The 144,179-nt window shown below is 43.1% G+C and overlaps 1 protein-coding gene across 2 annotated transcripts; it reads right to left on the bottom strand.

The window, feature by feature from the left end:
* Positions 1-80,972: 80,972 nt before the first annotated feature.
* On the bottom strand, positions 80,973-132,202 carry LRRN1 (leucine rich repeat neuronal 1). 2 transcript variants are annotated; one of them, XM_063426657.1, is made up of 2 exons: positions 132,181-132,202; positions 80,973-84,328 (listed from the first exon to the last, which is right to left on the bottom strand). In XM_063426657.1, exon 2 carries the CDS (start codon positions 84,214-84,216, stop codon positions 82,060-82,062), a length of 2,157 nt encoding a protein of 718 aa, XP_063282727.1. In that variant the 5' UTR covers positions 84,217-84,328; positions 132,181-132,202; the 3' UTR covers positions 80,973-82,059. The 2 variants fall into 2 exon arrangements, with proteins under 2 accessions (XP_063282727.1, XP_063282726.1); XM_063426656.1 differs by lacking the exon at positions 132,181-132,202 and adding an exon at positions 92,162-92,356.
* Between the last annotated feature and the right edge of the window lie 11,977 nt (positions 132,203-144,179).

The raw sequence follows: 144,179 nt of genomic DNA, 5'->3' as shown, positions 1-144,179 counted from the left end.
ATATTCAAGATCTTCCCCAGACGACAAAGCGACATCAGAACAAGCTTTACTAGTCATAGCCCCTAGTTTGTGGGCTATAGCCCACTGTACTTCCTTCTTGTAAAGCTTCAGACGGCAATAGCAATATATTGAGATAACTTGCTAATATAACACTTTGATGGATCTTAGCTATGGTTACTTGAGTGTCACGAGTTTCACTGGAACTCCGATATAGATCAATCAACAGTGTTTTATAGCCTGCTTTCCTCTTGTCATATATATATACAACTACTTAGTCATGTTTTATGTTTAGTTAAGATAAATGTACGCTAAGCGACTCTCAAAAATATAAAAATGAGGCATTGACAATAATGTGGAAATGTATCTAACGGTGCTAATGTTGTATTGATTTTACTCTGTGAATATCCTTGCATTTCCCTTTCTTTATTCTGTACCCTTCATCCGTGCCTTAATAAAAGAAAGATTGACAAAAAAAAAATATTCAAGATCTTGCCTGCATATTTCATGTTGATTTTGTATATTTGTATTGTGTTTTTTTTGTCTATGTACTTTATTTGTGAATGTGCATTTTGATATGTATATTGGTCAGGGCTTTCTGGTTCTCTTGACAACCATGAACAGGTGTATCATGGTTGGGAGGATCCCAGTCATCATGGGTGGCCACCCATTTTTTCAGGTGTTTTCCATGTTTGTGTTTTATTTTGGGTATATACGAACAGGATTTAGTTCCTCTCAACATGCTCCCTTGATAAAGGCATTTTTGCCGAAATGTTGGGGGTGTTTTGGTGACTGACTGTCCCTGCTTCTCACTAGGTCTGGTATGCTTATTGTTATATATTTGGTGTATATTTATATCTATGTTTGTGGGATTCTATTTCTCTATTTTTGTGTATTGAGACTCTGTTATTCAAATAAGACACTGTTGGCGTTTATATCTAAAATATTTAGAATTTTTCTGATCATTGCTGTATATCGTGACATGATCCTTTATTTCGGATCTTTATGTTATGTGATATTCTTATAGAGTATACCCACTTAATAAAGATTGTTTTATTACTATTGATGGTTGTGCTCCTTACTCAATTGTGATTTATGTGTGTGTATGAGTCTGTTTATGAGTGCCTGTATGACAATGTATCTGTTTTTTTTTCAGTGTGTGTGTGTAAGTAAAGGGAAATGAAAGTGGCAGTAAACATTGGTGCCGGGAGAGATGGGGGACACTGTTAAACAGAGGGAACACTGTTAAAGAAGTTGGGGAATGAAACGCTCTCAGGAATAAAAGGGAATTGCTGCTTGAGAACAGAGAGACTGTTAGAGTGAGAAGGGAAGTGATAGGTGGAAAGAAAGGGACATGGGAGGAAGGGGCATGGCATGGATGAGGAAGGGGCATGGGGAGAAGAAAATAGTTTTTCCTAATTTTGATATTTCAGCTGTTTAGTAGAGAGCCCCCTGATTTGTTTTGTAATTATAAATGGAAATTCACTCTTACATAAGGAAACCAAATTAAGAAGCCATCTACTAAACTGATGAAATCAAAATTAATAAATGGGCTTCTTTCCTGTGTTTGTCATTATTGCCACTACAGGGAGTGCAGAATTATTAGGCAAATGAGTATTTTGACCACCTCTTTATGCATGTTGTCTTACTCCAAGCTGTATAGGCTCGAAAGCCTACTACCAATTAAGCATATTAGGTGATGTGCATCTCTGTAATGAGAAGGGGTGTGGTCTAATGACATCAACACCCTATATCAGGTGTGCATAATTATTAGGCAACTTCCTTTCCTTTGGCAAAATGGGTCAAAAGAAGGACTTGACAGGCTCAGAAAAGTCAAAAATAGTGAGATATCTTGCAGAGGGATGCAGCACTCTTAAAATGGCAAAGCTTCTGAAGCGTGATCATCGAACAATCAAGCGTTTCATTCAAAATAGTCAACAGGGTCGCAAGAAGCGTGTGGAGAAACCAAGGCGCAAAATAACTGCCCATGAACTGAAAAAAGTCAAGCGTGCAGCTGGCAAGATGCCACTTGCCACCAGTTTGGCCATATTTCAGAGCTGCAACATCACTGGAGTGCCCAAAAGCACAAGGTGTGCAATACTCAGAGACATGGCCAAGGTAAGAAAGGCTGAAAGACGACCACCACTGAACAAGACACACAAGCTGAAACGTCTGGGCCAAGAAATATCTCAAGACTGATTTTTCTAAGGTTTTATGGACTGATGAAATGAGAGTGAGTCTTGATGGGCCAGATGGATGGATTGGTAAAGGGCAGAGAGCTCCAGTCCGACTCAGACGCCAGCAAGGTGGAGGTGGAGTACTGGTTTGGGCTGGTATCATCAAAGATGAGCTTGTGGGGCCTTTTCGGGTTGAGGATGGAGTCAAGCTCAACTCCCAGTCCTACTGCCAGTTTCTGGAAGACACCTTCTTCAAGCAGTGGTACAGGAAGAAGTCTGCATCCTTCAAGAAAAACATGATTTTCATGCAGGACAATGCTCCATCACACGCGTCCAAGTACTCCACAGCGTGGCTGGCAAGAAAGGGTATAAAAGAAGAAAATCTAATGACATGGCCTCCTTGTTCACCTGATCTGAACCCCATTGAGAACCTGTGGTCCATCATCAAATGTGAGATTTACATGGAGGGAAAACAGTACACCTCTCTGAACAGTGTCTGGGAGGCTGTGGTTGCTGCTGCACGCAATGTTGATGGTGAACAGATCAAAACACTGACAGAATCCATGGATGGCAGGCTTTTGAGTGTCCTTGCAAAGAAAGGTGGCTATATTGGTCACTGATTTGTTTTTGTTATGTTTTTGAATGTCAGAAATGTATATTTGTTTTGCCCTATCTTTAGAACCCCTTCTACAGAAAATACGCCAAACCGACATCATCTCCGGCATCCAGATCCGCGGAGAGGAATATCAAATCTCGGCATATGCAGACGACCTATTATTGACGCTAACGAACCCTATGACCTCCCTGCCCCCACTCATAACCCTTCTAGAAGATTATGCTAAAATATCGGGGTACAAATTGAACATAAACAAGACCGAAGCACTACCACTCCACATCCCTGAAGACGATATAACAGCACTCAAAACAAACTACCCTTTCCGCTACGAGACACAGAGCATAAAATACTTGGGGACACACATACCGGGAGACCTACAACTCACGTACCAACTGAACTACCCCCCACTACTAGAAAGGGCGAGCCAAGACCTAGATAAATGGCAAAACCTAACCATATCGTGGCTGGGGCGCCTAGCCTCGGTTAAGATGAACCTCCTACCGAGGTTCCTCTACCTATTTCAAGCCCTGCCAATCCCGATATCCAAAACAGACTTCAAAACACTACAATCCAGAATAGACAAATTCATTTGGGCAGGGAAAAAGGCCAGAATTAAACGCTTGACACTCTACATACCACATAAGAGAGGGGGCCTGGGACTACCAAATCTATGGGACTACCATCAAGCGGCCCAATTAGCACAGATCCAAAACCTGCACGCACCAACAGGACTCAAATTATGGGTTGACATCGAACACAACTTGTCTGGACGGGACTTCCCCTCCCTGTACATTTGGTTACCAAGACAAGACAGACCACAGATACCCCCCACAACGCCAGCACTTACCCACTCGATCCAACTATGGGACAAAGTAACCCGCAAATACAACATCATCAACACACCATCCCCTCTAACGCCAATCCTCAGAAACAAACAATTCCAACCCGGGATGACACCCCAACACTTCGCGAGATACGAAGACAATAATCTGGTACGATTCCATCAATTTTTCCGGGGACAACAACTTTTACCCTTCACACAACTACCTAACAACACCCCATACACCACTTTCGACCACTTTAGATTCCTGCAAATACGGAGCTTTCTCACCCAACCACATATCCAACAAACAGCTACTACCACGCTCACCACCTTTGAGAAAATGTGCATGAACACCCCAATGCAAAAAGGCCAAATATCTACCATATACGGCATCCTACACCACACTCAATCCACTGAAGCATTATCTTACACGAAGGCATGGGAACGGGATATAGGCCCCATCACTGACCCGTCAGACTGGCAAGACATTTGGGAAGCCACAGCAGCAATCTCCATTTGCGTAACACACAAAGAACAAGCGTACAAAACCATGCTCCGCTGGTACATCACCCCATTAAGACTAAAACAAATGCGCATAGCACCCTCAGACCGCTGCTGGAAGGGATGCAACGACCAAGGCACCTACATACACCTATGGTGGAACTGTCCACATATCGCCCAACTATGGCAGGACATAACACACATGGTAAACGGGGCACTACACAGCAATCTCCCACTGGACCCCTGGCTCTGGCTCTTGTCTAAACCCCACGAGACCCTTACCAGGGCCCAAAACAAAATGACGGCCCGGATAGCGCTGGCCACCCGGAGAACCATAGCCAGACACTGGGGAAGCAACGCTGTCCCGACAGCGTCTGAAGTACTACACAAAATTACAGAAACCATGGAGATGGACAAACTGTCAGCCCTAGTCCACGACACCACAAACTCATACCACAAAATTTGGGACCCATGGCTAACCAGAATGATACTAACTCCCCAATAACTTCACACCCGTAGAACCTCCTTCCACCTCCCCTCCACCCCGCCTATCCCCCACCCCCCTTCACAACCTGATACACACCCCCCTCACCCATAACCGAATCCCGGATACAACTGATAACCCTCTTAGAGGACACCTACCCAACCTATAGGACGTTCAACGCCCACCAAACATTCTCCACAACCATCATCTCTCCTCCCTAAATTGGACTCTTATGGCCCCTAACCCAACATAACAGGACGGAGACTAGGACACACGAGAACGACACACCAAGACCAGACGTACAACGCAAAGATAACCCCAAGACGCAGATTAGCCCCAATTCCCAGGGGCACACGGGAACCACCCAAGTACCACACCCGCTCATAGCAGGTATGACCTTGTACGCAGACTACCACCCAGTAACCTTCCCCCCCACGCTCCTCAAGGGCCCATAACTCCCTTTTAAAGTTAAGACTAATGTAATTATTGTTATGCGACAGTGATATAACCAACTCTGTTCCGCAACATTGATGTATTGTAACCCTCTCTCGATCCCAATTCTTCTCTGTACCCCCCCTCTTAACCTTTTAAAAAAAAAAAAAGAGAACGAAAACAAACAAGAACGTACCTATAATGTATGTGAATGCAATGACTACTATGTATTTATGTTATAAACAATGTTCAACAAGAAACTAACCCTTATCCCACACCTCTTTTCTGTACCCCTTCCCCCAAAAAATGACAAAATCTTTTCAAAATAAAGAATTTATAAAAAAAAGAAATGTATATTTGTGAATGTTGAGATGTTATATTGGTTTCACTGGTAAAAATAAATAATTGAAATGGGTATATATTTGTTTTTTGTTAAGTTGCCTAATAATTATGCACAGTAATAGTCACCTGCACACACAGATATCCCTCTAAAATAGCTATAACTAAAAACAAACTAAAAACTACTTCCAAAAATATTCAGCTTTGATATTAATGAGTTTTTTGGGTTCATTGAGAACATGGTTGTTGTTCAATAATAAAATTAATCCTCAAAAATACAACTTGCCTAATAATTCTGCACTCCCTGTATTATTATCAATACTATGTTAAATTTTAGCAATATAGATTAATGTGGCCCTGCATCCCTACACAGACATGGCATCTGGCTCTCATGCTGAAAAAGAATATTGATCAACGACCCCTGATCTAAAATTTTAAATTCACTTTGGATTTACATTAGATTCTCACTTTAATTAATAAGCCTGCATATCAAAATAAGTAGTCAGAGAGATGAGCTTTGGTGGTGGGGACAATTGGCTAGTCATGTTGAAGGCTTGAGAGAAAATAATAAAGCAGGAGAAAGAAAGGGGGCAACCCTCCCCCCAAAACAACCCCCCCATCCCCCACCCAAACATTGGTGAAAATAGAGAGAGTATAAAAAGGTTGTGCTGGGTGGGAGGATTAAATAAAACAGCTGGTGCAGAGATGAAGATCTGAAATGGACAAGAATAGCAGACGTATGAGTGTATGAGTTGGAATGGACATTCTGAGATTGGGCATTTGAATGGACACTGTAGAGAGTGTGATTATAAATAATCAGATTAGTTTTATGAGGTAGGTAAGCGGTTAGGTTAATTTCTCAGGGATTCAGATACGATTTCCTGCAAGACGGCCTTTCATCCTTCTCTGGTCCAAAAAATGAATATCATTGAGATAGTAATATTAAAATCTAGACTGCTAGATATTACTGAAAGCTGACAGTATCCAGATGATACTCTTATCTGATACCCATAACAAATAAAAGCAGCATTGTAGTATTAGAAACGAATTTCCCAGCAGAGGGCAGTGCAGCTTCATAATATTTCTCCAAGGCACGGAGTTCCAATATGTGATCATTAATAATTAAATAAAATTGGTTATTTCTGGTTTTATTACAAACAATAAAACCTCAGGCATCTTGTTTATGTAGTTTATTTTTCTGATCATAAAAAATGGATTGAAGTAAGAATGTAAAGTGTGTGGGGGAAGGTAGTGAAATTTCCTAGATGTGTATGTAGCTCAACCCGTCACATCACGTTCTCATCAAGTAATGCAGGAAAGTTCCTGAGCAGTACCTAACAATCACACCTATCGATAGGATACCTTCCAGGGGTCAAGCCCTGGGGAATAAAGTGTGGAAACTCACCGAAGACCCACCCCTCCACCCCCCAAAAAAACTAATATACACTCGTATGCATATATAAACGCGTGCACACACACACTTAGACACACACATACACTCACAGACACACACATATACACACAAAGACACACACACACACACACTCTCAGACACACACACACTCACAGACCTACAGACACTCACAGACACACTCACAGACACACACACACATACTTAGACACACACACACATACACTCACAGACACACACACACACACAGACACACATACACTTACAGACACACTCACAGACACAAATACACTCTCAGACACACACATACATTCACACACACTCACAGACACACACACACATACACTCACAGAAACAAATTACACTCACACAAATTATTATAATTTTTTACATTTAAAAATGTCCACCCAGCCTCCCTACCTGGAGAGCTGGCGTGGACCTGTCCCTAGGGACCAGTGGGGCTTCAGTGAGGCGGACGCATGTCTCCATGTCAGACGCGGTGAGGGAGCTGTGTCCTCTCTGCACGTCATATTCCGGCTCCCAGCATCAGCAAACGGCGTGCAAGGGAGCAGAGCAGAGAGAACACAGCTCCCTCGCCACGTCTGACAGGGGTCATATTCCGGCTCCCGGTATCAGCAAACGGCACGCGAGCGGTTCTGAGCCTGACCACTGTAGCCCCTCCCCCTTTTATGACGCAACGTCATGACGCAAATGACATCATGGCCGTCAAAATGTTCGTGTTTGAACGTTTTGGGCCGTGGCTATATTATTAAAGTCTCAGACTATATAAAGGCACCATAGGGCAAGGATCATTGCCCTGTTGTGGTTCTAGGTTTGGTTTCCAATAGTGCTTGTGTATTCTCTGTGTTTCTGGAATATTGATCTTGGCTATTCTGACTGTTCTCCATTCTGTAATCCTGTGACTCGGCTTTTGGTTTTTCGCTTCCCTGATTTCTGGTTTCACTGACTCGGCTTGTCCGTGAACATTCTATTTCTAACAACGCTAAACCCACCACTCTATGGACCGGCATATGTTGTCACATCTATTATCATATACACACTGCGTGTTTGGTCATTAGGTATCGTGACATCACTAGGTAACATAGGCCATACAGTCATGATGCAAGCTCCTTGTAGTTGAACCACCAGGAGCTGATAAAAGAAGATGAAGGTGGTGTGTCTGCAAACGAAAGTTTCAGATAAGCATACCAACCTTTATCTAACCTCAGCCACTGCACATACATCAGAAATGTAACTTTTGGGGCAGTCTTTGTAAAATATGTTACTGTTAGAGTAATGACCTATGGTTATGGTATCTTGATCTCCGTAGTTACCTTCTCCTCTTAACCTCTATTGGACAATGATTTTATTCACTAAACTTGGACCATGGGAAATGATAAGGTTAATGTTAAATTCGTCACCGCTGGCAGCAACTCACAGCCTCGCAATATGTGTTCCTATTTGAACTGTCAACGACAAATCTTATTTAGCATTACCCGGACATGCATGTTATTAGTTTCACGCAGTATGTTTAGCATATGATTAGATTACCTGACCCACCAGCACTAGCCTGCTCACATAACTAGCGCACTGCATTCACTTTTATAGTTTACCAGCGTGATACGTTGATTACGTTCAGTTTCATTATTATCATTTACTCTAATCTCTTTTAATTTTTTGTCATTAATGCGCTACGAAGACAAACACCTAAACAACCAGCCTGCTCCATATCTTAAGCGCAGGGCCGGCCTTAGGCATTTAGACGCCCTGTGCGAAAAATCTTCACAGCGCCCCCCCCCCCCCTTATCCATGTATGCTGTTATGTTTGTGTTGTCTGTGTATGTAATAGTACGTGTGATGACTGTGTGTGATATGTATGCTATGTGTGATAATTGTAATGGGTATATTAACAGTGTGTGATATGCGTGTATTGGTTGTATGTGACACACACACAGAGTCAGACGGCCATACACACACAGGAAGACATCCACACACACACAAGCAGACAGTCATACACACACACACACACACACACAGACACACAGTCACACACACACACACAGACACACACAGGCAGACAGTCAGTCATACACACAGACACACACAGACAGTAATACACACAGACACACACAGAGGCAGACAGTCATACACACAGACACACACAGGCAGACAGTCATACACACAGACACACACAGGCAGACAGTCATACACACAGACACACACAGGCAGACAGTCATACACACAGACACACACAGGCAGACAGTCATACACACAGACACACACAGGCAGACAGTCATACACACAGAGGCAGACAGTCATACACACAGAGGCAGTCATACACAGTCACACACACAGAGGCAGACAGTAATACACACAGACAAACACACAGATGCAGACAGTAACACACACAGACACACAGTGGCAGACAGTCATATACACACACACACACACACAGAGAGGCAGACAGTCATACACACAGAGGCAGACAGTCATACACACAGAGGCAGACAGTTATACACACAGAGGCAGACATACACAGTCACACACACACAGAGGGCAGACAGTAATACACACAGAGGCAGACAGTAATACACACAGACACACAGTGGCAGACAGTCATATACACACACACACACACAGACACACAGAGGCAGACAGTCATATACACACACACACACACAGACACACAGAGGCAGACAGTCATATACACACACACACACAGACACACAGAGGCAGACAGTCATATACACACACAGACACACACACAGAGGCAGACAGTAATACACACAGACACAGTAGCAGACAGTCATATACACACACATACAGTCATACACACACACACAGGCACAGTGGCAGACAGTCATATACACACACATACAGTCATACACACACACACAGGCAGACAGTCATACATACACACACAGAGACACACACAGGCAGACAGTCATACACACACACACAGAGACACACACAGGCAGACAGTCATACACACAGACATACAGAGGCAGACAGTCATATACACACACACACACATAGGCAGACAGTCATACACACAGGCAGAGAGTCACACTCACCTGACAATCACACAGTTACCTGTGGAGTTCATTGTTGAGGCAGTGCAGCTCTTGGTGACTGTTTGGTGGGGAAGCAGGGACTCCTTCCTGCTTCCCCTGCAGCCGTTTTCCGGTGCTTTTAGCTCCGCCCCCGCCGCACGGTAAGCGCCGCCCCCGCTGCAAATGTAAAAAAAAAAAAAAATAAAAAATAATTTTTTTTTTTTTTTTTATCGGCTGTGCGGCCGCATGGCGCCCCCTGCTCCATGGCGCCCTGTGCGGCCGCACAGCTCGCACACCCCTAAGGCCGGCCCTGCTTAAGCGCAATCAGCACTGTTCTATGCATGCCTAGCTTAGCCTGCTATAACATGAAAACAAAGTTTAATAGTTTGATACCCTAGATAACAAAATTTAAGCGAGAGATAACAGTATTAAAGCTAGAGATAGAGATAACAGTATTGAAGCGAGAGATGACAGTATTAAAGCGAGAGACAACAGTATTAAAGCGAGAGATAACAAATATTAAAGCGAGAGATAACAGTATTAATGCGAGAGATTACAGTATTAAAGCGATAACAGTATTTAGCCATAGCATGTTACTATACATAAAATGAGGTTGATAATCATAGGAGACGTTGACAATGTGTTATGACGACCCTATCCTGTACAACTCTTGAAAGTCTCCCTCTTTTTTTTTCTGTACCCCTATAATCACATGCCTCAACAAAAATTTAAAAATTAAAAAAAAAAAAAAAAAAAAATGTTAAATTCGTCCGATTACCTGAGTTGGAGTATTTTTACTCTTTTACTTTTGCAGTTCTCAACATAGGTTTTTCTAAGGTGGGGTTTTTGGGGCTGAAACACTCCTTAGTCTCAGATCTCAGTTTGTAGAGGAGGAAAGACGATGTTAGTGTTTCTTTTTTTATCTTAAATTTTAGATCAGGCAGCTTCTTCTCAAACCAGCCATCTATTAAAAACCAAAATAATGGTAGTATAATGCTCCATCAGACCATGTAAGGAAACGGGGTGGTACCCCCAGGGCCGGATTTAGATGAAAAGAGGCCCTAGGCTATTCCACTTATGAGGCCCTTTCACCTCCCATTTTTAAGTTTGTAAATTACATGAGAGACAATAAAATACATCATTACTGTGATTTATATCAATATGTTAAATGAAACATGTTGTGATTGGTACTAACCTTTATAAAAAATGTGGCACGGATAATAAATTAAAAAAAAGTCGAGATGAGGGGGGGTGTGATTGTGAGAGGGAGGGGGGCGATGAGGAGAGGGGGTGATTGTGAGAGGGAGGGGGGTGATGAGGAGAGTGGGGGGTGACTAAAAAAATTACCTTAAATCCCTGGTGGTCCAGTGGGGTCCCTGGTGGTCCGGTGGCCCTCATTTCCGGTCTGCAGCTCTTCAGAGCTGCAGACCATGGGTCTCGCGAGACCCAATCAGAGCATTGCTGTGGTAACCCGCAGCAACGCTCTGATTGGGCAGTGCACGCGAGATCCATGGTCTGCAGCTCTGCACATTGCGGAGCTGCAGACCGCCGGTCTCGGCGATCGCGGCAGGAGGGGCATTGCAGTCTGCCCCAGGCACCCCCCTAGTAAGTGGCACCCGGGGCGGACCCCCATCCCCCCCACTCCCCCTTAGTACGCCACTGGTCATATCATATGCGTAGAATTTCTCCTTATTTTCGGTTCAGTGTTTTAGTGTTCACTGTTTTTAGAATAGTGTAATTTTAATTTTGCTAACAATTTGAATGTAGGCCCCTCTTGATCTTGAGGCCCTAGGCTGAAGCCTAGTTAGCCTATAGGAAAATCCGGCCCTGGGTACCCCTATTTGACAGCTAGTAGAGGGTCCTAGATAAAAGAACTGTGCAGCACACTCCTCTGTTGGATAGTGTGATGGGAACATTATGAATAGCTGTCTGTGCAAAATGTGCTTGTTTCTAATTATGCTTTCTTTGAGATCCTGAGCATCAGCAGTACTCTAATCATTTAGACAGGAAGATACAGAACACAGAAAGGTTGAGATATGTCATGTAGGGACTCAAGCCACAGCAACACCCCTGGTTGCCTCCTTTTTTTTTTTACCATGAAACACCTATCAACACAGAAATGTTATATGAACGACTTCCTTTGGATAGGTGTCTATTTGCAATTGCTCATTGTTACTTATTTACCAATATTCATCTTCCCCCCCATCCATTCCCCTTCTCCCCTTCTTCATGGAGTGTTCCTTTAATTACGTTTTCTGAGCCTTATCAGGCATTCTTGGCACCCACAGCATTAACCCAGCAATTTAAATCAGTGCTGGGTTAATAATGCGGTGGGTGCATTAAGATAGCACTCTAATCTGTAGAAGTTGGTACCCTGCTCGCCCTGGCTAAATGGCTGGTTTCAATCACTGAATTAGTTAGCTCTAAGGGAAAATACTTAAAACATGGTATCTACAAAAATTGTTCCAGGGTGGCGGAGGGAAAAGCCATGGTCTGTATGGGCATTGTCTCCTTTAGGCATTTAAATCTAAGGAATACTAATTTCTAGTGAGAGCACTTGCCCACTCTTTCCATTATGGACAAGCAGACATGGCATCCTTGCAGTCATCAGTGTGATATACATGGAATCGGACATTTCACTGATCTCCAACAGCATTAAAAAAATGACACAAAGTGCAGAAACACAACACCTGATACCAGGGGCGGACTGAGAACCCTCAGGGCCCCCGGGCAAAATAAATCAAGGGCCCCCTTACAGGCCCCACCCATACTCCGCAGCAAGCGCCACCCATGTCCCGCCTCCATGCACCGCCTCCAGCCACACCCTACACAATCTTTAGACACAAGGAACAAAAGTGCAATAATCCCTTCAAGGCCCCAGTAGAGACTACAATTGAGGGCTAATGGGCCATGGAGGGGGGTCTTTCTAGCAGAGGCTATCTCAGTGTCCCAGATGGAAACAGTCGCCTCCAGGCCCCAGTAGAGACTACAATTGAGGGCTAATGGGCCATGGAGGGGGTGAGCATTCTAGCAGAGGCTATCTCAGTGTCCTTTAGAGAGTGTGTTAGAAAGAATTTCCTCCAGGTCCCATTAGAGACTACAATGGAGTCTAATGGGGCCTGGAGGGGGGTCTCTCCAACACTCTGGTTCCTATTCACAATATAGCAACACAACATAGCTGATACCTAGGCCAAGTTGGCTCCTCTTACCTTAATTACTGTTGCTGGCTGGCAGTCTGTGGGCTTGCTGGAAGGCTGTGGGCTTACTGGCTGCGGCTGGCAGGCTGTGGGCTTGCTGGCTACTGCCGGCAGGCTGTGGGCTTGCTGGCTGCGGCTGGCAGGCTGTGGGCTTGCTGGAAGGCTGTGGGCTTACTGGCTGCGGCTGGCAGGCTGTGGGCTTGCTGGCAGGCTGTGGGCTTACTGGCTACTGCCGGCAGGCTGTGGGCTTGCTGGCTGCGGCTGTCAGGCTGTGGGCTTGCTGGCTGCGGCTGTCAGGCTGTGGGCTTGCTGGCTGCGGCTGGCAGGCTGTGGCTTGCTGGCTGGCAGGCTGTGGCTTGCTGGCTGCGGTTGGCAGGCTGTGGGGTTGCTGGCTTTAAGCCTAACTGGTGGCCTGTAGGCTGGCTGGCTGTCTACTGGCCAGCCTGTGGGCTGGCTGGCCTGTGGGTTGGCTGGCTTGCTGGCTACTGGGGCACTCGTAGATTATTTAAAGAAATAATCCATGCACAATAACCACTACTACTCTGTGTAGTCGTTATGGTGCCAGGAGGGCCGGGCCCCCCTCCCAGAGTAAGTAGTCAAACCGTTTAAGAACAGTTTGACAACTTACCTGGGGTCTGCTGGGATATGAGGCTGTAGTAGGGTATAGGAGCAGTGGTGCAATGTGTAAGGGGTGCAGTCTGTGTGAAAGGTTCAGTGTGTGTGAGGGGGTTTAGTGTGTGAATGTGTAGGGTGTGTGGGGCAATGTGTGTACGAGGGGGCTGTGTATGTGTGTGGCAATGTTAGTATGGGGGGCTGTGTGTGTATGGGTGGGCAGTGTATGTGTGTGTGTGTGAGGCAATGTGTGTAAATGTGTATGGTGTGTGTGGGGGCAGTGTGTGTGTATGGGGGGGCAGTGTGTGAATGTGTATGGTGTGGGGGCAGTGTGTTTATGGGGCTAAAGTTCACTCTCACCACTGCGACCACCAGGAATACCTGGTGGTCACAGTGTTGAGAGTGAACTCTAGACCGTAGCTCCAGGGCTAGAGTTTACTCTTGCAAGAGCCGTAACGTTGCCGTGGTAACCGCGGCAACGATCTGTGCTCGCGCAAGAAGGACCCAGAGGAGCTGCAGGCTGAGCTCCCGGGTCCTCTCTTCCTCCCTCCCCTGCCGGCTGCCCGCACGGTGCCTGCGGACAGGGGAGGGGGCAATTGCCCTCCTCTTACCCCCCCTCCCCCTCTTCTTACCCCCCCTCCCCCTCTTCTTACCCCCTTCTTACTCCCACTCTCTTCTTACCCCCATTCTTACTCTCCCCTCTTCTTACTCCCCCCTCCCCCTCTCCTTACTCCCCCTTCTTACTCTCCCCATCTTCTTACTCCCCCTCCCCCTCTTCTTACTCCCACCTCTTCTTACTCCTCCCTCTTCTTACTCCTCCCTCTTCTTACCCCCTCCCCCCTCTTCTTACCCCCTCCCCGCTCTTCTTACCCCTCTCCCCCCTCTTCTTACTCCCCCTTCCTCTTTTTACTCCCCCCTCCCCTCTTCTTACCCCCTTTACTCCCCCCTCTCTTCTTAATCTCCCCTCTTCTTACCCCCTCCCCCCTCTTCTTACTCTCCCCTCCCCCTCTTCTTACTCCCCCCTTCCTCTTTTACTTCCCCCTCCCTTCTTACCCCCTCTCTCTCTTCTTACCCCCCTCCCTCTTCTTACCCCCCTCCCTCTTCTTACCCCCCTCTCTTCTTACCCCCTCTCTTCTTACCCCCTCCCTCTCTCTTCTTACCCCCTCCCTCTCTCTTTTTACCCCCCCTACTCCCCTCTCTCTTTTTACCCCCCTCCCTCTCTCTTTTAACCTCCCCTCTCTCTTTTAACCTCCCCTCCCTCTCTCTTTTAACCCCCCTCCCTCTCTCTTTTAACCCCCCTCCCTCTCTCTTTTAACCCCCCCTCCCTCTCTCTTTTAACCCCCCTCCCTCTCAACAACTCACAGCCTCGCAGCAACTCACAGCCTCGCAATATGTGTTCCTATTTGAACTGTCAACGACAAATCTTATTTAGCATTACCCGGACATGCATGTTATTAGTTTCACGCAGTATGTTTAGCATATGATTAGATTACCTGACCCACCAGCACTAGCCTGCTCACATAACTAGCGCACTGCATTCACTTTTATAGTTTACCAGCGTGATACGTTGATTACGTTCAGTTTCATTATTATCATTTACTCTAATCTCTTTTAATTTTTTGTCATTAATGCGCTACGAAGACAAACACCTAAACAACCAGCCTGCTCCATATCTTAAGCGCAGGGCCGGCCTTAGGCATTTAGACGCCCTGTGCGAAAAATCTTCACAGCGCCCCCCCCCCCCCTTATCCATGTATGCTGTTATGTTTGTGTTGTCTGTGTATGTAATAGTACGTGTGATGACTGTGTGTGATATGTATGCTATGTGTGATAATTGTAATGGGTATATTAACAGTGTGTGATATGCGTGTATTGGTTGTATGTGACACACACACAGAGTCAGACGGCCATACACACACAGGAAGACATCCACACACACACAAGCAGACAGTCATACACACACACACACACACACACAGACACACAGTCACACACACACACACAGACACACACAGGCAGACAGTCAGTCATACACACAGACACACACAGACAGTAATACACACAGACACACACAGAGGCAGACAGTCATACACACAGACACACACAGGCAGACAGTCATACACACAGACACACACAGGCAGACAGTCATACACACAGACACACACAGGCAGACAGTCATACACACAGACACACACAGGCAGACAGTCATACACACAGACACACACAGGCAGACAGTCATACACACAGAGGCAGACAGTCATACACACAGAGGCAGTCATACACAGTCACACACACAGAGGCAGACAGTAATACACACAGACAAACACACAGATGCAGACAGTAACACACACAGACACACAGTGGCAGACAGTCATATACACACACACACACACACAGAGAGGCAGACAGTCATACACACAGAGGCAGACAGTCATACACACAGAGGCAGACAGTTATACACACAGAGGCAGACATACACAGTCACACACACACAGAGGGCAGACAGTAATACACACAGAGGCAGACAGTAATACACACAGACACACAGTGGCAGACAGTCATATACACACACACACACACAGACACACAGAGGCAGACAGTCATATACACACACACACACACAGACACACAGAGGCAGACAGTCATATACACACACACACACAGACACACAGAGGCAGACAGTCATATACACACACAGACACACACACAGAGGCAGACAGTAATACACACAGACACAGTAGCAGACAGTCATATACACACACATACAGTCATACACACACACACAGGCACAGTGGCAGACAGTCATATACACACACATACAGTCATACACACACACACAGGCAGACAGTCATACATACACACACAGAGACACACACAGGCAGACAGTCATACACACACACACAGAGACACACACAGGCAGACAGTCATACACACAGACATACAGAGGCAGACAGTCATATACACACACACACACATAGGCAGACAGTCATACACACAGGCAGAGAGTCACACTCACCTGACAATCACACAGTTACCTGTGGAGTTCATTGTTGAGGCAGTGCAGCTCTTGGTGACTGTTTGGTGGGGAAGCAGGGACTCCTTCCTGCTTCCCCTGCAGCCGTTTTCCGGTGCTTTTAGCTCCGCCCCCGCCGCACGGTAAGCGCCGCCCCCGCTGCAAATGTAAAAAAAAAAAAAAATAAAAAATAATTTTTTTTTTTTTTTTATCGGCTGTGCGGCCGCATGGCGCCCCCTGCTCCATGGCGCCCTGTGCGGCCGCACAGCTCGCACACCCCTAAGGCCGGCCCTGCTTAAGCGCAATCAGCACTGTTCTATGCATGCCTAGCTTAGCCTGCTATAACATGAAAACAAAGTTTAATAGTTTGATACCCTAGATAACAAAATTTAAGCGAGAGATAACAGTATTAAAGCTAGAGATAGAGATAACAGTATTGAAGCGAGAGATGACAGTATTAAAGCGAGAGACAACAGTATTAAAGCGAGAGATAACAAATATTAAAGCGAGAGATAACAGTATTAATGCGAGAGATTACAGTATTAAAGCGATAACAGTATTTAGCCATAGCATGTTACTATACATAAAATGAGGTTGATAATCATAGGAGACGTTGACAATGTGTTATGACGACCCTATCCTGTACAACTCTTGAAAGTCTCCCTCTTTTTTTTTCTGTACCCCTATAATCACATGCCTCAACAAAAATTTAAAAATTAAAAAAAAAAAAAAAAAAAAATGTTAAATTCGTCCGATTACCTGAGTTGGAGTATTTTTACTCTTTTACTTTTGCAGTTCTCAACATAGGTTTTTCTAAGGTGGGGTTTTTGGGGCTGAAACACTCCTTAGTCTCAGATCTCAGTTTGTAGAGGAGGAAAGACGATGTTAGTGTTTCTTTTTTTATCTTAAATTTTAGATCAGGCAGCTTCTTCTCAAACCAGCCATCTATTAAAAACCAAAATAATGGTAGTATAATGCTCCATCAGACCATGTAAGGAAACGGGGTGGTACCCCCAGGGCCGGATTTAGATGAAAAGAGGCCCTAGGCTATTCCACTTATGAGGCCCTTTCACCTCCCATTTTTAAGTTTGTAAATTACATGAGAGACAATAAAATACATCATTACTGTGATTTATATCAATATGTTAAATGAAACATGTTGTGATTGGTACTAACCTTTATAAAAAATGTGGCACGGATAATAAATTAAAAAAAAGTCGAGATGAGGGGGGGTGTGATTGTGAGAGGGAGGGGGGCGATGAGGAGAGGGGGTGATTGTGAGAGGGAGGGGGGTGATGAGGAGAGTGGGGGGTGACTAAAAAAATTACCTTAAATCCCTGGTGGTCCAGTGGGGTCCCTGGTGGTCCGGTGGCCCTCATTTCCGGTCTGCAGCTCTTCAGAGCTGCAGACCATGGGTCTCGCGAGACCCAATCAGAGCATTGCTGTGGTAACCCGCAGCAACGCTCTGATTGGGCAGTGCACGCGAGATCCATGGTCTGCAGCTCTGCACATTGCGGAGCTGCAGACCGCCGGTCTCGGCGATCGCGGCAGGAGGGGCATTGCAGTCTGCCCCAGGCACCCCCCTAGTAAGTGGCACCCGGGGCGGACCCCCATCCCCCCCACTCCCCCTTAGTACGCCACTGGTCATATCATATGCGTAGAATTTCTCCTTATTTTCGGTTCAGTGTTTTAGTGTTCACTGTTTTTAGAATAGTGTAATTTTAATTTTGCTAACAATTTGAATGTAGGCCCCTCTTGATCTTGAGGCCCTAGGCTGAAGCCTAGTTAGCCTATAGGAAAATCCGGCCCTGGGTACCCCTATTTGACAGCTAGTAGAGGGTCCTAGATAAAAGAACTGTGCAGCACACTCCTCTGTTGGATAGTGTGATGGGAACATTATGAATAGCTGTCTGTGCAAAATGTGCTTGTTTCTAATTATGCTTTCTTTGAGATCCTGAGCATCAGCAGTACTCTAATCATTTAGACAGGAAGATACAGAACACAGAAAGGTTGAGATATGTCATGTAGGGACTCAAGCCACAGCAACACCCCTGGTTGCCTCCTTTTTTTTTTTACCATGAAACACCTATCAACACAGAAATGTTATATGAACGACTTCCTTTGGATAGGTGTCTATTTGCAATTGCTCATTGTTACTTATTTACCAATATTCATCTTCCCCCCCATCCATTCCCCTTCTCCCCTTCTTCATGGAGTGTTCCTTTAATTACGTTTTCTGAGCCTTATCAGGCATTCTTGGCACCCACAGCATTAACCCAGCAATTTAAATCAGTGCTGGGTTAATAATGCGGTGGGTGCATTAAGATAGCACTCTAATCTGTAGAAGTTGGTACCCTGCTCGCCCTGGCTAAATGGCTGGTTTCAATCACTGAATTAGTTAGCTCTAAGGGAAAATACTTAAAACATGGTATCTACAAAAATTGTTCCAGGGTGGCGGAGGGAAAAGCCATGGTCTGTATGGGCATTGTCTCCTTTAGGCATTTAAATCTAAGGAATACTAATTTCTAGTGAGAGCACTTGCCCACTCTTTCCATTATGGACAAGCAGACATGGCATCCTTGCAGTCATCAGTGTGATATACATGGAATCGGACATTTCACTGATCTCCAACAGCATTAAAAAAATGACACAAAGTGCAGAAACACAACACCTGATACCAGGGGCGGACTGAGAACCCTCAGGGCCCCCGGGCAAAATAAATCAAGGGCCCCCTTACAGGCCCCACCCATACTCCGCAGCAAGCGCCACCCATGTCCCGCCTCCATGCACCGCCTCCAGCCACACCCTACACAATCTTTAGACACAAGGAACAAAAGTGCAATAATCCCTTCAAGGCCCCAGTAGAGACTACAATTGAGGGCTAATGGGCCATGGAGGGGGGTCTTTCTAGCAGAGGCTATCTCAGTGTCCCAGATGGAAACAGTCGCCTCCAGGCCCCAGTAGAGACTACAATTGAGGGCTAATGGGCCATGGAGGGGGTGAGCATTCTAGCAGAGGCTATCTCAGTGTCCTTTAGAGAGTGTGTTAGAAAGAATTTCCTCCAGGTCCCATTAGAGACTACAATGGAGTCTAATGGGGCCTGGAGGGGGGTCTCTCCAACACTCTGGTTCCTATTCACAATATAGCAACACAACATAGCTGATACCTAGGCCAAGTTGGCTCCTCTTACCTTAATTACTGTTGCTGGCTGGCAGTCTGTGGGCTTGCTGGAAGGCTGTGGGCTTACTGGCTGCGGCTGGCAGGCTGTGGGCTTGCTGGCTACTGCCGGCAGGCTGTGGGCTTGCTGGCTGCGGCTGGCAGGCTGTGGGCTTGCTGGAAGGCTGTGGGCTTACTGGCTGCGGCTGGCAGGCTGTGGGCTTGCTGGCAGGCTGTGGGCTTACTGGCTACTGCCGGCAGGCTGTGGGCTTGCTGGCTGCGGCTGTCAGGCTGTGGGCTTGCTGGCTGCGGCTGTCAGGCTGTGGGCTTGCTGGCTGCGGCTGGCAGGCTGTGGCTTGCTGGCTGGCAGGCTGTGGCTTGCTGGCTGCGGTTGGCAGGCTGTGGGGTTGCTGGCTTTAAGCCTAACTGGTGGCCTGTAGGCTGGCTGGCTGTCTACTGGCCAGCCTGTGGGCTGGCTGGCCTGTGGGTTGGCTGGCTTGCTGGCTACTGGGGCACTCGTAGATTATTTAAAGAAATAATCCATGCACAATAACCACTACTACTCTGTGTAGTCGTTATGGTGCCAGGAGGGCCGGGCCCCCCTCCCAGAGTAAGTAGTCAAACCGTTTAAGAACAGTTTGACAACTTACCTGGGGTCTGCTGGGATATGAGGCTGTAGTAGGGTATAGGAGCAGTGGTGCAATGTGTAAGGGGTGCAGTCTGTGTGAAAGGTTCAGTGTGTGTGAGGGGGTTTAGTGTGTGAATGTGTAGGGTGTGTGGGGCAATGTGTGTACGAGGGGGCTGTGTATGTGTGTGGCAATGTTAGTATGGGGGGCTGTGTGTGTATGGGTGGGCAGTGTATGTGTGTGTGTGTGAGGCAATGTGTGTAAATGTGTATGGTGTGTGTGGGGGCAGTGTGTGTGTATGGGGGGGCAGTGTGTGAATGTGTATGGTGTGGGGGCAGTGTGTTTATGGGGCTAAAGTTCACTCTCACCACTGCGACCACCAGGAATACCTGGTGGTCACAGTGTTGAGAGTGAACTCTAGACCGTAGCTCCAGGGCTAGAGTTTACTCTTGCAAGAGCCGTAACGTTGCCGTGGTAACCGCGGCAACGATCTGTGCTCGCGCAAGAAGGACCCAGAGGAGCTGCAGGCTGAGCTCCCGGGTCCTCTCTTCCTCCCTCCCCTGCCGGCTGCCCGCACGGTGCCTGCGGACAGGGGAGGGGGCAATTGCCCTCCTCTTACCCCCCCTCCCCCTCTTCTTACCCCCCCTCCCCCTCTTCTTACCCCCTTCTTACTCCCACTCTCTTCTTACCCCCATTCTTACTCTCCCCTCTTCTTACTCCCCCCTCCCCCTCTCCTTACTCCCCCTTCTTACTCTCCCCATCTTCTTACTCCCCCTCCCCCTCTTCTTACTCCCACCTCTTCTTACTCCTCCCTCTTCTTACTCCTCCCTCTTCTTACCCCCTCCCCCCTCTTCTTACCCCCTCCCCGCTCTTCTTACCCCTCTCCCCCCTCTTCTTACTCCCCCTTCCTCTTTTTACTCCCCCCTCCCCTCTTCTTACCCCCTTTACTCCCCCCTCTCTTCTTAATCTCCCCTCTTCTTACCCCCTCCCCCCTCTTCTTACTCTCCCCTCCCCCTCTTCTTACTCCCCCCTTCCTCTTTTACTTCCCCCTCCCTTCTTACCCCCTCTCTCTCTTCTTACCCCCCTCCCTCTTCTTACCCCCCTCCCTCTTCTTACCCCCCTCTCTTCTTACCCCCTCTCTTCTTACCCCCTCCCTCTCTCTTCTTACCCCCTCCCTCTCTCTTTTTACCCCCCCTACTCCCCTCTCTCTTTTTACCCCCCTCCCTCTCTCTTTTAACCTCCCCTCTCTCTTTTAACCTCCCCTCCCTCTCTCTTTTAACCCCCCTCCCTCTCTCTTTTAACCCCCCTCCCTCTCTCTTTTAACCCCCCCTCCCTCTCTCTTTTAACCCCCCTCCCTCTCTCTTTTAACCCCCCTCCCTCTCTCTTTTTTACCCCCCTCCCTCTCTCTTTTTACCCCCCCTCCCTCTCTCTTTTTACCCCCCTCCCCTCTCTATTTTTACCCCCCCTCCTTCTCTTAACCCCCCCTCCCTCTCTCTTTTAACACCCCCTCCCTCTCTCTTTTAACCCCCCCTCCCTCGCTCTTTTAACCCCCTCCCTCTCCCCTCCCTCCCTCTCTCTTTTTACCCCCTCGTAGCGTGGCCGAGAGGCTCTGCGTCCGCGGTGCCGACCGGATTGATAGGAAGGTGCACACACACACTGAGTGTGCACCTTCCTGTCAGTCCGGCCGGGTACAGGAAACAGAAACTCCTGTTCCGCGCGGAACAGGAGTTTCTGTTTCCTGTACCCGGCCGGACTGACAGGAAGGTGCACACTCAGTGTGTGTGCACCTTCCTATAACTCCGGCCGGCACCGCGGACGCAGAGCAGCTCGGCCACGCTACGGGGAGGGGAGGTGAGAAGCTGCAGCCGCCTGAGCGCTCTTAAGAGAGCGCTCAGGCGGCTGCAGCATTTAAAGGGGCGGCCGGGCCCCCTGATGGCGGGCCCCCCTCCCGGCCGGGCCCTCGGACCATGTCCGAAGTGCCCGACCGGTCAGTCCGCCCCTGCCTGATACTATATAACAATTAAAGAGGAATTTTACCAATATATCTGTTTTACCATAAAACGTGGCAAGACTTTTGAGAAGCCGTAACATTCACTACTACACATTTAATCAGGAAATACCATACAATTCCTGCAAAACATTAATAGTTTCAGGAAAAACTGTAATATTGGCAGAACCTAGCGGCGCTCTCTCACCCTCCTCCGCACACCATTTCCGTGCGCCATCAAAGAATTAAAATATCGACATCTGAATGATTTAACTAGTCACATTGAAAGCGTATGGTAATTTAGCCTCATATAACTGGAAATGCATACAGAAGATCAATATTATTTCTTACCCTGCACAATTTCTCTTTCTCTACAAAGAGGCAATGTTATGGATTCTTAACGAAGGGTGCATTAGGGTACAATATTATGCCACGTGTAGTGATTACTGCAAAATCTGTATCTAGAACTGACTTTTTTATGATGTGGGTAGGTATTTGTTCATTTGTTGTTTATTCAGTAATTCTGTATGTCTGGGGCACAAGCTGGCAGTTTGCCCATAAATCGAAAAAAATTGGCACAAGAATGTTGGCAGAGCCTGCATGAGGGACTTTACTCACAAAGCAGCAACAGCAACGGGATATAACTAGCAGCTGAATACTCCCACAACCAAGACCTACATCATATATGCATGTCAAATTAAAAGCTAACTGGTGATTTGTTGATCTCTATGTTATGAGAGCAGGGGCGTACCTAGAGCATTTGGCACCTGGGGCGAATCCTGTGTTTGGCCCCCCCTCTATTATCCCCCCACTTTAAAAATGTAAAAAACTCCTTCAATATTTTTAATGTTTAATGTTTTAATTTAAAAATTGCGCAAATGGGTAAATTTAGAAAAAATCCTGTCCCGCCTCTTTCTACAAAATCCCTCTCCTACCCTCCGTTCTACAAAACGCATGTCCTGCCCCCCTTCCATAAATCCCCTGCTCAGCCCCCCTTAAACAAAATCTCTATCCCCCTTCTACAAACCCCTGCACCACCCACCCATAAAACTCCTGCACCCCCCCTTCCCCTGCTCAGCCCCTTACAAAATAATTCATTTTGTTTACACAACAATATTAGCAACAGTCTTCAGAGTCCAGTCCCAGGCACATAGTCACTAGCACACAATCACACACACAGTTACAGGCAGACAGTCACATACAGTTACAGGCAGTCATACAAACAGTTACAGACAGTCACAGATACAATTACAGGCAGTCACAGGGAGATAGTCAATCACACATACAAAGTTACAGGCAACATCCTCCAATCACATGCAGACAGTCACACGCACACTCACAGGCACACTGTCAGACACAGACAGTCACAGGCAGACACTCACACACAGAGTCACAGGTAGTCAGTCACACACACACAGTCACAGGCAGTCACACACACACAGGAAGAAAGTCACACACAGTCACAGGCAGACAGTCACACACAGAGTCACAGTCAGACAGTCACACACACACAGTCACAGGCAGTCACACACACAGTCACACACACACACAGGCAGACAGTCTCACACACACAAACACACACACAGAAACAGGCAGTCCCCTCGATGTGCTTCCCCTCGATGTGCAGCAGTAACAGCAGCGTGTGGAGGTCGTGATTAGCTCTGCCCCAGTTGCCGACTGGCTCTGCCCCATTTTTCTCAGATGCGGCCGGTTTTCAAGTTCTGCGGCCCCTGCGTGTGAGCTGTGCGGCTGCTCGGCGCCCCAGCTGTCAGGGCGCCCTGTGTGGCTACACAACTTACACATCCTAAGGCCGCCCTGGTCATGGCACCCACATAGTGTGTGGCACCCAGGGCAGACCGCCCCCCCTTAGTAAGCCACTGCCTGAGCGGAACCCCAATACCTGGTTTCCCCACTTCCTTAAACTCTTGTTTATATAGGTCCTCATAAATGGTCAGGAACCACACAATGCTCCAATCCCTTCATCCATTCACAAGTGCCTATACAATGTTGTGCTAGAGGGTCCAAGACCTCCCCCAACACTACCACAAATTATTGTGACACTCACCTCACAGTTAAAGGTGAACTGTTATTTCACAGGATTCTTATTATACAAAAACTGCATATTTCAATAGACAATAGCCTGGTTACACTCCCTTACTTCCAAGAAGACAACACGTCCTGTTACTTCCTGGTTGTTTAGCTCAGTAGAGCTATACTCAAGAGGCAGGCAATCGCCTAGAGCATTGTATCAGTGGCGGATCCTGAGCCCAATCTTGAAAGGGGCACATGTAGATTATTTAAAGAAATAATCCATGCACAATAACCACTACAGTTCTGTGTAGTGGTTATGGTGCCAGGAGTGCCAGGACCTCCTCCAAGAGTAAGTAATCAAACTGTTTAAAAACTGGGGTCTGCTGGAATATGGGGCTGTAGTAGGGCATAGGAGCAGTGGTGTGTGAGGGGTGCAGTGTGTGTGTGTGTGTGGGGGGGGGGGAATAGTGTGTGAATGTGTAGGGTGTGTGGGGCAATGTGTGTATGGGGGGCAGTATGTGTGTGGGGGGTAATGTGTGTATGGGGGGCTGTGTATGTGTGTGGGGCAATGTGTGAATGGGGGGCTGTGTGTGTATGGGGGCAGTGTGCGAATGTGTATGATGTGTGTGTGGGGCAATGTGTGTATGGGGGCAGTGTATGTGTGTGTGGGGCAATGTGTGTATGGGGGGCAGTGTAGATGTGTGTGGGGCAATGTGTGTATGGAGGGTTGTGTATGTGTGTGTGGGGAAATGTGTGTATGGGGGGCTGTGTGTGTATGTGGGGGCAATGTGTGTGTGGGGGGGGCAGTGTGTGTATGGGGGGGCAATGTGCGTGTGTGTGTGGGGGGGGCTGTGTGTGTGGGGGCAGTGTATGTGTGTATGGGGGGTTGTGTGTGTGACAAATCACGGCTTGAACTATCTTGCTTTGCATGTAATGCGTCTATCTCATATATCAGTTTCCCCTTTTACGTTGCATTACTGAAATAAATTAACCTTTGAACAATATTCAAATTTTTCGATTATCACCTGTACACAAAAAAAAGGAAATTGGGGGCACACCTAGAACATGTATGCACTGGTATCCCTCAATTTCTTTTTTCTGAGTAATTTCATTGTCAGGTGTTTTTTTTGGGGGGGAGGGAGGCAGTTCAGACGCTCCAGACTGAATACTGCAGCTGTTGTGATGTTTCCTGAAGTATATGTTTACCAAAGTAAAATTCTACAGTAGCAGGTGAGCAAAATTCAGTTGACTAAGCTCTTATTAACCCACATGTGTCCAATTTAACACATAAATCAGCCTGATGGTTCTTTACAATAATGCTAATGTAATTAAACAAGCTTGTATGAAAATTATGCAAGAAAATGATTTTTCAGGTTTTTTACGATAATTAACACATTCTACACACAGCAGTGGAAGTAAGCCCACCAGCAGACATAAATACAAGGATATATAACTGCAAAGAGTAGATTGTACCGAGTACCCATCAGTCTTATCCAAATGAACCACAGAAGAAAGGAGTTTTGAGAAGATGAATAATCACTCTCTTGTCGCAACTGTGTCTTTCCATTGTTTATTTTCTGTTCTGTGTGTGTCCTTTTTACAATCGGACACTCCCAGGGTCAATAAGGGGTAAATTATTGGGGATTCAAACTGGATTGTTCACTAAACTCCTAATTATAGCAAATTAAATTCAAATGTCAAAATTGAGGATAAAAGTGGTCATTTTTTTCTGAGTAGCTATTTTTGATCTCCGCTTTGTCACTTGGATTTTATTTGCTAAAATTCATACTGTAATGAAAAACCCTAAAAGTGAATTCAACGTGGATTTTTTAATATTAGGCCTTTATAGCTGAATTGAAAAATGTCAGCTTTTAATGTTTTCAGCTATTTTGGCCTGAAATTTTTTATTTGCTTCCCGAGAATTCACACCTAAAAGAACACAATACCATTAGGAGTACAAACATGTATTCCTCATTTTATAGTTTAGAACTATCTATTTTAGTGTCCCTCCGCCAGGTGAGGATTTGAAAAACAAGGTTTACTTACCTTTCAGTCCTCCACTCGGCCTCTTGTGTATATGATCTCAGCCATAGGGTGCATGAGTGGCAAAAAGCCATACTGCACCAATTAAATAATCTCTATGAAACAATCTGATTGAATAGCCGAGTGTAAGTTAGTAATTTGGGAAGAAGCGCTCTTAAAGGCATGTTAACTCTGCAATGTAAATATTGCCATACCTGCAGAACTGCAATATTTATGTTGCAGGCTTAGACTGACAGGGACATGGCACCCAGACCACTTAATTGAGATTTCATAATCCAGGTGCCTATAGAGTCCCTTTAAATGAATAACCCTGCTTCCTTGCACCTTGCACATTGTGGGTTGTTACCACCGGAATTGAGAATACCATACTAAACTATCCATGCAACAGGGATCCCGTGTCAGAAAATGAAATTATTGCAGGTGCTATTATATTACAAATGTGCCGTGCATGGTCTCACAACAGCCTCAGACCATCTCTACTCTTGCTTCTCATTTGCAGTCTATGGAACAGAGGTTGGACACAATTCATTCTTAGTTTTTTTTTAGTTATTACAAGGAGGGAGCGACTGGCTAACGGTAACGTTTCGACTTCAGCGTCTTCATCAAGGGTTGACTTAAACCGCTAACAGCTTGGATGGTGATTGATCCATTTCTCAAACTCCGGTGCTGATTTGGCAAGATCTGTTACTTAAAAGACATTCTGCTCGGTTGCTGCTTGATTTGTCAATAGAATATGTACAAATGAGAATAAAAATAATAATAAAAATAATATTTACTTATTGCATTATTCTGCAACAGAAATCAAAGAGCTAAAGTAGTTTTATTCATGAACAAAACCACTAGTTCACCTAATAGGAGCCGAAGGACTTTATTCATAATTTTTATTGAACAAAGCTGGTTGGCATTGCATGTGTCACAGCACTCTCATAGAATGCTATGAGGGAGCCTGTCAAACGCACAGGGGTCCTACATACTCTGAACATGTCTTGCGTGCACACACCATACAAGTAAAGCTGTTGTCAAATTGTCTGGTCTACTATCGTACAAATATATGTTTATCATGTATTAACCGACTCATTTTCATAATCCTGAAAATATAAATATTTTGATCTCATGGTGAAAGTCTGCTTCTATACTGTGTCCAAGAGCCCATCTCTTTTCTCTGCTCTCATCCATGCGCTGGGATTCCAGCAGAGATCTGAGGAACCTGACAGTCATTTGAACATTACCAGCCTGCTCTGGCTGCTACTTCAAGGGTAATTAAGCAGCTCATTATTTGTTTTCATTTTAATTGCACTCCTAATGTGGCTAATAGTCTGACATCAATATTCAGCAGCTAAAAATACAGACGTGTAGCTGGGAAGAACAGTCTCCAGGTGTAAACAGCACACTTTGGGTGATCACTGGCTTTCCAGCTATGACTCCCATTAGTCAGCCAGCAGGAGATGGGGTTTAAAGGAATACTATAGTACTAGGAATACAAATCTGTATTCCTAGCACTAAACTTCCCTTTGGTTACCCTCCCTGGCGCCCCCCAGCAGTGAAAGTGTTAATTAACCATTACTCTCCTTACCCAATTCCAGCGCCAATCTCCTTCGGCGCTGGGTTACTGGTCCCCCTTCCTCTGACATCACCTGATAGGGAGGCACTAATGCCCATGAACGGAGAGCGTAGCGAGTGCCTTGGGCCCTTTCCATAGGAAAGCATTGCTGCAATGCTTCCTATGGAGATTTAACTGATGATGAAACTTTTTCAGAAACTGCAATAATTAGCATTGCAGGAGCAAGGGGCAGGGACATAAGTTGCAGCGGTCTGTGTGCCTATAGTGTCCACTTAACTCCCCCTTAGCTGTTGTTATTATTATTTTATTATTTATATAGCGCCATCAGATTCTGTAGCGCTGTACAATGTGTTAATGGGATAACTTCAACACTTAACAGCCTCAACAAATCAGGAGGGTGAGAGGTTAATTCAAGGGGTACATGGAAAGGTATTGCCCTTTGGCCCACTTACATACAGGGCTGCGACCTCAGCACCATTCATATTCTCATTAACTGCAAACAGAGGTGGGTTGGGATGTCTGTTAGCAGAATACTGCAGCGGTAAGGTAGCAGGCAGGAGTAGTACATGGCTTTTGCTAGGCCAGCACTGAGTGGGTTTGTGTTTCGGCTGGTAACTTGCAATCTCAAAGCTGTTCAAGTCAGCCCTTGTCCTCTGTGGCATTTTTTAGCATCTGGCATCTACAAATTAAGCGTGAATAAAAGGCCATAAATCATAACTGTCTGTCAGGTCGCAAGTTGCTAGCCCCGTCCTAAATTGGCACAAACCACAGGTCTCTTCGGGGGGCGGGGGGGGGGGGGGAGGGGGGGTGGTGAATGTGCCAGAAATTGGGGAGTGATGGGAGTTGTTAGCTGACAAACAGCAGATTTCTCATCCTTACTCTGTGCCCTCAGTGATATCACGTGGCAAAAAAATCTTTAAATTTAACTGGTAGCAAAGATTTCTGAAGGTCCAATTTCTTAATGAGCCTATGTGGTTGACTGAGTCTTGCACCAATTTTAGATTTTATGACTGTTATCAACGTTCAGGATGATCAAATCAGCAGCGGAGTTTGGGTAATGGATCAATTACCATCTATGCTGTTAGCGGTTTCAGTATATGAAAAGAGCCGTAACAGATGGGAAATCTCTTGCTTGCGAACAATGTATGAATCAATAAATGTTAGTAAAGCAATTATTAATAGGCACACTGCATTGCCATTTCCATTGTTTAGTGATAATGATGATGGGATTTTAGAAGAACGAGCCTACAGACTAAAATGCTAAGTGCAGACATTAAGTATGTGACTATAATCCCTTTGCAAGCAAAAGGCACTTAAATTCTTAATAGACAATGTTATCTTTAAATTGAATCGGTAATAAAAGCATATCAGCCTATTTATCTTTATATGCCATTTCAGTAACATGTTGTTACTCTGTTATGTATAGTTTATGACTATTGGAACTTTTTTATCCTCTTTCTATCGGACTACATTATTTTAATAGGGGTGTAGGGACCCCTAGTGGGCCTGTAATGTATTAACGTGGCTTCTCCTTGGAGACAAGTGAATACAAATTGTTACAGTGTTAAGTTATTGGAGAGGGGCCTCCTCTTACTATAAAGATACTTCTCATCTTCCTATCCCCCTTTCCAGTTCCTGCTTTCTCGTGGGTTCTCTCTCAATCGCTTGTTGCTCTTTGTACTGCTCTATAGTTCTTTATCCAGAGAGACATCCCAAGAGGCTGGTGGACAGGAGCGACGCATACAAGGCAGTTTAGCCCTTTCTCCTATCAGATAGTGGCCTGGTTGTGTCACCCTTCCACAGCTCTTTGTGGTAGGAAGCAGTGTTGTTTTTTTGCATATAATTTTTTTAAATAACAGCCTTAGTATTATAAACATCTGAAAGTACATCAGCCAAATCTTATCTTGTTACCTTCATTCTGTACATTCCTCCCTCTGCATATGTGCACATTAACGTGTGTGTGTGTGTGTGTGTGTGTGTGTGCACATACTTGTGTACGTGTTTGTAAAATTCTATCTAAAACTTTTATTTTTTTTATCTATAATTTACATTTCATTCCATGGTAATTAATAAACCACCCCACACACACTCCACTGTGCTGTACGCAGAGGTGCATGTGCTCAGACAGAACTAAAGAAGAAATTCCTGAATTTGTGCACTTGTCCGTCAATTTACTGCAGAAAGATCAAGCCCAGGGCATCTTGGGGCAGGAAACTGCTGTGGAAATTATGTATTTTACTTACCTACTCTGTGCTACATATACTGATGATAACTAGACTTGTGAAGGGCGAAAAATTTTGGTACTTAAAAAACACTTTGGCGACACTGTGGGGGCGGAGCCTGAACGCCGAGGTGATCAGTCGCAAGACAGAGCAGCTCCGTACCCTAAACGACGACAAAGCGACATTAAATAGCCCCCCTTCCACCCTGACCAACAGAAACTACCCCGGGACCTTATGGGGAAGAAGGAGAAGAAAACGACCCCACGCAAGCCCACCCCAGGGCTCACGATAGGGGAGATGTGGAGGCAAACACGTGGCGACAGCGAATCTAACATGGAGGCGCTGCACGGCGGGTGCTCGGACTTCTCCGAGGAACTCTCTGATGATGTAGGGGAAGATTATATGCCTACCCCACACCGCAAACCGGGAGGGAAGCAGCGTGGAGCCGGTACAGACTCAGAACCTGTAACCACAGCGGTCCTTAAAACCCTATTGGCGGACCTACAGAGGCACATCCATGACGATGTCATGGCGCTGCGCGGACATACAAGGCCTGACAGGCCGCATCACCACTCTAGAAGGAACCACACAAGCCCAGGCCCAGGACTTATCCGGATTACAAAAATCCATACTAGACCTACAAAGGAACCAGCAACATGAACGCCGCCTCGCGGCACAGGAAGACTCCAGGTGGCAAAATAATATTAAGATTAGGGGGGTCCCTGAGGAAATCCCGGATACAGATTTGCAGAAAGTAATGGGGCGCCTACTGCCAGCAATCCTGATACGCAGGCAAGCCGAAATGCCGACCCCAGAAGGAGTTTTCAGAGTCCCCAAACTGGCCAACGTTCCAGCAACAGCCACGAGGGATGTAATCCTCATCTTCCGCAGCGGCAAAGAAAAAGCAGCGATCCTCTCTGCCCTAAGGGGAAGAACCCCCCTTCGCTTTGAAAACATGGAACTGCAGTTCTACTCAGACCTGTCCGGAGGCACCCTAGCATGGCGCAGGTTGCTTAAGCCTTTCACCGCAGCGCTACGGCTCCACAGCATTGAATACCGATGGCGATCCTCCAGGGTACTGACGGTGGCACAAGGGACGACCACGAACATCATCCAGGACATACAAGAAGCGGACTCTGGGTCTACATCATGATCCGACCACCCAGGGCAGTCCAGCTAATAACACCCCGGCTGCCCATGCCTGGACACCGGACAAGTCCGTGACATTCATTCCCAGGGGCTCCACGCCGGTCTCCTATGCGGCAGTTACCTCCTAAGGACGAGACCTCACTAACCCCAAGGTGAATCTGATATCATTCAAGGCACTGGGAGGACATCTACACACAGTAGCCACAACCGTATACGATACCACATTTTTACCCGCCCAAAAGCCAAGACAACTCCAACCGCCACATCAGACCCCAAACCACGGCCGGCTGCAAGGCCCTTATACAGTCTGCCGAAGTTAACCCTGACATACAGAACGCTGAAAGTCTGTGTTCACAGAGGCCTTTAAATCACTGTACCTCCAGCAGGAGCCGGATGATCGGGACATTTAGCACTACATCTGAGATAAGCACCCAACATCTCCCACTGTTTTTCTCTGTGACTGCTTTTCTTTTTGTCACACAGCTTGAAGTGAAATACAGTCTCTAATACTAACCCAGCGGGCGACATACCGTAAATAACATATTCACTGTTTTTTTTTGTATAAATGGCGTGAAAAATTAGGCAAACGCATCTTAAATACTAATGTTTTGTATTTTTCCCTAGCACGCTAGCTATAATTTGTTTACCATACGTTCACTGTATTGTTATCATACTCATTTCGTCCAGCAAGCCAATTTAGGTAACCTGGAGCCAGACGGTCTTACTCACTAGAATATATACACTAACATAAGCTGAGATGTAAACAGACAGACAAACACTACTCAGAACAGAAATAGGTGGTTAAGGACGTAAGCCGAATGCTACCATTGAGACTACACATGTTAGTAATACTTACCCAGTGGGCGACATGCCGTAAATGGCTTATTCACTGTTTTTTTTTTCTTTTTTGTATAAATGGCGTGAAAAATGAGACAAACGCATCTTAAATACTAATGTTTTGTAATTTTCCCTAGCATGCAAGCTATAATTTGTTTACTATACGTTCACTGTATTGTTATCATACTCATTCTGACCAGCAAGCCAACTTAGGAAACCTGGAGCCAGCCGGTCTCACTCACTAGAATATATACACTAACAGAAGCGGAGATATAAACAGACAGACAAACACTACTTAGAACAGAAATAGGTGGTTAAGGCCGTAAGCCGGAAGATACCATTGTGACTACACATGTTAGTAATGCTAACCCAGCGGGCGACATGCCGTAAATAGCTTATTCACTGTTTTTTGGGGTTTTTTTTTTTGTATAAATGGCGTGAAAAATTAGGCAAACGCATCTTAAATACTAATGTTTTGTAATTTTCCCTAGCATGCAAGCTATAATTTGTTTACTATACGTTCACTGTATTGTTATCACTCATTTCGACCAGCAAGCCAATTTAGGAAACCTTGAGCCAGCCGGTCTAACTCACTAGAATATATACACTAACATAAGCTGAGAAGTAAACAGACAGACGAACACTACTCAGAACAGAAATAGGTGGTTAAGGACGTAAGCCGAATGCTACCACTGTGACTACACATGTTAGTAACACTAACCCAGCGGGCGACATGCCGTAAATAGCTTATTCACTGTTTTTTTTTTCTTTTTCTGCATAAATGGCGTGAAAAATGAGGCGAACGCATCTTAAATACTAATGTTTTGTTTTGTTTTTTTCCCTAGCATGCAAGCTATAATTTGTTTATTATACGTTCACTGTGTTGTTATCATACCCATTTAAAAATTTATGCATACTCAATCAGCCACAAATGTTATAATATGTATATGAATAACAAGCCTGCGAATGTCGTTGGGGCGAAACAGGCACTGTTGTACCTACCTGCATACCAAAAATAAAGAATTAAAAAAAAAAAAAAAACACTTTGGCAGACAAAAAAAGGAAAAACATTCGGCAGAATTAAGTTAATGCTGCTCTTTGGCAAAAATTGTCAGGCCATTCAGGCAGCCCAAACAGCAAGAAAAATGCAGCCTATGACTGTCATAATATGCTAGATGGCTGCAGTATTCCCTGGCCTAACAGAGATGCAAAATCAGCCATTTTTCCAAATCTTAAAGGACCACTATGGTGCCAGGAAAACAAACGAGTTTTCCTGGCACTATAGTATTAATAGCCACCTCCCCCCCACCCTCTGGGTCCCCCTCCCACCGGGCTCTAGGGTGAGGAAGGGGTTAAACACTCACCTTTCTCCAGCGCCGGGCTTCCTCGGCGCTGGGGACTCTCCTCCTCCTTCCTACGTCATCAATGCTTTCCTGTGGACGCTGGCGTCTTCTCACTGTGAAAATCACAGTGAAAAGCGCGGAAGCGCCGCTAGCGGCTGTCAGTGAGACAGCCACTAGAGGCTGGATTAACCCATATGTAAACATAGCAGTTTCTCTGAAACTTCTATGTTTACAGCAGGCAGGGTTAACCCTAGATGGACCTGGCACCCAGACCACTTCACTGATCTGAAGTGGTCTGGGTGCCTATAGTGGTCCTTTAACAAAATAAGATTATTATATATCTGGGTTGAAAAAAAATAGGAAGTGAGAGAACTATTAAAGGACCACTATAGGCACCCAGACCACTTCAGCTCAATTTAGTGGTCTGGGTGCCAGGTCCATCTAGGGTTAACCCTGCAGCTGTAAATATAGCAGTTTCAGAGAAACTCCTATGTTTACAATAGGATTAATCCAGCCTCTAGTGGCTGTCTCATTGACAGCCGCTAGAGGCGCTTCCACGCTTCTCACAGTGAAAATCACAGTGAGAAGACGCTGACGTCTATAGGAAAGCATTGAGAAATGCTGAACTATGGACTGATTGAATGCGCGCACGGCTCTTGCTGACGTCGGAAGAGGGAGGAGAGTTCCCCAGCAAGAGTTTAACCCCATCCTCCCCCTTCAGCCCGGCGAGAGTGGGACCCTGAGGGTCGGGGGGACCCAAAGACCCTATAGTGCCAGGAAAACGAGTTTGTTTTCCTGGCACTATAGTGGTCCTTTAACTGTTTTAAGAAAAAAAGGGGAGGGTGCAAATCCCCCCTAGTGAGGGCGCTAATCAATACTGACAAGTACGTAAATTTGTTAAAGTATCAAAATTTATTTACATAGAAAGAATAAAAAGAAATACTGGACAATAAAAGACCAGAGAACCAACACCAAGCTTTTCAAGCTGTCACAATCCTGTATGGCTACGCAATATTCCTAAAAGCCAGCAAACTAGGTTGTTTAAAAACTGCACAAACCAGAAGGATTTTAGGAATCAGGTCCAGGTTCTTAATAAAAGATTTCTGGATAGAAATTATCCTAAAGAACTACTTGTAAGGAGCCAAGAGGAAGTTGAAACTAAAAAAAGGGAAGAAATAATAAAAGTAAAACAAAAAACCAATAACTCTGGCAAGAACTCCTTTGATATGGCATTTATCACCAAGTATAACAATAAAGCGAATAAAATGGATAAAGTTCTTAGGAAGTATTGGCCGATTCTATTGCAAGACAACTATTTACATAAAATATTACCTAAGAGGCCAAAAATCGTACATAAAAAGACTGACAGTCTGAAGACAATCCTAGCACCAAGTATGCTCCCAAAACCAGTACTAGTAACTAAACAAGAAACCTTTTTAAGAAAAAAAACGAATGGTTTCCATAGGTGTGGAAACTGCAGTACCTGTAAGTTTCAAAAAAGAATTACCACCACTTTCAAAAGTACTGTTACAAGTGAAATAGTCACGATAAAACACTTCATAACATGTAGTAGTAAAAATGTAGTATACTTGCTAGAATGCGCTTGTGGAAAACAATACATAGGCCGGACCATTCGCAAACTACATGAGAGACTGTTAGAGCATCTTAATGGTATAAAGAAGAAAAGTGAAAAACACAGTGTACCTCAACACTGTAATGGTTGTTCTGTCTTTTCTCTTAATAGTTTTGTATGTATAGGTATCGATTTAGTTGTTCCAGATTGGAGAGGCGGGGATACCACAAAGACCTTGGTCAGAAAAGAAACTGAATGGATCTACAAAATGAAGTCCTCTACCCCTCTAGGTCTGAACACCGACCTAGATATTCTGGCTTTTATGTAAAGAATAGTATATATATATATATTTTTTAATTTTTTTTTTATTTTTTTTTTTCATTTTTTCATTCTTTTATTTTAGCTAATTTACTTCGTCTCATTTATTCTGTTTTATATAGTACACATATGAACAATATTAATATGAAGTTTGCGATTGTTCATTATTTTATCATTATTCTATTGTTGTTATTATTGTTATTATTTTTATTATCTTATTGATCACATATAAAGATGGAATGTACCTTGAAAAACACACTCTGTATGGAATTATTTTTATCAGCAATAATAAGAAGGGGTATACAATCCCTATATCTAGATTGTAAAGATTACCATCATTATTATTATTATTATTATTATCATTTTATTGGTTATATATAGAGATGGAATGCACCCTGACAGTTATACTTTGTATTGAATTATCCTCATCAGTAATGTTAGGAAGGGGTATAAAATATATATCTAGATTGTAAGGATTACCACAAATATACAACACATACAACATTATCATTAAATCTTTTTAGAATGTTTTAATTTAATATATATTTTTTCGTAGATTTCATCAACTTTTCTAATGTCTATATACACTTGTTACATTTGTGGTATAATTCAAGGACCCTTTTTACTATTATGGGCATGTATGTAATGAGTTTCGGTCACTTACAGCTCATATCGTGCTGTGTAGTGTCCACATTCAGTGCCAATAAAGATTTGTGCGCTTTGAACTGACCACGCATGCGCACCGACGACTTCCTGATAGCTACTGGTCCTTGGAGGTACCCGTAGCTGCATGGAACTCTATGTCGGTATGCGCATGCGCCACGGCAGTTTTTAGCGCGAAGATTAAAGATTCAGAAGGTATAAGAAGAGAGCGATTCGGAGAAGATATCACAGCATCTACAGCTCCTGAGGAAGTCCCGAAAAACACAGGACGAAACGCGTTGAGCCTTCACACTGCAGTCCAGAGACTTCATCACCACTATTGTATTAGGAGCCGCAAGTATATTCAGCCCTAGGAGTCGCGACCCAGGGTTGTTTGTTTCATCTTTGTATTTGTTAGCTCAGTGGTTGGTTCTCTGGTCTTTTTTTTTTTTAATTCTTTATTTTGACGTGCATGAGGGTAACAAGCATTCTCGCTATGCCACAACAGCACTTGCGAGTGAAAGGTAAACAATGAAGTTAACAATATAGGCACATTGATATGTCAGTGCACATTTTTGTTTTTATAGAAAGACATAGGAGTAAGTTTGTTTATCATAACGAGTATATTGAGAAAAATTCTATAGGTCAGCATCACATCAGCCTGTTCTCAGTTTTCGCTATATTCCGACCTTGGCATAATAGGTCGCATACTTTGAACATTATACCCGCTCAGTCAACTATGTGTATCATCTGGGTGATGTCGATTAAAGTAGGACTAACATTGTCCCCAAGAAACTACCTTATATGGCATACAGTCTGTCTAGCAATGTACAGTCAGTCACGTATAGGGTACGGCTAAACAGTAGACAGGTCTAAGAAACAAACATAACTAGAACATTGATATCCAGCTGCATAAACCTATTACTGTCCTGCGATTAGTCTAGCTTATGGGAGGCTATATTGGCTGTCATACCTGAGGAGCAAACATGAACTATGTACATTTTAGCTGATATTTAACTTATTAAAGAGGAGTGTCATATGAACCCCAAACCATGGGTAAGCAAAAAAACAAAAATAAAAAACAAAAAAAAAGTACTTAGTGGGTGATGTCCCTTTGGAGCCTGGGTAGTCCTGCTTCGCATCATGTTGTGGCCACCGCATTGGTATCCAAGCGAGCCCTCTGAGGGACAAACGGGGCGACCCTAGAGGGGTCCCAAATGTGCGCGGTAGCGGTATAGCTCGAGCCAGATTGGGCTAGCGCATCTCGTGGGAGGCCGATGGTTTCCAGCATGGCCGCTGCTTCCTTAATGTCCCTGACCGCGTGCACGGAGTCTCCTTTCAGGATGTGGAGTAGCCGCTGTGGTCTCCAGCGATATGGGATAGCATGGGTGCGCAGCAGTGAGGTAAGTGGCTGGAGAGTCTTCCTCCATTTCAGAGTGTCCCCAGATAAATCTGAATAAAACGTGAGCGCCATGTTTTCAAAGGAGAGTGGCGAATTCCCTTTAGTTGCTGCCTGTACCGCTGCTTTCTCCCTGCCGTTGCTGAATCTGACCACCAGATCCCTGGATGCGGTCTCTGGGGCTTTTTTAGGCTTTGGTATGCGAAATATCCCGTCAGTCATAATGCTTTTTGCCTGCTTGGGCGTAAGTAGCGACCCTAGCAGCCTTCTCACCAGGTGCGGGAGTTCTGCGTCTGGGATAGCCTCTGGGACCCCACGTATCTTGAGGTTGTTTCGGCGCCTGCCGTCTTCCATCACAGCCAATCGTTGTTCCAAAGTGGCTTGTTGTGCCTGGAGAATCCGGACTGCACCAGAGAGAGTGGTGATTGTCTGGGTATGTTCAGCTGCTGTCGTCTCCACCGTCCCCAAGCGGCCTACCAGGCTGCTCTGAGTGAGGCCATGTCGGCTTGCAGGGTGAGCTGGAGGCTGTGTAGTAGCTCCTTCAGGGTGGCATTTGTCACCGGAGCTGAATCAGTGGTCTTTGGAGCTGTCTGGGGCCGCGGTGGGAGAGGGACCACGGCGGATCCCATCCCCAATAGTGAGTCCTCTGAGGAGTCTGAGTACTCATCCATCTCGGCGGCCATCTTGGGCCTGCCTGAACCGTGGGCCTGCCGGAGTAGATCTCCTATGTTCATGCCCGCTTTGGGCTTATCTGGCTTTTGCTTCTTCAGCTTGCGGCCCATGACCACTGTTAGCACCCGTGGTCCGTTTTGCCAGCGGTGGTAAGGGGTTAGATATTGCCAAAATGCGGCGGTAATTGTCGGAGCTCATCCGACATGCGTCCGTCTCGATCAGTAGCTTGGCTCCGCCCCCCGGTTCTCTGGTCTTTTATTGTCCAGTATTTCTTTTTATTCTTTCTATGTAAATTAATTTTGATACTTTAACAAATTTACGTACTTGTCAGTATTGATTAGCGCCCTCACTAGGGGGGATTTGCCCCCTCCCCTTTTTTTCTTATCCCTTGTTTCTTAGGCTTTACTGGGGTGAGCCTATTTGAGTGGCAGCTTTTCACCTATAGATCACATCTATTTGCACCTTGTCTCTGGATTCATTTCTATTTTATATTGGCTTTAACTGTTTTAGAATGAGTAAATGCAACCTTTCCCTTGTTGCCCAAAAAAATGGGATGCAGGAGGAGTCATTTCAAGTGGAGAATAAAGAATTTAGCCAAAATTTGCACCTATCAACTTGACACATTCAATCTGTAGTGTCGGTGACTGTCCTTCCGTTAAAAATACAGAAGAAAATAAAAAGAAAAAACTGTGCCTTAGTGAGAGCAGCAGTGATTTAAGGGGATCTTTTAAAATATCAAAGGGTGCAAACGGTGAATAAGCCATTAATTTCCAACTCACTTTTTCCTTTAATTTTTTGAAGAAAATGTTTTCACATTAAATTAATCTTGCTGCTGCTGCTCCCCCTTTATTTTCAAATGCCTTTCATTGTAATAGTTTTGCCCTGCCTGACTGAGTCTTGTGGTTCCTGCTACCTCTGCAGACACAGATGGTATAAGCTGATTATAGGACACTGTGTTTTTTCCTCACACTAAAAGATGGTCAATCAGGGTATAGACTAGATGTGTGGGAAAGATTTTTCTTCCCAGGGTGGAAAAGGAGAGTTACTCGTCAATAACCCAGTGACCACTTACTTTTTCATTAGAAAAATATATTACTGTTCTCCAGCGTGGAAAAATCAGTGCCCTATTGGATTCGCCCAACTTCATCTTCACAGGTAACAAGCACAACAAGACTTAGTTAGTTAGGCAGGGTAAAACCAAAACGTAAACTATTTTTTAAAAAGGGGGAGGAGCAGCTGAAGTTATTCTTACCTTCGTAAATAACCCCATCAGTATAGACAGGGTTCACTTGTGCAGTAAACTACAGCCACATACTGTGTGTATATATATATATATATATATATATCAATGAGGGAAGAAGCATGCAATTTTCAAAGAACACACAGTGGCACAGAAGCACATTGCAAAGCATTAATCTGTCTTCACTAGAAATAATAATAATACATTAATTTAAAAGAAAAACCCCATTAAATCACACTGGACTGAACACAGAAAAAGAAAAAAAAATAGGATTTTCTTTCTCCAAGCAGTTAACAATAAACAAAACAAACAACAATGCTCAGCAGGATCAATGCTGGTTTGTCTTCCTCAGTATCGGAGGTCAAAGCATCTAGAATAGTGTCCCAAACCTGTCATCAAGACCCACCAACAGTCCAGGCTTTGTCAGTATATAAACAGGGAAATACATAAATCCTGGATGGTGGGCCATGAGGACTGGATTGGGAACCTGGATATAGAAGAATCCTGCTTTAAGTATAGATTGTTCTACTACTCCCTCTTCCCACTTGTCACATCACTTGATCTGTGAACAAAATTACCAGATTTTACTATTTACATGACGTAAAGTCATGATTTTATTAACGACACGGAGGCGAGTATTATGTTGCACTCTTTCTTTATTTCCCTCTAGAGCAAAGAAAAACTTTAACAAAGATATGAACAATTTAAAGAAACATATACCAGTATATACACCTCCCCAATGTGATCACAGCAAAAATGGGTAATATTACCAATATAAAACTTGACTGTAATACAAACAGCGTAGAGCTTGATTGGGATCTAGGCTAAAACAAGAAAAAAATAAAAAAACAGCATAGTGCAAACTGTATAATGACTGATGAATAATAAATGAATATATGACTCTCACTCACATTCTCCAGAGCCGTACCAGGCTCTGTAAATCAGGCTCAGGGGTGCCAAGTACTTGCTAGCGATCCAGGTGATTTAGGTAGATGAGACTCCAAGTATAAGTACAAAATATATTTATTGTTAAAAAATATATAAAAATGTATGCACTACTGGGCACTATGGGGGTGGAACCCAAAACAGACAATAATATAATATATAACAAAATTGGAATTCCACTTACCCCTATGTGTATAGTAGCCCAGAGTGTGAAAATACACATAAAATAACAAATAACAAATGTATAAGATCAAAGCAGACACGTTTCGGCTAGCAGCCTTCTTCTAGTGCTTGTCTCCATGTCCTGTTGAGTCTTCTTATATAAGTCCTATATGTGTCATTCACCTGGATTTAATTTTGTACCGGCGTCGCATCACTTCCGGTTTTGCGAGTGACGTCACTTCCGGTTTTCAGCCAGCTGGAACGCACGCTGAAACGCGGCGTTCAAGATGTAGGTTGCTCCTAACTGTTGTAATTGAGTCCCCCTAGCAACCATACACTCCATATTTGCAGGATGTAATAACACAATGAAAAAAAAAATATTAAAAATGTAATCAATATAGAATATACACAGTACAGATTCTAATCAACTATCATCAATCTCTCTATGTAAAGGTGTATAGAACAATGTATTTATAAAAAGCCATTAAAACACATATATTTAAACACAGCAATGTGTAACCACAAAATCCCCATATATGGAGAACAATTAGACAGAAAGCAAGTGGAACCTCCAGTACCTTGATAAGCAAGTAAATACAAAAAAAGGAAAAAATCCAATAATTAAAATAAATAAAATAAATTCTATAAAAAATGAATAAACTCAAAATCTAAATTCAATTCCTTCGGGGACAAGGTATTCACATCGAAGATCCACTTGCCCTCTATCTTAGCCAACTCCTTAACATTATTATCGCCCCTCCAATTCTTAAATTTCTTAAAGATAACAGTATACGACAACAAGGAAGGATCACCACCATGTTTTTCAGTGAAGTGTGCAGATAAACTATGTTTCATATACCCCCTCTGGATATTCCCCACATGCTCTGCAACCCTGGTTTTAAAAGCTCTCGTGGTCATTCCAATGTACTGCAGACCACATGGGCACCAGAGGAGGTATATGACATTAGTGGAATTACAGGTTAAAACCTGATGGATTTTAAAGGTACGATTGGTAGAATAAGAGGTAAATTCTGTCTGTTTTTGTTTGCCAAATAAGGTTTTCTTACAGGCCAGGCAGGATTTACAGGGATATAAACCCTTTTCTAGTCCAAAAAGGTTTTTTCCTTCCACTTTATCCTTGATGAAACTTGTAGTTAGATGTTGCTTTACATTTTTTGCCCCTCTATAGATAATCCGTGGTTTATCACCAATAATTTCCCTCAGATTAGGATCTGATTTAAGGATACGCCAATGTCTGTTAATAATGTGCTTAATTTGCTTGGCATCCATTCTTTCTATTTTGTCCAGAAGTTCCACATATTCCCCATTCTCCACTAGGGGGCGGATAGACATTTTGAGTTCTGTAATATCTGAGTCTAATTGGGTAAGGTCCTTTTTCTTTTCGTTAATGAGGAATACCATTAATAATAGGGATCCTTTATCTAAAAGTTGGTCCCATTTTTTTTTAAATGTTAAATCGTGACGTTTATAGGTTGATTGTTTAAATAGTCTTAGCCCTCTTGGTACTATGTTATTATTCACATAGAAATCCAGGGCCGCTATGTCCCACCATATTTGTACCTCCCTTTCCATTGCTTTGCCTAATTGGTAGATAAGGGATCTAATGTCCGTCTGTTGATTGGCGGGTTGTGTGGTGGTTTCACTAGTATTCTGGTTTTCTTCACTAAATAACCAGGTACCCATAAATGATTCTTGACCATTAACCATATCGGAATCATATTAAGGATAATACGAAAGATAATTCAAGGATTTTACTATTACCATGACGTAAAGTCATGATTTTATTAATGACATGGAGGCGAGTATTATGCTGCACTCTTTCTTTATTTCCCTCAGCAGCAAAGAAAAAAAAACTTTATAAACATAACCAATAATAACATTAACAGTCTCAGGCGTATTCTTCCCAGCAACAGGAAAGAGCCAATCAGGTTCCACTTCTCCAGCATAATAGGTTCTGTCAACCAATCCTGTTCCTCTTTATTTGCAGTCCCGAAGAAGTAAAATTATCCAACCAAACATTGAACCGGTTTTAAAGGGAATGTCCCACTCACTGTGAGGTAGATTAGACTATAAGAGAGGAAAAATATGTAATACCTTAGCAGAATACTGGGTGTATGCATAAATCATATGTATCCGAGGTATGGTTTGGTTAGTGTTCTTGCCAAATGGAATATGTAGTTTAACCTATAAATTGGTTGACCGTAAAGGCTTAGATTATCGGAACTAGTGGCTTACCTGGTTCCAATCACAAAGATAACTTGACATTTTAGCAGGTATAACAGTAGCAGAGATACAAGTTTATAGTGACTTACCGTAGGTCAACTTACCCAACTGCCATCAACCTTTCCACCGTCGTTGGGTGGGAGGGAGGGATAATATTCGCCTCTGTGTCATTAATAAAATCATGACTTTACGTCATGGTAATAGTCAAATCCTTAAATTTTATTAAGACACGGAGGCTCCTATTATGCTGGTTTAAAGCTGAGAAACTACCATTCCTGCGAAGTGGTGTATTGGCTTGAAATAAAAGTCACGGAAGGTAGATTCCGAGGACCAATCGGCTGCTTTCAAAATGTCTTCCAGACGACAACCTATCGAAGAGGCTTTGGAAGCCATCGCTCCCCGTATGGAGTGGGGTGAAAATATGGATGTGTTGATTCCTGCTGTAGCCATAATCCATTTGACCCAGCGAGCCAGGGTCGGGGTAGACACCGGTAGGTGTGGTTTTTGGAAGGATTTGAAGAGTTCATGTTTAGTTGGGTCCCGAAATACCGTGGTGCAAAGTTCGTAGAATTGTAGGCATTTAATCGGGCACAAGCATGGTTTGTCAGGAAAGGATGGGTATGTCACTCTCTTTGTTGAGGTTTTCGTTCTCCGGGTTATATCGAAAGTGACCCCTTCTGGAATATAGGACCGTTTGGTGACATCTAAGGCCCTGACGTCAGAGACCCTTTTGCAGGATACGAGGCAGAGGAGCATAGCCAGTTTTGCTGACAATTGTTTCAGAGATAATGTTGCATTATCTGCCCAGGATTCAAGGAAGTTGAGGATAATGGAGACATCCCATAGTACTGAATAGCGTGGCAGCGGGGGTCGTGCGAATCTGATGCCGCGTAGGAGTCGACATACCAGCAGGTGGCGTCCTATCGGTGTTCCCTCGATGCCTTGGTGTGCGGCTGAAATGGCCGATCTGTAAAGGTTCACTGTGCGGTATGCTTTGCCGCTTTCAAAGGATGAGGTTAAGAATTAAAGGATCGACGTCAGAGGAGCCGATATGGGATCCAAGTCCCGTTCCATGCACCAATCGCGCCATTTGCTCCAAGCAGATTTATAAGCTCGTCTCGTGCCGGATGCCCATGCGCTCTCGAGAAGTTGGAGAGTTGATTCCGAAATTTCCTCGACTGGGTAGGGCTCCCTGAAACCAGCCACGCTGTGAGGTGAATTAAACCTTGTTGAATCAGGGGATGGGGGGACCCGTCCGGGTCCCGAAGTAGATAGTCAAAGTGTGGGAGGATGCGGGGTATGTCTATCGCCATCTCCAACCGGGAAGGAAACCATGGTTGGGCCGGCCATAATGGTGCCACGATCACTACAGTTCCCGTCTGTCGCCGTAGTTGCAGTAGGCAACGAGGAATCAATGCAAATGGAGGAAAAGCGTAGTTCTTTGTGGAGGACCAGTCCTGGGTAAAGGCATCTGTTGCCAGTGCCGCTGGGTCCGGTTTCCAACTGAAAAATCTGGGAAGTTGTGTGTTCAAGCGGGAAGCGAACAAGTCCTTGTCCAGAGGGCCCCACAGGGACTGGATGTCTTGGTAGACTCTGGGTTCCAGGTGCCAATCGCTGGAATCCCTGAGATGTCTTGAGCACCAGTCCGCTGTTGTGTTGCAGAGGCCTGGGATGTACTCTGCTGTGACCGAAATGCCTTGTGCCAGGCAAAACTGCCAAAAGTCCTGTGCCAAATTCGCCACGACCTTCGATTTCGTGCCTCCCAAGTGATTTATATACCGGACTGCCGATATATTATCAATTTTCTGAAGGATGGCACATCGGGCTTGAGTTGGAGAAAAACTGCGGATTGCAAAGGAACCGGCCAGGAGTTCCAGGCAATTGATGTGAAGTGCTGATTCCACTTCGGACCATCTGCCACCTGTAGATACATTGCCACAGCGTGCCCCCCAACCGTGTAAGCTCGCATCGGATTCTATTATTATGTCTGGTGCGGTGCCGAAAATGGCTCGGCCATTCCAGGCTTCCATATGGGAGAGTCACCATTTGAGTTCTGTTTTCACCTCTGTGTTCAGAGTGATCATGTCCGCGTATGAGGTCCTGTCTCTCAAATGGGAGGCTTGTAGGCGCTGTAGCGCTCGGTGGTGCAGAGGGCCTGGGAAGATGGCCTGTATGGAGGCCGCCAAGAGGCCAACCATTCTCGACAATTGTTTTAGGGAGATCTGTGAGGTCGCCAGAGTGTGTCTGATCTCTTTATGTTGGTTAATTTTGTCGCCGGTAAGTGTAGGGTCTGTAGTGTAGAGTCCACGATGAGACCCAAAAACTCTATGTGCTGTGTGGGAGTTAGGATGGATTTTTTCCAATTGATGAGGAAACCTAAATTCTGCAATAGAGTCTGAGTCCACGTCAGATGGGTCTCTGTAATTTGGGTGGACTGACCCATGATGAGGATGTCGTCTAGATAGATTATGAGACGAACCCCTCAACTTCGTAGTAGCGCAATCCCGGGCTTCATGAGTTTGGTGAAGCACCATTGGGCTGAGGATAGTCCGAATGGGAGACAGGTGAATCTCCATTTCCTTCCTTGCCATATGAATTGTAGGAAGTCTTGGTGGTGTCGTGCAAATGGTATTGTGAGATAGGCGTCCTGTAGGTCTAACTTGACCATCCAGTCCGACGGTTGGAGAAAATCTCTGAGGCAGTGTATGCCTTCCATTTTGAAATGGTTGTAGGCAACATAAGTGACATTGAGTTGTTTCAAGTTGATCACTGGGCGGCCGCCGCCTCCTTTCTTGGCAACTAAGAATAGGTTGCTCACGTAGCCTGGGGTAGTCATGGGGATCTCTAAGATGGCCCGTTTGTGTGCCAATTCCAAGACCTCCTCGGATACAAGGGAGGCATCTTGTTGGGAAAACAGCATTTCCCATGGTGGGGAGATTTGTACTGGGAGGGACAGGGCGTACCCTCTTATCGTGTTCAATACCCAGGCATCTGATGAGATGTGTGACCATGCATGGAAAAAATGTCGGAGTCTGCCCCCCACTGCCCATAGGGAAGAAGGAAATATGAGAGGACTTACCATAAGGTCGTCTGCTTGGACGGTTGCCTCGTGATCCACGAGCAGCCCATGGCCGCCCACGTTGTGGGAAGAAGGCCGGGGTGTTGCGGTGCTCCGTGAAGGAGGATTGTCCAGTGTAGGAGCCTCGGTTCTGTCAGAATGAACCCCTGTTAACACGGCCGGACAGACGGCTCCTGGCTCTTCGGCCCCACCAAAAACCTTAGGGTGGAAAACTTTGCGCATATTCGATTGCGCCTTGTCTAGGGCAGTAAAAGTATGTACAAAAGAGCCCAGATCTTTGACAAAATTGTCTCCGAACAGGAGACCATAGGCCTGGGTGCCCGGCTCGGTTATAGCCATGTTCACTAATTTTGGTTCTATTTTCAGTAAAATTGCCTTGCGACATTCTGTGGCCATCGCGCAGTTGGCATTGCCAATCAGACAAATTACTCTTTGTATCCAACCACTTATGGCGGAACGATCCAACTCCTGGTCATTTTCGACCATATCAAACAATTTGGTTGCTGGGCCCAGTATATCTAAAATCTTATCCTGGCAGTTGCGCAGGGAGAAATCTAGGCCTTTATTAGGCTTCCAACCTGTCTTGCCCAGGAATTGAATGATTTTCGGATCCACTGCAGGTGTTCTGCAGGCCTCGTCAGGGATAGTGGGACGTGGGCATTCTGCCCGTAGTTTATTACGCGTTGCCTTATTTAAAGGCTTGCGAATTCTCGATGCTATGTATTTGGCCACATGGGCCGAAGGGGACCATTCCGCCGACCTTGGATGACGCAGGTCATCGGGGTCGAACAGAGGTTCCCCATAAGGGTCTGAGAGTTTGCTTGCATCGTCTGGGGCCTTAAGCTCCATGTCATACGAGTCCGATTGAGGCGTATTGTGCTCTCTGGGGTCATGGTCTTCGGCCATGCCATCTGACTCGGGATCTGATGGATCCTCCGTATCCATGCAGGTCTCTTCTTCAATCTCGGAGTCTAGTTGGGCTTTTGCCCTTTTCGATAATCTAGCTGATTTTGCCCGGCTAGTGGCTCTTTTGCGCGGTGTTACATTAGGCGTGTTTAATTTTAGCCATGGCCTTGCGGCCAGTGTGAGGCTGTGTTGGGGTTATAACAGGCGAAGGCTGGGTAACGGTCGGCTGAGACGATTTCTGTGCTTTAACCCCTTAAGGACACATGACATGTCTGACACGTCATGATTCCATTTTATTCCAGAAGTTTGGTCATTAAGGGGTTAAGCAAAGCATGTGTAAGAGTCTGTGAAATTGACTCAGACATCAGTTCCATGGCCGACGTGAGGGCCTTAGTCATGACATGTGACATAGAGTTGTCAATCACTAACTGCATATCTGCAGCAGGATCAAATTCAGCGGGGATAGCCGCTGCAATATCAGATACCCCTGCTGGTGTTTTAACACTCCCTAAATTGGTGTTATTAGATCCTAAAGGAGTGGGTACATCATTGTTACCAGGCATATTTGGGTGTATTTATTACTGTCACCAATATCAAAGTTGTGATAGAAAGATAAACCTAAATGGAGGGTTGATTAACCCAGAGAAGAGAAAGGGGTAATAGGTCTTTAGGGGAGGAGTACTCACAGAAAAACCTATGCATGTACGCTAGGAAGGAATAAGGAGCCGTCCGACCACCACAGTAGCTGAAACCCAACTCCGTGGTCCGGTCGTTGGGGGTGGAGCTGCGTGCTGAGTGCGGGAACAAAGAAAATGTCCGCCATGAGCGGCGGTGATAAGAGGAGAGCCCGGCTGTAAAGCCGGTTAAGCGGTTAAGCGGTGCTCGCGCGAAATTGTAATCACTGTGATGTTAGTACATTTGTGAGCAGCGAGCCGCGAGCCGTGACTGGGGAGCCGGTCGCACGGTTCTGCTCAGTGTAGTGGCGGTCATCCCCGGCGGGAAGGGAAAAAAGGCGCGAAGCGCCGTGACAGGGTATTAGCAGCTCCAGGCGACGTCCCCAAGCCCGGCAAAATTAGGCTGTGGGAGTTAGGCTGGGCTAGGGAGACCCAAAAGGGGAAGCAAATAGGAAATCGTAAAGAATATAAATATTAATCCATAGTCATCAATGGCAATTGAAACCATGTAAAACACAACATAATACCATGATGTTATAAAATTAACAATAGCAACATAAATATCATTAATACTACTAATAATATTAATAATATGAATAAAATTACTAGCAATACAAATTATTACAATAAACAGTAATCCCACAGTTAAGGAGCCTGAGGGATCAGATATACTTAACTGAGGGAGCAGCAAAGAAAGAGGAACAGGATTGGTTGACAGAACCTATTATGCTGGAGAAGTGGAACCTGATTGGCTATTTCCTGTTGCTGGGAAGAATACACCTGAGACTGTTAATGTTATTATTGGTTATGTTTATAAAGTTTTTTTTTTCTTTGCTGCTGAGGGAAATAAAGAAAGAGTGCAGCATAATACTCGCCTCCGTGTCTTAATAAAATTCCATTTCACCGTTCTCTAAGGATACACTATATAACTAGTTTAACTAGAATATTGTTACTTTGTAAATGTAACATTATGACACTCTAAAGGTAACACTGCTACAACGTACTGAGCAAATGACATACTATAATACCATGACACAAACGAATTTGTGCATTTATATAATTTATTTAAAGATTTAGACATGTATATAATATATTCATATACACATAAAAACATATTTATATTTATATTTTTCATGTCTAATATACCATATCAGGTTACATCACAACTATGCATCTGTCCATTCCAAACTAGGCATGCACAAATTGGATCTATATTATTTTATTATATTACTCTGCTTTTTAATAATATATATCTATATTTGTATTAATAACTGCATTTTTTTTTATTATTTTTAATTGTTTATATTCATCTCTCTTTTTCTCCCTTTTCATGTACCTCGCATGGCACTGAACCCAGCTAAACAACGAAATTTACGATTTTCCATTTATAAATTATAATACAATTCTTCTGTATAATTATATTTGTCTTATTTGTATTTTCATTTGTATTTTATTCTCTATACAACATAAGAATTATTGTCCAAATATGTTGTTACAATGTGCAGTAGTATGTCATCCTGGCATATCTTAACCATAATTTTTATTTATATCTTTTTCCACATAATTTTATACTATATCTTTGTGCAATATATTAATTTTTAGGTATTCCATATTGAAACCACCGTAACCAGATCTATCACTTTCATAATTTAGTTTTATTGTATAATGACCTGTTATATGCAACAATTGTAATCTATTATCAATTAACTGGATACATATTTAAATCATTGCTGAACTACCAAGCGCTATTCTATCTCTGAAGAAGTGGGGCTGACACCCATGAAACGCGTTAGATCGAAGTCAATCAAGCAGGATACGGATGCAGTTTTTGGATCCAGCAGTAGGAACCTTACCTGTACCGAAAACCTCCTACAAGTTGGGGACCGATCGGCTTACAGCGTTCATCTCTCAGAGTGAGGTCTGAGACGCACGCCAACCTCACCGACAGCTGACAGCTAGAGAGATCACTGTGACACAAAGTATCCACATCCATCCTAGCCGGTCCCTGTGGCAAATTCTAAATAAGGTCTACAACTCTGCTGGTAACATTCTTGCACATCGTTCCTGGCTTGTATTTTTTATATTTTAATAATTTCAATATATACATTTTTTTATCAATAAACTTCTTGTTATTTATAATAATCTTTTAAATCAATTTTTTCAAAAGTAGTTTCTATTTTAAAGCGATACCTAATTTTATTGCACTATAGGAAGCAGTTCCAAATACTGTATTCCTATATTATATATGGTTTACATCTTTATCTATAAAGTATAGTACTTGGTGTATACTTTACCTATTCTGCCTGTAGCAGATTTAAAGGTGTACACACCACACACAACCGTTGCACTTTTTCATGAAATACTTGATTTAGTTTTAGTTTATTTTTGGCATTACCAATTTTAACATAATTTTATTGGCGATATAACACAACAGCCATTTTAGGTGGACCAGCTCCTGGAACATTTACACCAACCTAGGTTGTCATTCTCATTGTTTCAAATTTATGACTGGTGTGGCGAAACCAACCTCGCCACTGTGAACTGGAGAAGCCTGGTTGTTATCCTCCTACCCTGTGACTATGGCCCTGCAGGTTAAACCTTTTATTTTCTCTGCAGAAAGGCATATTCGTGCGTTTCTGCCAGGGTGTTCGGTAGATTTGATCTACCGAACAAACTGACGAAGGCGCGACCACCTAGGAGTTGGAGTGTGCCTTCAATTTACCTCCCTGAAGCTGCGGTTAACCGCAGCTTAATTGACGAATCCAGGGTGGTCTTTGTTCGGTTGCCGACCACGAGGCGGCGGCCATTTAAATCGTGCGAAAGACCAGCGGTGTTCGGCGAGGATTCTATGGAACTAAAAACGGACACTTATATGCACAAACACCGCTGAGTCGTCCGTCGCCTGGTTCCTATTCGTACAAGTTTAACCGAACACCGGCATTCGGTATTTTGTATAGGAGAATATGTGTTAACCCAGATAGCCATGCCATGGAGCCTATTCGTGGGATTAAAGACTTTGGCTCCATGGCGATTAAATTGTATTTGTGTGGTCTGAGTGCCATTCACCTAAAAATGTGCACTCAGACCTGAGCTATCTGGGGATGTGTGACATGTCTGTGTTTTATGTATAAAAGGTAACTTTGTGTATTTTAAGGTGTTTCACTATATTTTGTGTCCCATGTGTGTAATGGAGTTTTGCCTCTGTCCTGGGAGATAATTGAATTACTTCTCTAATTATCTCCAGGATAGAGGGAGGAGATCAAGATGCATTGTGGGAATGTTTTACTGCTGTGTGTCTGTAATTGGTTTATGTCTGTCCTTTGTTACAGTCTTCCATTTGGTCCCCTAGGGGAGTGTCCACCAGGTGGGAGACCTGCATAAATACTGGGCAGGTAGCCCTGAGTAAATGAGTTCCTGCTTAACCCTCAAAGCGATGTGTCGTCTCGTTCTTTGGGGGAATTGGATTGTATGCTGACTGCCAGGAGTGTAAGCGGATTGTATGCTTTTCCTGTTCGGCTGATTCCAGGGTTCGTGTGTTTCCAGTTCGGGAGTTGGTGAATTCGTACAGTTTGGAGTTCGGGAGATTGGTGCTTGCAGTAGCTGCTGGTCTATGGGAAAGGGGATTATCACCTAAACGGTTTTTATCCTCTTGTAAGTGAAACGGTCCATTACAACTGGCCTCGTTCCTCGTTGGGTACCAGAAAGATGTTGCTGACGTACCCCGAAATATTGAATGGTATCTCTGTGATGGCTTGTTTGCGCATCAGATTGTGAATTTCCTTGGATACGAGGATAGCAACGTGCAGAGCTGAATCGGATGTTATACAATACCTATGCAGTACCCTGTTACAGCTTGCAGGACCCAAGCATCTGATGTCAGATGCGACCACACATGGGACAAATGTCTGAGTCTGCCCCCCACAACCTGAAGGGGAGAAGGGGAAGAGTAGACACTTACCATAAGGTCGTCGTCCAGAGGGAGCTCCTCGGATGCCCCTAGCGACCCAGGGCCTGCCTCCTTGGGGGAAGAAAGCTGGTGTGGCCCTCTGTTCTTGGGATCCCTTGGAATCCAGCTCTTCCGGTATAGGAACCTCAGTTCTGTCTGTATGAACCTCTCTGAATATGGTCGGACAGATGGCTCCTTCCTCTTCCGGCCCCGGCAAAAACCTTTTGGTGGAATATCTTGTGCATGTTATTCTGCGCCTTATCTAGGGCCGTAAAGGTGCACAAAAGACCCTAATTCCTTTACAAAGGAATCACCAAATAAAAGCCCTTTAGCCTGGGCACCCGGCTCATTAATCGCTAGATTGACTAGCTTAGGCTCGATTTTGAGCAGAATAGATTTGCGGCGTTCTGTAGGCCACACCGTATTTATGTTCCCCACTAAGCAAATGATCCTTTGGATCCATTCACGGATGACATCCCTGTCCAGGTCCCGGTCGTCTTTGACCACCGAAAATATTTTTGTCGCAGGGCCCAATATATTCAAAGCCTTGTATTGGCAATTAGTCAGGGCAAAAACGAGGCCCTTCCTTGGTTTCCACCCGGTTTTCCCAAGGAATTGGGAAATTTTGGGGTCCACGATGGGTGTTTTGCACGCGTCATCTGGGACCGTGGGACAGAGGCATTCTGCACTCAATTTTTTCTGGTAGCCTTGTCTAGGGGTTTACGCGCTCTACACCCTGTTCCAAATTATTATACAAATTATATTTTTCTCATTTACCTAAATAATTGATGTAAATAACAGTCAGCTTAATAATCATGTTATCAACTATTAAGAGTACATTTCAAATTTTATTGAACAAACCTCCTGATGATAACAGTTTTTTATTTAAACATAAAAAACTTACAATGCACTGTTCCAAATTATTATGCACAGTAAGTTTCAAAACACTTTATAGGTTGTAAAGAACTGAAAATTGTCATTTGTTGTGTTTGCAGCATATTTACTGAAATCAAAAGCTATTTCAATCAAAGTTATAACAACATTTTAACTTTTTAAACATTTATATAGGTCACGCCTTATCTGATAGCAGCTTCACAAGTCTTGCATCCATTGAACTTGTGAGTTTTTGGACAGTTTCTGCTTGAATTTGTCTGCAAGATGTCAGAATAACCTCCCAGAGCTGCTGGATGTAAACTGCCTCCCACCCTCATAGATCTTTTGCTTGAGGATGCTCCAAAGGTTCTCAACAGGATTGAGGTCAAAGGAGGATGGAGGCCACACCATGACTTTCTCTCCTTTTATCCCCATAGCAGCCATTGATGCAGAGGTATTCTTTGCAGCATGAGGTGGTGCATTGTCATGCATGAAGATGATTTTATTACGGAAAGCATAGCTCTTCCTTCTGTACCAGGGAACAAAGTGGTCAGTCAGAAACTCCACATACTTTGCAGAGGTCATCTTTACACCTTCGGGGACCCTAAAGGGGCCGACCAGCTCTCTTCCCATGATTCCGGCCCAAAACATGACTCCACCACCGCCTTGCTGACGTCACAGCTTTGTTGGAACAGGGTGGCCTTCCACCAACCATCCACTACTCCATCTATCTGGACCATCCAGGGTTGCATGGCACTCATCAGTGAACAAGACTAAAATTAGTCTTCATGTATTTTTCTGCCCAATGCAGCCGTTTCTGCTTGTGAGCATTGGTTAGTGGTGGTCGAATAGAAGGTTTCTGGACAGTTGCAAGACTCTGGATGACTCTACACCTTGATGTCCATGGGACTCCAGAGGCACCAGCTTCAAATATCTGTTTGCTGCTATGTAATGGTATTTTAGCAGCTGCTCTCTTGATCGGATGCATGGATCTGGCAGAAATCTTCCTCAATGTGCCTTTATTTGCACGAACCCATCTGTGCTCTGAATCAGCCTCAAATCTCTTAATAGTGCGATGATCACGCTTAAGTTTTCGTGAAATATCTAATGTTTTCATACCTCGTCCAAGGCATTGAACTATTTCACTCTTTTCGGCAGCAGAGAGATACTTTTTCTTCCCCATATTGCATGAAAATGGTGCTCTGCTTAATAATGTGGAACACCCTCCTTTAGTAGTTTTTCCTTAAATTGGGCTCACCTGGCAATCTAATTATCACCGAGATTGTTTTCAGTGATCAAAAGAGCCCTGAGACACAATGCCATCCATGAGTTAAACTGAAAAACAAAATATTTAATCTTTGTGACAATTAAATAGAGTTTGTCTAATAATTTGGAACAGGGTGTAGAGGCGATGTAATTCGCCACATGTTCCGAGGGACACCATTCCGCTGAAGTTCATCAGGGTTGAAAAGAGGTACCCCCCGAGAATCTAAAATCCTGGAATCGTCACCAGACCCTGACAGACTTACCTGGGCCCCTGACAACGTCACGGGGAAGGTGCCTGAGGAGGAGGCAGAATCCTCTCCCAATGCACTGTAGGAGTCTGACTTGGACTGACCTTCTAAATCGTCCTTGTCGGACTAATCCATATCCTCCTCAAAGTCGCTGAGTTCTGACTCAGACAAGTCTAGTTGGGCTCTCGCCCGCTTCCATAATCTAGCCGATTTTGACCGGCTAGTGGTTCTTTTGCGCGGTGGTGGTTGCGCGCCATCTGAGACAGAAGTGAGACTGTCACTCAAAGCAGTTTTGGAGGAGTGTTTGGTCTTAGCCGTAGCTTTGCGACCTTGGGAGGCCGTTGTTACACTAGATGCAGTTGACGTGCCAGTCTGCTGCGCAGATTGATGGACCTGCAAGATGGCCTGTGTAATACCGTGCAACAGAGACGTCGACACAGCGCCCATAGCGGAGACCGTAGCCTGTGATATGGATCGTGAAACCGAGGTGTCGAATAGCACCTGTATGTCCGCAGTAGCGGATAAATCATGGGACATAGTCCCTTCCCTCGGGTTACCCTGGGAAATCTGAGGGATCACTTGTGACCCAGAAGTCAAAGTTTGGTCCTTGTCAGACTGCATAGTGGGTGGAACCATAGTAAACTCTAATATAGTAGAGTATACCTAGCTATAGGGTTTAGTAACCTAGAATAGGGAAAAAATATCCTGTAAAGGGAGAACAAATCACTTACAGTTAGATAGAAGCACAGAGAGAGATAGAGAGCCGCCCGTTCGCCAAAACACTAAACCCCAACAAGGGGAAACAGGAAGGGGCAAGCTTATCGGAGAAAACCGCACAAAATGTTGTCGATCTGCAAAATTCCGCGAACAGCCCGTTCGCATGAAAAGCAATTTAAATGCTGATAAAACTCACGAACGGCAAAAAGACGCAAACGGCAAAGAGAGACGAACTGTGCGAATGAACGCACAGTTCATCTTAAAAATTACGCGAACTGCAAAATGTATGCAAACACGCGCCATAGACAGAGTTAAATTGGTGAATGGTAGGAAACTGCCGAATGGCAGACTTGACGAATGGCACTACTGCTCGAATCTAGGAGCAGGTAGACCGTTACATCAGTTGAAAAAAAGAGCGTGAAATTGCAGCGAGGCAAATAAATGCAAATAAAACGTTAGAAGGGTAAAAGTAATAAATTAATAAATTCTCCTCCTGGTGCCCCATAAAGAAATATAGGGAACCGGGAGGGAGTCCAACCAAAGCAAAATTACAGAATATAAAAGCAGTTTATATGCAGTAACTAATTGTCAGGGTACCTGAAGTCTCTACCTCCGAGAGAGGCAGAGACTTAGACGTCTATCCCTCCGGACGGGCTGTTTCCTCTGTTCCTCGCGGTCCTCCCGGTCACGTAAACGCCGGCCGCGAGGGAGTCACTTCCTTTTGTAGCAGGACGTCCGGAAACCGACGTCATGACGCCAGCCCGGAACGACCTGTCACTCAATCCTTTAGAGACTAATCAGATCTCGTCGGAGGCGTGTCTCTCTATCCGAGTCAGGGTATTTAAACTTGCTTCTCCCATTTGCTCATTGCCCTGTCGTGTTTCTAGCCTGTCTAGTCACACAGTGCTCTGGTATTTTCTGTTATCCCTTTGGTTCCGACCCGGCTTGTTTGACTTACTCTGTTTACCTCTGTTATCCTTGACCCGGCTTGTTCCTCGCTTACCTGTCCTCTCGTTCCCTCAACCTCGGCTTGTCTCTGACCATTCTCTATACTCTCCGTACGTTAGTCCGGCCATTCTAAGGTCCGGTATACGTATCCTGTACCTGTTTGTACTCTGCGTGTTGGATCCCTGTCCCGATCCTGACATTACGACAGGGCCAATGGATCCTGCAAGTACAAACAGTCAGCTTGGTCCTTCTGATCCTAGGTTTGAAGCCATGGAGCACAGAATGAATCAGATGGCGCTAGCACTACAGGCGTTATTGTCTCGTGCTAATAACCCGCCAGAGGAGACGCGTACTACTTCTATTTCTCATGTGAGCTCAGGCCTAGAGGTAGCCACTGTAGGTGCCTCTTCCCGTATTACACCACCAGTACGTTATGGTGGCTCACCTGAGAAGTGTCGTGGTTTCCTTAACCAGATCAGTATCCACTTTGAATTACAACCTCGCGCCTATCCTACAGATAGGGCAAAGGTTGGATTTATTATTACCTTACTCATTGAGAAAGCTCTGAGATGGGCCAACCCACTATGGGAGAACGATAACCCGTTAGTATATAACTATAATGCCTTTGTAGCTGCCTTTAGAAGAACTTTTGACCCCCCTGGTAGAAAGGTCAATGCAGCCAGATTACTGTTGCGCCTGAGACAGGAGAACCAAACTCTCGTGGATTATGCACTAGAGTTCAGGTCTCTGGCGTCAGAAGTTAAGTGGAATGAGCAGGCTTATATAGATGTATTTTTGAACGGGTTATCAGACGTAATCCTTGATGAGGTTGCTACTAGAGAACTCCCTGAAAATTTGGAGGATTTAATTTCGTTCATTTCTCGTATTGATGAGCGTTTAAGAGAGAGACAAAACACTCGAGAGAGGAACCTTAGACCTTCCTTTAAATTAGCTCCCGCATTTCAAGGTCCTGATTCCACTACCTCACTGTTTCCTGAACCTATGCAGATAGGAAATACTCGCCTCTCAGAAGAAGAGAGACAGTACAGGAGAAGAGAGGGATTATGCATGTATTGTGGAGTCAGAGGTCACTTACGCCTGAATTGTCCTAATCGTTCGGGAAACGCTTGCACCTAAGTTTCTCTAGAGGACAGGCCTTGGGTGTTTCTATTTTGTCCTCTACTCATAATTATAAGGATCACAGGCTTCTGCTACCAGTTTCTTTAACTTGGGAGAAGGGAGTACTAAAGACTATGGCTTTGATAGATTCCGGAGCTGCTGAGAATTTTATCGACCAAGCCTTTGCTACTAAACACACTGTCCCATCCCAGTTAAGGGATACACCCTTGGCCATGAGGCCATAGATGGTAGACCTTTGCTTGAGCCTGTTATCTCCCGTGAGACTATACCCGTTAACTTAACTGTTGGTATCTTACACGAGGAGAACTTATCACTTATGCTCATTTCGTCCCCTTCGGTCCCCATAGTCCTGGGGTACCCATGGTTAAAAAGACATAATCCTATTATCGATTGGGAGTTAGGGAAGATACTCTCATGGGGTCAGGGCTGCCAGGAGAAGTGTTTACGCAGGGTTTCCCCATTGGCTGTAATAAACACACCGGGTAGTTCCACTCAGTCTACTGAGGGACAGATACCGTTCATCTACCAGGACTTAAAAGCAGTATTCGACAAGAAGAATGCCGATACCTTACCTCCACACAGGTCATTTGATTGTAAAATTAAGCTTTTACCTGGTACTATGCCTCCGAGGGGCAATGTATATCCTCTATCCACTCAAGAGAACTCAGTTCTAGAGGAATATATTCGTGAGAATCTAGAAAAAGGATTCATTAGGAGATCCTCTTCCCCCGCCGGGGCTGTTTTTTTTTTCGTTAAAAAGAAGGATGGCACTTTGAGACCTTGTATTGATTACCGAGGTTTGAATAAGATAACCATCAGAAATGCCTATCCCATTCCTTTGATTACCGAGCTGTTTGATTGTTTAAAGGGCTCTAAAATTTTCACCAAGTTAGATCTCAGAGGGGCGTATAACTTGGTGAGAATCCAGGATGGTCACGAGTGGATGACAGCGTTCAATACCCGTTATGGCCTTATGAATACACGGTTATGCCATTTGGTCTTTGTAATGCCCCGGCAGTCTTTCAGGATTTGATTAATGAAGTTCTTAGGGAGTTTCAACATGATTGTGTCATTGTATACCTGGATGACATACTTATACACTCTAGGGAGATTGAGACCCACCACAGACAAGTCAGAAAGGTATTGCTCAAACTTCTGCAACATGGCCTATACTGTAAATTGGAGAAATGCAGTTTTGACCAGTCTCAGATAGACTTTCTTGGGTACGTGATTTCTGGGGAAGGCTTTAAGATGGATCCTGACAAACTCCAATCTATTTTAGAGTGGCCATTGCCTAAGGGACTCAAGGTGTGGACAAACCGTTACACCCTTGTGGGTTTTTCTCTAAGAAACTATCTGGTCCTGAAAGCAGATATGACATCGGTGACAGGGAACTGTTAGCGGTCATTATGGCTCTTAAGGAGTGGAGGCATTTATTAGAGGGGACCTCACATCCTGTTACTATTTTAACAGACCACAAGAACTTGTCCTATATTGGGGAGGCTAAACGCCTATCCGCCAGGCAAGCTCGTTGGTCCCTATTCCTGACTCACTTCAATTATGTGCTTACTTATAGACCTGGTTCTAAGAACTCCAAAGCCGATGCTTTATCTCGCCAATATGAACCGTCCACTATAGTTGAGCCAGTTCTTTCCTCGATAGTTCCTAAATGTAATATCATCGCTAACACGAATCTCAGGATTCATTCTCCGTTGCTTACCGAGATCATAAAGTTACAACATCTAGCTCCTAAACAGACTCCTGGGGATAGACACTTCGTTCCTCCTGCTCTCCAACTGGAAGTGTTGCGGTGTTTCCACAACAGCAAGGTAGCTGGGCATCCTGGCATTCGCAAGACGTATGCTTTAATCTCCAAAGATTTCTGGTGGCCTGCTTTGCGTAAGGATATTAAAGATTTCATCGATACTTGTGAGGTCTGTACTAAGACTAAGCAACCTCATACGCTTCCATGTGGATTTCTGCATCCCTTAGAGGTTCCAGAGAAACCATGGTCCTGTTTAGCTATGGACTTCATTGTCGATTTGCCTATCTCTAAAAAACAAACTGTCATCCTCACCGTGGTTGACAGATTCACCAAGATGGCTCACTTCGTTCCTCTGCCTAAACTCCCGTCTTCACCCGAATTGGCAGAGATATTCGCAAGGGAGATTTTTCGTTTACATGGGATACCCTCCCAAATTGTATCTGACAGAGGTTCCCAATTTGTTTCCCGTTTTTGGAGGTCCTTCTGCTCTCAACTGGGTATCAAATTGAATTTCTCTTCTGCCTATCATCCTCAGTCTAACGGAGCTGCTGAACGCACCAACCAAAAAATTGAACAATATTTACATTGTTTTGTTTCTGAACACCAGGACGATTGGGTTGGTTTGATTCCTTGGGCGGAGTTTGCACACAACAATCTCGTTTGTGATTCTACTCATTCAAGCCCCTTCTTCATGAATTATGGCTTTCATCCATCTATTCTTCCCTCGGCCTCCCCTTCCCAAGGGATACCGTCGGTTGATGTTCATGTTGCCAATTTGAGGAAGTTGTGGGATCAGACTCGACAAATTCTTCTGCACAATTCTATGCTGGTTAAGAAACACGCCGATAAACGTAGAAGGGCGGCTCCGGTGTTTGTTCCAGGTGATAGAGTATGGTTGAGTACAAGAAACATCCGTTTAAAAGTACCTTCCATGAAATTCGCCCCTCGTTATATTGGACCTTACAGGGTGCTGACTCGGATTAACCCAGTTGCGTATCGTCTAGCTCTTCCAACTGCCTTACGCATCCCTAACTCATTTCATGTTTCATTGCTGAAACCACTAGTCTGCAACAGATTTTCCTCCACTACGTCCTCTCCTCGCTCTGTTCAGGTGGAGGGTCAGGAGGAGTATGAGGTTAACTCTATTATCGATTCTCGAATCTCCCGGGGGAGAGTACAATATCTGGTCGATTGGAAGGGATATGGTCCTGAGGAGAGGAGTTGGGTACCTCAAGAGGATGTTCATGCTCCTCGTCTCCGCAGGGCGTTTCACTCCCGCTTCCCATCTCGTCCCGGTTCCTTCCGCCCGGTGGGCGTATCTGAGAGGGGGGGTACTGTCAGGGTACCTGAAGTCTCTACCTCCGAGAGAGGCAGAGACTTAGACGTCTATCCCTCCGGACGGGCTGTTTCCTCTGTTCCTCGCGGTCCTCCCGGTCACGTAAACGCCGGCCGCGAGGGAGTCACTTCCTTTTGTAGCAGGACGTCCGGAAACCGACGTCATGACGCCAGCCCGGAACGACCTGTCACTCAATCCTTTAGAGACTAATCAGATCTCGTCGGAGGCGTGTCTCTCTATCCGAGCCAGGGTATTTAAACTTGCTTCTCCCATTTGCTCATTGCCCTGTCGTGTTTCTAGCCTGTCTAGTCACACAGTGCTCTGGTATTTTCTGTTATCCCTTTGGTTCCGACCCGGCTTGTTTGACTTACTCTGTTTACCTCTGTTATCCTTGACCCGGCTTGTTCCTCGCTTACCTGTCCTCTCGTTCCCTCGACCTCGGCTTGTCTCTGACCATTCTCTATACTCTCCGTACGTTAGTCCGGCCATTCTAAGGTCCGGTATACGTATCCTGTACCTGTTTGTACTCTGCGTGTTGGATCCCTGTCCCGATCCTGACACTAATAAAGCAAGTCAAGAGTTAAAGCAATGTGAATGAAAGAAACAACAATATTAAATAAACGTAATCAGAGTAATAATACTGTAATAATAATAATAATTGTAAAATAACAATAATGCCAGTAACACTAGCAATAATAATAATAATAACAATCCCACAGTTAAGAACTATGGGATCAGTGTACTTAACTGAGGGAGCAGCAAAGAAAGAGGAAATTGTCAAGGGAATACCGGTTATTATGCTGGAGAGTGGAACCTGATTGGCTGATTGGTTGCCAGGGAAGATATGAGTTAATGACTGTTTCCTGTGTTCATGTCTTTGTTAAAGTTTTTCTTTGCTGCTGAGGGAAATAAAGAAAGAGTGCAGCATAATACTCGCCTCCGTGTCTTAATAAAATCAACATTTACTGGCTGTTCCATAACCATTAGTCTTATTTTTTTTGCTATCTTTTGATTGGACAGGAGATCCAGCCCACATGGTTGGGCAGACCTCCTGTCCATCATGGTAAATGAGGCTGCTTATTTGACCCACCCTTTTAAAAAAATTAAAAAAATAAAGAGATACTTCTCCACTCTACCCCCTTTTTTTTTGGTGTAAGGAACGTTCCCACGAGAGTATGGTATAGAAATCAGAATTCCAGTTGATCATTGATTGCCCCATGTTTGGCTGTTTTATAGTATTTATTTGTTTTTAATGACTGTAATTGAATCAGCCACTCCAAAGTTACTAAGATTGTTCAACTGGTTTACATTTTTAAGTGAGTACCAGTCACATAGTTTTCTGTGGTTATGTTTGTAAGGCAGGGGGTAATTTGTGGTCTCTATGATGTTGATCTTTGTCTTGCTAAAACCATTATCAGGAAGAAAAAAAACATTTAGTGCACAGTTCTACTGTTAAAATGTGCCCACATCATAAATAAATTATTCTGTTAGTCCAGTCACGACAAGCCTCTTAAGGAAGGTAGTTAGAGAGACAAATACAAAAACAGAACAACAAAACAACTGACAAAGGTTAGCCTATACTCAGTCACATTTGAGAACTAACTTGTTACTTGAGAAGTTTGACTCACAAGTTGCTGTGGACAATAATCCTTCAAAGCACTTATGGAGCGAGATGGGAGAGGTAATTGTGGAGGGCTGCAGTGCGTTACCTGCACAGTTTCTGGTGGTGCTTAAATTTGGCCTCCCAGGTACAGAGAAAGTGTTTCACCTGAGCAGGCTGCAATGGTAACAGAGCCTTTATTCAGATCCCAGATTAACATCCTGCAGCAGAATCTCACCACTGAGGCCTCACTTGTATAATTACCGAAATTGTCAGGATTAATAAAGCAGAGTCTGATGATTAATGACACGGTGCTAGGGAGGGGGCGTTCTGCTCTTTGAAACTTTATTTCATTAACCCCAGCTGTGAGCTGGCGCTGTCACACACATTTAGAATCTGGAAGAAAAAAAAAACATCAGCTTTATTCAAATGCATTCCCAATCGGAGCGCCCGTCACCCGCTGACCAGTCAGATACAGTTCCCCGGAGATACTGCATGGTCTTGTTGGCCTTTTCTTTTCTGTGTAATTACATTAACTAGGCTGACCAGATGTCTTCTTTAAAAATGGATTCTCAAGAAAATATGTTTACAGCATTGCTACATGAAAATACCTGCTAACAACCCGTCTTTTAATATTGGCTAACGGGCTTATGTTGTCACCTTGAGTAAACTGGATGTGGCATAGCAATAATAAATAATCTGAATATCTTGATTATATTAAACAATAAAAGTATGCGCCAGGCTTGAAATTCTGCAATTTTTTAATGCATTACGGAGAGCAAAGCAAAAAAAACAAGGTAGTCGCTAATTGATTGTCAACCATTCCCATACAAATGTATACGAGTGTCAGTGAGCATGCACATGCCATCACGCATGCACATCTAACGTTCATCACATTTAATGCCTGAACACATAATATTCATGTTTTCAGAGTCACACAAACCTAGTAGATTTCAACTGTTTCCGGCAAGAATAGCAGCACTCAAAGAGGTAGTACTTAGATCAACAAACATTCTCCCAAAAATACTGTGAACTACAATGCTTGGGAATTTATACTACAGTGGAGCTAAAAAAACATTAGGCTAAAATACCAAAGCTGTGACTACAACTGATATAGAGAGTTTTTCCAGATCATTTATTTTAGTCTCAATTTTGCCTTTCAGATTATAATTAGCTACAATTTTGAATTTAGTGAATAAGCCTAACAGCATGTTTTCTGGAGTCAACGTGCCAAGGCAACCAATATTAAAAAATGCATGTGAAAGAGCTCAGCCATTTTTCAGAGACACCTTAAAGGTAAATCAGGGGAACTGTAGGAGTGAAAACCTGAACCTGGTCCCAGCTCTGCCTGATCACATTGATCAGACTCCCTCTCCTCTCCCACTGTCAGGATGTTGTAAGGTGAAGAGATCTTCCAAATGCACAAGTGTAAATCTGTCACATATGCAAAATGTACTTTTCCAGCATTCCTAGGGATAGGACACTGATTGGTTAGATTAGGGTCCCCCCCCCCCATGTGAGAAGCCTAAGACAGAATAATATTTATTTACCTGTTTTTTCTTAGCCTGCAGAGTGAGGCAACTGTCACTCAAAAGCATTCAAACTAAAGTGTTTGAATAGGACAGTTGTCTCAAAGTGATCCATGTCCTTTTAAAGGGACACTATAGTCACCAAAACAACTTTAGCTTAATGAAGCAGTTTTGGGGTATAGATCATGCCCCTGCAGTCTCAATATCTGTCTCTCAATTCAATGCCACTTAGGAGTTAGGTCATGTTTGATCCTATTTATACAGCTCTAGCCATGGTTTAATTTTCAATCACATGTTACTTATTTTAAAAACTTGTATCTCCTGCTCTGTAAATTATACTTTAATTACTTACAGAAGGCTCCTACAGGGTCTAGCAAGCTATTAACAGCGCTGTAGATAAGAAATTCTAAATTTAACAGAATTTGCAATATAGGAAGTGTAAACATTAAATGACTCTTTACAGGAAGTGGTTAGGAAGGCTGTGTAAGTCGCATGCAGGAATGTGTGGCTAGGGCTGCATACACAAAGTGATTTAACTCCTAAATGGCAGAGAATTGAACAGTGAGACTGCAGGGTCCATTATCTATACCAAAACTGCTTCATTAAGCTAAAGTTGTTTTGGTGACTATAGTGTCTCTTTAAATAGAGTTGCTTTGTTGCTTAGTGTCCCTTTAAGAGGCTTCTGTTAACAGTCACAACCTGAAATTGAAATGTAAATAATTTAGTTAATTAGGACTGATAATGTGATCTGTAGTTCTGTTATTCTGAGAGCCCAGAAAGCTTATTTGTTGGATATATACAGTAAACTATGACTTGTGGAGAAATGACAAGAACATTTTAAGTTTTAGACAAAAAAACATGCAGAAATAACTGGATGTTGGATTTGTTATCCAATTTGTTTGTTTTGGTCTAAAGTGTACAATCCTTGTCAATTCAGTACAATACACAGTTAAGTGAATAAATCCATCTTATAGCACTGTATGGAAAAGAGATTTTCCTTTTAATTGTATAATTTTAGCCTCGGAAGATGATTAATTACCAGGAAAATGAATGTTCCAGAAATGCCCTTTAAATATCACTCGCTGTTTCTAATTGGATAATTAAAGGGCTCTTATGTAGAAAATGGACAGAAAAAATAACCCGTAGTTCATGTTTAACATGTATTTAAAAGGATTCAGTATTCACAAAAGTTTGATATTCTGTGAAATATTTAGGGAACAGTTAAAATAATGCTTCCTCATGGATTTCAGAAGGAAATCATAGATTATAATATATGCAGATTCAGATACTGTTAAGTAAAGTGGTTTAAATATAGGTCAAGATTAAAAAAGGCTCCCCCTCTCCGTATTCCTAGAATAAATCTCCCATAATTCCATGCCACAGTCTTCGCAGAATATAGCCAGATTCAAAATGCTTTGTCTGAGCGTTAAATGCTGTATTGCCAGAATTAGTATTGTTTTCATATTGTAGAGAGGCGGGGTTAGTCTGTGAATTGTCTGACATTAAAACTGAATTCAAAAAATTGAAATTGTGAGGCCAAAATAGCACAGCGGAAAATCTGGTGCCTGGGAGAGTGTTTCCAGTTTGAATACAAAAGCAAATCTCTACATTTTAGACCACAATAGACAGTTTAACCCCTTAAAGACACATGACATGTGTGACATGTCACGATTCCCTTTTATTCCAGAAGTTTGGTCCTTAAGGGGTTAAATGCCTGACAATTCACACTTTAATGAATAACTCTGTAAGTGTCATACTAGTCGGTAGGATCTGTATCTTGTTCACATGACCACTTTTACATTTAAATTAACCAAAAACAAGAGTTTATGATAATACTAAGATGAGACAACATCTCTTTCCCTTTCGGTGAGTCCCAAACAGGTTTAACTCACTTGTCCTATGATAGGGAGAATTTTGGCCTGTCGCCATAGGCGTGCGCAGCCTATTGCATTAGGGTGTGCACCCTAAAGCACAAACACACGCCGCATGTATATATATATATATATATATATATATATATACATATATATATATATATATATACATACATACACACACATACATATACTGCTGTTTGTGTGTGCTGCTGGTGCGCTGTGTGTGTGTGGGTGTTCGTAGTGTGCTATGTGTGTGAGGGTGCTGTTTGTGTGCTGTGTGTGAGGGTGCTGGTAGTGTGCTGTGTGTGAGGGTGTTTGTGTATGTGTGTTTGGGGCCTGTTAGTGTGCTGTGTGTGTGAGGGTGCTGTTTGTGTGATATGTGTGTGTGAGGGTGCTGTTTGTGTCGTGTATTTGTGAGGGTGCTGTTATTGTGCTGTGTGTGAGTGTGCTGTTTGTGTGAGGGAGCTGTGTGTGTTTGTGAGGGTGCTGTTAGTGTGCTGTGTGTGTGAGGGTGCTGTTTGTGTGCTGTGTATGTGAGGGTGCCGTGTGTGCGCGCTGTTTGTGTTAGGGTGCTGTATGTGTGTAGGTGCTGTGTGTGTGTGTGTGCTGTATGCTTGGAGGGATTGTGAAGGTGGGGGCAGATTAGTAAATAACCCCCTCCCTTCTTACCTTATGTAGGGAGGGGGATCCTTGCTGTCCAAGGGAGAGTGAACTCTAGCCTGCGGGGCTAGAGTTCACTCTCGCGAGATCTGAGCATTGCCGCGGCAACGCTCAGATCTCGCGAGAGGAACCTGGCGGAGCTTCTGTCTAGAGCTCCCCGGGTCCTCTCCTGCCTCCCTCCATGCTGCTGGTGAGGTAGATCTTTGATCTCCCCGCCGGCCCATGGAGGCTAAGAGCAGAGCCGGCACTTAGATAGCGCCAGCTCTGCATGAGCCGACAGGGGAGATCCGGAGATCTCCCCTGCCGGCAGGGGTCAAGTCCTGGGGAATAAAGTGTGGGATCTCTCCCAAGATTCCCACCCCCCCAAAAAAAATATACACTTGTGTATATATATATATATATATATACACGCGTACACACACTCACACACACATACTCAGACACACAACATACATTCCCAGACACACACACACACACAGGCACACACACACATTCACATACACACTCACTTACAGACACATACACTCAGACACACACATACATTCACAGACACACACACTTACAGACACAGACACACACACACATACATTCACAGACACACACTCACTTACAGACACATACACTCACAGACACACATACACACACACTTACAGACACATACACTCACAGACACACACACAAACACTCACAGACACACACACATACATTCACATACACACTTACAGGCACACAGACACACACATACACACTTACAAACACATACACTCACAGACACACACACACTTACAGACACTCACACATACATACATTCACAGACACACACACTCACACACATTGACAAATTATTATTATTTTTTACAAAAATTGTCCACCCAGCCTCCCTACCTGGAGAGCTGGCGTGGACTTGTCCCTGGGGTCCAGTGGGTCGGGCGGCTCTCTCCATACAACAAGCGGCGAGGGAGCTGTGTGCTCTCTGCTCCCTCTCGCCGCGCGGGCTGTCTGCTGTAGCTGGGAGCCGGAATATGACGTCATATTCCGGCTCCCATTATCAGCAAACGGCGCGCGGCGAAAGGGAGCAGAGAACACACAGCTCCCTCGCCGCTTGTTGTATGGAGAGAGCCGCCCGACCGGGGGGGGGGGGGGGGTCCATCACCTCTTGCTCTCCCCCCTAGACGAGGGGAGGAGGAGGAAAGCATTTGGGGGTGGCAGAGTACCTGCGGGAACAGCGTTCCTGCAGGACTCACAGGCGTGCCGCGGGGATTAGGGTGTGCCCAGGCACACCCGGCACACCCCGTGCGCACGCCTATGCCTGTCGCATATCAGACTGATTCTACCCACAATTGCAGTCCAAAACCAAACTGCTGGTTCGCGCTGAATGGGACTCCAAGACACAGCAACCCTAGATGATTGTTTAAGCCTTCATTGGGACTCATTGGTTGTACTTTGGCACCATACGCTTTTTCTGCAAGTTTCCCATAATCCCTCATCTGCATCTATAACATAGATGTCTGGGATAGCGGACATAAAACCATGCTTGCAAATACAAACTCATTGGTTGGAAGCTTTTCAAAGTGTCTAAAAGTGCTTCTCATTCATTGGTCTCAAGAATGAATAGCAACCAGAACTTTTTTTTGCATGTATGAATTCATCATTAGTTGCCCTTACTACATTGTGTGTGTAACCCATAAGCCATTGTATATATGCAATACTCCCTTGGAAACAATGCGAGAACCAAGACTGGCTGAGAGGTCTCAGTTGTTTCATATCTCTATCTAGATATTTATGCAGGAGAATCAAGTTCTGAGTATTTGCAAACAAGAGACTTTCAGAGGCGATTATCCTTTAATGTTTAATTTTGCAACTTGCTAATATTTTTGCTTATCATTTTAAAATATCTGCCCAAAACCTATTATTAATTAATTTGGGAATTAAAGACAATTAACACGGGCCCTGCAAATGTTAAGTCTAAATAGCCAAGCAAGAAAATTAGTCAAATTTGGAGATTTTTCTTCTTGGCCTTAAAGTATACTTTTTTTTTTTTTTTTACCAGTTCTCAACAATTCCTAGTTAAGTAAACAAACCCCTCTAGCGAGTTCACTGGATAAAATAAGGATTTAAAATCCCAAATCAGGAAGCCTGTCATCACTACTAGACTGTGAGATGTTACTGGACATGCACGGATGGGCTTACATCTCATTTTACAGGCTGATCTGAAACCTGTCGGTTCAGCTTTACATCAACTGCGAACAAAAGAAAATTCAGTGTACTCTCTGCTGCCTCCTGCAGCAAGAGGTGCTGTTGGATCATTAATGGAGGCACCTCTACCCTGGCATCTTACATTAGATCAGAAGAACCTTTGTGTGTTCCTGATCAGTAGTTTAGCATCGAGTTCTATTATGTGTATCCATCTGCTGCCTGACACATCTGTATCTAGAATACTACCGACTGTTACTGTGAGATCAGAGCTTTTACAGCTCACCTGTCAGCATAAAATGATTTGATGTAGACAATAAATGCATGCAGTACACCGTGTCTTATCTTAAAACTAAAACAACTTTTTTTAGAATTTTCAAATTATTGCAAATCAGGTCAAATAAATGCAGGGATACAGATAAATTACAAAGGTTTCACAAATGTTTTGTCAAAACCCTCAGCAAGGATTGGGTCAAGTCTACCTTCAGGACTTAAATTAAAGGAACACTATAGTCACCTAAATTACTTTAGCTAAATAAAGCAGTTTTAGTGTATAGATCATTCCCTTCCAATTTCACTGCTCAATTCACTGTCATTTAGGAGTTAAATCACTTTGTGATTTAGCCCTAGCCACACCTCCCCTGGCTATGATTGACAGAGCCTGCATGAAAAAAAAAAACTGGTTTCACTTTCAAAACAGATGTAATTTACCTTAAATAATTGTATATCAATCTCTAAATTGAACTTTAATTACATACAGGAGGCACTTGCAGGGTCTAGCAAGCTATAAACATAGCAGGGGATAAGAAACTCTTAATTAAACAGAACTTGCAATAAATAAAGCCTAAATAGGGCTCTCTTTACAGGAAGTGTTTATGGAAGGCTGTGCAAGTCACATGCAGGGAGGTGTGACTAGGGTTCATAAACAAAGGGATTTAACTCCTAAATGGCAGATGATTGAGCAGTGAGGCTGCATGGGGCATGTTCTATACACCAAAACTGCTTAATTAAGCTAAAGTTGTTCAGGTGACTATAGTGTCCCTTTAACTTAAATTCTTATCTTGGTACCAGTAGTATGTCATCAGATGACCTATTTCTCACTGTGGCGCTCACTCTCCACTCTCTTGAATCCAGCCATGTCCTTATTATTAAATTATCACAGAGGCATCTTGGATTCTCTAGCAAAGCTTTTTCATGCTATTAATTGTTTTTCGACAGTGATGACAGACCTATGGCACATGCGCCACAAGTGGTAGTTGAACATTCACTGTTTTAAGACAGCAATGGCAGACCTATGGCACATGTGCCAACACTGGTAATTTAACACTTCCATACATTCAGGAACTGCTTCTGGAGAGTGGGAAAATAAGAACCTGATGTGGAAAGTGGGAAAAAAAACATTCACGTGAACAGAATAGAAATAGAATGAATACAATTTTTTAAAAAGGTGAACTGAATGGGGTAACGGTGCTTCATTAGAGGATGGAAACCCACATAAAGTAAGAAAAAGGAGTAACAAAGATAACAGTGCCATTGCTGAGAAATGCCCAACACTTTGAATTGCTGACAATGCATGCACATGTTAGTGAAATAACCTTACTATAGCTACTGCCTGATGTCTTTGCATACTTATACATGTATGCACTTTATCTATAATGTATTATATATTTAATGGTGATTAACAACTTCTGAACTCTTGTTCTATTCGTCATTTAAATGTACTCTGTATCATACTGAAGATCAAAGGACATTTCTACCTCAAGAGTAAAATTATTACTTTTAATACTTAATGTTCTATTAAAAATGTAAATTTAACAGTGTGCTTTTGATGATCACCATAATATGTAAAATACTAGTAATATTGAATGTTTGAACTACAGCGTCTTTACACTATGTATATATAAATTTTAAAAATGAATTAAATATGCTTATAACACTTTTCCTTAACAGCGTCATTAAATAATATATATTTTTGAATCCATTATTTATACATTACAATGATGAACAGTCATTCACTAGGTTATATTTTTTTTTTAGAAAGAAATTATCACTTGTACAATATGATGGCTGTATGTGCCAAATATCAACCTGCACAAATGATCTTTTTAAGGAGTCTTTTAATTGGTTCTATACTAACCATTTACCTTCAATCAAAAATATATGTTTGGGTCGGCAGAGCCAGGGCCTCACCGAGCAAGAAATGTGTTCTCATAGCTTTGTGTGATTAGAGTGCTAATAACCAGAAAAAAAAATAAAAAGAGATTTCCTTTTTCTTTCACAGAGTTCTCAGGGACACATGGGCCGATGCTCAAAAAACACTGGACCAATTTGGGACTGGGTTCCAGAGATATTGGGGACTTTATGTGGCATGTGTCAAGGCCTACTTCTCAGAAAAATTCACCTGCTCCTCTCAAATCTACAGCCTTGTAGGACGAATGCAGCATAGAAGAGGAGGTAGACACTAGCCGATCAAATGGTGGGGACTTATCTATAAACGATCACACAGACGACAATGCTCCTTCAACTAAGGCTTTTATAAAGGTTCTCTTCAATGACATCTGCAAGATGCTCCCTGGCGGTTGTTGGGGAGGAAGTGACCACACAGACAGATTGTATAGTGACTGTTGAGGAGGACTTGGGGAAGCTCATGTTGCTCAATCAGCCATAGATGCTGCTTTTAGGGAGCTACGGAAAGGGTATAAAGAGATGATAACCCATATGGGTATATTAGAAAACAGAACTAAAGCATGGAACCTTTGGGATTAGGGCATACATGAAGCTCTTATGGTGGAGGAACTTCCACATTTCTTTAGGAGAATTTTAACTAACCTGCTATCTCCCAAGTAGGCTAAACAAATGGGGTTGGAGGGATGTTTACGGCTTGTTTAGGTGACTAAAGCCTCTTTAGAGGCCTTGAGTGATAATCTCCTCAATGATGATCCTAAAATACTGAGGAGAAGGAGAAACCTTACAAATGAGGGCCACATTGTCTTCAAGTTGACAAGAATGGTCATTCCTGCTCCATTTCTTGCCTGTCAGAAGTTCCTACTTTCTTGAAAGCTCTAGGGATCCCTTCTGATGCTTTATCTTCTGCTCTCCAACGTTGATGGAACAAAGTGTCCACTGCACCCATCATCCGTCAGACAGCCACCATTAGGGTGTCCACTCAACCTGACTGAAAGAAGGTACTGAGTTCATGTCTGGTACATTGAAGACAAGTGGACTGGCTCCATTAACATTTTCAAATCACTACTGTTATGGAACAGTTTCTGTTTTAAGTATTTTTATTTTTTTCACTTTTTCATTTTCGTTTCCTAATGCTGATGTGCATACTTACCTTACTCAAGCTGAGAAAGTGCTTCCCATCATGGTGCAGCGTCCCCACTGCTCTCTCCAGCAACTCATTTTGTGTATTCTTCTAAGTAGATTTTACTTTTTAATTGTATTAAACAGGCTACTTATACCTATGTTTTCTACCTGCTAAAAAGAGAAATTTTCTGTTCTATTCCCAGCTGCGCATAATGATTCATGATGTAATGCAGATGAAACTATGACCAAAAAAATCACATATTTATATATAGACAGAAATAATTAACTTTAAATATAATAATAATTTAAAACGATATCTATATATATATATATATATATATATATATATATATATATATATATTTATATATACATATATATATATATATATATATAAGTGTAATGGCACTCACCCTCTCCAGTACTATGTCAATAGTATGCCCTGGTGCAATTCCACGCTAGTAGCATATATTGTATGAAAAAGGGAGATGAACTCTGCGGTCTTTCTGAACGAAATTACTGGTATTTAATGTTAAAAAATGTTTACATAAATCTGATCGACATTTCAACCTCTTCAGGTCTTCCTTTGCATTAAATACCAGTAATTTCGTCCAGAAAGACCGCAGAGTGCATCTCCCTTTTTCATACAATATATATATATATATATATATATAAGTAATTACAAATTCAGTTAATATAACTTAATCTTGTCAATTCGACATTATATATATATTATCTCTTCTTTTGGTAATACAATTTCTCATGTTATTTCAGAGCTCTTCTAAGGAAAATAAACAACACCATTTCTATTGGTATTTTCATTCATGCAGATTGTAAATACTGAGATTATGCAAGTATAGTCTTTTCCTAATCAACAGCAAAGAGGAAATTTGCAGAACATTTGTCTACTTTGCCTCATGGGAATTTCTTCCTGTTAAAAAGAATAAAATAGAAAATGTAATTAGATTCAGCACCATGGACAGCACGGGCCATCTTCTCCCCCAGCATAATGTTCAGCAGTCCCTGATGACCACAAACAATCCTATCGGAGGTTTAGGATCTCTATAATTAGCATGTCATTAACAATGTATTTCATTAAGCAATGTGCAAAGTATTGCACTGGAGGTCTGAGTTCTCTTCAGCCTGGGAGGAATAGAAATGGGCAGCTGTGGATAGTCTCTGAGGATTAAGTATTAAACCCCCACACATTATTGACTCTTTCCAAGCATCATTGTATGATTCACAATACATCACTTTTGACACTCTCTCTCCCCAGTCTCAATTTCCACCTTCTTTGACTTGCACTTAGCATTACTCTTCACTAAACACATGCTTGGTTATTTACAGGATCAAATTGACAAGATTACGTTAAAATAACTGAATTTGTAATTGATGTGTTTGCTAAAGGCAAATCCAGTTGAAATGCGGTTCTTTCAAACTGAATGAGCACATCTCATTGAGCAGATTACACCTTGACACTGGATTCACACTGGATCTAACTGGAATCAGAAAAATTCACAAAATAGATCTGTATTTTGCAGAAGAATCTATAGAAGTCTGGACTATTTGCCCACTGGTAGTGACAGCCTTGTCGAAGTGCTCTCTGCATGGTCCTAGAGCCAATACACAACTGTGCTGCTCGTGGGCAGTTCCCTGGAAGAGGGACACGAGCAAACAATATTGGGTTGGCAGGACCCAAAATTTAAAATGTCCTGTTAAAAGCGGGACTGGTGCAATACATGTCCTAAGTCCCTTATTCATGGACATTGTGGGCAGGATTATTAAGAGGACCTGCCACTGGTCGTAGTCAGACAGTCGAATTTCTTTGGGTTTCCATGTTTTTGTGTGTCTACCTGACTCAGTTTTCAGGCTATAATCAGGCTATATTGACACAAGATCTGTCTCTGATCTGGGTGTCAGTGTGTAATCCCTCTGTAGGGAGTGGCGAACTGATCATTTTGCGGAGTGTTCTACTTCAGTCTTTCAGGCTAGCAAAAATGATCCTTTCATTTTCCTAATCATGGGCATTAGATGTTGGTTCAATAGGTCAGGCCGTGACCTGTTTTGTTCCTGCAGTGAGGGGGTAAATTGTTTGGTTGCAAATGGTATCTCTAAGACAATAATGGCTATAATAACTCCATAGTGGTAGGGCTGCTGGCTTCAACACTTACTCTCTCTTACATTAAAGCTTAATTTGAATTAATTATTGGTGCTCTCACAGCCTCACACTTGCTGTACTTTGCTTGTAAACTCTCTCCCAGCCTCACATTCGCTCTTTTTCACTTACAGACTCCCAGCCTCACACTCATATATTGCTTACTGACTCTCTCCCAGCCTTGAACAAACTCTCTTTACCTTTTGACTCTCTCTCACCCCTGAGCTCACTCTCTTTACCTACTGACTCTCTCCCAGCCCTGAGCTCACTCTCTTCACTTGCTGACTCTCTCCCAGCCTTGAACAAACTCTCTTTACCTACTCTCTCCCATTCTTGAGCTCATTCTCTCCCAGCCTTGAACAAACTCTCTTTACCTACTCTATCCCATTCTTGAGCTCACTCTCTTCACTTGTGACTCTCTCCCAGCCTTGAACCCACTCGCTTCACTTACCTACTCTCTCCCAGCCTTCAGCTCACTCTCTTCACTTGCTGACTCTCTCCCAGCCTTGAACCCACTCGCTTCACTTACCTACTCTCTCCCAACCTTCAGCTCACTCTCTTCACTTGCGACTCTCTCCCAGCCTTGAACCCACTCGCTTCACTTACCGACTCTCTCCCAGCCTTCAGCTCACTCTCTTCACTTACGACTCTCTCCCAGCCTTGAACCCACTCGCTTCACTTACCTACTCTCTCCCAGCCTTCAGCTCACTCTCTTCACTTGCTGACTCTCTCCCAGCCTTGAACAAACTCTCTTTACCTACTCTCTCCCAGCCTTCAGCTCACTCTCTTCACTTGCGACTCTCTCCCAGCCTTGAACCCACTCGCTTCACTTACCTACTCTCTCCCAGCCTTCAGCTCACGCTCTTCACTTGCGAATCTCTCCCAGCCTTGAACCCACTCGCTTCACTTACCTACTCTCTCCCACCTTCAGCTCACTCTCTTCACTCACTGACTCTCTCCCAGCCTTGAACTCACTCTCTTTACCTACTGACTCTCTCCCAGCCCTGAGCCCCCCTTCACTTACTCTTTCCCAGCCCTGAGCTCTCTCTTCACTTGCTCTCTCCCAGCCTTGAGCTCACTCTCTTCACTTACTGACTCTCTCCCAGCCTTAAACCCACTCTCTTCACATACCTACTCTCTCCCAGCCTTCAGCTTACTCTTTTCACTTGCTGACTCTCTCCCAGCCTCATGTTAACTTTGTATCAATTACTGTTGGTCTCCCAGCCTCACACTCACTCTTCAATATATTGCTTAATATCTCTCTCAGCCTCAGTCTTTTCTCATTACTAACTGCTCTCTCTCTTCCTAATCTTTCCTTCCTTACTGTCTCTCTCACAACTGCACTCCATCTCTCATCACTCACAGGCTGCCTCAAACCCACAGTCCATATGTCATTACTCACTGACTCTCTCTCAAAACCTCAGCCTATCCCAGGGGTAAGCAACCTTTGGCACTCTGGATATTTTGGACTACATCTGGCAAAGCATCAAGGGAGATGTAGTCAACAACATCTGGAGTGCCAAAGATGTTACTTTCACTCTTTTTCTCAAAATACACACCCTATCTCTTATCCTTCACTGTCTCTCTATATAATCTGTGAATGGCTCACACACAGCTCCACTCTCTTATTCTTTGCGGTCTCTCTCCAGGCCTTTCACTCTCGTAGTTCGTGTTTCCAAGCAGATAACTCTGTGCTAATTCAGTTAGTGTTCTCAATGTTCTCTCGTCTCAGACTAAGGCCGTGTCGCAGACTCCTCCTTTTCCCATCACATTGATGGATGAGGGCTGCAGGTTTTATCATTCTACTTTAGGGTGTGTGAAAGCTCCTGGGGGATATAACGGATAGAGAAAAACTACCGAGCTCTCGATATCTGCATCTGGACAATAACACACACAAAGATAAATGCTACAATAGGTACCATGGATTTTACTTTATTGATCATTTAACACAAAGGCTCTTTGTCACTGTTTCACAGCTTTAAATCGTTTGGAGCTAGAAAAGCTGCAAAGGCTTATGGGGGATGTGACCAAAACTCCCTTGGCATTGATATTTGGGTTATTTTTGTGTAAGTGACACAGTGGTAACAAGAAAAGAGCTCAAAGGCAGTTTTCCAAGTACAATTGCTTCTTATTGAATGCTGGAAAAAAATAAAGATTTTCTTTTCCTGCTTGCAAGTAAAGGCTATTCTTAACCTGTTAATACACAGCAGGATTACCATGTGTTATATGGCTTCATTCTGATTCATTGGAACCCATCTTAACTCCTTAATGACCAGTGATGGTAAATGTTAGTTCTCTGGAATTAACACATTAAATAAATCATTGAATATCACCCATAACTTGTGTTAACCTTTTTTCATGAGATGCTTCACTTTCATTTCAATTTATGACAAGAACAATGATTGAGCAAAGGTGGCAGATAAAAAGGTGCGAATTTCCCACCTCCCCAATACATATATTTAATGCAAAGATGTAAATTAATGTAAAATTATTACAAAAAAATATTAATTTAAAAAAAAAAAATGTCACCATTCCTCTTTAACCCCTTAAGGACACATGACATGTGTGACATGTCATGATTCCCTTTTATTCCAGAAGTTTGGCCCTTAAGGGGTTAAAGATCGATAAAGTTTATATTAAAACAAACAAACAAAACACTTGCAAGCATTTGAGTGGCTGAATTGTCAATAACTAATTGTACCCCTGGAATTTTTAGTATTGACTTGGTGTGCTTGCTGCGGCTTCCCCCCGGCCCCTGGAGATTATCACTTTGACCTCCCAGGCAATCCAATTGGGAAAGCATTGGGAAGCAGGACATAAGTGCTGTAATCTATAGCGGGGGGGGGGGGGGGGGGGGGTTACGCCTTAGAAGATGGTGCTAGTGCTGGCTAAGGAATTTGGAATTGGAGTGACTCAGCAGATCTGCATCACAGAAGAGGTTTGCCTTGCTTGAGAAATGCCCCCAAGCAGGGCACATGAGAAAAGACCACCGGGAGGAGTAAACAGCAGACCGGAGGTGGGAATACATAGCACGCTCGACCAGTGGTAAGGTGAGTTTATATCTGAATATTTTACAATTAATGCATCCTTTATATCTGTGATATAGGATTTATTCAATGTATTTGTGGCCGATTTATGTTAACTTAAAAAATACATCACAGGTTCACTTTAAAGGAACAAACGTAAAACACCAACTATTTATGAGTCCTGAACAAGGACACTATATTGGAAATGCAAAATAAACATAGACATTGAAATACTTTTAGAGCCACTCCTGGTTAGATGTGTTTTTTTATTAGGTGATAAAGTGTATCATTATTGGTACATTATTTTTTTTTATTACTAACCTTACTCGGCTGTTGGTTAAATGTAGTATGCATAAACAGAGGATTTGGCCGTAGCAAGAGGACGCCAGCTACTGCATTTGTAGTACGTGCCAATTGTCAAAATTGATGGTCTATGGAAGCCAGTTTTACGTTCCTCCACAAATTGTGAACATGTTCAATAGCATTAAGTAAAACACATACCCATTTTGGCTGCATTCGTTTTTATACATTTTGTTTCACGCATGAACTGCACAAAAAACTTGGAATGATTGTATAATTCTATTTTGTCTCATATACAGGGGTGTATTAGCCGCGAGGCAAACAAGGCATTTGCCTTGGGCGGCATTTTCCAGGGGGCGGCAAAAAAAGCCGCCCCCAAACGCCCAGGGCAAATGTCTTGTTAGCCTTGCGGCTAACAGACATGCTGGATGGGCTGGCTGTTAGGCGCGGGCAGCACTGGCGAGGGAGCACTTTCCCCTGAGCTCTCTGCTCAGCTCCCTCGCGCGCCGCCCGCAGAGTGAGGCTGGGAGCCGGAATATGACGTCATATTCTGGCTCCGCCTCCCAGCCTCACTCTGCGGGCGGCGCGCGAGGGAGCTGAGCAGAGAGCTCAGGGGAAAGTGCTCCCTCGCCAGTGCTGCCCGCGCCTAACAGCCAGCCCAGCAGCCCGACCGACAGCCCCAGGAAGAGGGAGAACCCCCCCTCCCCCCAGCATTCCTAAAGGTAAGGAGGCTGGGGGGGGTTGTTAAATAAATAAAAAAAAAAAAAGTGAGTGTTAATGTGAGTGAGTGTGTGTGTCTCTTAGTGTGTGTGTCTGTCTCTTAGTGTGTGTGTCTGTCTCTTAGTGTGTGTCTCTTAGTGTCTGTCTCTTAGTGTGTGTCTGTGTGTGTGTCTGTTAGTGTTAGTGTCTCTTAGTGTTAGTGTGTGTGTCTGTTAGTGTGTGTCTGTCTGTTAGTCTGTGTTAGTCTGTCTGTTAGTCTGTCTGTTAGTCTGTCTGTTAGTCTGCCTCTTAGTGTGCGCCTCTTAGTGTCTGTCTCTTAGTGTTAGTGTGTGTCTCTTAGTGTGTGTCTCTTAGTGTGTGTCTCTTAGTGTGTGTCTCTTAGTGTCTGTCTCTTAGTGTCTGTCTCTTACTGTCTGTCTCTTACTGTCTGTCTCTTACTGTCTGTCTCTTACTGTCTGTCTCTGTCTGTTAGTGTGTGTGTCTGTAAGTGTGTGTGTCTGTCAGTGTGTGCCTGTCTGTTAGTGTGTGTCTGTTAGTGAGTGTGAGTGTGTTTGCCTGTTAGTGAATGAGTGTCTGTTAGTGAATATGTGTTTCTGTCAGTGCATGTGCATGTGTGTGTGTGTATTTAGAATGCGGGGCAGGGTGGAAGGGTTGGGTGGGGGTGGCGCGTGGAAGGGTTGGGGGGGGGGGGGCGCCTGAGTTTTGTCCTGGGTTTTCATCCTATTTAGGAATAGACAGTAATTTAATATGAAGTAGAAACAGTGAAGTTTGGTAGGCTGGCAAATGATTAGCAAAATTAAGTCCCAAAACAAATAACTGAACCTTAAATAAACGCTATCATTTTAAAATTTTTGGTTAACATTACATGTTGCCCTTTACCTTAAACACTCAGTATTTTCGTTTAAAGGGTCAGTCCACTGCCCAAATACAAATGTAAATAAATGGATAGAAAAAACACACTGTTTACCAGCTATAACCCCAAAAAACATTAATGCATTTATTATTATGCATTTTTTCATTTGTAGTACATCTAACAACAGCTTGCAAAAGTTGAAGATTTCTTGTCTGAACTCTTTGTAAGTTCTCCCCTTCTAACCCTGCCCAGACTTTCTGTGACTGTGCAATCACAGATTTCCCAATGCAGCTGAAAGAGAAGTCTTTGCAAGGCAGATGCTCTGAACAATTGACTGCCTCCTGTGTTTTAGCTCCACTGAGCTAATCAACCAGGAAGTAACAGGACTGATTGTCTGATTGAAAAGTTAACTTATTAAGTTAACAATTTTAACTGAAATCTGCACTTTTTGTGAAAGGAAAAAAAAGAGGACACTCTTCATGCATGAAGCACTTCAGCAAGCTCAATTCCATTAGGGTTGGAATGTCTCATTAACTAGAAAGAAAAAAAAAGAAAGCTATTTTTTCATATAAACTATTTAAGCCTAAAACAGGGTCAGATTAGAATAGAGGCTATTGGAGATGAATCTCCTGGTCCGCTCACTGCAATATGTCCAAGCTACCTGACCTTTTTTTTAAAAAATTTAATATTTTATGTTCCATTTTCATGTATATATGCAGGGAGACACACATATTCTGCCTGGCTAAGCTACATGGAAATATCACATAACGTATGAAGTCATTTGAAGGGTATATCTCTGAACCAGGTCCATTGCAAAAGTGACTTTTGTGTCCTATGACTGATAGGATGGATTCCATGTTCTCCATAGGCAGGGACCTCTTGTAACCCTTTCTCGACAACTGATTTCTCTGTGCCTCAGTCTGCTTGTAAAGATGTATTTTATATACTTAATTTTATAAATGCACATGGGGATGGTTTCACATATGCTACAAAATCTAGTTGAAGATCAAGGGCAAGCATGTGTATCTGGCTAAGGCCAGTAAGGTATTGGCATGCATGAAAAAGGGGCATTAATTCTCGGGATGAGAATATCATTTTGCCTTGTTATAAATCACTGGTAAGACCCCATCTTGAATATGCTGTGCAATTTTGGGCACCCGTTCTAAAGAAGGATGTCATGGCACTAGTAAGAGTGCAGAGGCAGGTTACAAAATAAAAGGAATGGAAAATTTTACCTATGAAGAAAGGTTAACAAATTTAAACCTCTTTAGTTTAGAAAAACATCGCCTCAGAGGGGATATGATAACATTATACAAATATATCTGGGGCCAATACAAACCATTGTGTGGAAATCTATTCACAAACAGGACTTTACATAGGACAAGAGGTCATGCATTTAGACTGGAAGAAAGAAGATTTAGTCTAAAGCAAAGGAGAGATTTTTTTTTACTGTAAGAACAATAAGGATATGGAATTCTCTGCCTGAAGAAGTGGTTTTATCAGAGTCCGTACAGATGTTTAAACAGCACCTAGATGCATACTTGCAAAAACAGAATATTTAATTATAAAAATTTTTTAGTTGTGGGTTAATAGCTTCTTGATCCAAGGATAAACCTGACTGCCATTCTGGGGTCAAGAGAGAATTGTTTTCCTAGTTTGTTTCAATATTGGAAGTGCTTCAAAGAACATTATGAAATACCGTAATTCAAGGGGCACTATAGGCAGCCAGACAACTTCATCTCAAACATTGCAGTTTCAGAGAAACGACATTGTTTACACTGCAAGGTTAAGCCTGCTTCTAGTGGCTGTCTACCACTGCGCATATGCATTAGGTTCCCCCATCGGCTGATGTCGGAGGAGGAGAAGCGTGACCCAGCGCCAAGGGTAAGGTAACCCTTTACTTGCCACCGGGGGTGGGACACTGTAGGGTTAGGAATACAATTTTGTTTAGTTTTCTTGGTTTAGTGAATATTTTCCTATATATTAACTGCAGATTATCCTGACCTCATGTGATTTTGCTTTCAGTTATATTTTGGTTATATTTGTGTCTATACATTAAAATACTAAGGATGGAATAATCAGACTGAATTAAGAAAAGCAAAGAATTTATTTTATTGGGAACATGTTTCAATCACCAAATTACTTGGCAATATTTTGAGCTAAGTGGAGTTGAAACTTTGCTGGGTCCCTCTTATGGTGGAAAATAGCCTCTTGTGTCTAAACATTGTCAGGGACATTTTATAAATAAACTCCATAGACAGATATAATCATGTAATTGATGAGTGGAGCGCTAAACAACAAGTATTTTGAATGCAAAAATTGCTTACCCCTAATGCATAAATATGGAAGTCTTGATGTAATAAATCATGTAAAAGATAAAAACAGAAGAAACACTAGTGCAGATGGTGCTTATATAAATTATGAAAAGTGCGAACAGGTGTAAGTAATAGACTCACAATGTTCAGAGCCTGAATTTGTTATGATGCCAAGAGGCCACCGGATGCACTCTTACCTCAAGGTGTTAAACAGATGTTAAAGGTTTAACCTCAACGTTGCCTCCAGTTGCGATGTCCACAACCCTCCGGCGGCATTTGGCTTCTGAATTTTAAGAATCAGGACGCACGGAGTGCCACTGGTTACCTGATGCTCTTAGCCAATCAGTGACCTCGCAATCACTAAACTGGCTTGAGACAAAGACATTTACCTTTTCCAAGTGAGTTTAGTAAATTAGGAGTCACTGCCTTGCCCGGCGGCACTGAGTGCTTCCTAAATCTGAAATTTCACAGTTCGATTGGGAAGTGGACATCGCTAGATGCAACTTTGGGGTTAAACTGTTCGAGGTAAAAGTGCTTCCAGGTGCCTCCTGGCACCATAACAATTTAATTTACATGAATTTGTTTTGGTGCCTGCAGTGTCCCTTTAACTCTGTATGTCAGTTGTATGTGGCTCCTCGATTGATGTGTGTGTAAGTGTCCTCCTGTCGCTACACAAGCCTTGTTTCTTGCTTGCTTTGGTCCAGACAGCAGTGAAAGTTATTACTCAACACAGTGTGAAAAAACAGGGTTTATTCTGATATAGAAAACAACATTTTGTACAGAATAAAGTGACACTATGTCCTCTATTAACACTCTGTATTAGATTTCATTCTGAGCTGGGTGAGACATACACTACTTCCTAAAATGTTTTCATTATCAGCAGGATTGGCTGAGATTGTGCTTTAACGAGGTGGGTGACATGCAGAAAAAGTAATGTGGTTATTGGGTGGGAAGCTGAGGCACTGACATGCGGCATTAGTGGAGTCTGATGTCAAGGTGATAGGTGATCTCTTCCTGAGGTCTCTATGCACCATATTATGCTATCATGACAAAAAAATCAACATAAGATACTCTAAAAGTTGACTGGAAATGAGGTCTTCATAAGCAGCCACTCATTACTCACACATAATCCAGTGATCAATGGGGTGATACGCAGTTCTACAGGGAACACCCCTCATAGAACACCACCAGGCAGAGAGTATTGCTAACACAGCTTTACTAGGAAGCTTTATATTTATTTTACTACAAAAGAGGGTCAGGCTTCTGTTCCCCATCAGTTCAAAAATTCCAGAGAAGTAGTTGATACAACGATACAGTCAGTTCACTTGTTTGGCCCTAGGAGTGTCAGGCGTGCTGGGTCCTTACATTGTAGATCTACCCGAGCCAATGCAACAAGCATTCACACTACAAGGCTGCTTTGTCAATAAAAGTAGCCCTTTTAAAATAAAATAATAAAAAAAAAAAAAAACTTTCAGGTAACTAGAGAAAATAAAGAGAGAGAGAAAAATCACCCCAAATAAAGCTGCGATCTGCTATACTATAGAAACCCAAAATAATAAAGTCTGAACGGTCACTCTGTTGCCAAAACAGCAAAGTTGCACTTTCTCTTCCTGTAGTACATCCTGGACATTCTCTTCCCGTAGCACGTACACTGCTCAACCAAAATATTAGAAAGCTGCAGTGATTTTTCCATAGCGTATCTTCATTTCCATCCAGGTAAAGAGAAAAAGAAGCAAACTGTTCAAGGGAAAGAATACAGGAGAAAATGTGAGGGGTTCTTAACAGTCTTTGTGCTCTGTTAGTTTGTATCTATATAGTGTTACCACATGTAATAGCTCCGTGAGGTGTCCACTTGGGAAGCTTTAGCTTCTACTGCCCCTTCCTTGTCCTTCTCATTGTCTCCTTCCCACAGGCTGATGAGGGGTGGATAAAGTTCATTCAGTGGAATAGATGATGTTTTTTGCATATACTTCTTCAAAGAATGGCGATAGTTTTTCCTCTGGAACCTTTTGGCTGCATAAACAGACACAGAGGCAAAACTAATAAGGGCGAAGAGTGAACCCATTACAGCAGCCAAGGCAGCACTTGTTTCCTGGTCAGTAACAGTCAAAGAGTAGGTCGTGCCCTTGGTGGTGACATTGATGCAGGCACGCTGAGCTTGCTGATGTAGGCCTGACACAGTCAGGCACACTTCATATTCTGTGGCTGGCTGGAGATGGGTCAAGTTGTATTCATGAACGTCAGCTGGGACACGGGCTGTGTAAGTGATGTGTGGGTTATCGATCTTCATAGTGGCCGAAGACCACTTCAGGTTTGAAGCTAAAACACTAGAGCTCACCTTCCAGGATACCAAGACTGAGCTGGATTCAGTCTGTTGTACATACAATCTAAGGGCCTGGGTTCCATCTAATAATGTTCCATTTACTCTAAGTGTGGCTACCCTGGTGTCTGCCCCTTCCGAATTTTGTGCCACACATGTATAACGCCCAGAATCTTCGACTTGCACACTGGAAATTTGCAATGTACCCTCATCACTTAGGTGGTACTTGTCAGAGAGAGTTTCCTTGGTGACCTTATGCCCTAATGGAGTCACCCAGTAGATTTCCGGTTCTGGCTCTGCCATTGCCCGACAGTCAAGAGAAACAGTCATTCCGAGGTCTAGGTTTAGATGGCTGGGGAATGTATCTTGAGAAATCATAGGAAGACATTGTTCCCCTGCAGGGTCTTGGGCCAGTGCCTCCTTCACCGGTTGTCCACGATATTCTGGGGGAAGTGCACAGAACATGGAAAGTGGCTCCATGAAACGAATGTTAGTTTGGTTTGAACCCATCCAGTGTAGAACACAGTCACAGCGAAGTGGGTTGGTGTGTACACTGATTTCTCTTAAGTTGGGAAGAGACTCAACAGTCCCGCGATACACAGAATTGAGTGCATTATTGTTTAGCATTAAACTCTCTAGCGTAGGCACATTGCGAAAGGCAGATCGGTGGATATAAGAGAGTTTGGGGTTATTAGTAGCTTCCAGCTTGGTCAGCTCAGGAAGATTGTCCAATGCATAGCGATCCAGAGACACTAGCTCTGCCATGTTGTTGATTCCCAGCTCTTTTAAGCGCAGCATGTTTTTGAAGTCACCTTCCTGAACCTTTCGGATCGGGTTCTTATTGAGGTCCAAGAACTTGAGGTTTGGCACTTTTTGTAGAGCCAGCTGAGGAACTTGACCTAACTTGTTGTCATAAAATGAAAGGCTCTCTAGGTTATCCAGACCAAGAAGGGCATTCCCTGGAATGTCACTTAGGTACATACCAGCCAGCACCAGACTTCGTAGGTTACCAAGAGGTTGGAAATTTAAGTCCAATATGCCAATTACAGGGTTCTCTCCAATCATAAGGATCTCTAAGTTAGGAGTGGATTCAAACCAGCGGCTGTCAATAATTCGTAGCTTGTTTGAGTTAAGGTGTAGCCTGAGCAAATTGTGAAGCCCAGAGAAGGCACTAGGTGAGATGGAGCTGAGCTGGTTGTGATTTATATAAAGCTCTTGCAGGTTGCTCAGGTCCTGTAGACAATAATCAGTCATCTCAAACACTTGGTTTTCCTCCAAGTGCAAAGTTGTAAGGTGGCTAAGATTGGACAGCCCAACATCCTGGATGGAGGTGAAGTTATTCTGAGACAGGTCGAGTTCTGTAAGATTCACAAGCCTCTGAAGCTCTCCAGTAGTCCTTGCTATATTGTTGCTTTGAAGTAAAAGCACCTGGGTATCTGCAGAAAGATTTTCTGGAATCCGGGTCAAGCGAAGGTCATTGCAGTCCACAGTTGTGGCTTCACGGTAAGTGGACTGTGGAGTAAACCATGGTCGAATTTCACAAACACAGAGTTGGGGGCATTCATTAGTTGGAGCTGAGGACTCGGTTAAAGAACTGGAGAGAAGCCCAATCACAAGGTGACAAGTAGTTAACACAACAATGTTTATCCAAGCCATTTTAACACTTGCACAGAGATCCCACAACTCCACAAAGTCAAACAGAGTAAGTCTTCTAATGATTCCTCCACGACTTCTGATTGAATAATCTGAAACAACAGTATTGCAATACCTGAAATAGAATAATAAAGAGATTATAAACTCATATTACAATGTATACCCCTATATAAAGGGCTCAGAAAATTGCAACATATATGTCTCTAAAATCAGGTTGTTTTCTAATTATATGACATGAAAAGAAACATAAAAAGCAGACACAATTTTGTAAATTGCATTATGTCTAGAAACGCATAACTTTAACATGTATATTTATACATAATTTGGGGGGAAATGTTTGGAACGTATCAATATGAAGGAACAGTTCGTTGGTTTCCACTTCTAGAAGTTTTACCTAGAATCTACATAAATATATTATAACCCCACTATCGTGGCTATATTTACACGTGAATGTTGTCTTTGACTAATGCAATTCACATCTCTCATGCAAACATCATGAACGCACTTAGCCACACACACAAAACCACACACTCTTCACTCAACACATGTGCCCAAAATACATTAAATTGATCTCCAGGGTATCCTGATTGACGATGTTGAACACAGGAGCATTCCCTATAATCCTCTGATGACTGGCCATCTTATACTCAGTGTTATTAACTAGTAGCTCTGGTCACACCAGGAGCCTGTTCACTCAATCCATTCACCTATTCATACACAAATGAGGGCACTGCTGTGGCTGTCACATGGGGCACTTTCAGTGAAATAAGACAGCTGGGGTCAGAATACAACTGCTCACTTAATATTAACCCCAGGGGATCACCAGCTTGCAAGCCTGACCCACTGAGGATTACATGCTAGTTTTAGACAATGACAACCAGGAAAAAAAGACATAAAGCCAAGGTTTAGCTTACCAGCAGCTGGAGCCAGATGACCACTCCTATTACCCTTAACCAATCACCCACAACTGGAAAGCAGGAGGTTATTTCTCCTTCTCTTATGGGTACTTTTTAAGCATTAATATCCCTAGGATTAGTTACATAAAAGAAAAGATGCAAGCAGCATTTGCAGGTGTGGTGAGATACTTTGCCCTGATCAGCTTTGAACCAGAGAATATCATGCCACAAACGTTTATAGATGCTACTAAGGATAGCGTTAAAAGTTTAAGTACATTGTAAACCTGCCTCCCTGCTGGCACTTGAAACATTCACAAATATGCATGTAAGCACACTGCATTAGCAATTTGCTGGTGAATCACCTTGAAAGTGCAATAAATAGATGACCTACATTGCTTCTCAAATATCCATAAATGAGAAACACAGAACTACTTCATTTTGTGTTTTTATTAAATCAGCAACACAAAAGTCTTGAGGTCAAGAAGTGGAAACATTAAAGGCACACTCTAGGCACATTAGCCATTTCACCTTTTTGCATTGGTTATAATGCTCCGAGTCCCTTAGCACTCTCTATATTCAGAGATAACCTACTTTGAAGCAGTTTAACACAGAATGAGACTCCCAGCCACCCATAGCCTCGCCCTTACTGGAAATTACACTCTTCCTAAGCCATACCAATTCATACCAGTTTCTCGTTTAGCCATAAACCATGAAAATTGGTTAAAAATCGGAAGGATCTCTCATCAATGAGATAAAGCCGTCACAGTGCCTACAGTATTTTTTACATAAATATTATGGTGGACAATTAAAGGGGGGTCATCCAGTCCCCTCTGGACTCTGCTAACAAGTATATAACCAGACACCTAATAGTTTTTGTATATCCCGCACAATATCAAAATGAAACACTCCATATACCGCCAGTGTCCACAAGACAACACATTGTTACTGTTATTTGAAGTCACCTTCTACAGTTCTATTTTAGGTCACTATTTTGCTAGTTCTGCATCACTGTGCTGTGGAGGTGTCCACACCTCTCTGCTATCTCCCTAGATAACAGGATATTTATATTACCGGGCTTCATTGAAACAATTTGATTCTAGCAGCTTTCATTTTTTTATATGCATCTCTGGATATAACCTAAACCCCACATCCGCCCACACTGCAACACATGTCCCTTACGGTATCTTGAATTTTTCCCACGACCTTCACATACCCAGTCGAATGTCACCATCAATTTCTCTAGCAATGAGTCACAACAGGAATGCAGCATCTATAGCATAAGTGGGACAGAGCAGTAGAAAGCCATGTGCTTAAACGTTTTTGGGGCCTTCAGCTGTTTCTTCAAATTTCTATTCTCCTCCATAATCAACCATATTTAGTGGTTTAATTAAAAATGCAATAGGGATCTGCTTCGGAGAAAAAATAGGGAACAAAATGATGTTTGGATTGCAGATATTACTTTTCCGTTGTAAGTTTCTTTGAGCATTGCCATCCTCCCCTTCTGTTCCCTTAAGTCAAAACTTATACCAACAAATACTTGTATGGCTGTTTACTTATTGTTTCACGCTGCAGACTATGTTAGTGCTCTCTTATTCAGTATGTTTCCGTAGTCCCAGTGCCTGATGGAAATGGCACATGATGTAATTCCCTGTTGCCGTCAGTCACTATTAACCACGGAACCCCAAGTGGGTTCCTTCCCATTAGACAACCAGTAGAGTAGATCATTTGAGACCCAGAAGGCTATGTATTAATAATGTCTCCATCCTAGGCGGTATACACCTGATAAATGTATTTGAGTTTGAGAACAAAAATGGGAGTTACTTTTTTTATGCAAAATTTTGATTGTTATGTAGATACAGGGTGGCCAGAAATTGCATAGCACTACAGAAATTAAAAAAAAAAAAAGAAAAAAAAATGCTATAATTTAAGGATATTTTATAAAACATCACTTTTACAACATGTAATATCATTTTATGCTTTTTATACCCCTGATGCTGACCACTTATCATACAGGGTGAGTGATATATCCTGTAAATACATATGTTGTCAGCATTATAAGATAGGTGAGCTAACAATGTACAGGACATGTGAATTTTAAAAAGAAAGGTCTTCAGACTGAATGTATCAGCAAAGACTGAAATGAGATATTAGCCCTGTACAAACACCAGTCCATAGCATTGTGAGTGACATATCTAGCCTCAGAGAGTGAGGGAGAGAGAGACAGCTGCAGGCCCTGTGTGAGTGCAACCTAGCCGGCTGCCATCTCTCTGCGTGGGGGTGGTGGAGAGATGGCACTTGGCACTGCATGCCATTCTGAGGGAGCAGTCTGTGAACATGCTGCAGAATGAATAGATTCTGCTTTGCTCTGCAGAACAGCGAGTCCCGACACAGAAGAGAACAAGCAGAGCATAGTTTGCAGAGCAGCAGAGGGCTCAGCACTGGCAACGCAAAACACTAGCACTGCAGAACAACAATACATAATACAGAAAAAAATCAATCATGTATATCACGCTGGACACAGTAGGGAGTGCACAACTGCAACACTGCATAATGGGCTAATAGTGCAGAACACAAGCACTGCATAACACTACCCTGAGAGATGGCAATAGAAAACATTAGAATCACAGTTTGAAGGCTGGCAAAGCATCGTAGCAGTTGTATGAAGACACTCACACACAATGCATCCCCCCCAAAAAAACTTCACACTAGATATACAAAGCCATGCAAAATTCACAACTTATACACAAATGTCTAATCAGAAAACTAGGAATTGAGGAAACGGAGTATGTTCAAACAAAATAGCCAGTTTGGCTCATTTCCATCTGAATTCTACATACCCACAGTTAATTCTTTATAATCTGCAGTTTAGCTAATACATTGCTTACAGTACGCAGAATCCAGGATAAAAACCACAAACACTGCAGATACACGGCGCACACTGTCCTTTTATCATGTCCTGTTAAGGGTGCTTGTTCACACAAGGCCAAATTCCTCCATGTGTGCACAGAGACAGACATCTGGCAGCAAAGAGTCATTGCCATGCAAATCACGGCTCTGTCAGGGGGCATGCCTGAAGTAAACCCACACCTCAGCTGGCATTACAGAATCAATCACAGAATCAATACCCTCACCCCTCAATGATACCCAGAATCATTACAGAATCAATACCCTCACCCCTCACTAAAAAAAGGACAACAGGGATTGATGATTGCAGCCACAATGTATCTACATAACGATCTATCAACAACAAAAGTAGAGTTTAAACTCTGTTTCCCAAACAAAATAAATACATTATGGGGGGGTTATTTTGATTAATTTAGAATAAATTTAATTTATTTTGCTGGTGATTATTTTAAAATAATAGAACAATCTCAGAAGGTAATTTGTGAGAATCCTTTGAGTTAGATACAGTATCTGAGTAAGGGATTTACTGACTCCTTGGCCACCATTATTACCATATTACCGTTATTAACCTATTACCGACTCCATCATACTAAACTACAACGTGGGATGGGAGAGTAGTTTGGAATGGCTCCTATCTGCTTCATTAAACAATCACCCCACTGCACACAGACTGAGGAAGACAGAATGCCACTGCCTCAGACATTACCTGTTTAGGGCCAACTTCAGGTCTACTCATTGTTTGAGGACTTGGGATCTCCCAATGAAATAGAGACCAGTTGGGGTTAGTAATGTCCCAACACATTTTTGATAGGTGTGTGAAAAGGAGTGTAGTGTCTGATGATGGCACAGGTTAACGCCCAGTGCTAGTCATAACCTTTTGTTGTAGTATGCCAATCAATAGTCATTGAGCACTATGGAGTGGGCATCAATCTGTAGTGTGCATTTGTGGGCCCAACACCTGCTATTACACCAGCATGCACGGAAATTGAATCAGGTGGGAAAAGAGATCATTATTGGTCACTTCAACATTAAAAGAGATACCTGCAGTTTTAGTTACACTTGATGTATCTAGCCTTACTGGTCACGGTTTCTACAAAAACATGATATATAATTAATCTGGTCTTCAGAGGGACATACGCAACATTAGATGCAATATAGTAATACTTACAGTCCCTAATGCTTACTTATTTAGAGCAATTTGGAGCAAACATTCAAATGTGGAGCAATCGTCATGGAAACTAGACGGGTTTTCCTGCCAATTGCTCCAGTTTCAGAACACCCTCCCCCAGAACTAGCTCTTTATAACTAATCCTAATTGTGCTTAATGACATAAACACATACAAAATAACTAATGTAAGACTACGGGATCACTAACCTACCGTAACTCACTATGTATCTACTGTAGTACTCAAGGTCACTAACACTAAAAAAACATTTTTTGCACAAAATAACTACTGTAATACTCACTGTTACTAACTTAAAGCACAAGATAACTATCCTATTGCTCCAGGTGATTAACTCGGCATATAATATAACTTCCTCTATACTTACGATAACCAATATACTACACATGGTAATCTATCTCCTGAAACACTGGTAATCATAAATACACAGTGTATAAATGGGATGACTGTTCAAGAATGATAAGCTATGTAATACTTAGTGTCACTAGTGTAACACACAGGATTACTAGTGTATGACAGAATGGCTGTTGTTATATTCAGAGCTACCAGCTAAAGCATTACAGTATTAAATATTACAGTATTTAGCCAGTGCATAGCTTTACACCATAAACACTATACGCACAGGAGGAAAACGCGTACTTCAAATATGTTTACTTTATACATAAAATAATAAAACGCCAGGTATTAATCCAAACACTGGCTAAATACTGTAATAATCTTTGTTGATAAAGCAAAAGGCATAACTCAGATCTACTAATAGTAACCGCAGGAGATCCCTGATATTATGTGTGCGATAATATAATATGTTAATATTCAAAGGTACCAACACAGTCTATGGAACGTTTCGGGAAAAGTACAGCTTTGGCAATGCAATAACAACCATCTGATTGCAGGGAATAAGCTCAATAAGCATGTAGAATGATTACAGTTTACTAATATATTATTATTATTTTGACGCCAGTACGGTTTATCTGAAATACTAGTCAAACTTCAGAGAAAAACTAGCAGTGCCTGAATTGGTTACCGATATAAAGATTCCACTAGCTTACTAGTACGAGCCACTTCAGTCATTAGTTTATGGCTATTGATTCGTTAGTGATGCTGCACTTGATCCCTTATGCAATAACAAGATGTCACAGGGACAGGCCCCCCAGGGCCATATGTCTGCCGAGCACAATCACAAATAGAATCACACGGGGTCAATCGCTCATTACTAAAAACTCTGCTGATGATTGATCATCCCCCATTCCCTAAACACAAAGCAGTACACTAGGCTATCGTCAGTTAAAACAAGGGTGAAAAAGACTGCAGTTACGCAGGCTCCTGTGGACTACAATGCACATCATGCACAGTGCACAAAAGTAATTGAGAGGTGGCTAAGAGTGATGTGGATTACAGATTGTGATTGGGAAGGAAAGAAGCCGAGGGATACTGATTATTATAACTGATTCTCTCTCTTTGGACTGGATTCACTTCTTGTCCATTTCAAGATGATATCACTTACGTACACTATCCAATTCTAGGCTTGTGTACCTACGTAACAGCTTACTAAACTCATGGTGCCCATCCTGTGTCAGAATGTACCAATCCATCTGGCAACAAAAAAAAGTTTAAAAATAGAAAGTGAACGATAATATCCACTCTCATCACACAGAGAGCAAACACCTCCCAGTATAAAAAGATGCACTGTCTGTTAATATACAATATCAGTATACAAAGAGTATACAGAAGACTTCATACACCAAGAATATACTGAATGGTTTTAGGATACAAGCCGTATTTGCACAAGCATCAGCATATCACAACAAACACACAGGACTCAACATACCACAGCTAACACAAAGTATACAAATATACAGAGAAGGAATAGACAAGACTGAGATACTATACACACAGGCATATATAGACAGTGTATACAAAGAAAGCCTATGTATACAGACAGCATATACAACACAAAGCCTCTGTATACAGACAGCATATACAACGCAAAGCCTCGGTATACAGACAGCATATACAACGCAAAGCCTCTGTATACAGACAGTATATAGAACACAAAACCTCTGTATACAGACAGCATATACAACACAAAGACTATGTATACAGACAGTATAAAGAACACAAAACATCTGTATACAGACAGTATATACAACACAAAGACTCTGGATTTTATAGAAAACAAAGCCTCTGTATACAGACAGTATATAAAATACAAAGACTCTGTACACAGACAGTATATTCAATACAAAGACTCTGTACACAGACATTATATAGAACCAAAGCCTATATATACAGACAGTATATACAATACAAAGCCTCTATACAAAAAGAATATGTATGCTGACAGTATATACAATATGCTCTATATAGAACAATTTGTATATGCAGTATACAGCTAGGATTGTAAAAAGTACTCCAATACACTATAATGCCAATGTTCAGTATATACATAGGCTCGATGTCCAGTTAGCGCACACACACACAAAGCATAAAAAGGCGTGTACACAGCATATAAACAAAAAGATATTGTTCAGAATACAAGCAAAATATATATATACACGCACTAAACTCCTCACACAGGTAATTTCTACAAAGTACCAAGTAAAATAATAATAAAAACACATGCACAGTATATATTCTATACAGGCAATGCTTAGAATATACAGAACATAAACAGAACTATTTACAAATATATATTATACTCAAGAAACTGTAAATAAATAGGTTACAATGAGTTAACGGAAGGCACAGACGATATACAGTGCAAATTATACAGCCTGCATGTACTTAAATACAATTTATTCTTTATTTGTATGTGTTGCTAATATAGATAGATAGATAGATAGATAGATATTCCACACATGTATTCCCATATCACTTACTTACAGTCATATTATGTACAGCTCTATAGCTATACCCCACGTCCAGAATGAAAGCTCTATTGAAGGTGTCAGCAGCATCACTTACCTCTGTATGTGTTATAGCAGGGCCCCTCTCAATGCACTCCACCCTCATCACCCCCCATCACCAGCACAACCCTCTGCACTGCCTCTTCTGTCCGACTGACACTGACTTCCTCCTGCCCCTGGGGTAAGTCCAATGCTAGTCAGCTGATCACTGAGCCCTGATTGGCCGCTGCCAGGAGCTCCATCTGCACCAGGAACAATGGATGGGGGGAGGTAGTAGCATGTGTGGCCGGGAGGAGGGGTGGGAGGGACACAGAGCAAAGACTGGGAGAGGGACAGAGGGGGGCAGGTGTTCACTGTACTGACCAGTGTACATGGGAACTCCATCAAACACATGTGGGGGGGAGTTAATATATGCCAATGGATGTCAGTACCAGATTTATTCCTACAGAGAAACACAATTAACAAACAAAACAAAGAAATGTAAAAAAACTAAACAAAAAAAAACAACCCTAAACAAAACTAAATCAATTCTCAGGAATTCAAAAGGTAGGCTGTAGCATGCGGTTTTCTCCTTGCCATCTGTCTCTGTCTGTATCAGTATGCCAAAAAAAAGTGTATTTTCCTTTTGGAACAGCACTGCAGAATATGTTAGAGATATCTAAAGAACTTAACTGAAGGGATTCTGTTTGTTAAACACTGTACTGTAGTGAACTGTATGCGGATTTGCAATAATTTAGAGAAATAAAGGAGGGTTTATTCGCTAACTAACAAACTGTATTGGCTTAATTTTGCCATTCGGATTTCAATTTGCTACAATTCGGAGTTTAGTGGATAAGCCGGGTAGGCAAAAAAAAAAAAAATGCTGTTATGGAAAAATCCTTCAACTCAGCTGAAAGTCACAGCTTGTCTAATTTAGCCACATTTTTTGCAATTTGGATTTCTGTTCATCGCAATTCAGTGTTTTGTTTCAGTTTGACCCAAAACTCTAATTATATAAAATAGAAAATACTACAATAAAAAAACAAAAAAAAACAAGGGATTTGCAATTGAGACTAAAATAGCCAAGATGTGAGAGAGCTTATTTCACTGCAATAAAAGTATAAATCCATAATTAAGAAATATATATAATAATAATAAAATTGGGGTTGGGCATTGGTATTAACCAGACACATTTGGGTGTAAAAAAATTCTAATTAATAATTGTTCTCAGTATTTTTTTTGTGTGTTGCCACGTAAAAGGGAACCTATAGTCCTGAAATAACAATTGTTATTTTGGGGAATGTAGGTTCCGTTAGAGTTTTATCCACCGTCATGTCCTCAATGAAAATGACATAAACTTTACTCACCTTATTTCCAGCACCAGTGTTCTGACATCTTCCTGGACCCATCTTGCCACTTCTAATCACGTGGAATCAGCTGTTGAAGTGCTATTTCATGTACTCGGCAAGCGCGCAAGCACACACACCCTTATAAACTTATATATATATATATGTATGTGTATAATAACATCGGTTTCCATACTTTTTAAAAAAAATTATTCTTTATTTTTGTGTGCATAAAAAGAGGTACAACAGGCCCGCAGTGCCACGATAGCAGTAGCAGGCAAATCAAGGTATACAGTTTCATGACATAGGATTAGACTGCACAATTTTGTACAATAAGTAAACAGGGTAACGCAAGTCTTGTCCGAAAATATGTTAACATATTAACATATTAATATTTAAATTCAGCATTTTTATAATAAAAATAGGGATATCAATGTTTATTATTAGTATTAATAGTACATCGATCTGCAGGAGGTGTGTGCATGCGCAGTACATGAAATTGTGGTGAAACAGATGATTCTGCGTCCAGACTTCTGACAGGTCCAGGAAAATTACAGAGCACCGGAACTCCTCCACTGCAGCCTCCAGTTCCTCCTTTAATGATGTCAGCATCCAAGTTGACATAACACAGTCTCCTTCCTTCCATTGTACTCATAGAGAAACAATGAATTGGAACATGTCATGTGCAGCCAAATGGTGCACTCCTCCAATCAAATGCTGCTATCAGCAGCATTTAATTCCAGGACCGGGTTTTCAATCGGTTCTGGAGGAGAAAGCACCTCTAGTGGCTATCGGGTGTATTTTCTTCTAAATTGCAATGTTTTACATCGCAAGGTTAAAATGACAGGACCACTGCACCAAGACCACTTCATTGAGATAGTGGTCCTTTAACCTTCAAAATAAATGTATGTAACAAACAGTGGATACAAAAATTGTAATAAAAAAATACATTCATTAAAATAGAATTACCGTATATACTCGAGTATAAGTCAAGTTTTTCAGCACATTTTTTGTGCTGAAAAACCCCAACTCGACTTATACTCGAGTCAATTGTCTGTATTAAGGCAATTTGCATTGCCATAATACAGACAGGTGCTGTGTAGGAGGGGGTTACTTACCTCTCCTGCAGCTCCTGTCAGCTCCCTTCTCCTCCGTGCCGGTCCGGTCAGCTCCTATGTCAGCTCCCAGTGTAAGTCTCGCGAGAGCCGCGGGGTCATAGTGTGCCCGCGAGACTTACACTGGGACTTGCAGAGGGAGCTGACCAGATCGGCGCGGAGGAGAAGGGAGCTGACAGGAGTTGCAGGAGAGGTAAGTAAACGCTCTGCCAGCCCCCTCCTACACAGTGCACACCACTGGACCACCAGGGAGTGAGAGCCCCCCTCCCTGGCCAGCTAAGCAGGGAGGGGGGACGAAAAAAATAAAAATTTAAATAATATTGAAATAAAAAAAATATTAATAATATTTTAAAAAATAATACAATTAAAAAAATATATTAATAATATAACAAAAAAATTAATATTAAAATAATAATAATAAAAAAAAAATGCCCACCCCCCACCAAGGCTCTGCATCACACTCTGCATCTCACACACACACACTGCACTCATACACACACACACTGCACTCATACACACACACTGCACTCATACACACACTGCACTCATACACACACTGCTCTCATACACACACACTGCATTAATTGTATACACACACTGTAAATAAATATTTAATTAATATAATTTTTTAGGATCTAATTTTATTTAGAAATTTACCAGTAGCTGCTGCATTTCCCACCCTAGTCTTATACTCGAGTCAATACGTTTTCCCAGTTTTTTGGGTTAAATTAGGGGCCTCGGCTTATATTCGGGTCAGCTTATACTCGAGTATAAACGGTAAATAGCTCTTATTTTGAATATAGTTGTACAATTATGACATTAAATTATATCTTGCTATTTGACTAATGCATTACTACTAGCAGCAAACACACACACAAACACACACACTCTCTCTCTCTAAATAATAGTTACTTATTAATGTGAGTATTTTACACGTTATTAGTGCATGCCTCCTGATGTTTATTCAAAAGAAAATAGTATAGGCACTAAATAAGTTGGTACAAGAAATATGATTGAATACTGTCAGGGTTAATCACTTATTTACAAATTGTAGCAAATAAAATGCAAAAGGCAAAATTGAGGCTATAATTACTGATCCGGAAAATGACCCAACTCAGCAATATTCACAGCTTGGCTATTTAACCTCATCTTGGCATTCAGGTTTAATTGACTACATTTCAGTGTTTAGTAAATAACTCTGAAAGGAAGAAAAGTTGAGTTTATTAAATGAAGGAACACACAAATTGAAGCAACATACCAAGTACCATAATCACTACAACTAATATAGTATTGATAATACTAATAGTCAGAAATTGCTCACTATCACAAAAATAGTACATGTAAAAAGTACTACAAAATCAATATTATACTAGAGGGGATGCCTAGTACTGAGTCAGGATCAGTATTATAATAGAAAGTATATCTATGGTTATACTGATAATAACTATTCTTATAAACAAGCTACCGGTACGTTGTTAATATAATAAACATGAATGCTGGTATATAAAAAAAAAATAGACTTGAGGTTTTGTTTTCAAATGAAACCAAAGTTTGGGTGGTTAGCAATTTGTTTGCATTCTACAATGTGTTTGCCATATCAATATCTTATTAAACAAACAAAACAGGCAACAGATGAGCAGGCAAATAAGCAGCTTAGTTTGTCATAATGGACAAGAGGTGTGCCCAATTATTTGAAAAGATGATTGATGGACAAAAACATAATTGATACACTAACTTTGTTTCACTGATTTAGAATTATTTTACTGATTTGTGATATTTGTCTCATTTCTCAATAGAGACCGATGATTTAATTTGCATTGTGCTTCAGTGCCACTGCTTGTGCTTTGCAAATTGCAGAACGGTTTGTGGCAGTAAGTAAATGCTGCATTGAGTGTGGCAGTGTGGTAGTGTTGCAGACAGGGTACAGCATCATTATAGAATCAGTTTTGAAAGCCTTTTTTTATTTAAAGGAGCATTATAGTGCCAGGAAAACAAACCCATTTTCCTGGCACTATAGGGTTATTAGGTCTCCCCCCCTCCCTCACAGCCTGCCTCCCGCTGGGCTGAAAGATTTAAAACCCATTCAGCCACTTACCTTAATCCAGCGCCGGGCTCCCTTGGCGCTGGTGACCTCTCCTCCCCCTGCCGACGTCAGCTCCCAAGTGGAGCCGAATGAGCATGCGCGGCCAGAGCCGCGCGCGCTTTCAAACCGCCCATAAGAAAGCATTATTCAATGCTTTCCTATGGGGATCTGAACTTACGCTGCTTGAGTTCAATGCAATTTTCTCACTGAGAATTGCGGAAGTGGCCTCTAGTGACTGTCAGGGAAACAGTCACTAGAGGCTGGATTAACCCTACAATGTAAACATAGCAGTTTCTCTGAAACTGCTATGTTTACAGCTGCACGGTTAAAACTAGGGGACGTGGCACCCAGAGCTAAAGTGGTCTGGGTGCCTATAGTGGTCCTTTAACGATGTGCTGTGAAAATGTGCAGTGTGCTGTGTGCAATCTTATATTCAGACACAATAATGTTACAGTAGTAATAAATCCACCAAACTGCAACCCATTTTTTAAGACAAAAATCTTATTAGTCACATTTTTAGCTGTGGATTTTTTTCTTTAAAGCTGTGTGAATGTGTGTGTATGTGTTTATATCTAGATATATACACTATACACAGTAAAGAGGCGAATGAATGTAAGTGCATAATTTAATATCACAATAGTTTGCCTAAAGTACGAGATGCCCTATCTTGTATTTTCTCATACAAAATGTCTAGGTATCTCCTAGTTTACACTCACATGTACAATAATAATTTTGGTGAATATTGTTTTATGCAAAATAGTTCCAAGATAAATATGGGCTAATAAACAGTGCGGGAAAAGATCCTTGATGCTGGAAAAATAATATATACCAGCCAATCAGAAACCCTTTTGTCTCTGTTCGGGTGGAAGCTGTGGATGCTGCGTTGCAGGATAAGGTTGAGCCACACCCTCTTGTGGGCTGAAAAGTGTAGTTAGTCACACAGTGCCACCACCCTAGTTAATGGAGTTGTGTTATATATTTCTATTATGTCCGTCCAATTGAACGGTTTTGATGCCATGATGTAAGCATGGCCTCCACAAGACCTCTGAAGGTATCTTGTGGTATCTGGCACCAAGTCATTAGGAGCAGAACCTTTAAGTCCTGCAAGTTGTTTGGTGGGTCCTTAGTGGATCAGATTTGTTGTTCCACCACATCCCACAGATGCTTAATCAGATTGAGCTCTGGGGAATTTGGAGGCCAAGGCAGCACTTGTGCCTTTAACCATTTCTGAACATGCAGTGTGGCAGGGTGCATTATCCCACTGCAAGAGGCCACCTTCATCAGGGAACACCATTGCCATGAAGCAGTGTACATGGTCTGCAACAATCTCTAGGTAGGTCGTACTTGTCAATGTAATTTCTACATGAATGCCAGGACCCATGGTCGCAGAGCATAACACTGCCTCCGTTGGCCTGCCTTCTTCCCATAGTGCATTCTGCTGCCATCTCTTCCCCAGGTGAATGACGTACACACACCCAGCCATCCACTTGATCTAGAGCGAAACATGATTCATCAGACCAGGCAACCTTTTTCCATTGCTCCACAGTTTAGTTTTGACACTCACGTCCCCATTGAAGGGGATTTCTACATTGGACAGGTGTCATCACGGGCACTCTGACCAGGCTGCAGCTACGATGCACTGTGTGCCATGACACCTTTCTATCATGGTCAGCATCACATTTTCCAGGAATTCCAGCAGTAGCTCTTCTGTGTGATCAAACCAGTTGAGCTATCCTTCACTCTGCATGTCCATCAATGATCCTTGAGTGCCCATGATCCTGATGCTGGTTCACTGGTTGTTCTTCTTTGCACCACTTTTGGTAGGTACTAACCACTGCATACATTGTTACACTGTATTCCACTGCTATGGAACACTGCATAACACTTGCCATTTGGAGATGCTTTGACCTTGTTGTCTAGCCATCACTATTTGGCCCTTGTCAATGTCACTAAGGTCTTCCCACTTGCCCATTGTCCCTGCTTCCAACACATGAAATTCAAGAACTGACTGTCGACTTGCTGCCTAATATATCCCATCCCTTAGACAATATAATTCATGTTATTCCCTTCACCTGTCAGGTGTTTTAATGTGGTGGCTAATCAGTGTATAGATACATATATACACACATATACTAGTAATAATATAAATATTAGTATGGTAATCATAACTATTCATATGGAAATATTAATCGTTACCTAATACATTTCTGTTAGTTTACTCTATACACATTCATATCCACATTTCTTTCAATAATAAAAACTATTTTTTTTCCCCCCAGACGAAAGGACAGTCACTCACCATATAGAATTTATGTGTGGGAAAACTTTGAACGGGTGAGTGGGTTGTCAATTGCACATTCTTTACTTTCATGTTTTTTTAATCTCATTTTCAGATTAAAATTACTCCCGCTGCAGATCCCATTTTGTCATTAGTTTTGATGATGTTTGAATTTTTTTATACAAATATTACTATGTCAACTCACAATTGGCATTGTAAAAACGCGTGATATTGCTAGTCATTAGGCTAGGCAATATTTGAGCTGTTTTTGCATTGCTGTATATTAAGACATGCTTTTTTATGCCATTTTGGTGCATGTGAATCGTTTTTCGCAAAACTAATACGTGGACGAAGTCTGTTCAAACCAAAACGCCACATGGACAAAACTTGGTTTGTCTGAACCAAAATATATATTTATATCTATTTTTTGCAGTGCACACAAATTGTTCCATAATGTTTAAGATTAATATTATAATGAAATGGTGCCTACATGATTACTGCATATAATGTAAAGAGTACGGATTAATTCTTAGGACTACTATAGAGGCTCACGAACATAATACAGCATTTATTTACTTAAGTAGTTAGTAATTTAGAATAGGGTTGATTTACTATATACCAACTACAGTGAATGAAAAAAACAAACCGTCAAATGTATGTTAAAATAGCCAGACTGGGACTATAGCTGGTGTGGAAGGGTTTCCTAAATAACCACGTTTTATTTTTTGAAATTCTGCAATTCAGAGTTTAACAACTTGTCGTTTAGTGAATAAACCCTTATGTAACAGTCAATGTAATTATTTCTTGAATGTCCACATTATTTATATAGTGCCAACATATTCTGCAGGGCTGCATAATAGGAGAAGAACATTGAGATTGCAAACTCACGGGCTATCTAAAAACTCTTTGTATAAAAAAAGCTATATCTTTTTGTATTGTTCTGCTTATATGGTACTGGGTTCCCCCAAACCCCAATGGTACAGCGCTATGGAATAGGTTTGTGCTTTTTTAATGCCAGTAATAATAATAATAATAATAATAATTTTAACACAATATGTATGACATGCAAGAACTGTAGATGAAAATGGCCCTGCCCAAACAAGCTTACAATCAATAAGTTTAAACAACGCATACTTACATTTTATTTTATATATGCAAATATCCATTCTCTGTGGCTATACACCTGCCGGGTAAGGAGGCTGGGATAAATAATGGATAGGCTATTTTACAATACATAGCATGGGAGGATGGGGGGGGGGATGACAAAAGGAGTCCTTCCATAAACTGACAGTGTCCCAGAACCTTTTTCTCGCTGTATGAGAATTCTCAGGATAAGCAGAGCAATGCTCCTGTGTTTATTGTCTTTATAGGGTCAGGGAACATAGGTTAAAGGTCACAGACACCCTGCCTTTGTAATCTCCATCTGTCCTGCCAAGTAGTGATCCTTTCACTAATTTCAAATACTTTTCAAAAACTGACATTTTGTTACTGGTCATCCATTGGCTGGTTATGTACCAATGAACAAAGCTCTAAAATATTTTGAAGGCCTAGATTTAAAGAATCAAAAATAATCACTGTGCTATAAATATTGGTTTGTGTATTGCTTGCATTCTGTGGTTAGTAAAACACATTTTGCATTTTTTTTTCAGGCAGTCAAATATCATTAGATTGGGAACAGTTAGCTTAATTTCTAAAGACATGCCAAATTTAGCTTTCTGAAGGAGCAATATTAAATTTTCACTGTTTTGATGGTAGGCAATTTCGGTTATTGTATGTGACAGGTAAATTATAATTTACATACAGATATAACTGCATAGTTTAAATCTTCTTTTTCTCTGCTTTATATCTAACAAACTACTTAGCCTAAATTGCAGAAAATTGCTCATTCATGTCGTTTTCCATTGAGATTATTGGGTAATTCGGCAATCAACTCTGCATTTTATTTCTGCAAGATTTGGCAGTTCAGGATTATGCATTTGTAATGTAAGAGGGAAAAGTGCCAAAGCAACCCTACTGGATACTGGCAAATGGATGCTTGCATTTTGGTTCCTTCAAATTCAAAGACTTTAGCTAATATTTTCCATTGCGTCCCTTCAATTAAAAAAATGCAATTTTCAACCTCTGTGAAATAAAATTCCCACCTGTGAATGTTGTAAATAATATACAAATTCCCTTGATTTCTGGCATTTCTCTAGTAAATTTTGAAGTTGCCCATCGGCAAATTGCTAACCTGTTTTTCAATTACAGAGATACACAGATACTGTGGACTAGAGTTGACCCCATTTTAATGCACCATGCAAGCAATGCATTAAAAAATACCTAAAACCATAAAATTGATGCTTTAGGCAACATTACAACTTCAGTTTATTGAAGTGGATATGTAGCTGGGATACTGTTTCTGAATCACAATTGATATTCCCCTTTCTCTGGAACCCAGTTGATACCTCTTTACTCTCAACTCTATTTGATATCCCCAACTCTTCTGAAAGCTAATAAATATCTCCTTGCTCTGAACACCAGATGATATCCTCCTTCTTCTGAACACCAGTTGATGCCCCCTTCTTCTGGACCCATCAGTGATTTAAGTGCATAAAGTGAGCTGTGAGCTGTTTAGCAATTTGACATATGTGACTATTAATGATGACAGAGCGATTACAAGACACAATTCACTAAAGAAACGTTTACCCCTCATATGTGCTTTCAAATGTGCCAAGTGCTTTCTCTATAATGGGTTCTGGAAGGACCACTGGTGGTAGCAAGTGGTACTCCGATCATCAGACATTTAAAAATATATATTCATTTCATTTGGGGGTGACCCCAAGAAATTAGCATCCCCTCTGATTGTAATATATACATGGATACAGTTATGTTGTGTATGAGTATGAGTATGGTTCTGCACCTCTTCCATAACAGTGAAAAAAATGTATGAATTTGAGTGTGGGGAAAACAAGGATGAGTATACATCAATTGGGGGAATTAGTGAAACGGAAATATTACATGGTGGGCAGATTAAAAAAACAACACATGAAGATGAATGCTATAATGGGAAATATAAACTTGGGAGCAAGGTATTGATTTGTGACAGTGAAATTGGGCCTGGGGAATGTCATATGAGTGTAATCGAAGACAGAACATTAGTTAGAAGTAGTGAAGGGAGGATAACCAACTTTGGGGGCAGAGAAATATACTGTATCATTTGGATCAGTATATTGGGATTATCAACTGAACTTTAGATGAGTGGAAAATGTCAAATAGAAGGGTTTCATAGTTACACAGAGACATGCGTCCATCAAGTTCAGCCTTTCTCACATTTGATTTGAAGGCAAAAAACCCAGTCTGAAGCTCTTCCAATTGGTCAACAAACTAGGAAAAAATTCCTTCTTGACCCAAGAATGGCAGTCAGATATCTCCTCGGATCAAGAAGCTATTAACCCACTAATTAAAAATTATATTTCTGTATATACGTATATACGTTTTTGCAAATATGTATCTAATTGCGGTTTAAACATCTGTATGGACTCTGATAAAACCACTTCTTTAGGCACAGAATTCCACATCCTTATTGTTCTTACTGTAAAGAACCTTATGGTATAGGGTGATGTGAACTGGGTTCTTGGGAACGGAATATCTATGATCATCATCAGAAAAGCCACAAATTCTTTTCCGTTTCATGTACAGTGAAAACATGGGAGCTACCTTTCAAATCACAGAGTTTATTTGGCTGCATGGTTGTTCTCCAAAATCTTGTTGTTACTATACTATATGTAGTATAAATTGCTTAGCCGAAAAAAAAAGTATTAATCTATTTGCATTATCGTTTTTAAATGTATTCATGGAAACATATTTTCAGGTAGTTTTAAATCCGCTGTAACAGGTTACTTTTACAAAATGATGGCAGGCTTTTTAGTACATATTTCTTAGTTTTTCTTTATCAGACTACCAGCTGTCTCTGCCTGCCCTCTTCCATTCTCTCACACTAACAGTCCTCTCTCCTTTCTGTTCACACAAACCTTCTGTTAAGATGTCACTAAGCTCCCAATTCACTTTCTAAGGCTATCTTCTAATGCAGCATGCCAAGTCAGGCAATCAACACATGTCTCTTAGATTTGAGATTGTCAGCTCATGGGAACAAGATTTTTCATTAGAAAAGTTATCTGGTAAATAGCAAACATCTAAGCATTATTACATACAGAGGAAAAGTTACATATTCTGTTTGATTATGTCTAAATTCACGCAAAGAGCTTTTGTATTTTGTATCTTTATTCTATTTGCATATGAGCTTGAAGTTTATTCACTAAAAAAGGGAAATTGTGGGAGCTGCAAATTTCAAGATAAAACAGTTGATTCTGAACATTCTTCATTTCGGGTATTCTATCAGCTTGGCTGTTGTGGATAAATAAATAAATAAATAGATAAATACAACTCCGTCATCAATTTTCCGTAGTCCTCAGTTCAGTGATTAAATCCTTCGATTTTTTGATTTTTTAGATAAAGCTTTGGTTTTATTTGCAAGAACATGAAAATAAACTGACGCAAATAGATTTAAATATTTCATTGTTTTATTCTTTACCTTTACAGGATTCCCTGTGAGACATTTACAAATTTGCGGCAAATTGCTGTGACGTGCACTCTATTGATGTAACTGTATTAACATTTTGCACTTAATCACAACATCTTCAAAATTGTTGCCCATATGTTATTCACACACAAACTGAACACTGTTGGTGCCACTGCACTGATAGTTATTAAAGGGACACCATAGGCACCCAGACCACATCATCTCATTAAAGTGGTCTTGGTGTAGTGTCCCTTTTCCCTTAAAGGAACACAGTAGTGCCAAGCATGCAAACATATATTCCAGACACTATAGTGTTTGACTAACTATTTACGTCCCCCCTAAAGTTTTTACTCACTTTTTTTTACTCGTCACACCGGTCTTGCCGCGGCTGGCCCCTCCTGGCCTCGCCTCAATGGCTGAGTTCGTCAATCCGTTTGACCTCGTCAAATGACACTGGACATCTTTACACTGTGCATGAGGAAGTCCACCGTCTAAAAAAATCTCCATAAGAAGGTCTAATGCATGCACGGGTAAGTGTAAAAAAAGACTTTATTTCCAACAGGGGAGGGATAGTATTCAGAACAATATAGTTTTCCTTTAACCAAAAATGTTTATCCATATTATAAATGATTGTACTCATTTAACTGCAACTCCAGCTGCACTCCTGAGCTTTAGGCGGCTGGTATAGATGCCCAGGATGGGTCAGTTGTAGATATAAAACAAGTTGAGTTTTCTTATCCTTCTTTTATTTTTTTTCTGTCCCCTTCCTATATTTTTTCAGTATGTAGACCTGATTTTTAGTATATGTTAATAGATTTATCTAGTGCCATTTGTGAATGTACAGATTAATAAACCGCACTTTTCATGGAATTTCTGATAGTGTATGGGATAACGTTTACTGATCAAGTAAAGTGTGGTGACCTTATGTAATTTAGTCTTGTATTATACCCCAGTAAATATTTCAATAATCTTTAATACAAAAACAATAATAATAATAAAAATGTTTTTTGACATATGTACACATTATTCATATAAATTCATTGGCATATACATAGAAATATGAATTTTATATAATACCTTGGGAAATGGAAATATTACTTTATAAAAACAGGAGGATGTTAAATGCACTGAGAAATTCACATTTATGTTTTATAAATGAATGCACTTTATATCTCATTGCTGCTTTTATTAGGTTGCTAGAGGTGTTATATGATGTAACAACTGTGATTGAACATAAAGATGTGCATAATTGAAAGAAAAGTTCAAGCGTTCTTCAAATGGCTATCCACACATCATAAAATAGTTTGACAAAAAATATATCAGTGAATAGAACAGGTCCGCTATTTCTGAGCTGTAGTCAGATGACTCTCTAACATATCTGTCCTCTCCTGATCTCTTGTCGTACCTTCTGACTCGTGTCTCTGACAGCCTCTCTGCTATTTCCAACTGGTTGGCTTCTCATTTTCTTAAACTCAACTTGTCCAAAACAAAGCTTCTCGTCTTTCTTCCCTGAAGTGTTGCTACTCCTGTGTCTGTCTCCTTCCAAGTCAATGGTGCTACCATCAACTTTACCTTGCAGGCTCGCTGCCTAGGTGTTTGCTTTGACTCCGACAGTCACTTGCTAAATCCTGCCATTTCTATCTCAGAAACATAACTCGCATCTGCCCCATCTAAGACCAGATGCGTTCAAGGTATAGGTCCATGCCGCTATCATCTCTTGCCTTGACTACTGTAACCAGCTGGGTCTTATGTGTCCCCAGCTGGCCCTGTTACTTTATATAATGTATGTGGCTGTGAATCTCATCTTCCTGTCTTCCCGCACCATGGCTCGCCCCTCTGTCAGTTCTTACACTGGCTTCCTGTGAAATATAAAATATAGGGCTCCATTTAATATCCTGGTGCTTTCTTGCAAATTTCTAAAAAACTTTGCTCCTATCTACCTATCATCACTGATACACAAGTATGTCCTGTACAGGGCCCTACACTCTGACGAAGGTCTGCGACTATTACCTCTTTCTAGTTGTATGTCTGATGCCTGCCTTTAAGACTTCTCTAGAGCTTCGCCTCCCTTGCCTGTTCCGTTAGAAGTTCACCCAGTCTCAGTTCCTTCAAAAGATCAATAAAAACTCACTTTTTTTTTAGGAAAGCTTATCAATTAAACTGTTAATAGCTTAACTTCCCTGAACCTTGGTAACCCACCCTGCCTCCTCTCCTGAAACTGTGTCATCCAAAAAAACTAACCCTTCACTGTAAACTATTCTAGCAACCTACTCTTTCTGTACATAAAATGCATTCTACCCTTACCCCACTTCCTCTAGAATGTAAGAATATCAAAGTTCCCAAAATATGTGAATGACTCTTGATGCAAATGAAACAATCCAATGTGTTTTTCCTTCCCATGTTCTATTTTTCTTTTAAAGATGGAATTAGCACACCAATTGCATTGTACTGTATATTGCTCCATTGGTGTGTTGCACTGTTGCACCAGTACATTGCACATTTGCATAGTCAAATATACATTATGGCCTTTGTTAATTAATACAACATGGTCCATAACAGTGGGACTGACCACAAACCTCGTCTGATGGGTTATTTCATCAAGGTAGGATCTAAGTCAGTGGCAATGACGCATGGATTTCATCAAATGATGCACTACATCACGCAAGCCAGTAGTTATAGCTTCTATAAGTGCACATGTCCCACAATCAGAGACACACTGGTTGTGTTGGTGATGCAAGGATGTCATTGTAAATCTTGGCCTCGGCAGTCTACCTTGCACAAACTGCCTTTGTCTTCAATATTGACAAATAAGGTCGTGCTACTCTCTACTATTTTCCTAAATTTCCAAACATTGATTGCATGTATCATTCAGGAACTTTGACTCTTGGACCAACCCTAGAACTTTCTTGATCATATTCAAACTCACTGGTGAGTGGTGTCATTTCCAGTGTGTGCAGTCAACCGCGCATCACACTCTTCCAAACTATATCCTTATATATACAGCTCATCCAGAATCGTGACCGACGGTGCTTTATATATAAATTTTAATAGTTCTTGGCACACAGCTGGTACAATAAAATTAATGGTTTGCAGCAACATATACAGGGACTATTGTACCGGCAGTTTTCTGTGATCTTGGAATTTCTCACATAAATTATAAAAGAACATTTCAGATGAAACTGAGGGATGTTTTCTCTTAACCAAATGAATAAAGACAGACACTTCAATAGAAGAGAAATTGTAAATGGAAAGATTGCAGGTTCTATATAAAAAGCCTAGTTTTCAAGGACATTATGTCTAAGAAATCGCTCACGCATGTTATGCAAGAAGCTATTGAATTTTTCATTATACAAGACTTACCAGATTTCCAAGGCCAGTCCTTAGTCAAGGCAACCTGTGTCAGTCTCCTGTATGTATTGTTTTTTTGTTTAAATCAGTGTTTGTTTTTAAAGGTTTAACAAACAGAATTGCACAAAACGAGAGCAATATTCACCTTATGACAAGGGCAGATACATACTATAGCATGCTTTTAATACATGACATAAAGGGAAGCTGTCACTTGTTAACCTTTTTCTATTGATGCTCTGTTTTAAAAAAAAAAAAAAAAAGTATAGTAATGGGAACAGGGGGTGACTGGCCCACGACCTTGGTTTGGTGGACAGTGTGCCAGTACTAGAGCTCAGCCATTTAGCACTGATGTGCTTTTCCTTTCCTATTTTCTTCCTCTGTTCTCACGTCTTGTTAGATCCTGTTGATCGGTTCCAGTAAGGGGTTAGGGCTAAATAATGAGAACCGCTTCTTCACCGTCATGACAAAGTCCTCCTATGAACGGCTAGATTTGGCAATACTGCTGCGGCCATTTCTCCATCACATACACTGACTGACCATGCATGGTACACCATTTTCTCTAAAAGTCACTCTTGATCCTCTGTTACTTTCCTCTGACCCTCTCTAATGCATACACATCTCTCTGCCTCCATTTTGGAAACACAATTTTTTTTGAACCTCCAAAAGATGCTAATCTTGTTTATACAAAGCATGCTTGGTAAAGGAATTAGTGAAGAGCCCATGAGACTCTTGAAGCGGAGAGACACGTTGTATCCGACCGCCAATACAAATTATAATAAATATTGCATCTTCCCTTCCTGCCAAGATACATTATAGTTTTAAAGCTGGCATAGTATTTGGGCTCTTATCTGCTCCCTCAGCCTCTCTCTTTGGAATATGTTTTATTTAGAGAGAGCCGGATGTCGGTTGGCAGGAGACAAATGTCTAAGCTCCTATTTATCAAGATTACAATCTTCCTGGCCCGTTCAGGTGTTGGAACTGTGTGCTTGATGACCTTAAGCAGAAATGGCAATTTATTGTGGAGAGCTTTTGATTCTGTTGGATACATAATACCTTAAAAATATATTATTTTACCATGTGTGTTTGTGTCAGTGTGTGTAACTGAGTGTGTATATGTGCCAGTGTGTGTATCTCTATGTGTGCCAGTGTGTGTATCTCTGTGTGTGTGTATGTGCCAGTTTGTGTATCTCTTTGTGTGTGCTAGCGTTTGTATCTATGTGTCAGTGTGTGTACTTGTGTGTCAAGGTGTTTGGATGTGTCAAGGTTTGTGCACACACACACACACTTTGCACATAGTTACATAATATAGATAACAGTAATCAACACATTCTTATACATTGTAAGTAATTAATCAATCAATTAAAAAACAAACTTTAGCTTAAGAAAGCAGTTTTGTGTATAGACTATGCCCATGTAGTCTCAATTATCTGAGTTATCACTTTGTTTATGTAGCTCTAGGCACACCTCCCTGCATGCGACTTACACAGCCTTCCTAAACACTTCCTGTAAAGAGTCATCTAATGTTTACACTTATTTTATTGTAAATTCTGTTTAATTTAGAATTTCTTATTATCTCCTGCTCTGTTAATAGCTTGCTAAACCTTGCAGGAGCCTCCTGCATGTAATTAAAGGGAAACTCCAGTGCCAGAAAAACGATCTGTTTTTCTGGCACTGGAGGGTCCCTCTCCCTCCCACCCCCAATCCCCGGTTACTGAAGGGGTGAAAACCCCTTCAGTCACTTACCTGTGACAGCGGCGATGTCCCTCGCCACTGTCTTCGCCTCCGCGACGCTCCTCCCAGTGATTGCGTCGGCCGGTGGGTGAGACTGATCTCGCCCACCGGCCGAGGAGACGTAATGCGCATGCGCGGAAATGCCGCGCATGCGCATTACGTCTCCCCATAGGAAAGCATTGAAAAATCATTTCAATGCTTTCCTATGGGGTTTTGAGCGACGCTGGAGGTCCTCACACAGCGTGAGGACGTCCAGCGACGCTCTAGCACAGGTTTCCTGTGCTAGAACCCAGGAAGTGACCTCTAGTGGCTGTCTAGTAGACAGCCACTAGAGGTGGAGTTAACCCTGCAAGGTAATTATTGCAGTTTATGAAAAACTGCAATAATTACACTTGCAGGGTTAAGGGTAGTGGGAGTTGGCACCCAGACCACTCCAATGAGCAGAAGTGGTCTGGGTGCCTGGAGTGTCCCTTTAAAGCTCAATTTACAGAGCAAGAGATAACAATTTTCAAATTAAGTTATATTTGATTGAAAATGAAACCATTTTGTTTCCAAGCAGGTTGTATCAGTCACAGCCAGGAGATGTGTGGCTAGGGCTGCATTAACAGAAAGAAAAGTGATTTAACTACTGAATGGCAGAAAACTGAGCAGTAATACTTCAGGGGTATGATCTATTCACTAAAACTGCTTCATTAAGCTAAAGTTGGTTTGGTGACTATAGTGTCCCTTTAATAAAAATAAGATGAATGAATTAAAACCCTCCCCAGTATCACTGTGATGTAATCTACCCATTGCACTTATCTTGTGTGTGCTTATAAAATCCTTAAAGGAATTCCAAGATCACTAACTCCCACAATAAAAAACCTTCACTGATATTTACTTTTTTTCTTAATAGCAAAATGTATTATAGCTTAGTTGGATGGATAATATTAATTTTGATGGGAATATAGTTTTATAATATAATATTAATTTTGATGGCAATATAGTTATAATGTGAACAGAAAATATTAGTATGCATGTCACTTTAAGTGGACGTTCCTTGATTAAATGGTATGTGAAGCAAAGAGGCATAAGGGCCCCTCAACAGAGTTTGCAGTGAGACTCCTGCATTTATTGTTATTGCCAGCAGTTCTGCTGAATGATTTCTTGCAATAGGACTAATCTCCAGCAGCCAAGCCCATCAGAACAGCACAGAACATTTGTTAAGTGCTGACACATTTATCAGAGCATTACAGTGAGAAATGAAGAAAGTACAGTTAATTAGTTGACTACCTTCTGAAGAGCAAATTTTACATCTAATAATATCAAAATAAGCCTGCTTTACTGAACAATAACTTAAGGCAGCTATGAATGAGTTCTCATGAAAATGCCCCAAATTGTCTAGTTAATCATGCAGTAGGTAACTGCCACAATGTTACGGATGCCTACTTTCTCTGACTGGCACCGGGGGAACTCGCTACAGGACTTCGCCAAACAGAAAAAGGGGTATTTTGTTTTCTCACATCTCTCACCAAAGAACTAGGGATGAAAAATATGGGCCAGCACATCTTCCCATGGTAGGGAGCCGAACATTGGTGGGGGACGGGACACTAGGTAAACCCTTATGGGGTGAGTGGTCAGATTATTGGGTGAGAAGTGAAGAGTTAGAACATGATGACCCAGAAAGGTCTTAGTCTGCCTCACAGAGTGAGCTCAGAACCCCCAGATGTGCTTAAGAGGAGAAGCAATGGACATCTTACTCAAATCAACTTTAGGTTATATGGAAATGCCATCTCCCGCTGAATCGCTTATTCTTTCTGAAAGGATTTAGTGGGACTCTAAAAAGTTTTGAGTATATGCACGAAGTACTTAAAACACTGATGGACTGAGGGTATACTCTCAGTGGGGGGAGATCTGAATGTACTTTGAAGAGGACTCCACAGCACATAAAACACAACTAGCAACACAAGGAATTTCCAAGCTGCTCACACTGCTCCGGAGATACCAGCTAGTATATTGCTGGAGAGCCCTACACCCCACAGACAGGGATTATACTTATTATTCAATAGCACACGGCTCCTATGAGAGACTTGATTATTTTCTCATTCCACTCATACACTTGTCTATTCTAAAATCGAGAATAATCAAGCCAATGACCTGGTCGGATCGCAGTCTTATCACATTAGAAGGCTCCTCTACCTTTCACAGACCCAGGCAATGCAATTGGCAATTAAATGAGTCACTTCTCAGCAACCCTGTAGTAGCCCAGAAGGTTGGATACACATTTCAAACCTACTTTGAACAGAACTCCACACCAGAGACTTCCCCGACAATTGTATGGGAAGCCCATAAAGATATAATGAGAGGCACATTTCTTTCTCTCACAACAGCAAGGAAACAAAGCCATAGGGAGATATTGGCCAGCTTGTACAGGTAGATCACAGAGACTGAGCACCTGCATGAGATATCCTTGGATGGGGCAACAAGCCAACAATTAATAATACTCAGAGGCAAAATGGCGGGTGCCCTAACGCCAGAGATAAAGGGATCATTCCTCCACTACTGCCATCTGTTCTATGATCAGGAAAACCAGCTATGCATATCCACTATCATGGACTCCCAAAACAGACACCATCACTTGCCAAAAGACATAGCCAATACTTAAATAAATTCTACAGTGAGTTATTCCACCTCCAGATGGAAGAGAGAAGTACGACCAAAAGGCCAAGATCAGACAATATCTGGTGTAATCCTTAAACAAAAAGTTTCCGGCAGAGAAAATTTAAGAAATGGAAGCCCCCATCACATTAAATAAGCCCCTACAGGAAAATCCTGGCCCCAGATGGGTTCCCCCTCCAGTACTATAAGATTTGTACTCAGACACTACTATCTACACTGGGAGAAGCATTAAATGTAATGCTGAACAGACAGTTACATCCACCTCAATTTGCGGTAGCTAATATCACACATCCCAAAGGAAGGCCAAAATAGAGAATGCATTGCCAGTTACAGATTGATCTTGCTATTAAATGTTCACGTTAGAACTGTTTTCTAAGATCTTAGCAATATGTGTATTGCCATACCTTCCAGTCATCATGCATCCAGAACAGTCGTGGTTCATTCCTAGCAGAGAAGCCACAGGGCACGCAAATCTGGGGTGCTGGTCCTTCTCCTGCTGCCATACTCCTTACTAATGTTCCCTAAGTTAAGAGCAGGACTGACCCTACCTGATCTGGCCACTTCTGCCCACCTATTGGTGGAGGGCAAGGATGGTGGTCTGGCATCACACAGGCACAATGTACTTTTTATCGACCGACTGAAATGCCATGCTCCCCTTGTGGGATCATCCAGCTTTTCTCGCAAGTAACAGAGGAATACTGAAACTACTTTTCCTGGAAACAACACAACCCGAGGGGAAAATCCACTCCCTAGGAACTAACTGCACCCTACAAGAAAACAAACACAGGAATGCATGTTCTGGGTGTGCCCCCAATTCCCATTTTTTCTGTGTAGAATCCAGACCAGATTGGGCTGTGCATGCCACCCATCGACTATAGGTTCCCCCTTTGGAGTTGACCACAGGGAAGTATAAATTGAGGAGAGTCTATGGAAGCAGTTGAAGCTGTAAGTTTTGCAAGTTAGCATGTAAATCTGTTACAATTGTAGGACCCACCGATATTGGGGTACTGTGATTTAGTGGTGGGCTTAACACAATATGGCCATACGGTGTTACTAAATTTTCATATTTGTTTGCTAAGATAGGGGATTTTAAGTAGCCTTATAAAATGTAGAACTGTATTTTTGTTTTTGTGTGCGCTGTTCCTTTAACTGTATTTTGTATAGATTTTGGTCTTTTCTGCAGCACCACTACTTAGGAATTCATGTTCCGAGTATGCACCCAATTCCCATTTTTATTGCTAAGGTAAAGTAAGGGTTAATGCTGGATAAGGGATAGTGTAAGGTAAAGGTTAGGGGTAAGGTTAGTGTAAGGTTAGGGTTGTCAATAGGATTAGCGTTAACTAGCCTGAAACACGAAAAATTTATTTAGATCTCAGACATATGATACATTTATCAGGACTGATCAAGAAAACTATTTTAAGTTATTTTTCATTAGTTGCACTTAAGGTGCAAAAAATTATTTGAAGAAAAACAGTAAAAAAATATTAGTTTTTTTTCAAAATTTCCCCCCATTTTTAATGTTTTTCATACCTAGTGTGTAGGTATACATATAGGATATTAAAAGAAAGCATTTCTGTGCACATAAAGAGAACCCCTTAAATAACAGTACCCATAGCACACAGTCTAGGTTTTGTTTTGGTTTAGAAGTTGGACAATTCCCTCCATCCTTAAGGAGTTAATGTTTATTTTTGTGTGTCTGTTTTGATTGTGACAGGTTTGTGAACGTGTGTTTGAGGCTGGATCTGACAGTGCCTGAGGAAGTGTCTGAGAGTGTCTGTCTTTGCCTGTGAGAATATCTGACTGAATCTGTAAATGTATCTGTAAGAGTGTTGGTAAGCTTGGTAAGCTTTGAGAATTTCCCTTTTAGTATTAAATAATAATAAATAAATATTGAGGGGCAAGTGGGCATTGGGTTGACCTCTCATAGGCATTGCATGGGACATCTGGAACCTTGAAACCATTGCTGCTTGTGTGGGCACTGCTAAGAGGTATGCATCGACCTAGAATGCATTTGACAGAGCATCAGGAAAAAAATTACAAAAAACACATGAGCCTTAGGTTTAACCAGTATAATCTTTAAAGATACAACTTAAGTATACTACTATACATGGTTGTGAGCTTTTTATTTACAGTAAAAATAATAATAAATTTTTTTTTTCTTTTTAATAAACAAAACCAAGCATGCCCTCTTAATATTGATGAAGCGTATCGATTGTGTGAAGTGAGAGAAGTTAAAGTGGAGGCCACGTTAACCCATCCATATTATAGGTCATCTGTCTCCTGTGATAGGGTGGGATTAAGAGGAGAATGAGGTGGGGATAATCCTTATGTTGCCTGAGGTGGGAAAGTCTATCTTGAGTGGGATGAGGGGGTGGTGGGAGCAGGTGCATGGAGAGGACTCTTTGTTTTTGATGTTTATGCTGTTCACACAGACTCCAGGAGAGCAGAGGCTAACCCTATCTGGATCCTCATGCCATATTCATGAGGGTCTGACGGGTGGCATGTGGACGCCAGCTGTACACGAAAAGACAACAGAGGAGGAGACTACATCTGATTAAACCTTGATGTGTCAAAAATGGGGAGAAAACGCTCTTCTTTATTTTTACAAAGAAGACAATAATCGGACAGACACAAAGGGGGAGTGGAGGAGGGACAATGATATCATGTATCTCAGACTTTCCCACTAGTTAGACCCTTTGAGTGCCAAAAAAGAGATGTGCCATGTCACAGCAATGACAGTCTATTCTGCTTAAATCAGAGCTGGGAATGGTTACATTTTTTTGAATGAAATGATTGCAATGGTTTAATTTTTTTTCCCAACAATTTGGTAAAAGTGACGATTTTGTGTGTGCACCCATAGGCATGTACAGACAGAACATTGAATTATTGTGTCATGTATGCTTTTGTTTTTCACAAACCTAAAAAAACAAAAAACAATTAAGAGTGAAATACTAAATGTTTGCTCGGGCATCTATTAAGATAAAGTCAATTTTCAGGATCTTTTTTTTAATTCTTTATTTTTGGTGCAAATAGAATTAACAAACATTCCTGTGGTGCCACGACAGCAGGCACAGGTGGAATAATGCATACAAAGTCATGACGGTATACAGTTGCACATTTTTTGTTATGAAATAGTTGGTATACATACCAGTGGGCGTTGCGAGTAGAATAGTTACATCGGCAATTTTAGTAAAGAGTGATTAAAATATAAATTATATTCTTTGCCGTGAAAATAATAACATGCTTGGGGACCTAGGCTAAGAATACTTCGAACAAATATATCTCAAAACTTTCCTAGGAACAATCTGATTGAACAATATAACTGAGGTTCAGGAGGTCAACAACATTCAGCTGCTAATGATCTGTCTAGCACTGTAGTGTACAAACAGTTAAGGTCATACTGTGTGACATATTTCTCAACAATACATTCTAGGTTGCAGAGAATAAAATTGCTCACGTTAGAGCTAAAACAATAATTTCCGCGCTTGAAAAGTATGTTGCATAGCTACGCTGCGCATACATGTCTACCTCATTCGATCAGGCATATTAGCTGTGACTATGCATAGGCTGAAACAGATTAATCAGTGGAACGCACTGCATTTAAAAACAGCGTGCGTATGGCGGTTCCAACGTCTATAACTTGGGTTAAACCTTAATTAACCGGTACTGCCGTGCAGTGTGTGGGTGGTTGGATTAAGTTTGTGCGTCTATGCATGGTTGTGTAGTACCGCCGTGTATTAGAGGTTTGGGTATAGTAGTCTGAGTGAGTAACAGGACTGGCTGAGCAGACACGGGGTACAGCGGGCCTGTGAAGTGTAGCATGCGTCTGTAAGGTAGACCAATGATTAGTTATTGGACTAGTATAACAGACCCCCCACATTGTCCTCCTTCAGTAGATCTACAATTTGTGTTGGTTTGGTGTGGTGAACAGTATGAGAGGTCTGGAAAAGGGTAATATACAGTGAGACATCAGTGGAGAGCACCATGCCTATGAGCTAACAATATAATAAACTTAGATAACAGAAAACAACGGATTGCTGAGGCCTTATTGGGAGCAATCACACAATTGGGTGTTTCAACCTAGTCAGGGTGGCCGTCGTGGTGAGCGTTACTGGTGTTTAATCGCCAGTGTAATGTCACCAGTGGTGTACTAGGATGGCGAGCTGTATCTATATCTGGTAATGATCATTACACACGGTTAAGGCAGGGTTGAGCTCAAGAGGTATGCTAGACTATTGTCGGGTGGGGGAGGGGGACCAACGCGGTCGAGAGGCCTTTTTGCTAAAGAAATGTAATCAGCTAGCGTTTAATTTAAGTAGCTTAATAGCCGTATCTTGGCTGTATAACAGGTAAGTATATTAAACAGTTGGATTGTTAAATCCGGCACAACACGGTTCAGTGTCCGACATATAACAGGCAAGCACAGTTCCCCTCAGCGCGGCCTTGGGTCCGCACGGGGTTAAGTGTGACTCTTAAATTATGCATTTAACGAAAAAGAAAAACGAAAACAGAACAATACATATCAGGGTATAGTAGGCAGGATAGCGTCCCTTTAGATATGAGGCGGCGGCTTTTCAGCTGATCATCAGCGGGGTGAGGCCAGGGCGGTCTCAAGTCGTAGCTGTGATCCCAGAAGTTGAGGCTGGTACTCTGGGTATGAAGACACGGGTGGTTGCGGGGTCCCAGCTATGCGGGTTCAGGCCTGTCTGTGTTGCCTGGTTTAGTGAGTCCGGAGGGAGTCCCAGAGCCTGCAGGCATTTTGCCGCGTCCTGCTGGTCACGGACGGTGATGGTGGTGTCTTCCCTTGGAATTAATAGCGTGCGAGCCTGGCCCCAGCGGTAGCTGGTGTTCTTCATGCGCAAGAGGGAGGTGAGCGGACGAAGTGTTCGTCTCCAGGCAAGTGTACCCCCAGAAAGGTCTGCAAAGAATCCGAGTGCCATTCCTTCGAAGTTGTAAGGTGTGTGTCCCCTGATAGCGGCCAGCAGCGCTGCCTTGTCTTTGTGGCACTGGAATTGTATCACTAGGTCACCCGGAGCTGAGGGAGGTGCTTTGGCCGATTTAGGGATTCTAAATATCCCGTCTAGTGGCACTGTCTTCGCCTGTTTTGGGGTCAGGATGGCTGTGAGGAGGCGCCTGGCAAAGTGGGGAAGTTCTTCTGCCGGTATGTTGTCCGACACCCCTCGAATTTTTAGATTCTTCTGTCTCCGTTTATCTTCCAGGGCATCAAATTTGCTTTCTTGTGCCCTGGTCAGTTGTCTGAGTTCCTCCACCTCCTGTCTCAGCTCCGTCAGCTGCCTGCCTTGCTCTCTCGAGGTGTTTTCCACAGCGCCAATGCGTCCTGTCAGGCCTCGCAGGTCCTCTCTTAACAAGGCCACATCCGCCGATATTTTCATTTGGAGGTTTGTGATCAGTTCTCTGATTGCGGGTAGCGTTGCCGGGGTTGTGTCGGGCGCAGGGCAAACAGGTGCTGTGCGGATCGCCGGTGGTGCTTTCTGCGGTGTGCAGTCGGTTTCCTCCTCCTCCGATGCTCCGTCGGTGAAATCGGAGCAACCGCCATGGAGGGACGCCATTTTAGCCTCGTGTGTGCTGTAGGCCTGGCGCCAGAGGTTTCCAATGTCCATACCCTGTCTGGGTCTGTCAGGCTTTGGTTTTTTTGCTTTCCTGCCCATTGGGTGGCAATTGGGGTCTCCCTGGTCGTTTCTGGGGTGTGGGTCCACCCTATTATTTGAGTTTTGTCGTCGGTATAGCCGGAGCTCGGAGGCCATGCGACTGTCAATTTTCAGGATCTTATCATTAGCCAAAGACTAAATAACAAAATTGATGCAAACGTGCAGGTAATGACTACAGTGGGGGAGGGACAAGGAGGAGAAACTGTTTTTAAACAAAATGTCAAAATAGCTTTAAATGTTGATAAACCTAAAATGGCCTGCTTTACAGCTATATTAATTACAGTGCATTTTAAAATAATGCCTCTATGGTTAATGATTGCAAGACAAGGGGTTAAGATTCAGAATCTTTTGGGTTAAGGAGGACTTAGGGTTAGGGGGAATAACCTATTTTAAGATGATAGTATGAGCTGCAAATAAAAAATATTGAAGGCAGGTACTGCCTAATTTATTTTAAATCTTAACATCCCCTACCCTGTATCTACCCAATTCGTCATGCTGCACCAAGGTCCAGATGCAATGTCCCAGGGTACCCCCAATGTCCCTTCAAATGTAAGTACCAAGTAATGGATCCTCTGCATTGGTATAGAAAACAAGAGGGGCTTTTTTTACACCAATCGTGTCTCTTTGTGCTGTGTCTTGTTATTTTATTTATTTTTTTACACCAGCCTATGCTCCTTTTATCTTCTTGTACTGCTCACAATTGCGCATGCGCATGCTGCTAGGTTGACTCAGGTTAATGATGCAAGGCATTTCAGCACTCATCTTATTTAGGATGATTGCCCTTTCTTGGTTCTGGATCCTTCAGTGCATTATATTGCAGTATATAGGTCCCCTGACATTTTGACCCTGGCTAGTTTTTGACTACTCCACATTCTGGTATCCTGACCTAGCCAGTCTTGACTCTTAACCCTATTTTCGGCTCCTACTCAGCTAGTTATTTTGTGTTATTAAATGAGCTTTAATGCCGTATTTTTTTTCCCCCTAACCATTTAGCCGGACTATTTCCTTAGGTAGGAAAATGAGCTATACCTTGCTGAAGATCAAATCCAACCTTGACACTGTGTACATTTGAGTGTGTCGATGTAATAGTGTCACTATAATAATGGCCATTTTTTAAACTGAATCGAGACAAATTGGTTCTGCATTTAGGATATGCCCACACCCATAAGTACATAAAAACAGAATGATTTTTTTCTGGCAATATCACTAATTAACAACTTCCAAGAAGCATTGTATGCATTATTAAACTGCAAACCCCTTATCACCTTGAGATGAGCAAAGTGACACTTTTGACCCACTGGGTGTCCGGAGGCATGCAGTTAGTCTTGCTGTTACTCAAAGGCGTCATCTGTTGCCACTTACAAAGTTATTCTGTTTGTTTCAATATTATTAACTTGGGCTCCCACAGAGTTTTATAGGATCACCCTAAGTGATTGCAGTTCTCATTTCAAACAATCCAAGCCCATCTCATGGTGTCCTAAACAACAGGAATGGATGATATCAGCAGCCGAGACCGAGAGCAATGAATGCATAATGTGTTCTTTTATGTCTCCACGCGGAAAGCAACAATTTCAAGTGATTGTTATTAGACAAAACATTAACAAAACAGAATGTGCTAATTTCTGCTCCCTGTAATAAAGGGAGAAGAGGAAGAGATAGTTTTATTTCTTTTTGTTGTTTTAATGGAGAGGGAACCCAATACTCCTCTGTGTTAAGAATGTGACTTCTCTCACCTAGGTGTCCCATATGGCAATCACATCAATTCATTATTTATGCCATTCTGTAAGTCCTAATGTACATTTGAGAACTGCAATCGCTTTCTTAAAGAGACAGTGTAGGCACCACCACAGTATGTACTGTATATTATTTAGTTTAGAATAAAGTTAATTACACTTTTTTTTATTAATCTTTGTAAATAATAATATCAACATACATATGTTCATAAATATACACCATGAGCTTTTTGTTACTGCCCACTTCTCTTAATTTAGGTGAATTTTAGTTCAGCTGTTAGAGGAGAACTACAACACCCAGAAACCATTGGTGTGCTCTAGCTGCACTGCTATGCAGGGTTTTATGGAACCAAGCCAAGCACAGTCATGCAAGGTTAAGAGGCTTCCATGGTTGTGCAGAGAGATCCTACAGGCAGGAACACTGATTGTGGGGCCCTATAGTCCCATATCTTTTTGCTGTCTCTGCAGAGCCAGCAGTGCTACATTAAGACTTGGCCCACCAGCCCATGCCGAGGGGTACCTTCATGGACCATTGGTGAGATCACAGATATCTCTCACTGACCCATTGTGCCCACTGAAAGGAGGAATGAGGAGCCCAGAAACCTCTGCTTGCGCCCCCTATAGGTTGCAGAGCTGGTGTATAGCTCCGTCGAGCTGCAGGCAGTTCAGAGTGTTGCAGAGAGCTTCCAAGGAAACAAACTGAAATTAAGAGAACCACCAGGGATCGTCATAATGTCTCCCCTCCCTGCCCCAAGTTAACCAGAGAGAAGGGGAATTAAACTAAATATATATAAAAAAAATAATAATATATAGAATGTAATAGTTTGTTTTGGGGTTTTCTTAACACCTAACCTTGGCAACAATAATAGGAATTTAGTTGTGTTATATGATCATATATTGCATAAGCCTGCCACAATGCCAACGTACCCCATTCTTGGCAGGTCCTACTCTAGCAACCTAATGCTTGCTCTTATGAGATTAATCCCCTTACTTGGGAAATGCTTCCTCCTTGGTCTGCAATACAAGGTTAAATAGGGCTCTGCAATGAGGCATTCACTCATACAAAGTGAACTTTACTGTGTAGAACTTTATAATACACACCCACACAGTACACTTTACTGGAAGTGTATTTGTTGTGGAACTCTGTGAATACTCATACACATTGCACTTTACTATGAGTTTTATTTATTTATATTTATATTATTTATTTATTCATCCAGGAATGGAGTGATGCTAGGCTAGTGTCATAAGAGTGGGACTTTAAGAGGGATCATCCTTCTAAAAGAGAACTCAGTGGGCATTCTTTCTTGTTCTGTTTAGACATTGTGTTTCAGGATCATTTCACATGGGACTAAATATTTTATTTCTACATTTTTGTTATACAGAAAAAGTCACATGGAATACACACAGACTGAGAATTGTATAAAATGTCACCAAGGTATGATTTACTCTGAAAGCTCAGTATTGCTGGGATTAGAAGCAGATTTAGTTAGTATTTCCTGTGATTGGAGCCTACAGGGATAGACAAGGAATCAAACCAGCAGCTTCTGTCACCAGGATTAAATGAGATGTTTCCTAAACAGATTTACTGCATCATCCTTATCTCTCTGATCTATCTTCACCAGTTGCATATCTAAACCACTGCAATGATACCGCCAGTCTCTCTGCGTGTATACCACACTGCAGGCAACAAAATGCCATCAATGTGATGTAACAAAAGGCAATGCGACTGCACCAATATAACTATTATCACAAACAGTTGTCCATCATTATTATTATTTTTTTATTTTAAATTCTTTATTTTGATTGTGGCATCATAGTAATACAATACAAAAAGTCTCTTGCACCATACGTTTTCTGCATAGCAAAAAATCATAAAAGTCCAACATAACATAACATAATATGAGAAATCCGTCATAGATAAAAGACATATTATTGGGGGGGCAGAGCCTGGCTGGGGAGCTGAACGGACGCGTGTGGCACGAGCTCCCGCCTGGAAATCTACTTACTCCGATCTAATCCTTGCTCCCCGTTACAAAATCGACTCCAAATACAATACTCACAAAGGGGAAACGAAAGAGCACGAAATGAGACCACTCTTGAAACGCTGAGCCACCGCGAACGTTGACTGCAGGGACGGGGCCTACTGCAAAATCGACTGGCCTAAACGGAGCTCTGGGAACGGGTGAGGCGGCCGACCACCCGGCCCTGAACGCCGACATGTCCTATACGGGGAACCGTCCACCAGCCTTCCTCCCTCCCCCCCCGCCGGTGGGGGTTATCCCGGCACCTGCAACATACCCACCGTGGACACTCATGTCCCAGGGACTGCGCACATCAGGAATCCCTGACACCAAAATGGCGGATGCCTCGCGCCAGTCAGCAAACACAAATGCAGATGGCGACCTAACAAGCAACCTGTTAACCAAGCTGGACGAAATCCTTGCAACATTCTGGGCTCGGATTTCGGAGAGGGCACAGGACACAGCTAACACCTTGACAACAAGCCTAGATAAGACGGCATCCCTACCTTGGAACGGTCAACGGAGCCCGGTCCCTACTCACCAACCCAGACCCAGAGGTATACTTACAGGCCCAAAGTTGCACGCACAGCGGCAGAGAAGCGGCACTAAAATGCCAAGACGGATCGCCCGACGCCTCCGATATTTACCGGAGGTCACTACTGTGGGCCGCCCACAATGCCTTCCCGGGTTGAAGGCCACAGGGAGTCAAACTCCGAAGCGCCAACCACACCGCCGGAGGCCTGCCCGCCGCTGGCGGCGGCCGAACACCCAGGCCTCACACGGCGCCCAACGACGGGTCGACCCGGCCTCTACGAGCAACCGAGTCGGTGGCATACAGGTGCAGGCCTTTGTGAAGACCCGGGGCCGGAAGGCGGCCACCATCAACCCGCACCATGCTGCAGCCTCAAGGTTTTCCCTTGATAACGTACATTCCACCCCACTGGCCCTACCTAGTAGCGGCATCGGATAAACTCACCTCTGGGACTGGCAGGCCGGTTTACACCGCGCACTACCATGGACTACCGGGGACCTGACCTTAATGGCAGGCATGAACTCCCCTTCCTGGACTCCCGCCCGCAGATGCACACAATGCATGACTTAATGGTATTATCTAGTGATTGCATATAGTTCAAACGTGTAATAGTTATATTTATCGCTTTGCATGTACTCATTGTTCCTAATCTGGTGAAACCATATTTAGTCTTTACACCTTATCATTTATACCACGACCTAGGGACGCGAATATGGGACCTAGCCACTTACAGTCTGTTTGACCGGCATAAATGCCGATGAGCAAGGCAGCCCTTTCACACTGAACTAATTTTGATTAAGATCAAGATATGCAGGCCTGTCCATAACGCCACTAACACATTTGGGCTCTAAGGTCAGAATTACAACTAAAACATGACTGCCTAAAAACGACCATTCCTGAGAACTCGCTACATGAGCATACGCCACTGTATACTGACTGACACTTTACTGTGCCCTAACCCACATGCCACACTAGCATATCTGGTGCAAGATAAACTTCTCCTCCAGCATAGTTATGTGCAAGTTCACTGGTTCACTGGTTCCCACTCGTTATTAATCTTGGGTTTAATTTAAGCACATAGGACGATATACTTCTGGACTATTACTCGCTTCAATTTGAAGAATAGACATAGGCATTATCATACTTTAGACCAAATTGTCATATCTTGTTTAGCTATGAACACCAGACATGTATACGTAGCCTATCTTTATTACTTTTGTTTTTCAACCAAACTTGTATCACTCTGTTTGCATGATTGTTTCACAAAAAAAAAAAAAAACATGGCAATCTTTCTTTGAGGTGCATTGCACACCATCTTGTTATCGTTAACTCATGTTACCCCACAATGCCTCCTCTTTCTCTTCTGTACCCCATAACGCATATGCCATAATAAAAGAAAGATTTACAAAAAAAAAGACATATTATTGGGCGATCAAGTTAGGGAATATTCCTCTCTCCCGTCAGGGCACCCACATCTATACTCCTTCTCTCCAGTAGCAAGCAATAAGCCACCCCATACAAATTAGGGATCTTTCCCAGATGGAGGGGAATCAATTTGGCGTGAAGGAGTGGTACTTGTATCTGCCTCCACTTGTGTGCGCTTACAGGTGTCCTGTGGTATCCTGTTGATTCCAGCGGCCTGTGGGCTAAGCCTGTGTCTGGTGTTCTAGCTCCTCAGGGTCCCCCCTCCCCGGCACCGCCATCCCCCATCGAGTTAGTGTTAGGCTGACAACATTGTTGCTCGGGGCTAGCTATTTATCAGGTGGATGTGTCCCTCATGAATGCACCCTAGTGGATGGGCAAGCACATGAACAATATTAAACAAGTTTAAAACTTAACACATAAGGGGTGTGTTATGGTCCTGACATATGAGGCCAGTTGTTTCATACAACTTTGCTTTATTGCTGAACATTTACAGTATAATCAGGCTTAGTATAACTGACAGTAAAACATCCTCTGTGCAGCACTGCATCACACTCACTGACTTAAGATGACTGCCGTGCTCTCTGACCTCTGAGTCATCACAGAGGTGTAGCTACTAGTTGAAGTGAGAGGGCAGTGTCCTTCATTCCAGGTATAACAGGGTGATCAGGGCCGGCGCCACCTGTAAGGCGACCTAGGCAGCCGCCTAGGGCGCAACTTACCAGGGGGCGCCGGATCCCTGTGCCCGGTGTGGCTCCTCATGCTGCGCCGCCTGAGCGCTTTAACAAGCCTCAGGCGGCGCAGCACTGCTGTGTGAGGGCGGCCGGGTTTGAGTGACCGGCAGGAGGGAAGCGCAGAGCGCTCCCTCCTGCCGGTCTCTCCATGTAGCGTGGCCGGGCGGCGCGGAACGCGGGACAGGAACCTCTGTTTCCTGTACCCGGCCGCCGGCGGAATGACAGGAAGTGCTCACTCAGTAACAGGAAGTGCTCACTCAGTGAGCGCTTCCTGTCATTCCGCCGGCGGCCGGGTACAGGAAACAGAGGTTCCTGTCCCGCGTTCCGCGCCGCCCGGCCACGCTACATGGGCAGAGGGGAGGGTAAGGACCACTTTGGGAGGGAGGGGGGTAAGGACCACTTTGGGGGGGTGTTTGTAAGGACCACCTTGGGAGGGAGGGGGGATTGTAAGGACCACTTTGGGAGGGGGGGGTAAGGACCACTTTGGGAGGGGGAGGGGGGGTAAGGACCACCATGGGAGGTGGGGGGTAAGGACCACCATGGGAGGGGGGGGTAAGGACCACCATGGGAGGGGGGGTAAGGACCACTATGGGAGGGGGATAAGGACCACTAGGGGAGGGATGGGGGGGATAAGGACCACTAGGGGAGGGAGAGGGGGGATAAGGACCACTATGGGAGGGAGGGGGGGGTAAGGACCCCTAGGGGAGGGAGGGGGATAAGGACCCCTAGGGGAGGGAGGGGGGATAAGGACCACTAGGGGAGGGAGGGGGATAAGGACCACTAGGGGAGGGAGGGGGGATAAGGACCACTAGGGGAGGGAGGGGGGATAAGGACCACTAGGGGAGGGAGGGGGGGTAAGGACCACTATGGGAGGGAGGGGGGGTAAGGACCACTAGGGGAGGGAGGGGGGAGTAAGGACCACTAGGGGAGGGGAAGGTAAGGACCACTAGGGGAGGGGAGGGTAAGAACCACTAGGGGAGGGGAGGGGAGGGGGAAGTAAGGACCACTTGGGGAGGCGTGAGTCAGGACCACTGGGGGAGGGGGGTGAAGGAACACAGGGGGAACGGGGTGGGGAGGTAAGGACCACTGAGGGAGGAGGAGGGGAGGTCCACTAGGGGTTTGGGAGAGGGAGGACCACTAAGGGGGGGAAGGACCATCAAAGGGGTGTAAGGAGGGAGGACTACTAAGGAGAGGGGAGGAGGGTAAGGACCACTAAGGGGGGGAGATTACCACTAAGGGGGTGGGGGGAGTAGGGGAAGGTCTACTAAGGGGTTTGGGAGAGGGAGGACCACTAAGGGGGGAGTGAGAAGACCACCAAGGGGGGACTGCAGGGGGACAGGGGGCCAAGGGAGAGCACTAAGTGACAGAAGGGGAGAACACGGAGGGACAGAAGGGAGGGGGAAATCAATAATTGACCGGAGGGGAGAGCACTATGATTTTTTTTTTTTTAAATAAATGGCTGTTCCCCTCTCAGTCCCTATCCTACCCCACAAACCCTCTCTTTTACACTACACACATACACAATGCATCCCCCCCACACACACACAGAAACATACAATGCATTCCTACTCACACACAGACACACCCGAAACACACAATGCATCCCTTACGTTCTCTTACATAATTAATGCCCCCCTTACAGACACACACTGCATTCAATTACATACACAGAAACAAACCTTACACACACACACACACACACACACACAGAAACATACAATGCATTCCTTACACGCAAACACACACTACATCCCCTATAAACACACTACATCCCTTACACAAATTGCACACATAAAACATCCCCAACTCATGGATGGGCCATGTAGGTGGATTTATGGGTGAGCATTGTAGGCGTATGCCCCCTGGGGGCCCAGACCTTGAGCTGTGTAAGGGGCCCAAAAAAAAAATGGAGCTGCTTCCTGTTTGTTAATTGTTGTGAGCACTGTTAAAAACAGTCTCCAGAGAGCCTCTTCTACACCAGACTTGTGGAGCCAGACTGAGCCCATCATCAGCCCCTTGTCCTCATCTGGTGGTAAGTAGGCAATCCAATATATTATTAGTGGCACTAATCTCTAATTTACCTCACATTAAATGGATACTATAGTCACCAGAAGCACTACAGCATAATGTAGTGGTTCTGGTGTCTATAGCCTGTGCCTGTAGGCTTTTTAATGTAAACACACTGTCTTTTCAGATAAAAGACCCTTTGTGAAGACTGGCGTTGGCCCATATGGCAGAGCATATGGGCGGGGCATTGTGATGTCACATGGTGGGCAGGACATATGGGGGGGGGGGCGGCAAATTTTTTTTGCCTAGGGCGGAAAAAATCCTTGCACCGGCCCTGAGGGTGATACTTAAAACTATACCCAGGTATAACCTGGCTGCCTATGGCAAGTCCAATTTTCACAGTGTATTGTATAGGGACCCTAAGGTACGTAACATGGGCTGCTCTCTGCAGGTTGAGACAGTCTACGGAGGGTCTTCGTATTCGCAGGATTTTCCACTGCCAACAGGGCCAGCACTGAATCGCTGTGGGGCACCACTAGAGTTCCAGACGCTCCCCAGCGATACCTGATGCTGTGGTCTCTCAGGATTCTAGTAATCATCTGTAATCTTCTCCCCTCCACCAGCACTGTAAATGGTAGGTCATCAAAGATTTTAGTCGGGTTGTTCTCCACAGCAACAGTGGGGTGGTTTCTGGAGCGTGTCAGGAAGTCTGGACTGATCTGTCCCGTGTGACCACTATGGTGTCTCGAGGTGCATCAGCAGGAGTCGTGGGGGCTTTCGAACTCTGAATGCCGACACTGTTGGTGGCACTCCACTCTCTCCTCGCACTCCCAGGGCCTCAGGCCACTTTATTAGCATAGTCTTCCCCCTCTGAGTCATCCGACGTGCTGGAACCTCGTGCTCTGCCGGGGGCCATCTTGGGCTGGGCCTGAGGTTGCAGCCTATCAAAGGATCTGCAGATATCGGGCTGGTCTGAGTCCTCAGTGTGGGCTAATTTTCTGTGTTTGTGTCCCATCTCTCTGTTAGGGGTTCAGACTTCAGAATGTCTTGGGTTTTGCGCTGTTTTCGTGGCTTTATGGCTATTTTGTAGTCTGTGGAGCCAGAGCTACTCACAGACATGTCTAGTTGGTTGCTCAGCTGGCCACCGTCTATCACTATTTTAAATAATCTTTATCTGAATTGGAAGTATAGTAAAATATAACAAAACAAAGAATCCATGCAAACAAATATGACAAAATACATGTGTAGTCTTCATATGATAATCACTTATCCATTATATATGAGCGATAGGCCTCTTAGAAACTCAAATGGATGGTGTAATGGTATTTTTTTTTTTTTTTATTCTTTATTTTTGACGTGCATAAGAGTAACAAGCATTTTTGCTATGCCACAACAGCAAAAGCAAATTAGGAGTGAACAATGAGGTTAACAGAGTAGGCATATTGGCATAACTGTGCACATTTTTGTTAGGAAATCAAACATAAAATAACATTCAGCTTGGTCATGTAGTTAGTGTTAAATAGCTCGACAGTAGTAAGCTGCTTTTTTTTCAGAAGGATGCTAGTAACTATGAGAAGCAAACAAGATCGTTATCCTTACTTACACGCCATGAATGTTGCTCACATGGAACACGTAATACCATAAGCAGGGTATGTTGGGTACATTAGTACAAGTTAAAGTAGGTATACGGTAGGTTAACATGCAAGTTAGATCGTCAGTAATAAGCCGCATTGCAGTAGCATTAGGCAGCGTGAGGGGGGTATCAGAAATGAGAAGTAATTAATTTATAACCCAAAAAGCATAACATGCAGGGCTCGGCGCCTGGCAGTTGGGCTTGGTGTCCTTATAGTGGTAGCCTTATCAATATGCTAGGTAGATATGTATAGGAGTCACGAGTTTATCAAGCTTAAGTACATAACTAAGACATTGGGGGTAGGGTTAGATGTCAGGCTTATGATGCTCTATGTGGAGGCATGGTTCACAGAACACAACAACCTAGGGCCCGGTTGGATCAGGCGACAGTGGGCTAGTGGGCAACTTATGCTACATGGTGTGATCCTCCATTGTTAAGGAGTGGAATATTATATGAGTTGAAAGTGTATTTAACATATTGGCGGATATGTCATCTGTCTCAATGTTAGTGGCACGAAGGTATTGGTATAAACAAACTAATTATACATTTCTAGTGTGGTATAATGTAAAGTAACTTCTCTGAATAAGCCCCTGAAAGACATTAATGTCTCATATTGTGTGGTTACCGCTAACATCAGTTACGGGGTGTGAGTGGTTCCGTAGGCTGCTTAAACAATGCCTTGCGGTGGGAGGCTGCATGAGCATATGTGCCAGAGAACATCATACAGTATAAACATTAACAAGTTATATTAGCTGGCGTTTGAGTTTGGTGTCGTCACTTGCTTGATAATTAGCCACCTTTAACTGCTAAACTGAATAAAAGGTAAGAACTCAAGTCCAGGTTAGTGCTTTGTTAGGTTAAAACTAGCACATTAGCGTAGGGTGGCTGTGTAGTCCAACTAGATATTAGCCCAAAAGAGGCTAGGGTCCAGACCTGTGATCGAGTCCAGCTTACAGGAATCAGGGTATAACACGTTGAACTAAAAAACATAGACATCGCTTATAATAACTAATTGACAATCTTATCTGGTGAGCATTTAGCCTTAAGGGAGTCGCAGTATGTATCCCAGCAGGTTCCGTGTGGTTTATGCTGCTTGGACCAGCCGCAGGAGGGTCGCCTGTTCTGCTTCCGTGGAGCTGCCAGTCTTTTTTAATAGGGCGTTCAGCCGATGCCTTGGCTGGGCGACATGTGAGTAGTGTCTCTGAGACTTGGAGGGTAAGCAGGGTAAGTAGGGCAGGTTGGGGCGGTGGTCTTGCTCCTTTCTTGTTGCGGGACAAGTGCCCTGCAGGTGTGCGCACGCAGGCCGCAGTAGGTCCCCGGCCCTCTTAGTTGGTGTCCGTACATTCTGGGGGTCGCATGGCGTTGCGGAGATTGGCGGTCCCCTCTGCCCCGGGATTGTGCTGGAGCGAGCGCCCCCTTACCACTGACCTGGGATCCAATGAGGTCCATGGTCGTCCCTGTCGGGACATTGCGGTGAGCCATGCAGCTTTGCTTGGGTCGGCGTTTGGCAGCTCTCCGCCAATGTGGTCGGCGCTTGTAGGGCTTTCCTCTGGTTGCTCCCATCCCGGGAGGGTCTGTATCATGGGGTTCGCAGTTTGAGGCTTCTTTGTGCCCTGGGGTGAGGGCCCTGGTCTCCTCCCGCCATGGGCTCTGGCCTGTGAGGGCGGCTTGGGGTGTAATGGTATTTTAAGGGACACAATTAAATGGTCTGGGTGCAGTGCCCCTGTCTACATTACTTTCTAATGTAAAACATTGCAGTTTCTGAAAAATAGCAATGATCACATTGCAGGGCTAACTCTACCTCTAGTGGCTGTCTTCTAGACAGCTCTGGAGGGGATTCTGGAGTTTAAACGACGTTGGACATCCTCACGCTTTTACTGAGGAAAACATCCTCACATTTTCCATAGGAAAGCATTGAATCAATGCATTGCTATAGGGAAACTTTTGAAACCCAGTGTCTCACTCACATGGTTATGAGTTGGTAATTTGATATGAGATGGGGTGTTGGATCTAAGTTTAAAACCAAACAGGCATTCACAACAGTTATTGGCCATGGTGTAATAATAAACTTTCCTAATGATTTATCTACAAAAATTCCCATAGGCTTTAATTGTGACTACTGTAGATGAATTATTTGGAAATTGTTTTGAACAGTATTGAATGATTTGGGAAGCTTATTAAATCGAAGCCATAATGTGATTGGTATAAAAACGGTCTAAAAAGTGTAGTTTGCCTGAAATAATCAATTTACCCTTTATAACCAAGTCTTCACTAGAATGTAATGACACAAATAATGTTTTACTGTCTGCTGCTTCAGATTGCATAGCCAGCCAGTTCCAGCTCATTCACTGAGAGTGTCATTCAGTGCTAGCAGCCAATAAACAGCTCTCTGCATTGCTAGATGTAGCTCTGTTCAGGACCTGTGGGGGCAGAGGAGGCACCTAGCGGACTTCAAGTAAGTTGTCGAAACCCGAAAAGAAGTGAGTGCCAGTTTACCCTGCGCATCATACCTTCAGTGGTGTGTAGTGCTTATGGTACTTGGAGTGTTCCTTTAAGTAATAATTAAATGTATTTAAAGACAAACAAAGAGTTCTTTAGGACACGCAGATCAGTGTTTTGTATTCCTTCCATTTAAAAAAAATACATGAATAAAACTGAAGCCATGTTCCACAGTGTATGCAAAGGCTCTGGGAACCAATGAAAGCCACATAGTCTGCCAGGTCCAAATAATGTTGCACAGAACACATCCCATATACATTCTGCCTCTATTGACTTGTATATAAATGTTTGTGTGTGTGATTGTGTATGTATAGACAAGCATATAAATCTACTGAAAAATCAATGCTTTTTATGGCCAAGGTCACTGAAACATTGAGATTTTGGTACATGTGTTTGATTTTCCACTAAATCATTCTTGGAAACACCAGATAAGGGTCTTATATCACTTTAGATTTATACTCAATCTAATTTGTTTGGCAATCAGGTATTTACTGCAATTGTGTTTAGTGAACGCCTGTTACATGTCTAGATAGATAAAGAAACAAAGCAAAGGGGCCTTTTAATGTCTAGTGCCTGCACTGAAACCAGGTCATGAATAACGTTAGAAAAGCTGTCACAGACAGATCTATGTGAATGTCTGCTTCGAGATTGAGTGCGAGGTGCAGCAGCTCTCGGCTGTCAGTAGTAGTTAGCTTTAAACATTTCCCATGGAGTCGTACAGGACAGGTAAAGGGAAATTAACCCGTGGTGTACACTAGATCAAAGCTGCAATCTGCATAACAGGATAAACTAACATCCATTCATTGATGAATTAACATTTTTATTGACCTAGAATTGTCATTTCTCCAGTCATTACACCTTTGTAAAATACAAATAAAACATTGAAAATCATCGATAACTTGTGTTATCCTTTATTTTTTTATATGTGATGCTCCATTATTTAAAATGATGTAAAGTACCTTTGTGTAGGAATGTATATCCTCATTCACAGTACTATAAATATACTCATATCACTACGTAACTATAAAGATTTTAATACAACTCCCCTCCCCAACCTCCCTCCCTCTAATATTGTCTCATTTTAAATTTGTCTTTATCCCCCAAATAAAGTTTGTCATATACAAGTAAAATAATAATGTAATGATGTAATTGTATTATTATTATTATTATTATTATTATTGTATACTTAAAATATGTGTTTATGTAAACAGATATGCATTATGTTTTATTATGTATTCACTTTATACTACTGAATATATTGTTGTAAAATATAAACATTTTCAAAAAAAAATATTTGAAACGTGTATTAAAGGTTTATCAATTGACATCACAATCTGGTCCAGTCAAGGCACAGCCAGGCCACATATTGCATCAGGGGAGAAGAAACATTGTTTCTATTTCTCTTCCCTGACTGTCAGGGGCAGAGGGCAAAATGTTTAACAATAATTGGCAGGAAGTCAAGATGGTGGCGATCGGTTCTAGGATAGAGCTAAATAGATCATTTCAATGTCCAATTTAATTTTTTTAAACTTTGCAAATACATATATATATATTTTTTAAAGAAGAAAATATAAAATAAATGTAAATTAAAAATCCAGAGAAGTTACAGTTCCCCTTTAAATATGACATGTGGGATTAGGTGCGTATATGCATGGAAATATATGCAAGTATATAATGTGGCTTGTGCATCCTTGGGTAAAACAGTTACTGTGATCATCTCCTGCGGGATTCAGGGTTGGAAATGCAAATAATGTAAAGATGTGGCAAAATTCTTTATAAATGAATACAAACAAATCTACACAGCAAGAGACACACAGGAGAATTATATTAAAAAATTGCTAACACAAAAGTGGGGCAAGGTATTAGAACTGGCGCAATCTCCATAGAAACCACTGCAGTAAAAATTAAGATTCTTTTAGGTGGGGTCTTGAAAAAGTGCCGTAGAAGCACGAAACATAGACTCGTGTTTTTCATTCGGCATGAACACTGTAGGAGCATTTATGTTACTGCTATTTGTAAAGTAAGACAGTTTTAATTATTTTTCAGTATAGACTGGATTATTTTTAACAAGTTCACAGTCAAGAATTGTGTCTACAGTGACTGATACTTTTATTTCTTTTACATTCTGTTTGTAGCCATGGGGATGATTTCCCAACTTTTAGAAGTTTGTTCCACTGTTATGTTATAGACACTTCTCAATTAATCTCATCTATGTCCTTTCTACACCAATAACTAAACAGAGGAACTAGAAATAGAAGCAGTAACCTTAACACAAATTTCAAGTCATCTGATCTCTTAGATCTTGATTACCCTCCCTTCTTGTCCTCCATACATTGCTCTCTATACTATGACACTATTTAAGTGCCAGAGAATAAACAATGTAGTGGTACCCAAAGGAAATCTCTCGCCTTTATGGTTTACTTCTGCATTTGCAGTGTAAGAATTACCTCTACGTATTTGTGATTACATTTCCTCCAGCAACTAGTTTCAAATGCAAAAAAACAACAACAACAACATATTTTTAGGGTATGAAATGTCCCAATTCTGAGCAAATCCTCACAGAAAATAAAAAACAAATGAAAAAAACAAACAAAAAAAAAAACAAGGTTTGTCACGTTTTACAATTACAATCTATTAAAGGAACACTATAGCATTTGTAATCCAAATCTGTAGTTTTCCTATCCTTACTCTTATTTTTAGGTACCCTAAAGGTGCAAGATAAACTTACCTTTTTTTAGGGTCGAGGCTTCCTCTGCGCTGCTACCTCTCGGTCTCTCGGTCTCTCGCAACGTCACAGAGGATGCACGACTTCCTCTGCTGATGTCCAATCCAATGCTCCTCACATAGTGGGCCACGAGCACATTCAAGCACTGAATTAATGTTTTACTTGGTCAGTGCTGCTGAATCACCTTTAGTGGCTGGTTTACATTGCAGGGTGAGAAGGACAGGGATCCTGCAACCAGACTACTTCATTGAGATGAGGTGGTCTGGGTGACTATAGTGTCGCTTTAAAAAGAAACGTAGCAAGATGTCCTTGTTTTTTCATAGTTTTACACATTTTCACTATGCAAGCGGGGAAAAAAAACAGCAACTGGCAAAAATGAAGTTTTTATAAAAAAAATTACGCCCTCCTTAGTCACCTTTGCAGCAGTGATAGGGTTAAATGAGAATATACGGTCAGTTCCTTTATTTTATGAATCTTCACTTGCAGCTTAGCGACCCTGACAAGTTCTGCGTTAATTGCAAAAAATGTATCTAATTATGTAATGGTCGCTCTCTAATTGGTGTCTAAATTGTTCAATTCTTGCAGCACTAGAAAAAGTACTTTATTCTCTGCGTGAAGATGAAAGAGCTGTCAGACTCTTTCTAAATGATCATCGCTAACACTGCGGTCACTGGGGTCACTGGAGACAAGTGGAAGATTTTGTAGAGATCATTAAAATAAATACAGAGTGAGATTATTCTGAATAAACCACTATACGCACACTATTCAGTCATTACACTGACATTGGTTTTCTGGGACAGGACTATTTTATAAAGGATGGGGAGTACAAGGATGACAACATTTTACAGTGCTGTATGGGAGGGATAAATGTTCTAGACTGCTATACTATTGTTGAGGAAAGCAGACTTGGCTGCAAAGTTCTAACTGAGCAATACAAGGAGAACCATGCAGCATCACTGATTTGTCAATCAAACAACTGGTCCTGTTACTTCCTGGTTGGGTTAGCTTAGTGGAGCTAAATTCAAGAGGCAGACAATTGCTAAGAGCACCTGCTTTGCAAACAATTCTCATTGAGCTGGATTGGGAAGTCTGTGGTTGGACAGCCACAGAAAGTCTGGGCATGGTTAGAAGGGGAGTGCTGGCAAATGTGACAGACAAGAGATCTGCAGCTCTTGCAAATAGATTTTAGATATACCACCAATTAAAAAAAATGCATGGTTAAATGCATACATGTTTTCAATGGGGCATATCTATTAAACAATGTTTTTTTCTATATTTGGGCAGTTGTGTTTATGTAAAAGTCGGTATTTTGTGCCCCCCCTCTCTCCATATTTCTCTTTCTCTTTTTTTTTTTTTTTTTTGTCAATCTGTATTTTATTGAGGCATATTAGTTGGGATACAGAATAAAAAGAGGGAAATGTGCATTTAGAATACAGTACAGGGTTCGATAACAATGGTAACTAACATTTCCATAGTATTCGTGCCTCTTTTTTTTTTATTTATACAATATGGTTTAACGTCGACAAGTAAACGAAACATAAAATAATATCAGCAAAATCAAGTTGGGTGCATGCTGGTCAGCAATAGTGAGTAGTTCAATCGATTAGGTACAGTAGCTTAAAGGTAATATATATGTTGGATGTCGTCGCTTTTTCTTTAAAAGTTACAAAGACAAGAGTAGGTACATGCTTGTTATCGCTATTATAAAGTGGGATAATAACACAGATTCTAAATCGATCTAAATTCAATAGCGATTGTAAATCATTATTTATAGCTTATATGTCCGATTAATCAGCTCTATAGATTCAGTTGTCTATATAAGTTAGCTGAACGTGTGAGTGGTTGAGTAAAGACAAGGTCATAGACAAATTATAGATGAACTCAGTAGCTTAATCTGCGCGTTTTATGAAAAATAAACAAGCTAGACAAGAGCAGTACTAGAGGGTTAACTGTGTGGAACATGAGTTGAAAACATCGATTTGAAAAGTAAAGTAAAAGTCATAAGTAGAACCCCCTAGCTACAGTAGCATCTTAGCTTAATAGCCTCCGTTTTGGCTGCGAGTGATGGGATGTGTAGGAAAACAAGGCTGAATCATAGTAAAAATCATAAAATAAATGGTATGTGTCAGCAGACATTCGTGTGAGTTCCATAGGGGTAGAGAAAGGCAAGTGTCTGAAGGTACTATGCCTGAGTTAGAGTGTCAGTCCCTGCGGAGTCAGCCGATGCCTTGACGGGGTTGGGTGAGTATTCCCTGCGGTAGGTGGTGCCTCTGCACAGAGTCCCGCTGTGAAGGTCTCATTGTCGGCACCCCTCTCCCAATCTTCCATGCTTTCTCTCTTGCGGGCTGTGGGGGGGATCTCTGTCTGTGTGTCCTGCTGGTATGGTGTTGTGCTGTCTCCTGGTCAATATCGTGGCCGGCACTGTGGGTGCTCGTGTGTGGGGCCGTGCACTTCATGCTGAGAGTTATTGGAGTCGATGAGGTGCTGGCAGAACTTGCTCGTCGGTAAGTCGCCTGCTGGGGCATGAGGGTATGGTTGCTGGCCCTCCGCGCCGGTTTGTGGGTTCTGCTTCGTCGAGGGACAGCTGTGGAGGTATGGGGGGGATTCCTGCCTATTTGGCGTCGTGTCGCCGGGCGGATCCATGCCGTTACCATTTTTATTGCCCGCTTGAATGCCTGTCCCCGGGCGTGAAGCTTGGTCCACAGATTGGCACATAGCCGGTTATAGAATTCTCTCGTGCACATGGGGGGCTTGCTGAGTGTGCGGTTCTTTGTGGACCGTGTCCGTGCCGCCATTTTGTTTGTGCCTGGGTCGCTTCTGCTCGCATGAGTTCTTGATCGTGATCGTCCCCAGCGAGGACCGGGATGACCCCTGCCGGTCCAGAGGGGGGGGGGGTTAGAGGTGAGTACGTCGAGGTCGCCATCTGCAGGGTTACCAACGAGGAGAACGGCCGCCTCTCCCTGGCTCGTTTGCAGGTAGGCCTCAAGCTGGATTCGAGGGGACCCGGCGAGTCGCGGGGTCATGAGTGGTATCAATACGTTTGCCTGGGTCTCCCCCACTCTGTAGTCACCTTCCCAGCGGTGTGCGTGCAATAATTCGAGGTGTATTCCCCGTTATTGCGGCTAGTTTGCAGGAGCTGTCGTGTAGCACGTCCCCTCTTTCTATTTTTTTTATACTAGTTATTTTTCCTACACCTAAAATAAATAGCATGTATACATCAAACATACTTCCTAACAGTCACAGATTTAGTAGGACAGTCCTAATTTGGTAATCTTGCTCCTTTATCCTCGGTTAGTTCTCTGGTGTCCTGAACAATGACATGACTCCTATTTTTACACCCCACAATGGTCCTTGGCATTCATATCTCCAAATGTGACCACAGACCATTCCCGCAAGGACTGAAACAACTGGCGCAGCAGCTGGTGCTATTGCATGGGGCTCACAGAGCTTTAATAGTTTCCCCCTGGAACACTAAGAAAAGGGGAGCATGACTGCTGGGTGGGCTGGGTCAAGAAGGTAACAATTGTAACAAAGTTGGGGTTCTTAAGGAAAGGGAGAGGGAGGGGACTTACCAGTCGGCAGGATCAGTTGAGGGCTCCTGACTGTTCTCCTGGTTGACTGTCCCCTGTAAAACAAACATTACAACATTACCATCTTACAATTATCAGCTTCACAGTGATCCCTTCCCTGATCCTGCTCATATTCCTGCTACTGTCATGGCTGCCCCTGTAGCTGACATGCAGAGGATGCTGCATTCTTACTTGGAAGCCCACGGCCAGGGTGCCCTGGATGATCTGGTGTTGGGCGTGAGGAGCGTTGCCCTGGCTGAGGTAGGGATGTCCGGCCAGACTGTGGTCCCAGGCGGGCGGAGGGCCAGGAGATCGAGGCCTCCGTCGCGCCTTTCTCCAAGCCCGATTCCGGACCGTGAGCAGGGCGAAGTGGCGGCTCGGCCGTGCACCCAGAATTGCCATCGGTACCTGAGAGACGGCGGAATCGGCTGCTGTGGTCGGCGGTGACCGGGCCCAAGATGGCGGCGGCAGCAATGGCGGAGGTATGGACAGGAGATCGCGCAGTCCGCGCTCTTCTCTTCCCGTCCAACGGATGTGTCATCATCACGCACGCCACACAGCGTGCGCACGTCGGAGGACAACGTCATCCCGCAAGGCAAGTACGTGACGTCATCGCGCAGGACAGCGCGGACGTCACAGGCCTTGCGTTCCACCATGGTTTCGCCGGTGATTGAGCTGGCGGTTGGAAGAAGGACGTCCAGCAGAGGATTACGGTCGGGCCAGGAGGCCAGCTGCGGGTCCCCCCTTACCTCTCCAGGGTTCAGTTCCGGTTCAGAGGAGGAAGAAGCCCAGCATCCTCAGGCAGCGAGTGGTGAGTGTTGCGCCAGCGCTTGGGATGCGCTTGCTGGGGATAGAGGAAGTATGGATAGTGGGTTCCTGGAAAAAGAGGTGCTGGGGTTGCTTAGGGCAGTACTAGATAGGCTACCGGGGGGGTCCCTGCTTGCCCCCGGTCCCTTGCGCTCTCCCTGCCCAATCCCATGACCAGGATAGGGTTCAGCTGGGGGTGCGTGCTGGGGGGGCACGGGGGTGCTTGCCAGGATGTGAGCTGTCCCCCCTGGATATGCATGTGGCTCTGGACATTAAGGAGAAGATTATCAAGGGTGACTACGTGGACTTACTGTCCCTGGTCCCCCGAGACTGGTAGTTAGTGGATAGACCGCGTCGGGGGGACATGACAGACGGCGAGAGAGGTAAGCAGCTGCTGCGGACATTTGGGAACTGGCTGCAAGGGTTCTCAATTTTTGCAAGCGTTCTGATGCGGGCCTTTCCTGAGAAGGCACCTGCGTTATTTGGGTACCTAGACCTTATTTGGGGGGTATACAAGGTTTATGGGGGTCAATGTTGGTTCCGATATGACCAACAATTTTGCAAAAGCTGGCGATGTGTTCGGATATGGACTTTGGAGTCCAGGACGGGAGCCTTTGGCTCTTGCTGATGACCCCCAGTCGTCCGTCCCCCTTTCCTGGCGCAGCCGGCGCACCGTCCAGTGCACCAGCTGGGCAGCGAAGGGGAGTCTGTTGGCTCTTTAACGAGAGCCACTGCAAGTGGTTTGGATCCTGTCGATTCAGGCACGAGTGCTCTCATTGTGGAGGGGCCCACCCTGCGCTGCAGTGCTTCAAGAAAGGCAAGCAAGAGGGGAGACCCCCTAGGGAGGATGTCCCTAGAGCGGAGGACGCCGGTGAACGTGCTAAGGATGTGCATGTGGCTCGACCAATACCCCAAGCGTAAAGATGTGCAGATTCTGCTGGAGGGGTTTTCCGTGGGGTTTTGGATTCCGTTTGTCTATTCGGATTCCCCATCGTTGGCTGACAATCTGCGTTCGGTCGTGGGTAAGGAAGCGATTTTAGAGGATAAGCTTAGGAAAGAAGTTCATTTGGGCAGGATGGCTGGTCCGTTTGACTCGTTGCCATTCTTTGGCGGTTGTCGGTTTCATGGTTCCTTTTTCTTCGATATGTGTTTGCCGATGGGTTGCGCTATTTCTTGTTCTTATTTTGAAATGTTTGCATAGTTTCTTGAATGGGTGGTCTCTCGGGTTTTGAGTCTGTCGTCTCTTACGCACTATCTGGATGATTTTTTTGTTTGTGGGCCCCCGGGAGTCGGATGACTGCTTGGTGCTCTTGGATTTCTTTTGTGTGGTCGCTGTGGACTTTAGAGTCCCAATAGCGGAAGAGAAGACAGTGGGGCCGGTAGAGGTTTTGTCCTATTTGGGTATTGAGGTGGATACGCAGAGCATAGTTTTCCGGTTGCCAGAGGACAAACTGAACCACCTGCTCCAGTTGGTAGACTCTGTGAAAGGGGCCAAAAAAGTGCAGCAGGTCTTGTTGGGGCATTCGAATTTTGCCTGTCGGGTTTTATCGATGGGCAGGGCCTTTTGTCGTCACTTGTCCTTGTCGACGGTAGGAGTTAAGCAGCCTTTTCACTTTATTCGGATTAATCGACGGCATTGGGAGGATCTGCAGGTGTGGAGTTCCTTTTTGGGTCAGTATAACGGGCAATCCTGTTGGCTGCGCCCGGCAGTGTCCAACTGGGATTTGGAGTTGTACACCGATGCATCCGGGTCAGTGGGCTTCGGTGCCTACTTTCAGGGGCGCTAGGGCGCGGAGGCATGGTCCCGCCAATGGCAAGAGACTGAGTTGGTGGGCAAGGCCACTCTTGGAACCATAACTAATCATGTAGGCTGTAGTGATTATAGTGCTATGAGTTAAAATCAAGTAACTGGGAATAATGTGCCTAGATTCCAATAATGCCACCAATGGTATTATATTATATTTACTGCTCGTATTGCTTGTTGCAACCTACAACACCACAGCAATAACCATCCCTAAAAAACATCAGTTTAAAGGAACACTATAGGCACCCAGACCACTTTATGTCATTTAAGGGGTTTGGGTGGAATGTCCTTGTCCCCCTTTTATAGAAACTGTAATGATTTTTTTTTTAACCCTTTCATGGACTGGAGGGAGACATGGGGATGGGCAGAGAGAGGGACACTTTAGTGTTAGGAATATATCTTTGTATTCCTAACACTAAAGTGTTCCTTTAACCCTGTGTCCCCTGACTACTAATGAGATAATAGGACGTTTCCAAACACTTTACCTTTTATCCACCACTGTGACTTTAAGTGTTATTCATGGCACAGTATGATAGCGGTCCATTGTATTTTTCTGGAGTTGTTTACCATTTGTTTCTCTCCCAGGGACCTTGGCTCATCCTAAATTGTCCTTGCAATTAACAAACCATGCTGTAAAGTGAACAAGGAGCCAGATTACCTTCCATAGTTGGCACACAACTATAGAAAACATTCTGTCCATATAGCAGAACAGAAGGTCACCTTAACTTCAGGTGAAAGCTAAATACTTTTCAGCAAGACATATTTACTCCTATCACCACCTAATGTCCCTTTTCCTATTTAAACTTCTTTAACTGTCTGTTTCTTCTCCTCCACAAGTACACAGAAGCAAGATCCTCGTGATGCCAAGTCAGACAGGATATAGCCTTAGACATCACACTTAACAAGGATGTGAACACATTGTGAGAAAGTGATAGAGGTTCCATTCCATAAACAAAAAAAAGTATTTCATTTCAGGTTTAGTGAATAAACCCTAAAGTATTGCTTTGAAATCTATGGTTTCCCCCACCAACTTCCTCCGTACTCCCTGGCTGTGATTCTTAACAGGGTCACAAGACAATGCATTGTGGGATCTGTGCCCTCTGGCTGTATAAAATCGTCTGCCCTTTTGCTCAGCTGTGTTGATCTCGCTAGCATAAAAAAACAGCACTTTGCTCTAAGCAACCCCACATGGTGTTATCTCAAAAAGCGCCTCTGCCTCAAATTGGCTGAAGTTAATTAGCTAATTTCTCACTCTCCAGCAGAGCGTGTGCTAGCTAGTCCAAAGGACTATGCAATGTCAGCTTCAGTGGCACTGCATTCAATGCAGTGAAATATTCAGGAAATCACAGTGAATACAACGTAGCAGAGACCGTGTTCAGAAAGCAATGCATACAGCCCATGCAATGAAATATAATGTGAAAAAATATTTATCACCACTTAATACTAACAGGGTTCTTCACTAAAGTAAGAATTCGTGTGAATTTAATGTGAATTTTAACATTAAGGTCAAAACAACCTATCTGTAAAAATGGTTAGCTTGGAATGCCAGACAATTGTCACTTTAGTAATCGACTCTGCTAATGCTACAAATGTATTTACTAAAGTGAGAATTCATAGCTTGCTTCTACTGCAGGACCACTTCAGCTTACTGACAAACTGCAATAATTAGCTGTCAGGGTTAACTCCACCTCTAGTGGCTGTCTACCACTTTGGTCATCTTCACTCTATGCATGAGGACATCCAGCGTCACCCAAAACCCCATAGGAAAGCAGTGTAATTTGCTGTTGTATGGGGGAATCCTAATGTGAGTGCGGCGCTTAGGAGCAGAGGCGGAGCCTGAACAAGCCCCGAGGGACATCGATGCTGAAATCAGGTAAGTGACAGAAGGGGTTTTTAACCACTTCTGCACCACAGGGAGAGGGGCACTCTAGGGAGCTAGAGTGCCAGGAAAACAACTGTTTTCCTAGCACTATAGTTTCCCTTTAGCTCTTTAATGGGGAGACATTTTTAATTAACAGAATGCATATGGTAGGAAGTGTGATGTGGGGTGACTTTCATAGAAACTTTCATAGAAACTGATGGCCGTTAAAAAATCTCTTTAAAGGAACACTATAGGGTCAGGATATATTCCTGATCCTATAGTGTTAAAAGCAGCATCTAGCTCCTCTGGACCCTATTTGCCCCCCTAAATATAGCAAAATCATTCCTTTATTCCAATCTGCTACTGCTGGCTCTGGCCTTTATCTGCCTGCCTGGCTGACATCATCTGAAGTGTGGTTCACATAGGAAAACATTGGATTTTATGTCAAGACACTGAGGCTCATATTGCTTAACCCTTTCTTTACTGTCCACCAATAGCAGCAAAGAATACAACAGTAAGAAAAAATGGTAACCATAGTGATAGGCCACACCCATACCAAGTCCCAGTATAATAGTCAGCACATCCCCACACATTTCCTCTTTCTTTGCTGCTCCGACCAAAGATAAGTACATGACAAATTTTCTCTCATACATACTACTATTCTCTTATTGATTTCTGGTTGTTTATATTAGTTATTTATTGTTATTTGAACTTCTACTACTCCTTTTGTTGATAATTCCTGTCTGCTTTTAGTTATCCAGTTATTAAGGAATTTTTCTGTGTTTTATTACATGCTTGTTTTATACTATATATTATGTTGGTTACCTTTGAGCCCAGGGTTCCAGACCTTCCCTATTCTTTATTCTGTGTGTTATCCATGCTCACTTGCCTCCTTTGATTACTAACTTATCTCATTATAGCTTTCCTCACTACCCTTTGGCTCCATCTTCTCCTTCTCTTCGTTTATTTGGCACTATTTTGCGCCTGTTTTCCGTCCTGTTCGGCTGTTTTCGTGTAAGAATTCTAGCCAATTCGGTAGATTCTTCATGAACACATGCCGTTCGCCTGTTTTTTTCTACACTTAACTTCATTCGTCTGTTTTGCCGCGTTCAGCTAATTTTCATTCGAACGTTCAGTGCATTCGCCTGTTTCCTATTCATTACTTTCATCTATTTATCCCATTGAATTCGTCTCTTTTTAGCCGAACGTTCGGCTGTTTTCACTTGACGAATTGACTGTATTTTGGCCGCGAATCTCGCGGCGGCCATTTCCTGACTTCCTGTCTCTCTGACTTTGTGCGTGTTCTCTCCTATCGGCCGGTCTGGACCCTGGTGAGCTCCCTATCTATACACTCTTAGGTCTAGTTTGGGGTGATTAACTCCTGCTAGTCTCCTCTGCTCTATTTAGCTTTATCCCATACTGGTTATATTGCTGTTTAAGTTTTTGTTGGGGGATATCTCACAGCACTACCATGCCCAGATCTAAAGTGCCTGCCAGACCCTCTTCCCCTAGGGAGATGGACATGCCCCAGGGTTTAGATAACCCATTTTCCAATTCTGATTCTCCTTCTTCCCCTATGCCCCTGTCTGATGAGACCCAGTCCCTGGCGCTACAGCGCTCAGTCTCTGACGCCATTATGGCTGCTATGGGCTCCATGTCCTCTGTCCTCTCTCAGACCATATCACAGGCCTTACTTGCATGCCCTTTGGCCGCAGAAGGTTCGGCCACGCCGACACGCTTAGCGCAACAGGCTACTGACCCTATAGGGAGGCACCCAAAAAGGCTACTGCCAAATCCAGGCACTCAAATCTCCCTGCCTCCAGAACCAACATGACTGGTGTGACTATAGCCACCCATGACAGCGTGCCTATGTCACGCAAGAGAGCCTTTCTGCGCCAGGCAGAATGGGCGCGGCAGTGGAAATGTGCTAGAGCACAAAAAGAGAGCGACTCCAACTCAGAAATCGGGTCTAGTGAGGAGGCTGACGCTGAGTCTGTGGATGGCTTTGATGACAAATTTTGTGGCAGAAATCTGGCCCTTTTAGCCCTGCTCACTCCGCGGTGGTTGCGAGTGGCCTTAGGAGCGACTCCCCCACTACTGCGGGCTCCACCCTCATGGATCCATCCGGGGATTTTATTAAGGACCTGGGGCGCTTCGTGGGTGCATTCACGGCCCTAGATAAAGCCCAATCCTCCATCGCCCGTGGATCGGGACGAGGCTCCTACACTCAGAGACACAGCAGTCTCCTTTCTTCCCCTCTCATGGAAGGCCATGGCGCTCCAGAGGCTTCAGAGGGAAACCCGGTTCCAGACGCCCTTACGGTAAGCTTACATCTACCTCATGTTTCTTCCAATATGTGTGTAGGGGGCAGACTCCATCATTTTTTCCACACCTGGTCAACCATCACCTCAGATGTCTGGGTTCTGACCACAGTTCGGGGGTTTCACATCGAACTGGTCGACAATCCATGTCACGTACCCCCGCCTCACCCTATTTTGCTTTCTACTACCGACCGTGCCTTGATAGACGCAGAACTAACAGCCCTCCACGCAAAAGGGGCGATAGAGCTGGCCCCGGTGTCCTCCACAGGGGTGATCAGCAATATTTTCCTAGTGGATAAGAAAGGCGGACCAATGCGCCCTGTTATCAACCTCCGTGCCCTAAACACCCTGGTGCGCTATCGTCACTTCAAAATGGAGGGCATCCACCTCCTTCGAGACTTACTCCTTCAGGGAGACTGGATGGCAAAGTTGGACTTGAAGGATGCCTACCTGACGGTCCCAGTGGCCGAGTCTTCCAGAGACCTGTTACGTTTCCTCTGGAAGGGAGACACCTGGTGCTTCACGTGCCTCCCTTTCGGACTGTCATCAGCCCCTTGGTGCTTCACGAAATTGATGCGCCCGGCCATGGCTCGACTGCGCAGTCGGGGAGTCCGGCTAATCGTATTTTTGGACGACATCCTCATCATGGCACAGGATCGTTCAGTCCTTCGGAAGCATCTTCACTGGACAATGGACCTCCTCTCCCACCTGGGTTTTCTCCTCAACTGGGAAAAATCCTGCCTGTCTCCTTCACATTGCATGGAGTTCCTAGGCTTCACGGTAGATTCCGAAGCGGAGTCACTGAGCCTCCCTACCTCCAAGATACGGACAATCCGCAAGGAGCTGCGCTGCGCTTTAACACGCACCCAGCTATCTCTACGCCACCTGGCACGAATCATTGGCCTTCTGGCAGCATCAATCCGAGCGGTGTTTCCTGCCCCACTCCATTACCGTGCTCTCCAGTGCCTGAAGATCGCACACCTTCGTGGGGGGCGTCCTATGAGGACATGATCTCCCTGGACTCGGAGACTCGAGACGAATTGACCTGGTGGATCCACAACCTCTCGGCTTGGAATGGAAAGGCCATCTTCGGCTCCCAACCAGAGTTCACGGTGGACTCAGATGCAGTCTCCACGGCTGGGGTGCCCATTGCAACGGGGTGACTACCGGGGGTCGCTGGTCGGCAGACGAATCCCACCTCCACATCAATGCTCTGGAACTCCTAGCGGGTTTATTCGCAATCCAGAGTTTTGCTAACGGGACTGCCAGCTCTTGCATCCGCCTGCTCATGGATAACATCTCAGTGGTCCGCTATGTCAACCACATGGGTGGCACTCAGTCTGCAATCCTGGCCCGCTTGGTGAAGGACTTCTGGGCCTATTGCTTGGACAGGAACCCAGTGTTCCAGGCAGAATACCTCCCTGGGCTCCACAACACTCACGCGGACTGGAGTTCATGCTATCTGTCGGACAACAGCGATTGGAGATTGGATGTGGGAGTATTCTCCGCTATATCGTCCATATGGGGTCCTTTTGCCATCGACCTCTTCGCGTCCAGGCTCAATACCCAACTACCCCGGTTCTACAGCTGGCGCCCGGACCCAACCGCGGAGTCAGTGGATGCCTTCCTACAAGACAGGA

The sequence above is a fragment of the Pelobates fuscus genome, chromosome 7 (assembly GCF_036172605.1).
Source record: "Pelobates fuscus isolate aPelFus1 chromosome 7, aPelFus1.pri, whole genome shotgun sequence".
NCBI lineage: Eukaryota > Metazoa > Chordata > Amphibia > Anura > Pelobatidae > Pelobates > Pelobates fuscus.
This window is presented reverse-complemented; position numbering and strand designations above follow the sequence as displayed.

Bases quoted from the DNA above. Each gene is read 5' to 3' on its own strand.
- LRRN1 (XM_063426657.1), bottom strand. From the start codon at position 84,216: ATGGCTTGGATAAACATTGTTGTGTTAACTACTTGTCACCTTGTGATT.